At 55.8% G+C, this 110,425-nt stretch overlaps 3 protein-coding genes and 1 long non-coding RNA gene across 25 annotated transcripts; 2 read left to right on the top strand and 2 right to left on the bottom strand.

Moving 5' to 3' along the window:
- Positions 1-3,599: 3,599 nt before the first annotated feature.
- On the bottom strand, positions 3,600-24,590 carry KDELR2 (KDEL endoplasmic reticulum protein retention receptor 2). Its single transcript, XM_002723361.5, has 5 exons — positions 24,355-24,590; positions 14,883-14,983; positions 7,702-7,860; positions 6,851-7,103; positions 3,600-4,659 (listed from the first exon to the last, which is right to left on the bottom strand). Exons 1-5 carry the CDS (start codon positions 24,443-24,445, stop codon positions 4,625-4,627), a joined length of 639 nt encoding a protein of 212 aa, XP_002723407.1. The 5' UTR covers positions 24,446-24,590; the 3' UTR covers positions 3,600-4,624.
- A 103-nt stretch (positions 24,591-24,693) lies between these two features.
- Positions 24,694-27,823, top strand: LOC127488728 (uncharacterized). The gene is made up of 2 exons (XR_007916504.2): positions 24,694-25,005; positions 27,710-27,823. It is a non-coding gene; the product is annotated as an uncharacterized lncRNA (long non-coding RNA).
- A 3,816-nt stretch (positions 27,824-31,639) lies between these two features.
- Positions 31,640-75,726, bottom strand: GRID2IP (Grid2 interacting protein). 6 transcript variants are annotated; one of them, XM_070064367.1, is made up of 22 exons: positions 75,180-75,726; positions 61,922-62,076; positions 54,885-55,133; positions 54,615-54,700; positions 52,657-52,726; positions 52,103-52,197; positions 51,710-51,893; positions 47,608-47,762; positions 46,584-46,721; positions 46,231-46,331; positions 45,934-46,051; positions 44,984-45,333; positions 44,174-44,590; positions 42,574-42,661; positions 41,460-41,537; positions 40,958-41,154; positions 40,602-40,757; positions 40,426-40,512; positions 40,123-40,252; positions 39,726-39,844; positions 38,162-38,326; positions 31,640-32,418 (listed from the first exon to the last, which is right to left on the bottom strand). In XM_070064367.1, exons 1-22 carry the CDS (start codon positions 75,561-75,563, stop codon positions 32,209-32,211), a joined length of 3,732 nt encoding a protein of 1,243 aa, XP_069920468.1. In that variant the 5' UTR covers positions 75,564-75,726; the 3' UTR covers positions 31,640-32,208. The 6 variants fall into 6 exon arrangements, with proteins under 6 accessions (XP_069920468.1, XP_069920470.1, XP_069920469.1 ...); XM_070064369.1 differs by having other exon boundaries at positions 46,584-46,718; XM_070064368.1 differs by having other exon boundaries at positions 31,641-32,418; positions 46,231-46,328; positions 75,180-75,725.
- A 17,905-nt stretch (positions 75,727-93,631) lies between these two features.
- On the top strand, positions 93,632-109,348 carry ZDHHC4 (zinc finger DHHC-type palmitoyltransferase 4). 17 transcript variants are annotated; one of them, XM_070064354.1, is made up of 9 exons: positions 93,654-93,759; positions 94,188-94,419; positions 94,857-94,997; positions 96,077-96,150; positions 98,074-98,252; positions 100,967-101,092; positions 103,957-104,201; positions 107,111-107,135; positions 109,023-109,348. In XM_070064354.1, exons 3-9 carry the CDS (start codon positions 94,881-94,883, stop codon positions 109,280-109,282), a joined length of 1,026 nt encoding a protein of 341 aa, XP_069920455.1. In that variant the 5' UTR covers positions 93,654-93,759; positions 94,188-94,419; positions 94,857-94,880; the 3' UTR covers positions 109,283-109,348. The 17 variants fall into 17 exon arrangements, with proteins under 17 accessions (XP_069920456.1, XP_069920452.1, XP_069920458.1 ...); XM_070064352.1 differs by having other exon boundaries at positions 107,034-107,135; XM_070064353.1 differs by having other exon boundaries at positions 94,188-94,488.
- The last annotated feature ends 1,077 nt before the right edge of the window (positions 109,349-110,425 follow it).

Here is a 110,425-nt window from a genome sequence, read left to right as displayed (position 1 = left end):
AACAGAAAAAGTAAGACCTTTCTCTCTCTCACTGTCCACTCTACCTGTCAAAAAAAAAGGCAGAGTTACAGAGAGGTAGAGAGTGAGAGGTCTTCCACCCACTTGTTCACTCCCCAGACGGCCACAATGACCGGAGCTGGGCTGATCCGAAGCCAGGAGCTTCTTCTGAGTCTCTCATGCAGGTACAAGGGCCCAAGGACTTGGGCCATCTTCCACTGCTTTCCCAGGCCACAGCAGAGAGCTGGATTGGAAGTGGAGCAGCCAGGACTCGAACCGGCACCCATATGGAATGCCGGCACTGCAGGTGCCACAGCACGGGCCCCAGTCCTGATTGTAAAAATAGCCACAATTTAAAGGCATATGGGAGTGGGCATTTGGTCCAGTGGTAAAGCACTGAGCACCTGCCACCCAGCTTCCTGATAATGCACACCCTGGCTGGCATCAGGTGACGGCTCAACTGCTTGGGTCTCTGCTACCCATGAGAGAGACCTAGATTGAATTCTAGGCTCCCAGCTTTGGCCTGGCCCAGCCTGGATGCTGTGGGTATCTGGGGAGTGAGCCAGTACATAGATCTGTCTCTCAAATAAAGTGAAAACTGTGACACTAACAACATGCAATGTGCAGACCTTGTGTGGATGTGACTCAGATGGACAAACCATAAAAAGATCTTTTTCTGACACAACCAGGAAAACTTGAACAGGGCTAAATGTTAGCTTGTATCTAACAATTACTAATTTTGTTGGTGCATCATCAGTTAAAAATACATATTGTAGCCTTTATGGGTGAAAAATTTAGGATGTTCTCAAAAAGTGGAGGTCATCTCACTGTAGTACTTTTTTTTTTTTTTTTAAGATTTATTTATTTATTTGAAAGTCAGAGTTACACAGAGAGAGGAGAGGCAGAGGTCGGTGCCGTGACTCAATAGGCTAATCCTCCACCTGCAGTGCCGGCACACCGGGTTCTACTCCCGGTTGCCCCTCACAGCTCTCTGCTGTGGCCCAGGAGGGCAGTGGAAGATGGCCCAAGTGCTTGGGCCCTGCACCCGCATGGGAGACCAGGAGAAGCACCTGGCTCCTGGCTTCGGATCAGTGCTGTGCGCCAGCCGTAGCGGCCATTGGAGGCTGAACCAACGGCAAAAGGAAGACCTTTCTCTCTGTCTCTCTCTCTCACTGTCTACTCTGCCTGTCAAAAAGAGAGAGAGAGAGAGAGAGAGGAGAGAGAGGAGAGAGAGAGAAGTCTTCTATCCGCTGGCTCACTTCCCAACAGGCCGCAACGGCCGGAGCTGGGCTGATCTAAAGCCAGGAGCCAGGAGCTTCTTCCAGGTCTCCCATGTGGGTGCAGAGGCCTAAGGACTTGGGCCATCTTCTGCTGCTTTCCCAGGGCATAGCAGAGCTGGATTGGAAGTGGAGCAAACAGGTCTCGAACTGGCGCCCATATGGTATGCTGGCACTGCCGGCCAGGGCTAACCCGCTGTACCACAGCGCCAGCCCCACTGTTGTACTTTTGTGTATACTTGAGAATACTGTATGAGCCCCTGACACCCACATGGGAAACCTGGATGGAGTTTCAGGCTCCTGGTTTGGCCTGGGCCAGACCTGGCTGTTGTAACCATTTAGGGAGTGAACCAGTGGATAAAAGACCCGTCTGTCACTCCTTTTCTCATTCTGCCTTTCAAACAAATTTTTGGGTTTTTTAAAGGAGTTTGTGGAACATAGACTTAAATTATTTTTGATGTCAACAAGTTTTGAAATTGACAGATGTCTTCTCCGTGAGCTTTCAGAGTCCCTCCTCAGATTGTCATTGTTTTTAAGAGGCAAGAGTCACAGCTCCCATCTACTGAGTCGCTCCCCTAAATGCCTACTGTGGTGGAGGCTGAAGGCAGGAGCCCGACTACCTGAGCCAACACCTCTGCCTGCCAGGGTCCACATCAGCAGGAAGCTGGAGTCAGGAGCCAGAGTGGGGAATCAAGTCTAGGGCTGCATATGGGCCAAATAGCTTATGCAACCCCTGGTACCTATTTTTTTTTTTTTTAAACTTACTTGAAACACAGCCAAAAACCTTCCAGGTTTTGAGGAAAAAAAGATCCTCGACAGCCCTGTTTGCTCGTTTTCAGGTTAATTTCAATATTTGAAAATTACAAAGTATTCTTCCAAGACAGTTTTGGCATTTCGTATGTAATTTAGTAACTGAGTTAAGTGGAGCGGAGTAAGTGCTGGGGGTGAGACCAGGACAGACAGCCTTAGATGTTGTAATAAAGCTTCCTGTCGCTGTTTGAGAGGATTGGTCAAGACCAATCTGCAACTTGCTGGGATGTTAACTGTTCCAAAAATTGGAGAACAGCGGGTGGGACGCTGTGGTTCCTTGGAAATTCCACATCCAGCCACTAGAGGGCAGAGGCACACGGGAAGAAGCCCCATGCAACTGCTCTTCCTCAGATAGGGAGTCGGGGAAGGCGGGGAAGGCGTGGAGGAGCCCCTGTGTGGACGTCTGTGGCCTTCCTGTCCTAAGGAGGATTCTGAACCTGCAGTCTAAACTGACCCAGGCCATCTCCTGTTCAGGCAGCTGTCCCAGGCTCTCCAACTGCACAGCACCCTGGGGCAGGCGCTTCTCCAGATCACACGGGGGAGCGAGTTTCTGGAAATCCAGGACAAGGGTGCCGCACGCAGGGAAGCCGGGACTCTCGGCACTCATACTTGGCTTTATTGTCCCTCATGTTTAGAATTTAATAAAAAAATGAACACAAATTAAAAAAAAAACTTGATAAAATATTAACTACCTGATAATCTTTATTCAGGAGGTGAAAATAACTATGAAACAGTGCTTCTAAGGCCATCAAAGCCGGCAGAGCCTGTGTGCCCAGGGCGGGAGGCTGCCCAGCCCGCACTCCAGCCCCCGGCCCTGCTGCCCGAGATGCATCCTAGGGGCCAGCAGTGGTGGGGACATGTCGCCCGCTTTCTTCTTCCCTGGGCGGGGTGACTCACGGGGCCGTGCTACGCCGGGGTTCCAGATGCTTGTCCTGTGCACGCTGCTCTCCAGCCACTGACCCTCCTCTCCGCTCAGCCCAGCCTGGTGGGCAGTCAGCTGGACTCACCGAGCTTCCTCCACACGCTAACCATCACCTGAGGAGGAGGAATAGGCCGCAAAAACTAGAGAGACTAGGAGGCTAGGCTTAAAGATACCGACACACACAGCAGCGAAAACAAGATCTGACCCTGCAGTCACACTGCCGATACTGGAAGATGTTAAGACCCACGCTGGATAAAAACAGAACCACCCAGCTCCCTCCCTCCACAAGACATTCTAATGCAGAAAGCAAAAATGCTACATCGTTCTTGTAGCAGGCACTGTTAGTATTCAGTACTTTTTTATGGTGCATCACATAAAAACAAAGACATTTTTGCACAAATCCAAAAAAGTAGCGGATCAATATAATGACAAAATCAGGAGGAAAAGGCTACTATCCTCATAGAAAGTTTTATGGATAGTATTAAGTGGATTTTAAGTGTTGGCAGCCCTGTAGAGCTTTTGCTGCCAACTGACAAGAAAAAAAAATCATCCCAACATAGGACATCCCAAAAGCCCAACTCATAAAAAGACAATTTATTTTGTTTAATAAAATGTTTATTCAGGATGGTAACACAAGATAATTCATGCAAGAGCTCACTTAAAAAAAAAAAAGAATATATAGAATGGTAATTGATGCTGCCAATTAAAAAATAAAAATTTTTCCACCCAGAAGTGACATGAGAAACTACTTGAATCTGAGCATGGACATGGTTGTGGTACTCTTCTGGAACTGTAAATAAAAATGACAGGTAACTACTTGTGTCCCAGTCCTCAAACAAGTAGAGTCCAATACCCAAAATAATCCTCCCATCCCACACTCGGACCCCCTGCTGCCCACGAAGTGACTCAGCACCGTGGGAGTCTCCCGCTGACTCAGCAGGGGAGGAGGGCAGGCACCTTTGGTGACGATTAACTGACACTCTATCTACACTCAGAACCTTAACATCTTTATAATGCAAACCATAGGACCTGCAAGTCATCCTTACCAACCTTAAATGTAGTGTTGCGATGTCCAAGGAAAGATCTCTGTGTTAGGTGGGAAGAAATTTGAACTAATTTGCCAAACCGAACACAGTGCCTCAGATTTCAAACAAATACAACTCATCTTTTGGCAAAAAATAAATATAGTGGAATGCAAGTTTGATAGATGGAAGAATATATAATCTACCGTCAGGAGTACAATTTCATTGCAGACACAAAGAATCAACAATGTCAAAGAATTTAAAAAAAAAAAAACAAAAGTTTGCACTTATTCCTCACAAAATCTTCACTTTTGGAACTAGCCCAATTGAAGCTACACACTGAATTTATTAATACAGCATTAAGTTTCTTTGTGTAAAAAAATCTTTGTACATAGTAATAAAAAAAGATAAGGCAAGATGCATTAAACAGAAACCTTCTGGTTCTCTGGCTCTGTGTCCTCACAGAGCCCTGATGACAATCTGCAACAAAAGAGTGGAGTTTCTGATTTTCCGTATCAAGCATCTTACGCCTCTGCTGCGGTCCGAATTCTGTCCGAGCACCCTGAAGGACAGACGCTGGCGACGGTCTTTGGCACTCACGCTGGCAAGCTGAGCTTCTTTCCCTTGAGCACTAGCGTGCAGAGGAAGAGAAGACCAAGCGTTACTGATACCAACAGGCTCACAGGGTCCCTTCCTCCCACACCTGCAAGTGCCACACACAAGATTCCACACAGCGAGGCACACGGAAGCAAGAGAGTCACATGTAAAACCCTGAAATGTGACTGCAAATGCCAAAACAGTCATAATAGTTTTGTTATTGTGACTTATCCTAGCCAACATACATTAAAATGTAACAGAGCTGTGTGAAATGTGGGGTATAAAGAGATAAGAAGGGCCAGTGCTGTGGCACAGCAGGGTTAAGCTGCAGCCCACAACGCTGGAATCCCCCATGGGTCCAGTTGAGTCCTGGCTGCCCCACTTCTGATCCAGCTCATGCTAACGTGCCTGGGAAAAGCAGCAGAAGATGGCCCAAGCACTTGGGTCCCTGCCACCCACATGGGAGACCTGGATGAAGCTCCTGGCTCCTGGGGTGGGTGTTGGGCCTGGAGATGCCACTTGGGATGTCCTCATCCTGTATTGAAGCACCTGGGTTCAAGTCCTAGCCCTGCTTCCAATTCCAGCTTCCTGCTTATGTGCACAGTGGCATGCAGCAGGTTTTGGCTCAAGTAATTGGAAGACCTCACTCTCTCTCCCTCTGTAACCCTACCTCTCAAATAAATAAATCAATCTTTTTTTTTTTTTTTTTTTTTTTTTTTTTTTTTTGGGACAGGCAGAGTGGATAGTGAGAGAGAGAGACAGAGAGAAAGGTCTTCCTTTGCCGTTGGTTCACCCTCCAATGGCCACCGCGGCCGGTGCACAGCACTGATCCGAATCCAGGAGCCTGGTGCTTTTCTCCTGGTCTCCCATGTGGGTGCAGGGCCCAAGCACTTGGGCCATCCTCCACTGCCTTCCTGGGCCACAGCAGAGAGCTGGCCTGGAAGAGGAGCAACCGGGACAGAATCCGGCGCCCCGACCGGAACTAGAACCCGGTGTGCCGGCGCCGCAGGCAGAGGATTAGCCTAGTGAGCCGCGGCGCCAGCCATAAATCAATCTTAAAAACAAAACCAGAATGTCAGCTAAAGCACTGGATTTTTTAAAAATTAATTTATCTATTTATCTATTTGAAAGGCAGAGAAAAAGAGGCAGAGATCTTCTATCCGCTGGTTCACTCCTCAAATGGCTGCAACAGCCAGGCCTATGCAGGTCAAAACCAGGAGCCAGGAACTCAATCTGGGCTTCCCATGTGGGTAGCAGGATCCAAGTACTTGAGCCAATACCTGCTGCCTGCCACCGTGCACATTAGCAGGAAGCTGGAATTGGAAGCAGGGCTAGCACTCGAAGCCAGGCGCTTTAACACAGGATGAGGACATCCCAAGTGGCATCTCGGGGCCCAACACCCAGTCCAGCACTGGCTTTAGTAGCAGCAAATCAACAGCACACTCACAGACAGGACTGGGCAATACTGCAGTGCATACGTATAATCGAAGACTGATGTAGATTCCTATTTATTCACATGAGAAGACGTTGAGTGAGGGGCCGGCGCCGTGGCATAGCACGTAAAGCCACTGCCTGCAGGGCCAGCATTTCATAAGGGTGCTGGTTTGAGTCCCAGCTGCTCCACTTCTGATCCAGCTCCCTGTTAAAATGACTAGGAAAGCAGCAGAGGATGGCCCATGTCCTTGGGCCCCTGCACCCATGTGGGAGATCCAGAAGAAACTCCTGGCTCCTGGCTTCGGATCAGCTCAGCTCCAGCCATTAAGGTAATTTAGGAAGTGAACCAGTGGATGGAAGACCTCTCTCTCTCTCTCTGCCTCTCTATAACTCTTTCAAATAAATAAATAATCTTTATAAAAAAAAATGTGAAGCCTGCTTAGTTTTCATTGTATACCTGTGCATATGCATGCGGAGTTATCTGGAGTTATACTTACTGAAACAAGAACAATTATTTCTGAGCAGTGGGATTTCAGATTGTCTTTGAAATTATCAGTCCTGTTTGAATTTTTTATAATGAAAATTGCCATTTTAGGAAAATAAAAAGTTATAGAAAACAAGGGGGGGGGGGTCCTTACACTGAAAAGGACTGAAAACCCTGACCCAGATTTTTACTTCTCAATAATGAAAATGTTTTTCTGAAGCAGCCGTGCTCCGTGAGGCAGTGCCAGGTGAGCAGAGCTGGCCCCAAGAGGACCTGACCGTAGGAGCCACACGGGCAGAGCACCCACCTTTTGTAATGTACAAGTAGAAGAAGTCGCAGTACAGAATGGTCTGGACTACGCCAGCCACCACGGCAATGAGGTCAAAGAAGCCCTCAAAGTAGAAGCGCCAGATCCAGTTGACGAGATACAGAGCGCGGTAGAGGCCCAGGAAGAACAGGTAGTGGGTGGTGATGGTCTCGGCTTCCCCCGTCTTGCTGATCATGAAGAGCTGGGGCAGGATGGCCACTGACTCCAGGTAGATGGAGAAGGTCCACAGAATCTGCAAGGGCAAGCAGGGGCCAAGGCTGGCCGTGAGCTCACGGGAAACCCTCCTGTTTCACCGTGGAGGGGCTTAAGAGGGGCGGCGTGTGGGCGTCTCAGCCTCGGGCAGGGCAGCCTGGCAGCCACACACTTCACAGACACCCGAGCAACACGTAAGAGGCAGGGCCCCAGCGGCGACACGCTGGGCAACAGGACACCTCGAATTTCCATCACTTTCTCCTTCCAACACCTTATTCTTCCCTGTGCAATTCGGTGCGACGGAAAAAGGCAGTCAGGAGCAGGCTCCCTCTCCACACAGCGCCAGGGCACCCTGGCCCACTCCTCCCCAGGGTGTGCAACATCCGCACACAGGGAGACGAGCCGGCCTCGGAGCGGATAAGCCACGTGCTTCAGGCCCTGTGACCTGTGGGGCCCCGTGTCAGGGGACAGAAGTGAAGGTAACGAGATGCCTAAAGGAGCCAGCACCAAGTGACAGCAAACACCCAGCACCCAGGGGCCTCACACCAAGCAGTCTATGTCCCACCAGAAATCTGCCCGAGCGGAAAACAAGCAAACGCATCTGTTCCCCCAGGCAACCACTCGACCACGGAACTAACCTCAAGAGGAGAGAAGTCGTGGTTGACGAGAAACGAGAGGCCTCCCACGGGGACCACCAGGAACTCCACGCGGAAGGTGTCATGGTTGCCATCGTAGGTGGCCTTGAACTTCATGTAGATCAGGTATACTGTGGCGTAGGAGCAGGCAATGTAGATGAGCTAACAGCAAGACAGAACACCAGGTGGTTAGTGCCTTACAACTCTTCCAGCTTCTCACCCGTCAATCTAGAGGCACGGTTTTGTTCCTTAGGTCTTAGGGGTTTTTTTGTTTTGTTTTGGTATTTCTTAAAACACGAAAAGTCACTTTTGGGGGGCACATAGTTCTCAAAACCACCACAATTAGGACCCGGAACAGTTCCACTGCCCCAAAACCACTACCATGCTACTCCTTTGTGGTCAAGCCTCTCACAGGCTCACGGTCTGGTGACCACTGGTCTGTACCTCGTCCTCACGTTCGTCTTTTCTGACACAAGGTAACTGAAGTCACTCAGAACACTGCCTTTTGAGTTCAGCTTATCTGGGCCGGCATAAGACATCTGAGAGTCAAGCAAACTTTCTGCATGGATTAATACTTTGTCCTAGGGCCAGTGCTGTGGCATGGGGCTAGAACCGCTGTCTACAGTGCCGGCATCCCATATGGGTGCTGGTTCAAGTCCCAGCTGCTCCACTTCTGATCCAGCTCTCTGCTATGGCCTGGGAAAGCAGTTGAGGATGGCCCATGTCCTTGGGCCCCTGCACCCACGTGGGAGACCCGGAAGAAGCTCTTGGCTTCAGATGGGCCTAGCTCCGGCCATCGCGGTCATCTGGGGAGTGAACCAGCGGATAGAAGATCTCTTTTTCTCTCTGCCTCTGCCTCTCTGTAACTCTGCTTTTCAAATAAATAAATAAATCTTAAAAAAAAAAAAAAAAATCTTTGTCCTGAGGCAGGCGTCTGGCTAGGGGCTACGATGTCAGTGCTGATGCCTGCACACGTCCCCGCACCGCACTGCCTGGGTTCAAACCCCTGGCTCCAGCTCCTGACTCCAGCTTTCTGCTGACGCAGGCCCTGGGAGGCCGCTCTGACGGCTCCAGTGGTCGGGTTCCTGCCACCCACATGGGAAACCTGGACTGGGTTCCCAGCTTCAGCCCTGGCCATTGTAGGCATGTGGGGAGTGAAGCAGCAAATGGGAGCTGTCTCTCAGATTTTAACATAGTTACAGGGTCAGGCATTGAGCATGGGGGCCAGGTGGCTGCTTGGGTCTGAGTCCCAGCTGTTCCCCTTCCAACCCAGCTTCCTAATGAGCACCCTGGGAGGCAGCGGTTCAAGTCCTTGCATCCCTGCACCTGAAGGGGAGACCCAGACTGAGTTCTGGACCTGGCTGTAGCCCGGCCCACACACGGCTGCTGCAGGCATTTGGGGAAGGAAGCAGAGGACAAAAGACATCTTTTTGCCTTTCAAAATAAAATGGACAGTGTATTAAACTATGACCGCATGTTCCCGAGCAGCGGTGCCCAGTCTGCTTGTCTGGTCCCCGTGCAAGGGCAGGCGGGTGGTTTCCAGTCTGAGGGGATGCTGGATAAACTGCTATGAACACTAGCTACAGGCTTCTGTGTGAGCAGGTTTTTGGGGTTCATGTTAAGTATAATTTCCTAAGAAGTTGCCAAAGAAATTTTTTTTTTTTTGACAGGCGGAGTGGACAGTGAGAGAGAGAGAGACAGAGAGAAAGGTCTTCCTTTGCTGTTGGTTCACCCTCCAATGGCCGCTGTGGCCGGCGCACCGCACTGATCCGATGGCAGGAGCCAGGTACTTATCCTGGTCTCCCATGGGGTGCAGGGCCCAGGGACTTGGGCCATCCTCCACTGCACTACCAGGCCACAGCAGAGGGCTAGCCTGGAAGAGGGGCAATCGGGACAGAATCCGGCGCCCTGACCAGGACTAGAACCTGGTGTGCCAGCGCCGCAGGCGGAGGATTAGCCTAGTGAGCCAGGGCGCCAGCCTCAAAGAAATGTATTTTTAATCTCAGACTATTAGATAACAGCTTAAGAAAAAGAGAAGGCAAAGAAAGTTCAACGCTATCCAAAACCAATGGCCCTCTTGGCATGATGCTATTTTTTTTCTTTTTAAGTATTTATTTATTTATTTTTGGACAGGTAGAGTGGACAGTGAGAGAGACAGACAGAGAAAAAGGTCTTCCTTTTCCATTGGTTCACCCTCCAATGGCCGCTGCGGATCCGAAGCCAGGAGCCAGGTGCTTCCTCCTGGTCTCCCATGCGGGTGTAGGGCCCAAGCACTTGGGCCATCCTCCACTGCCCTCCTGGGCCACAGCAGAGAGCTGGACTGGAAGAGAAGTAACTGGGACAGAATCCAGTGCCCTGACAGGGACCAGAACACGGTGTGCCGGCACCGCAGGCAGAGGATTAGCCTATTGAGCCGCGGCACCGGCCAAGTATTTACTTATTTGAAAGGCAGAGCAACATCTCCCATCCACTGATTCATGCCCCAGAATACCCTATCAGCTGAGGCTGGGCCAGACCGAGGTCAGGAGTCAGAAGCTTCCTCCAGGTCTCCCATGTGTGTGCAGGGGCCCAAGCACTTGGGCCATCCTCTGCTGGGCGTCCCAGGCACACTAGCAGAGAGCTGGATCAGAAGTAAAGCAGCCAGGACTTGAATTGGTGTCCAAATGGGATGCCAGCGTCACAGGCAGCGGGTAAGGCTTTAGACCACAACACCGGCCCCCTCAGAGCACTTCTTAGCTAACATTTTCCTAATGATAACACATACAACGGAATTCATGCTAACTTTAAAATGTTGGTTTCTATCTAAATTGTGCTACTTGAACACTGAACATTCCTGTTGGTGCTATAAAAGTTTGATAACAAAACAAAGGCAACACTTAACAGTAGTGATAATCTGTGAAACATGGCTGTCTCCCTGCGAGGGATCCTGTGAACACGGCAGCACAGCTGCTCAAGGGCTTCCGGTCATGTGCTCTTTCACATTCGAAAGGCCACCCATCACATACTCATCTGGCTCCAAGGAAAAATCTCAAACTCTGAAATTACATTCATTTCCAGATGGGAGACATTTAACCCCAAGAGTCACACAGCAGGTTCAGCCCACGAACGAAGCCAACTAGAAGAGCGGCTGCATTACCTGGCACCACTACTCAGGAAATACAACTTGAGAAACGTAATCAGGAAAACATTTGGGCAAATGACTTAACAGGAAAATGAGAGCAATCAACAAGCCCTCAACTGCTTTTTTAAAAAACCCACAAAGGCACTCAACAGTCCCTGTAGCTGTGTTTGCAGATGTGTCAACGTGAGGTCAGGTCCAGCTTCCCGCTAATGCAGACCCCAGGGGGCAGTGGGATGGCTCAAGTAACGGAGTTCCTGCGACCCACAATGACAGGCAAACTGCACTCCTAGCTCCCAGCTCCAGTCCCAGCCTTGCGTTCGGGGAGTGAACCAATGGATGGCAGCTCCCTTGCTCTATGTCTCTGCCTCTCAAAAAAAGTGTCAGTCAAAATACACCAGGGCCGGCATCGCGGCTCACTAGGCTAATCCTCCACCTGCAGCGCCGGCACCCAAGGTTCTAGTCCCGGTTGGGGCACCAGATTCTGTCCCGGTTGCCCCTCTTCCAGGCCAGCTCTCTGCTGTGGCCGGGAGTGCAGAGGAGGACGGCCCAAGTCCTTGGGCCCTGCACCCACATGAGAGACCCATGGAGGAAGCCAGGAGGAAGCACCTGGTTCCTGGCTTTGGATAGGCACAGCGCGCTGACCGCAACGCGCCAGCCATGGCGGTCACTTGGGGGGTGAACCAACGGAAGAAGGAAGACCTTTCTCTTTGTCTCTCTCTCTAACTCTGCCTGTCAAAAAAAAAAAACAAACAAACAAACAAACAAACAAAAAAACAAAAAATACACCAAAGAACCACCATCAATTTAAAAAAAAAAAAGGAACAGAGTAGTTCTTTCCATAAACAAATAAATGTACACATGTACAGGAATAAAATACCACCTACACAGGCACACAAACAAAATATGCACACCTCTGCACCTGCACCGAGCCCCCTGGAAACACCCAGCAAGGCTCAGGGCAGCCAAGGGGCCTCAGCCTGTGGCCAGCTGCAGGTGAGGTCCATCAGTCAAGGCTGTGGAGAAGAGCTGCGTTTGTCCTGTCACCAGCACGCGGCAGGTAAAGCAGAAAGACACAAGCACATAGGACCCGCCTTTCAGCACAGGGGACCCAGCAGGTACTGCTGCCGGCCGGGACCCTGACAGGGCAGAGGACGCTGCCCAACACCTCTGACACCTGCAGCTGGAACCTGCCCGGAGAGCGGGCGGCCACCGTTCTGCAGTGAGCTTATTCCTCGGTACTAGGCTTCCCTCACTTACTAACGAAGACTGGAATGACTCTGGGTAACTCAAATTTGCTTTTCGGTACAGGCCACAGTCTCAGATATTGCTGTGTCTACTTTCACCTGTGCTTATAAAAATGCTTTTGAGGTGAGAGTTTGGCAGAGCAGTTGAAGACACTGCTTGGCATGCCCACACTCCGTATCGATACACCTGGGCTCAAGTCCCAGCTCCATTTCTGACTCCCTACTGACGTGCACCCTCGGAGGCAGCAGGTGTTGGCTCAAGTACTTGGGCCCTGCTACCCACATGAGACACCCTTACTACCGAGTTCCTGGCTCCTAGCTTTGGCCTGGCCCAGCCCTGGCTACTGTAGACATTTGAGGAGTGAACCAGCAGATGGAAGATCTATCTCTCTCTCCCTCTCTCTTGGCCTTTTAGATAAAATGAAAACCATTAAAAAAATTTTTTTTAATGCTTTTGCATACAAAGTGTTGGGGGATAGTTGTTTAAATATCAAACCAATAGCTTCAGCTTAAATATCACTTCTATGCTGATAACCAAGTGCCTGGCACGCTGGAGGCTCTGAATGTGCAGAATGAATGAGTGAAAACAATCAGACCTTCACAGCACCTGTGACAAATGGTGGTCGTTATTCAGCACCATGGTGCCCTATCTATGCCCCCACCAGACTCTACACTTGTCCCCCACCGTGTCGCCCTATCAATGCCCCTAGCAGACTCTACACATGTCCTTCACCGTGGCTTTCTATCTATGCCCCCACCAAACTCTACAGCTTCATGCCAACCCTGCCAGAGTTCGGAAGTACAGGTCAATGACTATGGGAAAGAACCGAGGCTCAGTCGCCCAGTGCTTCCCCAGTGTGGTGTGTACCGGCAGCGGTAAACAGGACCAGTACTGTAACAGTTACACATCTGTTGCAGAGTGAATGACACCGCAGATGCCACAGAAAGTAATGTTTAGAATATGTTATATTAAGTATTATTAAATGGCATTGAATAAGTAAGTAAAATATGGCAAATTAAAAAAATATTTATTTACTTACTTGCAAGAGTTACAGGGGGCCGGCGCTGTGGCACAACAGGTTAACGCCCTGGCCTGAAGCACCGGAATCCCATATGGGTGCCGGTTTTAGTCTCGGCTGTTTCTCTTCCTATCCAGCTCTCTGCTGTGGCCTGGGACAGCAGCAGAAGATGGCCCAAGTCCTTGGGCCCCTGCACCCTCATGGGAGACCCCGAAGAAGCTCCTGGCTCCTTGCTTCGGATTGGCACAGCTCTGGCTGTTGTGGCCAACTGGGGAATGAACCAGTGGATGGAAGACCTCTCTCTCTGTCTCTCTGTAACTGTCTTTCAAATACATAAAATAAAACTTCTTCTGGGTCTCCCACGTGGGTGCAGGAGCCATCTTCCGTTGCTTTCCCAGGCACATTAACAAGGAGCTGGGTCAGAAGTGGAGCAGCCAGGACTCAAATCAGCACCCATATGGGATGCTGGCACTACAGACAGCAGCTTAACCTGTTATTCCACAGTGCCGGCCCCAGCAGATGTTATTTAGGTGTGCCAAAAGTAATAAATGTAGCACAAACACAAGAAAAACTAAGTGAGAAAAAAAGAAGAAGAAAAAATAGAAGCCTACACAGTCTGTCACACAGCCGCACAAGAGACGCTGCACGGCCAAGCCTGGCCTCGCTTTCTCATCACGTACTGACTGGCTGGGTTTCTCCAGGGAGCGTCTGATTTCCCACGGCTTGAAAATATAATAGTTACCTCTCCTGAAAGTCACCAAGAGTTTTAGAAGATATATCATACTTGAGGAACCGAAAATAAAAATTTTTTAAGTTCAAAGTACTTTAACCCATTATGTCCCAAGATGCTATAAACAGAACACAGGACACTTATCTAGATAAACTGAGCAATAAATACCCAATCCCCACTGATGGTAACTTTTTTTTTTTTTGACAGGTAGAGTGGACAGTGAGAGAGAGAGAGACAGAGAGAAAGGTCTTCCTTTGCCGTTGGTTCACCCTCCAATGGCCGCCGCGGCTGGCGCTGCACTGATCCGATGGCAGGAGCCAGGTGCTTCTCCTGGTCTCCCATGGGGTGCAGGGCCCAAGCACTTGGGCCATCCTCCACTGCACTCCCTGGCCACAGCAGACAGCTGGCCTGGAAGAGGGGCAACCGGGACAGAATCCAGCGCCCTGATCGGGACTAGAACCCGGTGTGCTGGCGCCGCAGATGGAGGATTAGCTTAGTGAGCCACGGCGCTGGCCACTGATGGTAACTTTCAAATACACATGTCCCTTTGGCCGGCGCTGCGGCTCACTAGGCTAATCCTCTGCCTTGCGGCGCCGGCACACCAGGTTCTAGTCCCGGTCGGGGCGCCGGATTCTGTCCCGGTTGCTCCTCTTCCAGGCCAGCTCTCTGCTGTGGCCAGGGAGTGAGTGCAGTGGAGGATGGCCCAAGTCCTTGGGCCCTGCACCCCATGGGAGACCAGGATAAGTACCTGGCTCCTGCCATCGGATCAGCGCGGTGCGCCGGCCGCAGCGCGGCGGCCATTGGAGGGTGAACCAACGGCAAAAGGAAGACCTTTCTCTCTGTCTCTCTCTCTCACTGTCCACTCTGCCTGTCAAAAAAAAAAAAACAAAAAAAAAAAAACAAAAAAAAAAACATGTCCCCGAGCCACCTGCAGAACTGGAAACCTGCAAACAGAATCTGCCGAATGGCTCCAGTTATTCCCAGAATGTGTATGAGGCAGACTGAATGTTTTAACAACAGTGTATTTAGACATGCTTCTTAACTACACTCTACTGGACGCCATACCATACCTTCATAGATGTATTATATAATGAAATAAATGAAGTAAAAAGGTCCAGGTAACGAGTTGTGAAGACCAGTGCAAACAGAAGCTGGCTTTTCCCAGAAATACCTAAGGAGACAAAAGGCACGCGTTAGAGAGGCCCGAGGAGCTGGGGGCTGCTGCGGCCCACGCTGCGGATGCAGACGGGAAGGCGCGCGCCTGGGACCGCGTGGACACGAGTGGCTCTCCCTGTCCCGCGGCATCCCTGAGCATTCCCACAGGAGGCCCTCCCACTCTTCCTCCTTGCCATGAGGGGTCAGAAAACGACTAAATGATGCCACTTCCAACACTCAAGGCTGTATGTGGACATCCTATTTCTCAAGGATGTCACAGGTCGGTGTGTCCCTTAGGAGGACACACTTCTCGGAGAAACTGCTGCCACTCAGAGTTGTAGCTGCCCTGTTACCAGTACCTGAGGGAGACGTCTGGCCTGGCATTCACACACCAGCGAGGCTGCCCCAGCCCCACATTGGAGGTCTGGCTTCCAGCTCTGATTCCTGACTCCAGATTCCTGCTAATGCACTCCCTGGAGGTGACAGTGAGGACTCAAGTAGTTCGGTTCCCACCACCCACACAGGACAATCAGATGTGAGCTCCCAACTGCCAGCTTTGAAAACACCCCAGCCACTGTGAACACACAAGGACTGAACTAGTGGACGGGTACTGTCTCTCAGGAACACAGTAACAGTGTGTTGGTAAATCTTTGGAGGACAAAGCTGGAATCCACTCCCAAATCATGGTAGGACCTCCTGACATGACCTCTCTCCTGAGGAATCATGGGAAGACCTCCTGACACAACCTCTCTCCTGAGGGCAGGGTTTACCTGAAGATGTTAACACCTGTAGCAGGTAAAGCTGGCACCTGAGACTCCTGCATCCCACGTGGGCACCAGTTTCAGTCCTGTCTGCTCCACTTCCGATCCAGCTCCCTACTAACACGCCTAGGAAAGCAGTGAAGACGGCCCAGGTGCTTGGGCCCCTGTACCCATCCTGGCTCCTGGCTTCAGCCTAGTGTGGCCTGGCCTGGCCCGGCCCAGCCCAGCCGTTGCAGCCATTTGCTGCGGAGTGAATCAGTGGATGGATGATCTGTCTCTCTGCCTTTCAAATAAATAAAATGTCTTTTTTAAAAAACATGCTTTTTAAATTCCCTCTCTAGGACTGGCCCCAAACTAACCCTATATTTGCACAGAAATGCTACACCAACGGGGTGGCACCTGTGACCAGAGTCTTCAGAAGCAGCTGCCCTTTAACCCCTGAAAGTCCACCTCCAAGCACCAGCCACCTGCAGAGCACCGTGTGGCAGGCCTGGCTCAGGGAGGACTAGAGGGCCACACGGCCTGCACCAGGCTTTCCTGACCCCTGTATCTGGTCGACATTTACATGACAATGGGAGGGAGCCGGAAGACAACTGAGGATCACAATCCACCAGTTTTGTCCATAATGTAAGCACACCACCACACACTTCAGGAAGGAAGCAGGCATTTGGCAGTAACGTTGCGGCACTCCAATCAATCGCCATGCTCCTCTCCAACAGGACATCTTGAAACAATCACTTCGCAGCTTGCTGAAACTAAAGCCTGCATGCAAGAATGCTGCTGCTTAACTGTAATCACAGTTCCAGCCTGTTCACAAAACACCTACACAGAAACTAAGAAAAAGCTGACTTCATCCTTCCAGACGCATCAATATAAATCTGTTTCAAGGGCCAGATGCGACAATACAAACAGTAAGTCTGCTTACTCTTTTCCCCAGTAACGGAGAACTTTTTTCTATCAAAGATTACTGTTCCAAAGAAGAAACAAGATGGAGACGCTGGAGAGGGTACCTGATTTGAGGAAGAAGAGCAAGCAGGCAGCCCACACGCGGTACCTGCTGAGGCCCTGAGTGGGAAGGTTCCAGTTCACGTCCCATACAGCTCTTTCCAACACGCTAAACGACAATGCCGATCACAGATGGGGAAGTACGCCATAAAGGGCTTATTCTAACAGGGCTTTGGAGGCCAAGCAGGTGTGAAATTTGTCTTCGTTTTCAGCATTCCTGCACTAAAGCCTGGGACTGTATCGCTGTCTCGGGGCCCTTCTGAGGCCCAACACAGAGGTGGCCTGAGACGCCTGCCCCGCACACATCACAGGGACTCCTCCCGCGGCTGCTGCCCCAGCTCCAGTCACAGGACCTACAGGAACAACCCCTGGCGATCCAGTTCCTGCCACTCAGCTCAGTCCCACCCCCACCCCCCCCAGCCGGGTCACACTTTGTTCCACCGTGTATTCCCGGTGCCGGACACAGGGCCTGGCACACAGCAGGCCCAGAAAATATCTGCTGAATGAATGACCCAATGAACAAAAGAAAATGCAATTCATTTTCTTTGCACGGTGCGGCAGATTCCCGTCTTGGGGTATTCTGGGATAACCTTTGAAAGACTTCCAGCACACTGTGTCTGTGACTGTGTACAGTGCGCTAGGGCTCTGCCCTAATTCACCACTGCTGGGGCCCAGGTGCACCCGAGCAGAGGAGAGAACGAGCCGTCTGTGGCCTAGGGCTCCCCCCGCTGAGTCCACACGGGAACCTGAGGAGGCTTACACAGCTCTCCGCCATTCTCCAACAGCCAAACTTTCCTGTCTTCACAGGGAGGTGGGGGCCCCAGCTAGACAGAAGGGGGAGGCAGGAACCTCAGAGCGGGGTGTGCAGTTCCTGCTCCTGGGCTGCAGTGGCTGCAGCTTCCCGGTTTTGAGACCGAAGCATGCTAAGCTACCAGGTAACAAGTGCGCCCAAATCCACCGGGAGCATCTCTGAAGCTGGCATCCCAAGGCTCCATGCACCATGTTCAGAGAGTAACTCGCTGAATGGAAATCATTCATCAACCTTGACGTCACTCTTGTCTTCCCACTAGACCAAGTGAAATCTAATAAAAGCCCACGACTTGGGGCTGGTGCTGTGGTGTAGCAGGTAAAGCCACAGTCTGCAGTGCCGGCATCCTATATGGGAGCCGGTTCAGGGCCCAACTGCTCCACTTCCGATCCAGCTCTCTGCTGTGGCCTGTGAAAGCAGTGGAGGATGGCTCAAGTCCTCACTTTCTGCATCTGTCAAATAGGGACAAATTATACTAATTTTGTGAGCGTGCTAGAAAATAAAAGGCTAAAATGCTTTATTCTACACCTGCCATTGTGAATACTTCATAATAACAGCTTTTACTATTTACTATTGTCACTTTCCCCCTATTTCCAAAGAAATCCACGATAATTACTTCATTAAACATATGGAATAGAAAGGGGAAAGATATTTTCAATACCACCACATTTTAAGCATAACTTTTCAGGTTTTCTATTTTTTATTATTTTTAAAATATTTATTTACTTGAGAGGCAGAGCGACACAAGAGATATTCTATCTGCTGGTTCCAGCTCCCTCCCTAAATACCCACACAGCCAGGGCTGCACCAAGCCAAAATCAGGAGCCAGGAATCCAGTCTGTGTCTCCCACGTAGGTGGAGGGACTCACTGCTTGAGCCATCACCACTGTTTTCCCAGGGTACACATTAGCAGGAAGCTGGATCGGAAGCCCAGTAGCCAGGGCTAGAACCAGGCAGTCCAAGTGGTGGCTTAAACTGCCACACAAAGCCTGTCCCTCCAGGCTATTTATTTATTTATTTATTTGACAGGCAGAGTTAGACAGTGAGAGAGAGACAGAGAGAAAGGTCTTCCTTCCGTTGGTTCACCCCCCAAAAGGCGACCACAGCAGCGCGCTGCGCCATTCCAAAGCCAGGTGCTTCCTCCTGGTCTCCCATGGGGTGCAGGGCCCAAGGACTTGGACCATCCTCCACTGCCTTCCTGGGCCACAGCAGAGAGCTGGCATGGAAGAGGAGCAACCGGGACAGAATCCAGCACCCCAACCGGGACTAGAACCCTGGGTGCCGGTGTGGCTGGCGGAGGATCAGCCTAGTGAGCTGCAGCGCCGGCCCAGGCTATTTATTTTTAAGAAATTACTTTATTTGAAAGTCAGAGTTACAGAGAGGGAGAAACAAAGAGCTATCTTCCATCTGCTGGTTCACTCCCCTGATGGCTGTAACGATCAGGGTTGGGCCAGGTTGAAACCAGGAGTTTCATTCCAGTCTCCCACGAGCGTGGCAGGGACCTGGATCGCAAGTTGAACAGCCGGAAACGAACCAGCACCCGTAAGGGACAGCAGCAGCTTTAACTGCCACACCACAACAATAGCCCCCAACCTTTTTAAAATCTCTCATTTTTTTTAAACATGTTCGTGTGTGTGCCCACACACACTCTCACCCCTTAAAAGGGGGCTAGTTCCAGCGCTGTGGTGCAGGTTAATCCTCCGCCTGCAGCGCCGGAATCCCAGATGGGCGCCGGTTCTAGTCCCAGCTGCTCCTCTTCCAGTCCAGCTCTCTACGGCGGCCCGGGAGGGCAGTGGAAGATGGCCCAAGTCCTTGGGCTCCTGCACCCACAAGGGAGGCCCAGAGGAAGCTCCTGGCTTTGGATCCGCATAGCTCCGGCTGTTGCTGCCAATTGGGAGTGAACCAGCACATGGAAGCCCCTCTCTCTCCCACTGTGCATAACTGTCTGCCAAATAAATAAATAAAAATCTAAAAAAGAAAAAAACAAAACCAGGGGCCTGGCTTCTGCTTCACCACTTAGGTTTTGTACTCTGGTCAGGTGTGATGAACGGTTATACCCACACAGTCTGTTCACACAGGGTGAGCTGAGTCCAGATTCCTTTGGTCAGGTGTAATGAACAGTTATACCCACACAGTCTGTTCACACAGGGTGAGCTGAGTCCAGATTCCTTTGGTCAGGTGTAATGAACAGTTATACCTACACAGTCTGTTCACACAGGGTGAGCTGAGTCCAGATTCCTTTGATCAGGTGTAATGAATAGTTATACCTACACAGTCTGTTCACACAGGGTGAGCTGAGTCCAGATTCCTTTGGTCAGGTGTGATGAACAGTTATACCTACACAGTCTGTTCACACAGGACGAGCTGAGTCCAGATTCCCTAGAGTCACACCATCAAAATGCGCAAGTATGACCCATGAATCACAAATTGTAACAAAATTTTTAACTCTTTAGACTGCTGAGATAGACATAAGTTTTTTAAAGCTTTATCTGAAAGGCAAAGTTAGGAGACGGAGAGAGACAGAGAGAGATGGAGAGAGACAGAGAGAGAGGTCCTTTATTGATTTACTTGAAAGGCCGAGAGGGGAAGGGGCCAGAGGCGGGAGCTCTTTCATCCTGGGTTCCTCCCCAGATGGCCACAACAACCAAGGCTGGGCTGCGCTGAAGCCAGAGCCAGGAACCGCATCCTGGTCTCCCACGTGCGTGCAGGCAGGCACCTTCTGCTGCGTGCCACGCACACTCCTAGGACCCTGGATCAGAAGCGGAGTAGCTGGGACTCAAACGGGTGCTCTGACGTGGGGTGCTGGGGTTGTATGCAGCGGCTTAGCCCACTGCACCACAAAGCCAGCCCAAGGTGTGACATTTCAACTTGCCAAATTCCCAACACCTTTTCTTCATACTCCTCCCTACATCCAGAGGTTCTCTCTCTCATCTGCTCCCGCCCAGCGGGCACACACTGCGTCTCCACACCCAAGTTGTTATCGCCTGAGGCTGGGCACTCTCTCATGCCTAACTGATCTTTTGTTAATTCTTTTGGGAACTACCAACTCTGCCTATTTTTCTGTCAGATTGTCTATTTGTGGGAGTATTTTATTATGGGTATCAACCTTTTGTACCTAGAATTATTACAGGCTATTTTCCTGGGTTTACTGTCGTTAACTGTGCTGATGTGCGGAACTGATAAGGTAACTGGGAGAGAGGTGCCACACAGCCCCTCAGCAGCCTGACTGCTCCTGCACCCTCGGCAGTGCCATGCTCGTCTTCAGAGAGGTCCTGCACACTCCCTGCTCCACACAGGCGCTGCCCTGGGGTCCTTCTTACCACTTAGCACCCATACGATCTACTACTGCCCATACTGGCTGAGACTCTTTATTCTCATCTGTTCATACCTATCTTCTCATTGGCTAACTGCAGCTTTTCAGAATAGAAACTCAGGCCGGCGCCGCAGCTCAATAGACTAATCCTCCGCCTGCGGCGCCGGCACGGCGGGTTCTAGTCCTGGTCGGGGTGCCGGAGTCTGTCCCGGTTGCCCCTCTTCCAGGCCAGCTCTCTGCTGTGGCCAGGGAGTGCAGTGGAGGATGGCCCAAGTACTTGGGCCCTGCACCCCATGGGAGACCAGGAAAAGCACCTGGCTCCTGGCTTCAGATCAGCGCGATGCGCCGGCCGCAGCGGCCATTGGAGGGTGAACCAACAGCAAAAGGAAGACCCTTCTCTCTCTCTCTCTCTCTCTCTCTCTCTCACTGTCCACTCTGCCTATCAAAAAAAAAAAAAAAAGAATAGAAACTCTAACAGATGCAAGCCGCTGCTCTGAATTTCTGAATTCTATCCCAGTACCCTGCACATAGTGGGTCGTCAGCACCAGCTGGAGAGACAACTGGCACACAAGGGAACAGCGGTGACAGCTGCCTCAAAGAGGGAGCTGGGAACCTGACACAAAAGCCTCTCGAGGGGCTGGCGCTGTGGCGTAGCAGATAAAGCCGCTGCCTGCCGTGCCGGGATCCCATATGGGTGCCAGTTTGAGTTCTGGCTGCTCCACTTCTGATCTAGCTCCCTGCTGATGTGCCTGGGAGAGTAGCAGAAGATGGTCCAAGTGTTTGAGCCCCTGTACCCACGTGGGAGACCTGGAAGAAGCTCCTGGCTTCAGATCTGTGCAGCTCCAGCCATTGTGGCCATTTGGGGAGTGAACCAGCAGATGGAAGATCTCTGCCTCTCTCTGCCTTTCAAATTAATTAATTAATTTTAAAAAAGCCCCTCGAAGGACTCCACATCAACAATCAAGGTGAGGTGTTTTCCACTTACTTGGAAAGACATATCCTGGGCAATTATGTGCGCGCAGGGACAGCAGGCAGGTGAACAGGTCAGAAGCTGCCCATCATCCCTGAACACAGTCAAGCAGAGGCTGGAGTCATGGATCTCAGAACCCCACCAGCACTCTACAGGGAAACTCAGAGAAGCCCTGCATCTAAACACCCCAGCTCGTTCTCCCGAGGTTATCTAGGTCAGTGTTTACAGCAAAAATGCAGCGACAACGTGAGCACACGGCAGGTGAAGCTGCAATGCTCCTCCTGCGAGAGAGAAACCCTTCTGTCACGCAAATGGCACAGCAGATTCAGACAAGTACTGCAGGACAGGCCCGAGACAGCTGCCAGGAGAAGGCAGCTCCAGCTTCCTCACCAGCGGGCCTCCTGCCCGACCCTGGGGGGAGACAGCACAGCAGACAAGTCCAAAACCCTACAAGGAGAGGTAATACTGGTATTTTCAAAGCGAGATACTCGGCCGGTGCGTGTCTCCCATTTCAGTTATTTGAGAAACTCATATCAAATTCTTACTCTTTCAAGAGTCTCCAAGGTACTTTTATAATTTAGTGTGGAAGAACAAAGTAAAGAACAAAGTAGCTAGTCCAAGGCAGCCTTGAATTCTGACCAAGTGATCTCGGTGATTTGATTTTTAAAAGGCCAGGAAAACTCATAGACCAAAAATACAAATCTTCCTACATCTGAGAACAAGCCCAGTTTAATAATGCCCAAGGAATACCTGGCGAGCAAACCTGACTCGCCTGTTCATCCTTCTTGCTCAGCATTTTATCTGAGATAGTTTATATTTCCCTTAATGCTCCTAAGTCTCCCAAATGAAAAGTGTGACTATCTGGAAACAAAACAGCAGCAGACTCCCCCGCTCTGTCCTTGCTCACGGCCCCTAAGGGTTCTGCTCCTGGAGCTGCACTAACCTCTCCCCGACAGCTGTGTCTGGACTCAAGCTTAGGAGCCGGCACACGCACTTTCACGACTTGCTGGAAGATGAGACTCAAACAAAGGTCTCGGAGCAAAACTGAAGACTAACAGCAGCACCTGACACCTCAAGGAGGACCTACACTACTGACACCAAATGTCAACACTAAAGTGACTTAGGCCGAAGCACACGCGGACTCCTATTCATCCAAAGCCCTGAACTGTGAACTGCTGCCCACTGGGACCCTGGCTCCTCACTAAGGTACGTGCCCCAGCGCCCACCCCCCAGCCTCAGCTCCCTTCGCCCCAGTGGGGAGCGGGCCCCGGGGCATCCACTCCCTGTGGTGAACTCACTGAGCTGACCACTCACAGACACCACCGGCTGACCGATTCGCTGCCCTGGAAGTCACGGTGACCAAGCCTCTGAGAGATCACCTCCGAGGCAGACGCACTGGTGTCCCAGCGTGTGGACTTTGCAACGCCTGTCCTGACAGCTCAAAGGTCTCTGTTGGTCTCGCTCACTTCCCGGATCTCAGCTAGGCTCCTGGGAGAAGGGCGAGGCCTGGCCGGCACAGTGGGAGACGAGGCGTCACGGCATGCTCGCTCGGGGACTTTTAGAAACGCGGATAAATGGGATCCCTTGCTACCCCAGACCTCTGGGACTCCATCTGTCCACTGACCCCGAGAAAAAAATTCAAGTTCCTGAGTTCGCTGCAAGTGATGTCACTGAACCCGAGCTCAAGGGAGGCATGGCACTTCGAAGAAAATCTTAGAAATTCGCCATCCGTGAGCACTCAGGGCATTGCAATGAAACGCAAGAACTCTGTAGCTATCAGCTCAGGCGACGGACCGGGCCAGCTCCCTGGTGACGTGGAGGCCGGAACCGCGGGGAGACCACAGGGGACGCACCTCGGCGGTACCCAGCGCAGAACCCGTTATTACACGGAGGCTCCCGGGGTTTGACAAACCCCAAAATGCTGCGGGAACGGCGCCGAGAAATTCACTTCGGAGACCTTACTCGCGCTCCCGCAGCTGGGGTGACCCGACCGCCCTGACACCCTGACCTCGAGCCCCAGGCCTTTACTGGGGCGCGATGACCTCGCCCCCCACCCCCAGGCTGCCCCACCTCCCGAACTGGCTCGGCTGCCACGTCAGGCAGAGCCGGGCGCGGGCCTGCCCATCCTCTCTCGCCCCGTCCATTGATTCGCGTGCGGGATCCCCGCGCCGCCCGCGCCCGCCACCCCCGGACCCCGCCCCTTAAAGCTCAGGGACCGCGCGGACAGGACAGCCGGACCCCCACCCACCCACCCTCGTTCTTCCACCCCGAACTTGTCAGACCGAACAGGGCCCCGCTCAGCAGGGCCAGAGCCCTTCCGTCCCGGCCGCTCCGGGTCGCGGGGAACCAGGTGCGGAGCGCGGCCCCGCGCTGCGACACCCGCGCGGCCCGGCCTGGAGCCCATCCCGAGGGGCCCCCCGGCTCCCGCGGCCCGCGTCTCGGTGCCGGGCCAGCAGGCCGAGGTCGGCGGGTCCCGCGGGCGACCCGGCCCCGCGCCTGAGCCCTCCCGGGGCCTCGCCCGGCCGCTCACCGGCGCAGGAGCGCGTCTTCCAGATCTTCAGCAGCAGGATGACGATGGCCGCCAGGTGGGACAAGTCCCCGGTCAGCCGGAAGATGTTCATGGCGGCGGCAGTCGGCGCGGCGGGCCCCGGGGCTCGGCGGGCTCAGGCGGCGGCGGCCCCCGAGAGGAAGCGGCGAAGATGGCGAGAGCGGGCGCGACGTGGCCGGGGACGTGGCCGAACTGCCGGCGCGCGCGCGGGGCAGTCTGGGAGAGCGGGCCGCCGCCAGGCCCCGCCCACGGGCCCGCCTCTTAAAGGGGACGCGCGCCTGTGCAGGCGCGGCTGGGCTCGGGGCCCCACTCCGTTCCTAAAGACCCGGACGCCTCCCTAACTTTGCCCTGCCGGGTTTCCGGCCTCCCTTGGAGTGCCAGCGATTTCCTTTAGTTTTTGAAACGGCACTCCCTTCTGAGGGTTGGTTGTTGGTTGTTTTTTTTTTTCCCCCTTCCAGGGAGCATAAGAGCTTCACAGGCTTATTGTATGAAAAAGTCTAAGAGGAAAATAGAAATTAAGTCATGGTATCGCTCAGAATTTTAAGCTTGGCGTTGGAAGTCTCGCAAGAGGATGCGGCTTATGCAAGGAGGGCCCGAAGATGTTGTCTTTCTGGGGAGAGTCTTTAAAATGAGGTAGAAACGTGAACTTTTCTGTAGGGGGGAAAGCTGAGAGGCCGGATCTGCCTGGTGCAAAATGAAAACGCAGGATTCCTGGCTCAGACAGGGGGAGCAAACATGAAAGCACCGTCAAGGGCGTAAAAAATAAAGTTTTTTCCCTTGGCAGTCTTCTCTCGATGTGTGACGTCTTGTTTGCTGGTTAGCATCCCCAGTAGAGAAGAAGTAGAAGTATAAAGTGCATTTTCATGGTGTCTGTACGCTGGACAGTGCCACGTGTGAGTGCAGGTATCGGAGCATTTAACTTGTGTGAGGAATCACTAAAAAAGCATGAGTCGTTCCGCAGGGCTTGTCTGTGCCGGGTGCCTGGAGCTGGAGGGAAGGCACAAATGACATCCGCCAGGCACAGAGCAGGAACAGCGAATGGGCCAGTGTAGACGCTCACGCGAGTCAGGGGCTCATGTGTGTGCAGCCACACTGGCCTGGGACTGAGTTTGCACTGTGGTCTGATGGCTGGAGCCAGGATGCGGCTCTTCCATATGCCGCTGCCCCAACCCCTGGGAGACGGCAGCTCTCAAAGTTCCTGGGTGCCCGCGTCAGGGGTGGGCGAGGGGCCTGCCCATTACATACACCGTGGCACAACCCCTGCGGCAGAGCCATCCCTAGGTCCCGCCCAGAAAGGCCACAGGGCACACCTGTCTGGTGTACCTGGGCTACCACCCCCTCCTCGCCCTGGTGGCACACGGTGACAGCGCCCCTGGGTGAGGGCAGAGCAGGGGAGGGGGCCAGGCTGCCGGGGGCTCGAAGGGAAGGCAGCAGAGAATCCAAGCCCGGGAAGGAAGGAGGCAGCAGGGAGGAACCAGAGCTGCACACAGTGGATGACTGAGCCCAACCACGTGGGAGGGAATTTTCATTTTGGCTAAGTGCCACTGATAACGGCATCCTCCACTTCCTGTTTTACAGTGTTACTGGCTGGAAGGATTTTTTTTTTTTTTCCAGACTGGCTACTGCCTCTGGACATGGCGCAGCTGGTTCCCCCGTCTCCACCCCCACCCTGCCCACCACACACCTCCTGTGGGAGACAACAGGATGCACGGGCAGACTCCCTCTCTGCTTCACGGAGCGTGGTCAGCATCCAGCCCTCAGCACCCTCAGGCCTGGCTTCTCACCCAAGGTCACACCTGTTCTGAGGCAGCCCGCACCCACTTCCGGCAGAGCGGCTGAGGCTTGGCGCCACCTGCTCTGCCGTTGGACCTGTCCATGTCCCCAGTCCTCCCCTTCCTTGCCCAGGAACACATCTCTAATAACATCTGTTCCCCGAACTGTCTCATCGGCATCTGATAATGGCTAAGCCATCCCCCGACAGGTACCGCGGTCAGTCCCCGGCTGCATGCAGCTCTCAAGGGAGACCCCATTTGTGTGCACGGCTCAGACAGCCTCTGGCGGAAGGTAGAGACCCAATTATGAAAACTCGTGCGTGGGCAACAGACACACTGGATCAGCTGGTAGCAACGCCTGGTTCTCTGAACGCTGTCAGCTCCCCTTGCTCAGCCCTTGGGAGAGGACTTGCTTGGCCAACACCCGCTGGGAACAGTGTGAGCAGGTGGAGTTGAGAGCTGGCCAGGTGCTGGGGAGGGTGACCATGTGTGACACCATACTTCCTGGTGTGCACATCCACACATCCTGCGTGCTCATCTCCTGTCCCGAATCCAAGCTTTTTTTTTTTTTTTTTAGGTTTATTTTATTTATTTGAAAAGCAGAGTTACAGAAAGAGGGAGAAAGAGAGAGGTCTTCCATCTGCTGGTTCACTCCCCTCTGCTGCTTTCCCAGGAGCAGTAGGAGGGAGCAGCCAGAACTTCAACTGTGGGGAGCAATCCGGACTGGACTGAGTTACTGGAATTAAGACTTATTCTGTGCATCTGCTCTCCCACAATATGGCGCTGGGAGAGAAGAAAACAGCTTCTACACAGCTGCCTCCAGTTCAGCCAATAAACTGTAGGACTTGCTCCTGATTGGAGGAGAGCAGCGTACTCGGCGTGTGGGCAGCCGAGTTAGGATTGGCGGAGGAGGACTACAAAGGAGGAGAGAGATGGCATGCACGAGGAACATCTAAGGGGAACACCTGTGCAGCCCCCGAGAGAGCCGGCCGGCGGTGTGCCGCTCCCCTGCGGAAGTGGGGAATGTGGCAGGGGGAACCGCCCTTCCACGGAGGTGGAAGGGACAGTAGCCAACCCGGGAAGAACCAGCAGCAAACCCGGGAAGGGCCGAGCAGACAAAAGAACAGCGCAGGGTCCTGTGTCGTTCCTCCACGAAGAGGGGGAGCGACATTCAACCATCACCCATATGATAGGAGACGCCAGCTCTGCAGACAGTGGCTTAACCTGCTGTGCCACAGCACCAGCCCCCCCGGCTGCTCCACTTCCAGTCCAGCTCTCTGCTGTGGGCTGGGAAAGCAGTGGAAGATGGCCCAAGTCCTTGGGCCCCTGCATGCACCTGGGAGACCTGGATGGACTTCTTGGCTCCAGTCTTTGGCCTGGTCCAGCCCAGGCCGTTGAAACCTTTGGGACGTGAACCAGCCATTGGAAGATTCTCTCTCTCTCTAACTCGGCCTTTCAAATAAATGTCTTTAAAAGAAAAATGTTTACTCAAGTGTGTTCCTGCATATTTCAGCAGTTGATGGGAGTTCTGACATTCATTCTTTTTTTTTTTTTTTCCTGTAAAGGAAGAAGATTCACAGCAACCAACTACTCCTCATTATTGGAAATGGATATGTAAAGTGACCTTCTATCAGGAGAATACAAGGTTAAACGCTGAGAATATTAAATACTTTGAAAACACCTCGCCTTCCATTCTGGATATAGTAAGTCTATCTTTTTGGTATATCCTAGACTTTTTTTTTAAGATTTACTTCATTTATTTGAAAGGCAGAGTGACAGGGAGGGATGGAGAGACAGAGACAAAAAGAGATGGTCCATCTGCTGGTTCACTCCCCAAACTGCTGGAACAGGCGGGGCTGGGCCAGGCCAAAGCCCGAAGCCTGGAACTCCATCCGGGTCTCCCACGTGGGTGGCAGGGCCAGGAGCACTTGGGCCAGCCTCCGACGCTTTCCTAGGCACATCAGCAGGGAACTGGATTGGAAGCAGAGTAGCTGGGACTTGAACCTGCGCTCCAATATTTAATGCTGGCGTCACAGGCAACAGCATAACCTGCTGTGCCACGACACTAGCCCTGGCACAGACTACACTTAGGCAGCTAGATTTTTTTTTGGGTAAAAATTATAACCTATTGGGTGATCCTGACATAGCCATACTGTAGAAAGAAATTCTTTGGTAATCTAATTTTTGCTCTTTCCTAGAGTTTACAAGACAAAGTTTTAGCCCTGCTATGTAACATAAATACAATTGAACCATTTTCTCTCTTCTCACTTCATTTACACCTAAATGTGCAGCTCAATGTGACTCTCTGAATATGTATGAGGTTGTATCTGACATTAATTTCTGCAACCTACGTGCCTGAGCACATGTTGTCTTCAGAGGGACTATGAGTTATTTCCTATGTGTACACACACACACACACACTTGTAGAACAACGTGAAATTTTTTGAAGAGAATTTTCTGCAGGCCTTTACCAGTTAGCATAAAACTGATGATCGCGTAAAGACTTAACAACCTGAGTTTGATTTTCTCCAAAAGGGACTGATGTAGACACGGCCCACATTCCATTCTTCTCTCTGGGGTCAGTTCTCTCAGCCTCTCTGACCTGCTTAGCAAGGTTTCATCTCTTCAGTTCCAGCAAGCAGCCATAGCAAGACCGGAGTCTCTAGGGCTTTATTTAAAATTCTCCAAGAAAGAGCAAGTGCTTGGCCTGGCGGTTAGGATACAGCTTGAGGGCTGGTGTTGTGCAGCTGGTTAAGCCGCTGCCGGAGATGCAGGCGTCTCATATGGGCACCTAGGAGGACGGCTCAAATCTTTGGGCCCCTGCACCCACGTGGGAGACTTGGATGGGGGCCCAGGCTCCTGGCTTTGGACTGGCCCAGCCTCACCTGTTGCAGCCATTTGGGAGTAAACCAGTGGATGGAACACATCTCTCTCCCCCCTCTCTGTAACTCTACCTTTGAAGTAAATAAGTAAATCTTCAAAAAAAAAGTTATCTGAGGCAAAGTAAATAGCCTGGTGGCCACGACATAGTTTGGGGGCCAGCACTGAGGGTTAAGCCACCACCTATAACACTGGGATCACATATGAGCACTGGTTCAAGTCCCGGCTGCTCCACTTCCGATCTAGCTCTCTATTATGGCCTGGGAAAGCAGTAGAAGATGGCCCACGTCCTTGGGCCCCTGCAACCACGTAGGAGACCCGGAAGAAGCTCCTGGCTCCTGGCTTTGGATTGGTGCAGCTCTGGCTGTTGTAGCCATTTGGGGAGTAGATGGAAGGTCTCTCTTTCTGCCTCTTTTCTGTAAATTTGCTTTCCAAATAAATAAATCTTTTAAAAAAATCTCTCAATGTAACTTCGCCTTTTAAATAAATAAGTCTTAAAAAAATAGTTTTGGGGCTGGCGCTGTGGCTCAATAGGCTAATCCTCCGCCTAGAGGCGCCGGCACACCGGGTTCTAGTCCTGGTCGGGGAGCCGGATTCTGTCCCGGTTGCCCCTCTTCCAGGCCAGCTCTCTGCTGTGGCCCGGGAGTGCAGTGGAGGATGGCCCAAGTGCTTGGGCCCTGCACCCCATGGGAGACCAGGAGAAGCATCTGGCTCCTGCCATCGGATCAGTGCGGTGCGCTAGCTGCAGCGCGCCGGCCGCGGCGGCCATTGGAGGGTGAACCAACGGCAAAGGAAGACCTTTCTCTCTGTCTCTCTCTCTCACTGTCCACTCTGCCTGTCAAAAAAAAAAAAAAAAAAGTTTTGGAGTTGCGCGCACTATACCCAAGTCCTGGGTTCAAGTCCCAGCTTCCTGCTAAGGTGCATCCTGGGAGGCAATGTCACACGGCCTGGCAATGCCTGGGAGGTGTTCAGTGGAGAAAGGAGGCACAGCCTGCGTGCGGGGAATGCACAGCTCTGGGGTTTTCTACCCAGGCCCCACTCAGCGCCCCTCCTCCCCAGTTGCTTTCCACAATGAACCCTTGCCCATCCTGCTGGGTTTCTGGACCCTTCTCAGAAAATTGCATTTTTTATTTCTTCAAATAATTTATATTTAAAAACAGAAAGACAGGGGCCGGTGCTGTGGCATAGAAGGCTAAGCCTTCGCCTGCAGTGCAGGCATCCCATGTGGGTGTCGGTTTGAGTGTCTGGGCCCCTGCACCCACATGGGAGACCCGGAAGAAGCTCCTGGCTCCTGGCTTCGGCCTGGTGTGGACCCGGCCATTGTGGCTGTTTGGGAAGTAAATCAGCCAATGAAACATTTCCTTCCTTCCTTCCTTCCTTCCTTCCTTCCTTCCTTCCTTTCTTCCTCTTTCTCTTTCTAAGATTTATTTATTTATTTGAAAGTCAGAGTTACACACAGAGAGAAGGAGAGGCAGAGAGAGAGAGAGAGAGAGAGAGAGGTCTTCCCTCCGATGGTTCACTCCCCAATTGGCCGCAAAGGCCAGAGCTGTGCCAATCTGAAGCCAGGAGCTTCTTCTGGGTCTCCCACGCAGGTGCAGAGGCCCAAGGACTTGAGCCATCTTCCACTGCTTTCCAAGGCCATAGTAGAGAGCTGGATTGGAAGTGGAGCAGCCGGGACTTGAACCGGCGCCCATATGGGATGCCAGCACTGCAGGCGGCAGCTTTACTGGCTATGCCACAGCGCCAGCCCTGGAACCTATCTCTGTCTCTATCTCTATCTTTCTCCTTCTCTGTATGTATCGCTGCCTTTTAAATAAATAAAATCTTTTTGAAAAATAAAACCAGAAAGACAGATACAGAGAAACAGAGAGCTCCTACCTACTGGCTCATTCCCAGATGTCTGTAACAGCTGAGGTGGCTCAGGTCAATGCTGGGGTCCTGCAACTCCATCCGGGTCTTCCAGGTGGGTGCAGGGACGTAGGGACTTGGGCCGTCTTCTGCTGCTTTCCCAGGCCATTAGCAGGGAGTTGTATCAGAAGTAGAGTGGCCAGGACTCAAACTGGTGCCCATATAGGAATGTTATACATTTAAAAAAATTTATCTTATTTATTTGTCAGAATTAAAGAGAGGGAGAGGGAGAAAGAGAGAGAGAAACAAACAGAATCTTCCATGCTGAAAGCAGGAGCTTCTTCCAGGTCTCCTGTGTGGGTGCAAGGACCCATGCACTTGGGCCTTCTTCCACTGTTTTCCCAGGCACACTGGCAGGGAGCTGGATTGGAAGTGGAGCAGCCAGGCCTGGAACCTATACCTATGTGGGATTCCAACACTGCAGGCCGCGGCTTCACTCCACGCACCACAGCGCCAGCCCGTAAATAAATCTTTCAAAAATGTATTTTCCTTACCTTCCAAGACACTATCAAGCTCAAGATAACGCAGCTAATTCGCACAACTAACCAGACCTACAGCCCCAGTCTGTGGACTCAAGTTCAGTTTCACGGTGACCTCAGCGCCCCCAGCACTCTGTGTAGGTCTTGTCTTCCTGTGACCAAAGGGCGGAGCTTCCTAAGTGACAAAAGGCGGCTTCAAGATAAGCAGCCTCTTTTTTTTTTTTTTTTTTTTTTGACAGGCAGAGTGGACAGTGAGAGAGAGAGACAGAGAGAGAAAGGTCTTCCTTTGCCGTTGGATCACCCTCCAATGGCCGCCACTGCAGCCAGTGCACCACTGCTGATCCGATGGCAGGAGCCAGGATCCAGGTGCTTTTCCTGGTCTCCCATGGGGTGCAGGGCCCAAGCACCTGGGCCATCCTCCACTGCACTCCCTGGCCACAGCAGAGAGCTGGACTGGAAGAGGAGCAACCGGGACAGAATCCGGCGCCCCAACCGGGACTAGAACCCGGTGTGCCGGCGCCGCATGGTGGAGGATTAGCCTATTGAGCCACGGCGCCGGCTAGCAGCCTCTTTCTATCTAGAAACTGGAACTACCAGAAAGCCCCATCACAGTTCCCTCGCTGACATTTAAAAACGAGCCAAGACACCTTGTATGGGGTATCCTGTAGTAGCCCCAGGCAAGCATGAATGTGAACGGTGACACAGACTCAGAGCTGGGCTCTATTTGGGTCACAGAAAGGTTTCCTTTGGTTCATCAATAATATCCATGGATGCATTTTTTTAAAAGATTTATTTATTTATTTGAGAGGCAGAGTTACAGAGAGAGGGAGAGACAGACAGAGAGAGAGAGAGAGGGATCTTCCACCCACTGGTTCATTCCTCAAATGGCCAGAGCTGGGCCGATCTGAAGCCAGGAGCCAGGAGCTTCTTCCGGGTCTCCCACACAGGAGGGGCCCAAGGACTTGGGCCATCTTCCACTGCTCTCCCAGGCCATAGCAGAGCTGGATCTGAAGTGGAGCAGCCACTGATACATTCTTAATGTTTTGAATTGGTTGCTGGCATTTCAAAAATCAGGGCATTTTAAACAAAATTCTGGGTTTCGGGCTTCGAGAGAGCTGGGAGTTCACCCCCTTGCTCTCCAGGAACCAGCCCTTCCTGTCACTCCTGCCTGACCCCTGGCCCAGTTACCCTTTATCCTTAACCTTGTGCATGGTTCCTTAGACCTGGCCCATTCACATTTGCACTATTTGTTAGGGCTCTGGAATATTTAAAATTTTTATTTATTTACTTAATTTGAGAGATAGACAGATGTGACTTTGCTCCCAGCCACTGGTTTACTCCCCAAATGCCTGCAACAACCCAGGCTGCGCAAGGCAGAAGCCAGGAGCCAGGAACTCGATCAAGTGGCAGAGATTCAACCACTTCAACTGTTACCTGCCTTCTCCCAGGGTGCGCATGAGCAGGAAGCTGGAAACAAACTCAGGCACTCCCATACAGCACGTGAGGTTCCCAGCTGGAGTGCTAGCAGCTAAGCCAACGACCAACTCTGCAGACTTCTGGATTAGAGAGCGAGCGACAGAGAGCTTCCGTCCACTGGCTCACTTTAAAAATGCCCGCAACAGTCAGGGCTGGATCAGGCTGAAGCCAGGAGCCCAGAACTCAACCTGGGTCCCCTGGGTGGGTGGCAGAGACCCAAGTACTTAAGCCATCGCCTGTTGCCTCCCAGAGTTGCACGTGTCCAGGAAGCTGCAATGGGAAGTGGATCCAGGCCTTGGATATGCGGATGTGGTGTTCCAACTGGCATCTTTTTTTTTTTTTTTTAAATATTTTTTGACAGGCAGAGTGGACAGTGAGAGAGAGAGACAGAGAGAAAGGTCTTCCTTTGCCGTTGGTTCACCCTCCAGTGGCTGCTCCAGCGGCGCGCTGTGGCCGGCGCACCGCACTGATCCGAAGCCAGGAGCCAGGTGCTTCCCCTGGTCTCCAATGTGGGTGCAGGGCCCAAGCATTTGGACCATCCTCCACTGCACTCCCGGGCCACAGCAGAGAGCTGGACTGGAAGAGGAGCAACCGGGACAGAATCCGGCGCCCTGACTGGGACCAGAGCCCGGTGTGCCAGCGCCGCAGGCGGAGGATTAGCCTATTGAGCCGCGGCGCTGGCCTCCAAGTGGCATCTTAACCAGTGTGCCAAATGCCCGCCCAAAGGCATTTCTTTGAGTTACTTGGTAGCCCACTACGTTGATGCCACTTCAGTTTAATGGGCAACTATTGAGCACCTGTGGTATGCAGAGGCCAAAAGCAGCTGGGCCAGTGGGAATCAGGCTGGTGAGAGGGTTATCAGCGAGTAGACAGCCGGTGGCTGAACCCTGGGTGTGCACGAATTTGCCAAGGGAGGGTAAACAGTGTCCAGTGCTGCTTAAAGGTCAAGCAAGATAAGGAGGACAAGCTGCAGCAGGACTTCCTGCCGGGGTGACAGCAGGTCTCCGGGCACGGTGAGAGACAGACCGGCAGGCTGTGCTGAGCCAGAGTTGAGTGCACACACAGCAGGGCCACGGAGGTAGCCAAGAGACACAAGTGCTGATGCTTTGGCTCGGAAGAGGGGAGGACTGGACAGAGTGTTTACGGGGAAGGGCAAGGAGCCCTGGTCACTGAGGGACAGAGTGCGCAGCGAGGCAGGTGTCTAACACAGGAAGAATTAGCTCTGAGTTGGAGGAGCTGTGAATGAGGCCCGAGGGTCGCAGGGTGGGGCTGGAGCAACAGCACAGAAACTTGGACAAATGTGTGTGTGCACTTGATAGAAGCCTCTCTCTGCAAAGCGTCAGCTCATCCCACCTCCTCTCAGGCTTTGGGATCACGCCTATTACATCCTTGACAACCGACAACAGGGCCCTGTTGCTGGGAGTCACCTGGGTGGTGGCAGCGAAGAGGGAAGGGCTTCACGTAAAGCCGCTGGCAGCTATGGCCTTGGAGCACAGGTATGTGAGAGGTGAGCACGGAGCCTGGTGGTCAAGACGCTGGTTGGGATGCCCGCATCCTACGTTAGAGTAGTGAGGGTCGATGTTCAGAGCCGGCTCCTGGCTCCAGCTTTCCTGGCAATGCAGACCCCGGGAGGCAGTGGTGATGATGGTTCAAGGAATAGGGTTCCCGCCACCCACATGGAGTTCCCAGTTCCTGGGTTTGGCCTCAGCTTGGCCATGGCAAGCATCTGGGGCATGAACCAGCACACGGGAGTTGTCTGTCTCAGCCTCTCAAAGTTGGAAAATGAAACGGAAGCCATCATATTCAGCAGGACACTGAAGGTATTTTCCACTCAAAGGCTGGGCTCCCCATTTCCACAGACGTTTTCCTACGTTTCTGACTTTTTATTTGTAAAAAGGAAGTAACAAAACCTAGCTCGGGGGGAGGGGGAATGAAATACGTTACAGAAACACGGAGCCCACTACGCAGTAAACGTTAACTGGTGTTATTGGGAAAGGTGCTATACATATAGCCAGGCTATGGGACTTCCTTAGCAGCATCGGGAGATCAGCAGGTCCCTGGGACGTAAGCGCCTGCATTCAGTTTGTCAGGTGGCGAGGAAGCGGGGGTTGGTGATGCGACGCACACATTGGCTCACGTACGGGACTCTGCACTGCTGCCGGGGTACCACTACCGCGATACGCAGTTAAGTCAGAGACTGACCCCTAGGCTGTCTGACACCAGCACTGCACCTGGCACACAGCGGACAGTCACAGTGCAGATGAACGAGTTTATGAATGGAGAGAGCTCACGGAGCGTGTGCAAACACAGAGCAGCCACAAGCATCTGTCCACGGGCTACAAGTGACAGAAGTCCAATCCGTTCAGCCCAAGCCGAGGAATTGAAGTTAAACAGACATCTAGGTGGAAAGGGGGACTTGTTGGCTCGGAAACTCACAAGTCCCGGGGTCTACTTCAGGCACCGTTGGATCCAGGGACCCAGAGACGAGAACGCTGACCTTCTTGGGTTCTTTCCCGTGTTGGCTTTGAGCCCAGGCAGGCACCCTCCACGTGGTGGCTCCGGCTGCTCCCTCCAGGCTCCGCCCCCTTCCCACCCAGCGATCCCAGCCAAAGGGGAAGCTCCTTTCTCTGAGCCACGCAGGCGGAGTTTCAGGCTGCTCCTTATCCTGCGAGCACAGCTCGAGGGCCTGCCTTTCCCAAAGGAAGAACAGGGACCCTTTTCCCAGCACAAGGGTGGACTGGCTGCTAGGCAGGCACGAATGACAGCTGCCCATGGGTCTGAGTATCCGCAGAGGAGTCCGATAACTCATGGGTGACAGGTAAGAGAGAAGCCTGTCACCTGGAGGACACACAGGGGTGGGAGAGCGGAGCCAGGCTGGCTGGCTAGACACAGGACCAGAGTCCCAGGGGATTTTAAGCTGGCTGAGAGGCGCACCCGAGCGTCTGGGCAAGCACGCAAGTTGCTTGCAAAAATAGCCCCGATTCTGCTGCCGCCCTGAGTCTATGCCCTGTGCAATGTGATTCTGCAGCTTCTCTCATCAAAGCGGGTGCACGGGGCCAGTGCTGTGGTGCAGCGGGTTAAGCTGCCGCCTGCAACACTGGCACCCGATATGAGCGCTGGTTCAAATCCCAGCTGCTCCACTTCTGGTCCAACTCTCTGCTTACGTGCCTGGGAAAGCAGCAGGACATGGCCCAAATGCTTGGACCCCTGCTACCCACATGGGAGACCTGGATGGAGCCCCAGGCTCCTGGCTCTGTCCTGGTCTAACCCTGGCCACTGCATCCAGTTGGGGAGTGAGCCAATAGATGGAAGATCACTCTCTCTCTCTGCTTTTCAAATAAATAAATAAATCCTTTTTTTCCCCCCAAAGAATGGATCCAGCTGGTTTCCCTTCCCCTAAAATATGACCCTGGTCGCTTGCTTTGACGACAGAATGTGCCAGGAGGGATGGTGTGCAGTTCCGAGTCCAAGTGAGGGGACCCCCTGCACCTCCCCAAGTTTGTTCTCTTGGATGTCCATCTCTTATCACGGAAACAATAGGCCACTGGGGTGCAGGAGGAGGGACCATGGAGGTCACTCCAGCCTTCCCAGCCAGGGCCCGACACGGGAGAGAGCCCACAGGGTTAGCAAGGCCGCCTGGCTGCCCCACAGCTGACTGTAGGTGTGTGAGTGCGTTGACTGAGCCCAGCTCAGACCCAAGCTGTCTGGTGACCCATGGATTCCTGAGCAGAGAAGGGGCTGCCCCTTGAAGCCGTTGAGTGTTGGGACAGTTTGCTACATAGCACTGTTGGCGCGAACAGTTAGCCAACACAAGCCACAGCAGGAAGAAAACCTAGCCAGTGCTTGGCTTGGCCAGCTGTGCCCCAGGGATGAGGCTGGGTCTCCCGGAGGGGACATGCATTTCTGACTTTTGCCACATGGGCCCATGGGGCCCAGGGATCATGCCTGCTGGAGTCGGTAATCTCTCTGGATCTCAGATCTCATCCAGGGATCTTCAGGGACCTTCTGAAGTGTTTTCGGGACACACAGGCGTGGGGAACTGTGGGAGCTAAGCAGTTGGAGAGTTGGAGCCATCAGGGAGAAATAGACTCCTCCAGCCATATCCCCTTTAGACATTTCTCCACGGGGCAGGGAAGAAGGAGAGAACAGGAAGAACCCAGTGGGTTCCTAAGACTGCGGGGATCTCATCAGTCATTTGATGGCAGCAGGAGAGACGGAATCCAAGACACAGGTTGAAAGCCCGCTTTGGCCTTCTCTGGGATACAGAGTTAAGGGGAGAGGTAACCGGGGAAGCCGCCCGATGCAGGAATCTACTGAGGGAGGCAGACAGGGCGGAAGAAATCCCACGCCCCACCTGCCCACCGCTCCCGCTGCTCCTGGCGTCCAGCTCAACCCCGTCGCCGACCACCCTCCCACACACACATGCCACAGCCTTAGGGAGCCCACACGTGTCCCAGATTGTGCCCTGTGCCCCCAGACCTGTTCCACCAGCCACCCAGGTGGGAAACCTGCAGGCAGCCGCCAAATCCTGCCTTGGCATCTCCCCGCTCCCTCTGCTCTGACCTTGACCACGGCTTCCCCGACTGGGATGCCGTCGCCTCTAAACAGGTTCTCAGTTTGTCTGCTGGGCTAAAACTTCTATTCTGCAGGCCCTGCCCGGGCCTCTCCTCCTGTGCACATCACCACTACCCGCCTGCTTGCTCTGCTCTACCTCCAGGTGCCCTCAGGCTGGCTTGGTGTGCTGCATTCCACGGCCCAGGCAGGCAGTCCACTGCACCATCCGGGGGCCCCCAGAGAGCCAGGAGAGGTGGGAGTGAGGAACAAGCCAGGCTGGGCTGCCAGGGTCTCTGCTCCCACTCAGGGAGGCTGTGCCAGACCAGGGTGGGCCCAGGCCGGCCAAGCCTGGCGGCTGAGGTAGCTGGAGACGCGGGCAGCGGCTGGGCCCTGTGCCGAGGCCCCTCCCTCTCCGCGTCCACGCTGCCCTCTTGGGCGCAGCCTCATCGTGCGTCCACCTCCATACTCAGTCTGCGGGCAACGTGGCTGCCGTCACCAGGCCAAGGGAGACACCATCCCAGAGCTGCGCGGGCCGTCTCCGGCCTGCAGGTCGCTGAGTGCTCGCTGGGGAGGGGGCAGCACAGGGGAGGGGGTGTCAGTGGATCCGGGAGCCTCCGCACCCTTCCCATCAGTTTGGGAAGAGTCACTCACGGGGGACCTCCTCGTGTGACCTGCAGCCCTGACCACTTGTGAGGAGCCCTCCCGTCCACCGTGGCTCACCTCGAACTTGCTCATGAACTCGGCAAAAATGCCAAAGAACGCCTCGGAGGTCGTGGCTTTGGAGTCCTCCCCGAAGAAGGCCAGCGCCTTGGCCAGCTCCTCCATGGCCTCGTGCTGCAGCCCGTCCAGCGCCCGGAGCACTGGCTGGGCCGTCTCCAGGAAGGACTGAGGGGTCTCGGTCAAGGAAACCGCCAGCCTGCTGGGCGCCCCTCCCCCCACCTGTCCCACTGCCCACCACGCTCGTCCTGGCACCTGGCCCAGTCGCTGGCAGCCTCAGACCCTCACTCTCTGCTTTCTGGCAGGGCGGCTCTCTCTTCTCAGAGGCCGCTGCCCCCTTTTCCCCAAGTCACCCACCTGTAGTGGCCCCTTCCGGAACCTCCTCTGCCTTTGTCACTGTCTGAAACGGTTCAGAAGTTCAGGTTTGCTCCGGAAGTGCCCTCTGTGTTCCCCGTGTTCCCTGGTGAGTCTTCGGCAGAGGCCCAGCGGCTGAGCCACCGTAATGTGGCCCGGGACTCGGGCTGTGCCCAGCTGCGCTCTAAGCTCGCCGCACGTTCGTACTTGATGTCCAGACACCTCAAGGAGGCAGGTCAGCCCCACCTTACAGGTAAGACACTGCAGCACACATAGCCCAGCGTCACACAGGGCCATGGGATGGATTCAGGCGCACGGTCATCAGTTAACAGTCACGACAACCCCGCCACCCCAGCCCAACCCCCCCCCCTGCTGGGGTGGGGATCCTCAGCCTCTCTCTAGGGCTCAGGGTGGGGAAGCAACTTGCCTACAGGCACTCAGCTGATGAACAGCCGAGTCAGGACTTGGGCCTGGGGCTGTCTGCTGGGCTGCCTTCCAGCAGTGAGACTGCCCAGAAACAGCCACCCATCCCCACTGCCCTGGGATTCCGCAAGCCAGGGACACAGGCAGGTACCTCCGCCCACCCCCTGCACCGAGGGAAGCTGACTCCCTCCTGAGCAGCCCCAGCTTCCACACCCACAATGCATCTCGGTGTCAGATGGTTCAAGGCAGCAGCAGCGGTGAGGAGCGCTTGCCACGGGCTCAGGGATGCCCGCCCGGCGAGGCACGGGCTGGCCAGCCTCCTCGGGTCTCCCACCTCCCAGGAAAGCAGGATCTGACGCCACGTTCCTAACCTGGGCACTCACCCCGACCACGCTCTGGGACCAGGACACACGACAGGGGCAGTGCCAGGGAGGGCAGGGGCCACAGAGCAGGGGCACAGAGAGCTGCCACCCGCTCTGCCCTCCCACCATCCCCCCCAGATCCGTCTCCTGCCCTGGGGAGGCCCCGCAGGGGGCTCCCTGGAAATGCTCCCCTCTCCTGACTGCCTCTGGCTGGTCGGGCCTCAGCAGCCCCTCCCTGTGCCATATGACTTCCGTCTGGGCTCCAACGCCTACAGGGACGGATGGGGACAAGGCAGCGGCTTTGGGAAACTCTAAGGAGCCCCATTCTAGGTCACACAAAGCTGGCCTACGTCGCGGATTCAAAGGGACCAGGGTGAAACCCCACCATCCCACCCCCCAGGTGCAGCCGGGTGTCCGTCAGAGGATACGGCCATGACCACAGCAAACTTGTCCTCGCTGGAGGGGGACATGGTCTGGCAGGCGTCCTGGATCTCACTGATGGTGCCGTGAAGGTCAGCCAGGTCGCTGGTTAGGGCCCGCTGGTTTACTGCAGAGAAGGGGAGAGGAGCTTCACGAGGCCCCGCCCATCCAGCCCAGGCAGCCTCTGCCCCTCCCATCCCCCCAGCCCAGCCCAGCCGCTCCTCCCCCTCCTCTCCAGCCCAGCACAGCCTCTGCCTCCACAGCCCCCACCTCCCCCAGCCCAGCACAGCCTCTGCCTCCCCTCCACCCCCAGCCCAGCACCTACCCCCCCAGCCCAGCACCTCCCCTCTCTCCCCCCACCCCAGCCCAGCACAGCCTCTGCCTCCACATCCCCCTCCCGCCTACCTTTGGCAGCCAGGGGCACAGTGGGCAGGTCCTGAGCGAAGCCCAGGAGCTCTGGGAAGTGCTGGCTCAGCGATTTGGCAAGGATGTGCAGGAAGGTGGACTTCCCGTCCGCGGTCTTGGTGGAGTTCAGCTGCGAGTGACACCCCCGCCCCAACGTAAGCGCCCCATCTGGCTCCCCCGGCCTGGCCTAGCCCCAACTGGGCCGTCCCGTTCCAAGTCCCGCCCCCCCGCCCCGCCCCCGCCCTCCGCTGCAGTCACGCCTGGCCTAATCCATCCCTCGCCGGGGACTGGCGGGCCCCTCACCTCGGTCAGAAAGTTGATCTTGAAGCCCGTGGTCTTGTTGGTCCTGGGCTGGCCATCGTTGAGATAGTTGCCCATGGCCAGCACAAACTGGGGAGAGGAAGGGGGCGGGTCCTGCTAAGTCCTAGCCCCGCCCCCGCCCGCCAGGCTAGGGGGCCAGGGCTGGGCTGCCCCCTGACCTCCAGGATCTTGGCGAGCTTCCGGCTGTTCCTGAGCTCCAGGGAGGCCTGGCGCAGGCACTCCAGGCTGCCTCGGATCTCCTCGGTCTTCTCTTGCAGCGTAGCCTGGAAGTGGAGGCTGCGCAGGCGGGTCTTGTACTCGGGAACCGACAGCATCTGCCGCGAGGGCGGGGTTCGCAGTCACGCAGCGCCCGCCAGGGGCCTCCGCGCCGTCTGGGACGGGGCTGGGGTCACGGACGCCCTTGAGAAAGCCTAGCGCGGCTCCTAGCAGGGGGCACCCTCGCCCCCTCTCCCACGGATCCCGGTGGGAGCCCGGCCCAGGGCGCGCGCTAAAGCGGGAGCGCGAGCGGGAGCACCTGCAGGACGAACTGGTCGGGCTCGCTGAGGCGGCCGGGCGCCTCGCGGAAGGCCTGGTAGCGCTGCTCCTCGTCGGCGTCCGGCGCGAAGAGCAGCAGCTGCGCCAGGTGCGCCGGCTCCAGCCGCCGGGGCTCCATGCTCATGAGCACCTGCCGCAGCTCGGCCGGGCTCAGCTTCAGGTGCGCCAGGAGGATGGCTGTGGGCGGGGCCGCGAGGGGCGGGGTGAGGGGCGGGGACCAGGGCGAGGGCGGGGCCTGCGGAGGATGGTGCTGGAAGCCGGAACTGGGGAGGGGGTTTACAGGGGAGGTGGGGCCGACGGAGGTGCAGCCAAGGCCGATGCCTGAGCCCAGGTGGGCTCAGGTCGGGACTCTGCGCAGCCAGGTGACAGGGGTCCCAGCCCCAAGCCTAACCTTACCCAGGCTGGGCCGTGGCACTGCCACCCATAGTGAGTGCCACTGTGCCACCCCTACGACCGTGGGGGTGCCTGATGCCAACACTTACAGGTGTTGTAGGCCTTCTTGTGGGACAGGATCTCTACCACCTCCTTCTTCCTGAAGGGCTCGGGCCCCGGCACAGGCTCTGGAAAGGAAACTGGACGGTTGCAAAGGGGAGGCTGGGCTTGGTGTGCCCTGGACCAGCCCAGGAATGGTGCAGCCGCTGCCATCCACCAAGACCACCCCCCAGCCCCCAGCCCCCAGCACGGCCTGGGCTGCATCAGCTCTGGGGGGAGGCTGCCCCTCATTCCTCACCCTTCCACTCAGGGACACTCGGGTGCAGTGGAACACAGCGTGGGTGGTGAGTGCCCATCCCCCCACGACCATGCCCTCTCTCTTCTGGGCTCTCGGGATGGGGCTGGCAGAAGAGAATCAACCAGCTCTCCACCTTTCAGCTGATTCCCGAACGGGCAAGGCCTTTCCCCTCCAGGCCGAGGAGAGAGGGGGCCTGGCCCTCAGTCCTCCCACTCTATCCTGGCTGTGTGACTTGGCACAAGTCACGTAGTGTTTCCTGTGTTTCCTCCTTAGGAGGAGGAGGTAACCTCACAGTTTGTCACGGGATTAACTTAGAAGAGTGCCTGGCATTTGGTCAGCACGCAATCCATGCCAGCTGTTTTTTGTTTTTTTTTTTTTTGACAGAGTGGATAGAGAGAGACAAAGAGGTCTTCCTTTTTGCCGTTGGTTCACCCTCCAATGGCCACCGTAGCCGGCGTGCTGCGGCCGGCGCATCATGCTGATCCAATGGCAGGAGCCAGGTGCTTCTCCTGGTCTCCCATGGGGTGCAGGGCCCAAGCACCTGGGCCATCCTCCACTGCACTCCCGGGCCACAGCAGAGAGCTGGCCTGAAAGAGGGGCAACCAGGACAGAATCTGGTGCCCCAACCGGGACTAGAACCCGGTGTGCCGGCGCCGCAGGTGGAGGATTAGCCTATTGAGGCACAGCGTCGGCCGCCAGCTGTTCTTAATAGTCTCCCTTTTGAGATGAAGCTCCGAGAAACTGAGCGACTCAGGGGTTCAAGGTCTGACGACACAGTGGGTGAACGGCCGTCAGAGTACTCTCGCAGATGCCGCAGGCGGCGCGGTGTCCGGGGTTCCCCCGCCCCCGGCCACCAGGACACTCACTGGCAGGCTTCTGGGTGCCAAAGTGGAGCTCCAGGTCGAGGTATTTCACCATGTCGCTCAGCTTATCGTAGTCGGAATCCTCCCCCAGCTGTGGGACAGGGTAGGGAGCTCAGGGTGGGAGGAACAGCAGCAGCTGGGCTGGCTTCCTCCACCACACCTGTGCTCCCGCCCCCCCCCCCCCCCCCGCATCGAGAGCCACCCTGGGGGCTCCCGGAGGGAGATCTCCCACCAGGCCCCGGGAGAAGCCCAGGACAGGCTCCGGAAGATGGGGTGGGGAGCTGGCTCCTCTTGAGATCTGCACTCCTGGCGTGCTTGGATCTCTGTCAGTGCAGGAGCTGGTGAGGTGGGCGGCAGCCACCGAGCTAAAGGGGCTGAAGGTGGCGGCTGAGGGGTCTGGCCCTGTTTTTTCAGGTCTCCTTTGCAGGGAGTGAGTGAGTTCACTGGCAAACTGGTGCGGACGGGGGGGGGGGGGGACAGAAGCAGCTGTCCTAAGCCAGGGCCTGGACAGCTGGCTGTAACACATGGTCTAGATGAGAGGTGCAGTCTGGGGTTCGGGCACGGAGTGAGGGCCAGGCAGCTGCCAAGGGGCCATTCTAAAAGGGAGACCCGCAGAGAATGAAATCTCAGCTGTGGGGCGCGAACAGCTGGCGTGGACTTAGGCAGGTATGTGACCTGCTTCCCTGTGTCCACCTTCAGGAACCATCTAAAGCCGGGAGGTCCCTGTTGGTGGTCCTATACTACTGGGCATATTTATCAGCAACATGGACAGGTTCCCTGGGGACAGGGGAGCTCGCCGTCCTGGCTGGGAGGGCAGGACACAGGACCAGGACCCAGGAGACGGCCACGGGGAGGCATGACAAGCATGGCTCTGTGTGACAGCAAGCTGTGAGTTCCAAGAATATGGAGAGACTGGGCTTCAGGGTGATGGCGGGCACGGGCCCCAGGAAGGGGGCAGCTCCGGAAGCCAGAGGGAGCCCAGGCCGGAGTCTGGTGTCAGGTCAAAGGAAGCAACGATCCTGCTCACCGCTCCGCACCAGTCTAGCCCCACTGGCTGGGGTTCCAGGTGGGGCCTGCTCTTTGGCAATGACGTGGATTGTGGCCAGAAGGCACATTCTAGAACGACCTCAAGAACAGGGGTTGGTGGGCCTGTGGCTGGCAGAGGATGCCTGGGCGGGGGAGCTCTGGGAGATGAGCTCAGAGTCACACAGGGGACGGTGGTGAAAATTGCCCAGTGAGGGGAGGGAGGCCTCGGCAGGTGGCGAGTCCCCCATCACCGGGGGTGTTCGGTAGATGCTGGTAGTGTCGGGAGGACATCCGAGCGCTGCAGTGATGGTGGAGGCCGGCGGGCAGCAGTGTGGACCACTGCCCCTTTTAAGGACCCAGGAGAACAAGAACTCGACCGAAAGTGTGATGGCATTTCAGGCGTCCCCAGGGTGTCTGGCTTAGGGACCTGGATTGGCTTCAATGCCTGCGTCAACCACCAGGGGCATGTGTCCTTGGGCTGGTCCCAGGAACACTGTGGGGATGGCTCAGGCCTTCAACGCCGCTGCCCTGGCCGCCCTCCCCTGGTGCAAGGCCCCAGCGGGCCCGGCTCACGTACCTGACCCCAGATGGTGCCTTCCGAGTTCTCCACCTGCTCCCACCGCAAGCGTTTGACGCTCATGTGGCTGGTCTCGCTGCGCCGGTGGCCCAGGCCCCGGGACAGCATGGGGGGCGCACAGGGCACGGGCGGGGGCAGGGGCGGTGGAGGCGGCGGTGGGACAGGGTGGCTGAGCTGGGCTAGGGGCTTGGGCAGCACCTGGCTGGGACCCCGGGGACCGGCAGAGGAGCGGGCGCTGGGCTTGGGGTCGTGGAAGGGCAGGGGTGGCGGGGGTGGGGGGCTGAGTGGGGGCGGGGGTATGTGGTCGGAGATAGAGGAGTACGTCAGGGAGCTGCCCTCCTCGCTGCTGCTCACGCAGTCGCTCCCGCTGCTCCGCTCGTTGGTGGCAAAGCTGCCCTGGTCGTCATGGAAGCTCATCTGGTGGGGGGAGAGCAGGGGAGGGGAGGGCGGGGCTGGGCCCAGACGGACAACAGCAGGTGCACGTGTATGAAACGTGGGCCGAGGGTGGGGAGCGTGGGATAGCCCAGGACAGACCAGGCGTGCGGGGTAACCTCAGCACGCGGTGGGATAAGCTGGGTAGAGGAACACAAGGGTCTGGTGGTTTACCCTGAGACTGTGGGTGAGGTAGCCTGGGACACGGATGGGGTAATGAGAGTAAATGGGATAGCCTGGGGCCAGGGACAGGATGGGGTAGCCTGGGGCAGACCCCGAGGTCACTGGGCCCCCTGCAGGAGCTGGGGACTTGGTTCCCCGCCGGGCTCCATGTCCACCACTGCCCCTTCCCCCCCACCCCGTTGCTGGCACGCCCACCTCCTCATAGTCGTTCTCGGGCGTCAGAAAGTCCTCCACGATGGTGACGCGGGGGCCCAGCTGCTCACTCAGCGCATCCAGGAAGCGGTCAGTGTCCCGGCTTCGCATCGGGCGCGAGAAGGTGAAGCGCTTCCTGCGGCTGGGCGGGCGGGCAGGGTCCGGGCTGGGGGGGCTGTCGGGGTGGACGGGCCCTGGCTGTGGGGAGGGCGCCCTGCTGCTGTCCAGGCTGGCGTAGGGGTGGGACTCGGAGCTGCTGGGGGAGCCCGGGTCCCCTGAGCACAGCGGGTAGTAGCAGGGGGAGGGCAGCAGCCGCTCGCTGGGCCAGGAGACGCTGGACAGGGTCCTGGGCCCTGGGGTGGGGGATGGAGCGTGAGGACCCCTGTTCAGCCTGCACCCAGGTCACAGGTGCAGGCTGGAGGGGAGGGCCCGGGGCAGGTCAGTGCTGTGGCCCTAGGCACTCCCCTTTGCCCAGTCTGGGTGACTCTGCCTCCCAGGCTTTTCCCAGCGCGAGGTCAAAGGTCAGAGCACCTGAGGGAGACCCGACTTAGCCCCTGGACGGGCTGGACCTTGAAACAGACACCCCAGCCCAGCTGCACGCCATTCAAAGGGCCGAGGGGCCGAGGGTCAGGTGGCCCCTCCCATGCCCAGCATGCCCTGGGCACACAGGGCTCTTGTCCTCTGACTCCCTCCCGCACAGCAACCCACATGCACGCTGTAGTTTGTCCAAGGGCGCGTTGCTAACGCGGGGACTTCCATGGCTGGGGTGAGGGATACAGGTGACATGGGAGGGGCCGGGATGACCCTGACCACGTGGACAACCCTGACCCGTGCATGGAGGCCTCTGGGGGAGGGGTTCCCTCTGCCTCGGGGACGTTTCCCAGGTGTGTGGACCACAGGGACGACCAGACAGGAGGACAGTGCCTCCGGGGACCGGGCTGGCAAGCCCCTACCTGCCGTGTCTGCTGGGCTGGGGCCTGGCGGGGAGCCCAGGGATTTGGATGTCGACCCCATCTTCCCCTTGAAGCTGCTGCTCAGCCGCGACTCGAGCTCCGCGTAGACGGCCGACATCTGTGGGGACGGGGCATGGGGAGTGCAGCCCACGCCCGCGTCTCCCGCGTGGCCCTAATGTGGCTTCAGCCAGCCAGCAGCAGCCACGGGGGCGCCTTGGCCTGGGGCCTCCTGGGCCCCCTCAGCTATGGGCACCCCCATCCCTGCGCATCCCACCTGGGGGGCAGGGCAAGCCTCACCATCTTGGGGTTGGGGGTCTCGGGGAGGGATGTGCCGTCGCCGGCCTGGCGCTCTCCTGGGATCAGAGGAAGCGGCATCTCAGCGCACTCGCTGGGACCTGCTGAGGAATCAGGAATCAATCAGGGGCGGCCGCGCCTGCCCTAGGGGTCTCCTTACCACACCTGAGCCGTGAGGCCTGGGCCCTGGCCTGGATCCCACAGGCCCCGCGGACCCAGGATGGCCATGCTCAGTCTTGCCTGCCCTCATTCTCTGTCAAGTCTCAGCACTGCACACCCCTTTTGCAGATGGGAAAACTGAGCCCTGGAGGTCCTCTCCCACCTACCCACCCCAGCCTTTCCATCGGGGGCCATACCGCAGCTGAGGCTGGTCTCCAGGCCCTGGGACCGGAGGCTCCGGCGGCACACGGAGGAGGCCCTCAGGGAGCTCCGTGGCTGGGGCTCGGGCACCGGCTCTGGCTCCAGCTCCGGCTCTGGCTCCGGCTCTGACTCTGCTGTGGGACATGCAGGTGAGATGGTGGCCTCCCACCCTCTCAGCCAGACAAGGAGCCTCCAATGAGGGCAGAAGTCGCCTGGACCAAGAAGTGGGCCCCAGGCCAGGGAAACCGGGCACCAGGACACAGGAGGAGCCCCCCGGCCTGGCCAGCGGAGGGACAAAATCCGATCCACAGGGTTCTTCCCATGGTAAGAGTCTAGGGTCCCTTGCTTTCTAGGGGCTCAGTGTCCCATGCTGGGACCAGGCTCATCACTGCTGTCCAAAGGGGCTTAGGGGACAACAGGGAAGGGCCTGGCCTGGACAGCTGTGTAGGGTGTGTGCTGCCCAGCCCAGTCCCTGAGCTTCTTGCCAAGACACTTGTCTCCCCCAGAAAACTGTGGGCCCCCAGGACTAGGGCTCATGGGCCCCCAGGGCCAGCATATAGCGGGGCCTGCAGGGACTGTCAAAGCAGGTGCAAAGAGCCCCGAACAGGGCAAATTCACAGGGTCTGACACACTTCCTCCACCTGGCTTAACAGTGCAGGGTGCTGTGGGCAGGTGGGAGGCTCACGGCCCGGCAAGCTGTGAGTGTGTGCAGCAGGTGCACGCGCATGTGTGTGTGTGTTCAGGCACATGTGCTGGGAGCCCACCAGCCAGGTGCCCCCTGGCCAAGGGCTCGTGACCCAGGCGGCATGTGCTGGTGCATCTGTAAAACAAACCACACACACACTTCTCAGCCCGTGACGCACACTTCCCAGGATGCAAAGCAGTGCTGCTGAGGTCACTCCCATTCTGTGCGTGAGGAGCCTGAGAGCAGGCAGTCGGGTGGGAGAGCACAGCTGCCTGTAAGGACTCCTGGGTGGGGACAGGTGTCTGGCTGTGCACCAGGTGGGTGGGGCAGCTTACCCGTCATGGCCGTGTAGCCGAGGAAGCACTCGATTTTCTCCTGGCAGAGCTCCTGTTCCTCATAGGTCAGCAGCTGGTAGATGAACTGCCACAGCACCTGCTTGGCAGGCGTGTCCAGCACGGGATAGACGTCCACAATGAGGGTGTCGATGTTCCTGGGGGAGGGTGCAGGACAAAGGGGTTCATTATCCAGGGGCTCACCGCAGCGGGTAGGGTGGGGTGGAGACCAGGGCGATCCTTCCAGGCCACAGAATTCAGCCAGAGAAGGAGCAGCAGGCAGGAAGGTGGGCTCTGGGGCCAGGTCGGCAAGATTCAAATCCTGGCTCTGCCACTGAGCGGCTGAGTGTCCTTTCTCAGCTTACTTAACTTCTCTGTGCCCACCTATAGAATGGGGATCAAAATAGCACCTACTGGGCTGGAGTGGTGACACAGCAGGCTAAGCCATCGCTTACAACACCGGCATCTCATATGGAAGTGCCGATTCAAGTCCCAGCTGCTCTGCTTCCAATCCAGCTTCCTGCCAGTGCACCTGGGAAGGCAGCAGAAGATGGCCCAAGTGCTTGGGACTCTGCCCCCATGTGGGAGACCCAGATGGGGTTCCTGGCTCCTGGCTTCAGCCCAGCCCAGCCCAGATCTGGCTGTTGCAGCCCTTTGGGGAGTGAACCAGTGGATGGACTATCTCTCCCCCTACCCCCACTGTTTCTCACTCTGTGTCACTCTGCCTTTCAAATAAATAAAACAGGTCTTAAACAGCATCTACTGCACAGAAATGTTTGTCTCTCTTTTTTTTTTTTTTTTTGACAGGCAGAGTGGACAGTGAGAGAGAGGGACAGAAAGAAAGGTCTTCCTTTTGCCGTTGGTTCACCCTCCAATGGCCGCCGCGGCCGGCGCGCTGCGGCCGGCGCACCGCGCTGATCCGATGGCAGGAGCCAGGAGCCAGGTGCTTTTCCTGGTCTCCCATGGGGTGCAGGGCCCAAGCACCTGGGCCATCCTCCACTCCCTGGCCACAGCAGAGAGCTGGCCTGGAAGAGGGGCAACCGGGACAGAATCCGGCGCCCCAACCGGGACTAGAACCCGGTGTGCCGGTGCCACTAGGCGGAGGATTAGCCTAGTGAGCCGCGGCGCCGGCCAGAAATGTTTGTCTCTTAAAAACAGTTTTCTGACTGCAGTATATGGAAAAGATAAAGCCAGGTCCTTATATAAAATCACTCATCAAGGTGAACTCTGGGTGGGAAGAAGACTCAAGTATGACAGGTAACATTATAAAATTAGGAGAACTGGGCCTGGTGTTGTGGTGTGGTGGGTTGAACCGCTGCCTGCAGCTCCAGTGTCCCACATGGGCACTGGTTCATGTTCCGGCTGCTCCACTTCTGATCCAGCTCCCTGCTAATGTGCCTGAGAAAGCAGTGGAAGATGGCTCAAGGGTTTCAGCCCCTGCAACCATGCAGGAAACCTGGAAGAAGCGCCTGGCTCCTGGCTTCAGCCTGGCCCAGCTCTGGCTGTTACGGTCACCTGGGGAGTGAAGCAGCAGATGGAGGAGTGCTCTCTCTTTCTCTCTCTCTGCCTTCCAAATAAATAAATCTTTAAAAGGACCTAGAAAGCAAAGTCTTCATAAAATTTCAAAAGGCAAAAGAGTAAGACCAAGAATGCAGTGAGCTTGATAATACAAAATCAAAGACATCTGTTCACAGAAGAACAACTTGGGAATGTGAAGATTGGCTACTGCAGAAGTAGGAAGAGAAACAACAAACAGGGGAAGATGTTTCCAAAACCAAGGGGGAACTGGTGTCTAAAAGGCATGAGGGACTCGTGCAAATCAGCAGGAACAAGGCGCCCGACAAAGCAGAAAGGGATGGAGGGCATAAAAAGGTACCTTGTCGAGGATGCATCAAACATTCCCGAGCGTATGAAAAGGTGCTTAAGTGACTGCTAACAACATCAAACCCACCCCAATGAACGGGACGTCAGAAGCGGTTAAGATGCCGGTTAGGATGCTCCACGGCAGAGTGCCCGCATTCAAAGCCTGGCTCTGACTCCTGGCTCCAGGCCCTGGGACGCAGCATGATGGCTCAAGAAACCAGGCTCCTGCTGCCCACGTGGGAGACCCGGATTTAGTTTCTGACTGCCGGCTCCAGCCCTGGTCCAGATATAGCCGTTGTGGGCATCTGGGGAGAGAAGCAGCTGAGGGGAGCTCTCTTTGTGTGTCTCAGTCTCTCTTTGTCTTTCTGCCTCTCAAATAAATAAAAATAAGTTTATATATTAAAAAATAAGAAGACGTAACTTTATGGCCAGAAGACAAGCAAAAAAAAAAAAAAAAAAAAGAAAGAAAAGGTGGATAGTGCCATGCCCCACAGGAATCTGGCAGCAGTTACAAAACCGTGCGCTGAGTGAAGACAGACCTAAACACGTAGTTGTTGGTAAGAAAAAAATCAAACACAGGCCGTGACTTAAAACTCAACCACAGCCGGCGCTGCGACTCAATAAGCTAATCCTCCGCCTTGCGGCGCCGGCACACCGGGTTCTAGTCCCGGTCGGGGCGCCGGATTCTGTCCCGGTTGCCCCTCTTCCAGGCCAGCTCTCTGCTGTGGCCCGGGAGTGCAGTGGAGGATGGCCCAAGTGCTTGGGCCCTGCACCCCATGGGAGACCAGGAGAAGCACCTGGCTCCTGGCTTCGGATCAGCGCAGTGCGCCGGCCGCGGCGGCCATTGGAGGGTGAACCAACGGCAAAAGGAAGACCCTTCTCTCTGTCTCTCTCTCTCACTGTCCACTCTGCCTGTGAAAAAACAAAAACAAAAAAACAAAAACTCAACCACGATGCAAAAGAAAAAGACGTCGAACTACACAGCAGCGCCCACTTTCCGAGAACACCTGCAAACCAAAGGATGCCCATCCCGGGCGGCCACGGCCCCAGCCGGTGGAGCTCACAGGGAGTGACGGGCAGACACGACGCATGTATCTGTCTCCAGACAGAGGTGCAAGAACACAATGAGACACGCCCACGCGATGGGGGAGTGTTCAGCCACAGGCAGCAGCCAGGAGCACTGGCCAACTCACTTGGAGCGCGACAGTTTCAAGCTCAGTGCAAGAAGCCAGACGTGAGCGCCCACTCGTGAGAGTGCAGAGTCTGCAGAGACCACAGACGCTGGCTGCCCAGGGTCGGGGCGGAGGACGACGGGACAGGGTTCAGGGTTTCCTTCTGGCCTGATGAAGTTCTACAGCCTGCGGCAGTGATGCCTGTACCTAGGAGTGACGCGGCCGTGTCGGGACGTCCCAGCCAAGGAAGGGCCCCACTAGTGCCGGCTTGTGTGTGTGCACTCGGTGACGTTCACACTGGAGGAGATGCCTGACGGGTTTCTCAGGACACGTGCCTGTTGTCGGCAACGCAGGATCATACTAAACACCCAACTGTACACTTAAGTGGCTCAACTGCGGGGCAAGTGAGTGGCATCTTAATAAAACTGCCTCGGGGTGGCGCTGTGGTGCAGCGAGTTAAGCCATCGGTGCTGGCTGGCGTTCTGGCTGCTCCACTTCAGATCCAGCTCCCTGATGCTGCGCCTGGGGTGATGGGGTTCCTGGCTCCCCGCTTCAGCCTGGCCCAGCCATTTGGGTGCTGTAGCTATTTGGGGGGTGGGGCAAACCAGTGAGGGGAAGACCTCTGTCTCTCTCTCTGATGTTCTGCATTTTAAATAAATGCATCTTTAAAGAAAATAAAAGGATTTAAAGAAAAGGGAATGAAGCAGTGAGGGGCTTGACACAGATCGTAACAATGGTCCCCCAGAGTGAGGTGAGCCACAGATGCACCCTGCTGCAGCTCAGGTCCAGGAGAAAAGACCCCCAACCCCAACTCCGTAACGCTGCCCACAGGCGTGGCTCTCATGGAGAGCCCTGGCCAAGGACAGGCCTCACTTCACAGAGGCCACGTGGCTGGGTGTCAGAGGCGGGGCTTGCTCCAGGGCAATCCAACCCTGGAGCACCCCCCCCCCCCCCCCCGCAGGTGCTTCCTTCTAGGAGACTCCCCCAGGAGACGGAGCCCAGCAGGGTGCATACAGGCAGGACCTGGAGTCCACCCCAGACGGGCCCCACCCCCGCTCCGGCCCAGCCACCTGTGCTGGAAGAAGCTCTCCAGGGCCCGGCAGACGCCATAGCGCTCGGGCGGCGTGAGCAGGTGTTCCAGCTGCTGGCTGAAGGTCCTCCCTTGGACCCGGATGCTGGACGGCAGGATCTCGGCCACCCACTGCAGGGAGGTGAGCGCTGACGACGGGTTGGGCGAATCCAGTGAATCAGAGTCTGCCGGGACCACAGGCAGGAGAGGCACAGGTCAGGTGTGTGGAGGGTGTGTCTGCCGGGCAGCTGGGGTTGGGGTGGGAGCGAGAGCCCTGGGTGGGGTCCCCTTGGGGTTCCAGCCCCACCAGGGGGCAGCCCTGGGGAGGGAAGCTGCAGAGTCCTCTGCACTCTGGGGGTCCCCGCAGTGGCAGTGTTGGGGGAGGGGGTCTCACCGCTGGCGAACGGGACGAGCCCCTCTTCTACCACCAGCGTGGGCATCGCGCCACTGCCCTGCAGCATGGACACCACCTTGTCATGTGAGCAGTTCCTGCCAAGCAGAGATGGCCCAGGAGGGCCACACTGGGGTCAGCCACGTGCACGGCTGCCGGTCAGACCTTCCGGGCCTGCCTGGAGAGGCCACGACTGGCCAGGGCCTGCCTCTCCCGTTTGGAATCTTGCACGGTAAAAGCCCCAGGCCTCGGACCAGCTTAGTTCACCACCTGGGCCTTTACCTTCCTGGCTGAAGGAGCTGTGGCCCTGCCACCGCCACACACAGGGGGTCCCTGCAACGCGGTGTCCCCAGCATGGAGTTGGGGAATTCCCCCTGGCTGGAAGGAGGAACTGAGGTCCCGAGTTGGGTGGGGGGAATGGACTTGAGAGTTTGCATGGGAAGAGGGACAGGGCCCGGGAACCAACTGGTTAGAGATCGGGACCAGGGCCCGGATGTCCCAAGAGGCAGGTGTCATCGTGGTCGGGGGGAGGGGCATGGTCCCCAGAGGCCCCTGACCTCATGTCCAGTCCGTTGAGGAACAGGATCCGGTCGCCCGACTTGAGGGCAGCATTGTCAGCCGGGCTGCCTGGAAGCCAGAAGAGAGGACGCGGGAGTCAGCGGGGCAGGGCCCGGCGCTGGCGGCCAGATGTCGCTCTCCTGTTTTACGGGCCAGCAGCAGAGGCTCAGAGACACGCTGGGTGGTGGAGGAGGGTGCAGTCCGGGTCCGCAGATGGCCATGTGGGCTCAGGACACAGTGACCCCCCCCAGAGGGAGGGGGTCAGGCCCTGGGCTGCTGAAGGGCCCCCGCTGCAGCTCTGGTCTTGGTGCCTCACGTCTGGGTGCACGCAAGCGACGCTCCGCCCTCAGGCTGGGGAAACCTGGTGCATTAGTCAAAATTTTTCTTTTGTTTCCTGCATTTCCTGATGCTTTGACATCTTGGGGCCTGGCGAGATGGACTCTGCCCAAAAAGGACTTTAGCAAGTGTGCCTTTAGCATGCAAGCCGACCCTACCCTTTCTGAGCCCGTGCCTCCGAGTACCCCCTCGGTGGGGGCTTCACTGTGGCCGCCTGCCCTACTCACCCCAGTCCCTCTGCCCTGGAGTCGCTGCAATTATTCCAACACCCAATCCTGAGCTGGTTTAGCCCGCTTGCCCTGCCCCGCCCCGCCCACTGCTGCTGGTGAAAACCCCAAGGAAGGCTGTAGCCTGTGCTTCCTCTCACTCCCCCTGCCCTGGGTCTTGTCCCCGACCCACCCCAGGGAACCCTACCCTCCACAGTCCTCCGCAGTATGGCCCACTTCCTTCCTCCCCTTGGGACCTGTGAGTGACAAACTGTGTTTCCAATGGCAGTGGTCTCCTTGGCTCATTAGCCTCAGCTGGCACTTTCTCCCTTGATGGCCCTGAGTGTCGGACCTAGCACCTGGAAGGCAGGGCTGGCAAGTTGAGGCGAGGGTTGGGGGGAGACAATCAGCGGAGACTTCCTGGTAAAGGTGAGATGGGGTAGGGGAAGGAGTCCTTTCCCTGGGATGGAAAGGGGGGAGAGGGTGAGGGTTAGTTGAACCCAGCCTGCCTGGACTTCCACTTGGAGGAGGAGGACGGCCAGAGGGGCTGTCCCAGGGGATCAGTGGTCAATGGGCTAGGGGCTCAGGAGACCCCAGGTCCTTGACTTGGCACAGCCTTTCCCATGTTTCCTATGGCAGGAAAAGCAGGCAGTCACCTGGCTGGGGAGAACAGCACCTGTGGATTTTGGCAAAGCCCAACACCAGGTGTCTCCACCCGCACGTGGGAGAGGCAGGGAGACTGGGATTAGCCGTTTCTAGAGGAAGCCCTCCTCCGAGCAGCCGTGGGCCTCCCTCCCTACACCCTGGGGTCAACTGCTTAGCGATGCCTGGGTCCGTTGAGAACCGGCACGAGCCGGGTCCCAGGATTCACTTCCGGAAAGATCCCAAGATTCACAGAAGGTGTGAGATGTGGAGGTGCAGGAAGGGGCAGCATCAACAGGGGTGCAGGTGGGGCTGTGTCACCAGGGGCTTCTTGCTGGGAGGGGGTGGGTGCAGGGCAGAGCAAGTGGCCCAGCCCCGAGGGGTGGTCACACGGAGGCAGAGTCCACCTCAGTAGCCCTGCTGAGACTGTCCACGACGGAACAGAGCACACAGCCCATTCCGGACCTCGCTGGAGAGACCACTGCACTGGGAAGGCTCAAGTCCCAGGAGTCCAGAGCAGGTGGGAAGAGAAAAGGGGTCCAGGTAGGGGTGGGTGGGGTGGGCAGAGGTACTGAGGCCCTGATATCTCTCTGAGTCTGGTTGTGGCATAGCCTGGGCAAGCACCCACTCTGTCTGGCTGCCCCGTGTCCTGATCAATACCTCTGGCCCTCCGTGGCGACACAGGAAAGACCTTGGAGGAGAGAATTTGGATCTACCGGCCTGAGCCACCCACGTGGGCAGAATCAATGGAGACAACCCTGCCCACCCCTCACCAGGCAGGACAGACTCGATCCAGACAGGCCCATGGCCGCGCAGCGTGAAGCCAAAGCTCTTGTTGCCCTTGTAGACGCGGACTGTCCTGGGGAGAGATAAGGGCGGGGTGAAGGCAGGAACCGGGTCCTGCTCTGCTGGAGACGCAGAGCATGGAGCCCTCCCGCGTCCCGCTCCCATTAACCTCCCCAGCCACCCCCCAACCCAGGTCTCCATCCCCCGAGCCATGGATGGGGAGGCGTCCACGGCCGGTGCCCACGCGCCTCGGGTACCTGCGCGCGCCCCCGGAGCCGGCGCGGCCGCCCACCAGCGAGGCGGCTTTGCGTGGGGGCGGCTCGTCCGGGCGGCGCGGGGCGGCGCTGGCGCGCGTGGACACCAGGAGGCGCTCGGGCCGCTCTTCGCTGCGGCTCCGGCGAAGCCGCTGTGCGCCCTGCGCCCTGCGCGCGCGGCACAGCTTGCCCAGTAGGCCCTGCGACACCACCTCGTCGAAGCGCGCCCGGTGCTTCTTGGGGATGAAGATTCTGTGGGCGAGGATGGCAGAGTCGGGGCGCGACCCCTGACTGCGCCTCCCCGCGGGCCACGATCCCCCTCTCCGTTACACCTGTCCCAGGCTTGTTTCTAGGTGCCTGCTGGCACAAACCCGGCCGCGGTCGGCCCGGGGTCTGCCTCCGCTGCCTGCTTGCTTCTCGGGCCGGCACCGCCACATCTGCCACCTCCAAGCTTCTGCCCTGTGCATTCACTTTGCTAAAGTGGACTCGCTCTTGGCCTCCATTCATTGTGATCTCCTGCTTACTCAGCCCCCTCCAGGAGCTGGAGCTCAAAACGGTGAGGGAGGCCGCGCAGGGTCCCCTGGTCTCCAAGAGGCTGGAAATCGGTCACTCAGCTGCAAGCCACTGTGACCAGCTAACACAGGGCTGGACTGTGTGGTCGCAGGGCAGAGGGGATCTGTGGCCTTCCAGGGTTCTGTCGCTGGCCCTTAGCGCGGCTGCAGTGGGAGCCCAGGCTCTGCACTGTGGCAGGGCCTCCGAGAAGGACCCCCAAAGGTCTGCTGGCTAGCGATGCTTCCCAGGCTGCATCCCAAGGATCCTTTCCCTGGAGTCAGTTCCAAGGGCACAAGGGGGAGGGGGAAGGAGACAGGGAGGGGACAGTGGCCCTGCAGCCAGCTGAAATACAACCCCTCTGAGCTTGGCTAGTGGCCCCCACCCCCCACCCTCTGTGGGCAAGATTAAGGTGGCCGGGCAGGTGGAGGAGCCCCCTTGGTGCAAGGGAACGGGCATGGATCCTCTGGGAGGTGGGTGCATTTTGCTGCCCTCCAGAGAGCTCTGCCTGGGCCTGCGTGTTGCAGGGAGGCGGCAGCCAGAATGTAGTGGCCAGCTCAGCTTTGTCAGGAGCCCATCCTGCCCCCTGCAGTGATGCCCCAGATGGTCACTCGAGGTCTCGGGAGCCTGCCCCCTCCATCTGTCTAGCCTGCACATTACCCACACCCCATATGCTTGCTGCATTGGCACTGAGGGAGGAAGCCTGAGACTGCCTGCTTCCCACTTTGGGTCCAGTCCCAGGCTCTGGAAGGCATCGGACACCAAACCAGAGTCCAGCCTGGGTAGGGGCCAAGTGGCCGTTCCAGCTCCAGCCTGCAGCAGCAAGGCCTGCCCCTCTGGTGGGAGCCAGGGTGAGGCATCAACCACACGGGTGGGAGGAGGCTGGGTGGCCCTTGTCCTGCTTGGGGTCCTTGCGGCTGAGACAGAGGCCAAGGCTGCGTGGAGAGCCAGACACCCTTCCTGGCTCACGTGAGCCCTCCATGCAGCCCAGTCTGGCCCAGCAGAGCCGGGCGCAGTGCGGCTGCATTGACTACAGGGACTGACCACTGCCCCTCTGGCTGTGCCAGCCCTGCAACAGCCGCCCCAGGATTCCCGTGTCCTTTGTCAATAGATCTCTGAGGCCATGGGATTCCCCCCCTGGAGGGGGCACAAAACCACCATGCTCTCAGCTCAGTTCTGTCTGCCAGGGTCAGGTCCAAAACCAACCCCAGGTTTCCACCAAGGACTCCCCTAGGGAGTTTTCTCTCAGCTGTATTCCCAGTCCCCACTCAGCTTTCTCCATCTCACCCAGGATCATCCACCAGTGAACTGCTGGAGAGGGGCCCTCAGGGAGTGGAGCGGCAGTGCCCCCCAAACTCTCACCCAGAGCACCCGACCCAAACCTCAGCCTCTGTCCTGTCCCCTCCATCAGAGAAAGAAGGAACCAGGGCTTTTCAGTCCTAGCCCTTAGTTTTGACTCCGACTCCAGGGTCCCCAGCGCCCAACGCGAAGACCTCCCCGCACCGTTTATCTCCACCCTCCCCAGCCCCCGGGCTCCTCCCAGGCTCCAGGGCGCCCACCCAGGTCAGGGAAGCACCTCAGTGCTCCAGCCCCACCCCCTTTCAGGCCGGCCGGAGGAGGGTCCGCTGCGCCCAGGGCGCACGGTTCCTGGGGGCGCGGGAGCGGCGGGGAAGCTACCGAAAGTGCCGAGAGAAGCCCTGGTCTTTCCCCATCTGGAGCCGAGGACCGCGGAGCGGCAGGTGCGGAGGGGCCGGGGGCGGGCGAGCCCGCGAGCGGAGCGAGGGCGCCGCGACTCCACACGCATCTGCCCGGCGAGAGCGCTCGGCCCCTCCCGAGCCGTCCCGGCCCGCGGCCCCGCGCCCGCCCCTCTGGCGTGGCCCCGCCCCGCCCCGCCCCGCCGAGGGACCCTTCCGCTAGCTGGCGGGGGGGCGGGGTTGGGGTGGGGTGGGGGTGGAAGCCCGGGGCGCTTGGAGGTCGCCCCGCTCCCCGCCCTTGGCACTTGTGCTATCCCTTCTGGAGGCTCGCCTGCCTGGACCCGCACAGCGGCTCGTCCTCCACGCTGCGCCGCCGCCAAGACTGGGTCCAGAAGAAGCCCCGATTCCTTTTTGTAAAACTTGGAAGGCTTTCGGGCGGGGGTGGTCTTTGTTCCGAGCCTCCAGGGCTTAGCAGGAGCCGGCAGGCGAGAAATCCTTCCTACCTACGCAGCGGGAAGCTCTGGTGAAGACGCTGGACTGGGGGCCCAGAATGCCAGGGTCAGCAGCCCACCCCAGCCCTGCAGGCAGCCATGGGAGACTTTCAGGATTCAAGGAGGAATGAGGGACCCCAGGCGCTGGAGCCCTCCAGGGGCGGGGTGATGCTGGAAGGGTAGGGGTGTTGGGCACACGTGGCTGGACTGCAAAGTACAGCAAAGGGGCAGTGTCTGAGGCCTGGTGAGTGCAAGTGAGGAGGGGCTGCCCAGGTGGGGACAAGACCCCAGGGACGCCTGAAGGGGAGGAGGGGGAGGTGACAGGGCTCTGCCCCTGCCCCTGCCCCTGGCCCTGCTGCTCCCTGCCAGTCAGAGCAGGAGCAGACCCCAAGCCTGACAGCCTCAGGGGGCCAGAATCTGAAATAAGAGGAGAAAAATGACAGATCCTGGGGGCTTCCTGGGGAGGGCTCCTCCCCTGGCAACCTCAGCAGGGGCCACAGCAGTGGGCCCTTCCCTCGAAGGGCTGGAAACCCCAGGGCTTTGGCTGTGTCACTCCGAGAAACGTCTTGCCTGGCTCAGAGAGGCACAGGGAGGACACAGCAGAGGTGGCCGCCAGCATCCGGTGCTCTGTCCAGGCCCTGGGCCACAGTGCACCTGGCCTTGGCAAGCCCACCACCCCGCCGTGCCCTCCCAGGCCTGCACTTCCTGGCAGCAGCAGCAGGAAGCCAAAGCCAAGTGCCCCCTGGTGCCATGCCCTCCCCACTCCTTGTCCTCAGCCCTGCCCAGGGACAGAAATGTCTAGCCATCCTCACGGAGAGCAAAGCCTGTCTCTCATGATGGAGTCACCTTCTGGTTCTGTGCCAGGTGCAATGAATGGCCCAGCAACCAGAACCGTGTGTGCCATGATAACAGCTATGGCACCTGCCCCCGCGCTGTGGTGGACCACGTGCTCCTGCTCGGATCTGGACATGCTGCCCTGGTGCACATCCCTGCGGGTACGGTGCACCTGGCCAGGTGGCCCAAGGCAGCATGGGCTTGCAGGAGAGCGGCTGGACTTCCCTGAAGCGCCTGCCGCTGGGAGAGGGCGCTGCCAGAGACCTCTGCAGGGCACTTGTTCTGCTCCCTGGGGGATATCTGGCACTGCCTGGAAACAGTTCTGGTTGCAAGATGGCAATGGGGGGCACTAGATTCAGTGGACAGTGAGGCCAGGGATGCTGCTGAACACCACCCAAGGCGCAGGACCGCCCCCGGCGGCAGAACCATCAGGCACCAAATGCCGTTAGCACTGCACTTTGCCAAGCCGCTCTTGGTAGAGAGACCGTGCCCAGGAGGCAGCCAGGGAGCCTGACGCTGCCACTTTCACAACCTCCGAGTTCTCCCAATGACTTGGTTTGATGGTGGCCCCAGCACCCAGCACCCACGTGGAAGGGGGTGGGGGAGATGCTGATGGTTCCTCACACCCCTCCCCAGATTCTCAGTGCATCTCTGTCCTGCCTACAGATGGGAAAGTTCATTTGTATGGTTTCCCACTGGGGATCCTGCATCATCGCCCCACTTTAAAAATATGCCATACATGTCAGTTAACCTGCTCCAGGTGCCATCGCCAGAGTGGACCTGGGGTTCCAGCTGGGTTTGCTGGGTTCCAAACTCCAGCTGCTTCCCATCCCACCCCGCCCCCCGCAGACACCGCCCCCTCCTCCTTGCCCTCCTCCTCCCATTCCTTGAAACGCTAGTGGACCACAAAGCTGACTGCTCTCCTGTTCCCTCCTGGCCACGTCACACTTTCCAAACGGCCTGCCTGTCCTAATTATAAAGCCGTTTCATCACCTCATCAGCCTGGGATCCGTCCCTCTGGGACAGACCCAGATTAGGCTCTGAGCGGCAGGACTAACTGCCGTCGGAGAGGAAGACGCTGCCTTTGGCTTACGTTGTGACCGCGGACATGTTCTCTGCACAACCCCACAGGGCAACCACCCTGGAATGTAGCTGTGAGCCTAAGCTGAAGTGTCAATGTTAGCAAACAGTAAATACTTTTTATCTTCAATGGCCACATGTGGCACGTGGCTACTGGGCAGGATGGTGCAGGTTCCTGGTCTCATGGTCCCCACCTCCCTGATTTGGGAGGGGTTCTACCCACCCCCACCCCCCACGTGCAGTTCTCTCTCTTATTCACACACAAATATACGTTTCTTTTTTCACTACCCTTTGGCCACTGAGCCTCCATTAAAACCTTGTGTCTTCTCTATGCCAGGTCCCACTGTCCCAGCAGGGGCTCTCCTTGGCTGGCATGTTGGGATGCTTCCCGCTGGGCACCATGGGCTACCCCGGGGCCACCGTGGCACTGCTCCCATCCTCTCCAGCCAGGTGCCTGCCCCTTATCAGCCTCCTTGCTGGTGTCCTTCCACTCTCCAAAGGACACAGGGCCGCTCCGACACTGCTCACTGCTTGAGCCACACGCTGGTGCCTGCTGCCTCTGCCGAGGAGGCTGCCTGGATTGCTCAGTGCTGAGTTAGCCATGCAGGCTCCCTGGACCCGGGAAACATGGCTAACTGTGGCCTTTAGGTCCCCTGTCCCCCATGAGCTCTATCAGGAAGGCACGCTGTGCGGGGATCACCATCAGTGCTGGAGCCGGCACTAGCCGGGACTGGCAACCTGCCAGCCCAGGATGAGTGTGTGGGGGAGAGTGGGGGGCATGCCTCAGCCCCCTGCTAGGGGAGTCCTCTCCCTCCAGAGCCCAGCTGGGCGCTGCCCCCTCCGCCAGCAACCTCCCCCCACCGCACTGACAGCCAAGGCTGTGGCTGCTCAGCCGCAAGGAAGGAGGCTGCAGGGCCGGGCATCCCGGGGCTCGGAGCCCAGCATGCCCCCCGGGGCGCCCCTCCCCCGGCCTTCCTGACCTGCCAATCTCGGAGACCAGCTGCGGCCAGGGAAGGGCGGGGACAGGAACAGAGCGGCACCCAGGGGAGCGCTGGGCGCGCGCAGGGCATCCAGCTGAGCTGGCTGCGGGCGGAGCGGGGACCAGCGCGCCAACTTCCCGGGGACAGCAGGTGCTGCGCCCCCCAACCCCCACCCCCAGCCCAGTCCCGGGCGCGCGGACAGGCGGGCTCGCGTCCATCACCTCCGCAGGGAGCGCTTGGCGTCACAGCCTCATCCCCGCGGCAAATTCGCTCTAGAAATAACTTTTTCTTTCCTCTCTGGGTTTTCCCAGCAAGGGACGGGCCCCTTACTCACCCAAGGCAGCTCATGGTGGCCTTTCTCGGTGGCCTCCCGGGCTCCGTGGCAGAGCAGAGACACCGCGCCCGGGCTGGGGTTGGGGGTGGAGGGTGGAGGGGAGGCCAGCCCCGTCCCTGACATTGGCCAGGCCCAGAGGGAGGGGCAGGCTGCGGGGTGAATGGCAGCGAGGGGAGGGGGTGGGCTGAGCCCAGAGGAGGGGAGGGTGGCGGCGGGGGAGCAGACTCAAGCCTGGGAGGCAGGGCGGGAGCAGAGAACCCCAGAGGGGGCCCTGGGAGGATGCAGGCAGGGTGGGAAGGCTCTTGGATCACCCCAGGTGAGAACCCCCACCCCCAAGACTTTTTTTTTTCTTCTGAGATTAAACCTAAAGGGTGAGTCCAGAGCACCTCGGAAGACCAGAAAGTACACAGCTGGGGGCTGGCGCTGTGGCGTAGTGGGGAAAGCTGCCAGGTGTAAATGCCGTGCTGGCATCCCATATGGGCACCGGTTCGAGTCCCGGCTGCTCCACTGCCGATCCGTCTCTCTGCTGTGGCCTGGGAAAGCAGTGGAAGATGGCCCAAGTCCTTGGGCCCCTGCGACCCCATGGGAGACCTGGAAGAAGCTCCTGGCTTCAGATTGGTCCAGCTCCAGCCATTGTGGCCATTTGGGGAGTGAACCAGCAGATGGAAGACATCTCTCTCTCTCTCTCTCTCTCTCTCTCTCTCTCTGCTTCTGCCTCTCTGTAACTCTGCCTTTCAAATAAATAAATCTTAAAAAAAAAAAAAAAAGTACACAGCTGAGCTGGTTCCCAGGACCCCCAGCCTCTCTGAGCCTCAGTGAAATGGGGGCTTCAGCCAGAGAATGTTCCTGGAAGCGTCTGGTGGGGTCCTCAACACTCAGTCATCGTCGGAGAATCAGAGGGCAGAGGCGGGTGTGGGGGACGCCCATGGCCCCATGGCACCGTCCTAGGCTCCCCTGCCTGCACCTTGTTCCAAGAACAACAGTGTCTTGGTGTCCATCTGGGTTTGGAGTTGGAGCAGGGCAGGCTGTGACTGCTTGGGTAGCTGAGGGAGAGAGAGACCCGCCCTGCCCGAGGTACCTGAGGCTGTCCAGGAGGGGCCCCTGGGCCTCGTGCGGCAGTGCCAGGGTGAGTGCCCGCACCAGGTCGTCCACCCGCTGCTCAGCGGCAAACTGCTTCAGCGCCGTGAACACCTGCTCCTTGGTGGTCAGCTGGTCCCCCAGGATCTCATCCACCTGCCAGGAGAGATGCAGGGAGGGACGGTGGCCAGTCACCTACCTCCCTCTCCCCGTCCACAGGGCGGGGGGCACGGGGAGCACTTTGTCCTGTCCTTTCAAACCCTCCAAGATGGGTACGGGCAGTCGCTTCATTCCACATCTAAGGAATACCCAAAGAAGCCAAGGCATCAACGCGGCGCTTAGAATTGTGCCAGGCGCTCAATAATTGCCAGTTACTATTATTATAATACTACACTTCCTTCTACTACAAGGCTTGATGAGATCCCACAGAGAACAGCCCAGCCCCACAGAAAAGCTGTGGCATGCATGCCCCGCCTTGAAGGATGTGTTTATTTAGTTAATTCTGAAAGACAGGGAGAGAGACAGACAGACCAGTCTTCTACCTGGTTCACTCCCCCAGATGCCCACCACAGCCAGGGCTGCGCTAGGCCAACACCTAGACCTCCATCTGGGCCTCCCACGTGGCTAGAAGGGACCCAAGCACTTGCGCCATCACCTGCTGCCTCCCAGGGTGTGCGCTAGCAAGCAGCTGGGTCGGAAAGACTTGGGAGGGGGGTGTCCCAAGCCCCGTCTCACTGCTGTGCCACACCCTGGCCCCCTGGCTCCCTCAGGGATGTTTATTTTCTCTGTTTTTTTTTTTTTTTTTTTTTTTTTTTTTGTAGAAGCCAGCTGCTGGCAGTCAAGGCGCATCCATGCAGGGGTGGGGGTCGGGGGACGGCCTGCCGACGGGCACAAGGCTTTCGGAAGGCAGCTTGGAACATGTGCCCAGGGCTACCCTTCCACTCCCCGGACCCACCTCCGGGCATGTGTCCTCGCCGTGTGGGGACAAGTGCACAGCGATGCGTGAGTGAGAAGGCCCCTCTCTGCAGGGTCTGCAGTGCTGAGACGGAGACAATGTGAACGTGTGACGGCAGCCCGGCCAAGGGGCGGGCGCGGGGGGTGCTGGGAGTCTCTTGGCTGTGCAGTTGAGAAAGAAAGAAGCCTCCAAGTAACCAGTGATCGTGGGGTAGCCAGGCAGGGGCTCTGGAAGGAATGGCGATGTAGAAACGCCTGGGACAGCCAAGGCTGTTTGGAGCAGTGGCCGGCCCTGCAGTTTGCTCTGAGCGAACCCTTCCTGCACGGGGCTTTAGCACAGCTGTGCTTCTCCTGGTTCTAAGCACTGATTCTGTGAGCTGCCCTTCCCTGCCTAGGTTAACCTGTTTTTATTAATATTTATTTATTTGAGACGAGAGAGAGCGAGCGAGAGAGCGCCAGCGCCAGCACTCTCATTCACTGGTTCATTCCTTCACTCCCCACAACGGTCTGGCAGCCAGAAGCTGCAAACTCAATCCAGGTCTCCCACATGGGTGGCAGGGACCCAGTTGCTCCATCCGTCACTGCTGCCTCCCAGGGCCCACATCAGCAGGAGGCTGAAGCCAGGAGCTGGAGCCAGGAATCTCACCCAGGCCCTGCTATTCGGGATGTGGGCATCTGAACGCACGCCTTCGCCCCTGGGCCAAACGCCCATCCTCATTGCTTTGTAGCTAAGTTCCTCCCACATCACGTCATCTGCACATCACTGACTCGGGGGGGGGGGGCATTTTTTCCACATTGAACATCTCCAAAGGGGGATATGCTTCACTGTTGGTTGTCCTGTGTGTTTGTGAATTTGCTCATGAGTGTTAAATGTTATTTCCGGGCCGGCGCCGTGGCTCACTAGGCTAATCCTCCGCCTGCGGCACCGGCATACCGGGTTCTAGTCCCGGTCGGGGTGCTGGATTCTGTCCCGGTTACCCCTCTTCCAGGCCAGCTCTCTGCTGTGGCCCCGGGCGTGCAGTGGAGGATGGCCCAAGTGCTTGGGCCCTGCACCCCATGGGAGACCAGGAGAAGCACCTGGCTCCTGCCATCGGATCAGCGCGGTGTGCTGGCCGCGGCGGCCATTGGAGGGTGAACCAATGGTAAAGGAAGACCTTTCTCTCTGTCTCTCTCTCTCACTGTCCACTCTGTCAAAAAAATAAAAATAAAAATAAAAAAAACGTTATTTCCACAAAGTTATGCGGGTTGCGGGTACTACGTATAAATAAGCCTAAGATCTAATACTCTGCCTGCGGTGCCAGCACTCCGGATTCTAGTCCCGGTTGGGGCACCGGTTCTGTCCCGGTTGCTCCTCTTCCAGTCCAGCTCTCTGCTGTGGCCCAGGAAGGCAGTGGAAGATGGCCCAGATCCTTGGGCCCTGCACCTGCATGGGAGACCAGGAGGAAGCACCTGGCTCCTGGCTTCGGATCGGTGCAGCATACCAGCCATAGCGGCCATTTAGGGGTTGAGCCAATGGAAGGAAGAACTTTCTCTCTGTCTCTCTCTTACTGTCTAACTCTGCCTGTAATAAATAAATAAATAAATAAATAAGCAAGCCTAAGAGTCCTCTTTCACTAATAACTAATTAAGTGGTAAGAAGGGGATAATGAGGCAGGTGTGTTGGCACAGCAGGTTAGGCTGCCACTTCTACTTCCTATGCTGCTCCATATGCCTGGGAGGCAACAGATGATGGTTCAAGCACTTAGGTCCCTGCCACCCATTTGGGACACTTGGGTGGAATCCCTGGCTCCTGGAGCTATCCAGCAGAAGATCTCTGACTCTCTCTCTCTGTTGCTCAGCCTTTCAAACAAACAAATTTTCTTTAGAAAAGAAAAAAGGTGGGGCTGGTGCGGTGGCATAGTAGGTTAAGCATCTACCTACGGCACTGGCATCCCATATGGGCACCGGTTCAGATCCTGGCTTCCCCTCTTCTGATTCAGTTACATGATGGCCTGTAAAAGCAGCAGAAGATGGCCCAAGTGCTTGGGCCCCTGCACCCACGTGGAAGACCTGGAGGAAGCTCCAGGCTCCTGGCTTCAGCCTGGCACAGCTCTGGACATTGCGGCCATTTGGGGAGTGAACCAGCAGATGGAAGACCTCTCTGTCTCTACCTCTATCTTTCTTTAACTCTGCCTCTCAAGTAAATAAAAATAGTTTTTAAAAAGATTTATTTATTTGAAAGTCAGAGTTATACAGAGAGAGGACAGGCAGAAAGAGAGAGAGAGAGAGAGAGAGAGAGAGATCTTCCACCTGCTGGTTCACTCCCAAATTGGCCGCAACGGCTGGAACTGTGCCGATCCGGAGCCAGGAGCCAGGAGTTTCTTCCAGGTCTCCCACGCGGGTGCAGGGGCCCAAGTCCTTGGGCTGTCTTCTGCTGCTTTCCCAGGCCATAGCAGAAAGCTGGACTCGAAGTGGAGCAGCCGGGTCTCAAACCGTCGTCCATGAGATGTCAGCACTGCAGGCCAGGGCATTAACCCACTGCAACACAGTGCCGGCTCCAATAAATAAACTTTTTTTTTTTTAAGGTGATAAGGAAGAACATGTCATGGTTTTTTGTGTCCAATTATATATATATATATGATTTATTTATTTGAAAGGCAGAGTTAGAGAGAAGAGAGAAGAGAGAAGAGAGAAGAGAGAGGGGAGAGGGGAGAGGGGAGAGGGGAGAGGGGAGAGGGGAGAGGGGAGAGGGGGGAGAGAGAGAGAGAGAGAGAGAGAGAGGCCTTCCATTTGCTGGTTCACTCCTCAAGTAGCTGCAACAGCCAGAGGTGAGCCAATTCAAAGCCATGAGCCAGGAGCTTCTTCCAGGTCTCCCACATGGGTTCAGGGTCCCAAGTACTTGGGCCATCTTCTGCTGCTTTCCCAGGCAAATGAGCAGAGAGCTGGTTGTGAAGTGGAGCAGCCAGGACTTGAACTGTCGCTCATATGGAATGCCTGCATTGCAGATGGTGTCTTAACCCACTAGGCCACAATGCCAGCCCATTTCTGTTTCTTAATGGTAAATAAGGGTGTCTTGCAATGGATGGTCTTTTAGATTTCCTGCAGTGTGGTCCTTACTTGCCAGAAAGAATGATGCTGTCCATCTTTATTTAAAACCATGAAAAGGAGAGGGATGGCCGAGGAGTGTGGGATTTCTTTTTGGGGCGGTCAAACTCCTAACCGAATGTGGGGGATGGCTGTACAATTTGGGGAACATACCAAGCACTGGTGGATCATACGCTTGAAATGGGTACATGGTATGCAAATGAGGCCTCAATAACACTGACGTGGTGCCCTGGCAAGTAAGGAAAGTAGGTTATCCGGTGCAACGCGCAGCATTGCCTTTCTATCCATAAGTGCACGTAGGTATTGGCACAGGAATTGCGCACTGACTGTTGGAGGGTTGGGCTGTTTTTCACAATTCAGTGGCTGTCACTGTTTGCCACAGTGAGCTGAGACTTGCAGGGTCTGGAGGAGCAACGCCTGCTAGGTTGTCCTTACTCCTCCTGCCTGGACTTTGTGCTGTGGCCAAACGCACCTGTCATGAAATATGCCACCAGGATTGCACTGACATATACGATGGTGCCGGCCGGCCAGCACGCCCGCCGTGCCACGTGACTGTCACCAGGCTCTCATTCCAGAACGTTCTCTTCACCCAACATGGACCCCATATTTGTGCTCCCCGCCCCCTCCTCCCCAGCCCCTGGCAACAAATGATCTACTGTTCTGTCTCGAGGGGTTTGCCTGTACTGGACATTCCATGTGAATGGAAGCTGGGTTTCTACGGGCAGCTGACCATCGACTGTGCATCCTGTGGGATGACAGGCCTTGCTTGTCACTGCAGGGTCTGGGCCGTTCCTGGGCACGGACATCCTGAGCAGACCTTGCCACGCGGGTGGGAAGACACGGCAGGGGCCCCATCTCTCTCTCTCTCTCTGTCTCTCGGGGGCTCAGGGTCACGTTCAGCCAAATGCAGGCTGTCAGGTACCACCTTCCTCACTCTCCACTCCTCTGCCCCTCCTCCTTCCTTCACCCTCGGAGGACGAGGAAGGCCCTCCCTGGTTCAGGTCAGCACAGCAGGCCACAGACACCCCACCCTGTCTTCCCACTACCTCCTCCATTCAGCTCCGGCCCAGGAGTCACCTGCCCAGCTTTCCTGAGCACCCTCACCCTGCCCATTGCATCCTCTTTTTTTTTTTTTTTTTTGACAGGCAGAGTTAGACAGTGAGACAGAGAGAGAGACAAAGGTCTTCCTTCCATTGGTTCACCCCCCAAATGGCCGCTACAGCCGGCGCTGCGCCGATCCGAAGCCAGGAGCCAGGTGCTTCCTCCTGGTCTCCCATCCATTGCATCCTCTTGAGTTGCACTGACCGGTCCATCCATCTGGTGCCTTCCTCCTGACAGGCCTGTTGGTTGCACCAGAACAGCCTCCTTGTCTATCTTGTTCATGGTCGCTGCCCCGTCCTGGGCCCCTAACCAACTCACAGCATTAGCACCTCTGCGGCCTCTCTCCTTGCAGCTCCTGTCTCTTCCATGCTATAAATAAGCGAATGAAGTCCCGCCTCCCCTGACTCCACACCCTCTTTGCAGCCAGAGCTTCTGCGTTCGCTGTTTTCATCCCATTGCTGTCAGCAGTGAGGACCACTCCTCCTCCCACCTGCACTATGGCAGGCGCTGCACGGACCAGACCCCACACAGTGACCTCCAGATCTGCATCTTCTCCCCGAGTTCACACCTGAACTTGGGAACTCTGTGAGGGGACTTCGACAGGTGCACAGAGGGAGCAGGCGTCACGCTAACCTGATGGCTGACGTCATCAGAGCACCTCAGTCCTGATTACTGAGTCCAGCTTCCTGCCAGTGCAGACCCTGGAAGGCAGTGGTGGTGGCTCAAGTCACTGGGTCCCTGTCACACATGTGGGAGGCCTGAATTACATTCCAGGCTTCCTGTTTTAGCCCCAGACTGGTCTGGCTGTTGCAGCATTTGGGGAGTGAACCAGCAGATGGGGGAATTCTCTCTCTCTCTGCATCTCAAATAAAAAAATAAAGCTTGGGGCCGGCGCTGTGGCACAGCGGGTTGATGCCCTGACCTGAAGTGCTGACATCCCATAAGGGCGCTGGTTCTAGTCCTGGCTGCTCTTCTTCTGATCTGGCTCTCTGCTGTGGCCTGGGAAAGCAGTGGAAGATGGCCCATGTCCTTGAGCCCCTGCGCCCACGTGGGTAACCCGGAAGAAGCCCCGGCTCCTGGCTTCTGATTGGTGCAGCTCCGGCCCTTGTGGCCAACTGGGGAGTGAGCCAGCGGATGGAAGACCTCTCTCTCTCTCTCTCTCTCTCTCTCTCTCTCTCTCTCTGCCTCTCCTTTCTCTGTGTAACTCTGACTTTCAAATAAATAAATAAATCTTTTTAAAAAAATAAAACTCCTGCCAAAAGAAATTAAAAGGTAAATTTACTTTGCTGCAAAAAATTTGAAATACCTACATGCACACATTTGTCAAAAAGTTCAGGGAAAATATGTACTACGAAAAAACTAGGCATGCATTGCAACCTCCTCTGCACCAAATTCACCTTTTCTTTTCTTTTCTTTTTTTTTTTTTGACAGGCAGAGTGGACAGTGAGAGAGAGAGACAGAGAGAAAGGTCTTCCTTTTTGCCGTTGGTTCACCCTCCAATGGCTGCCGCGGCTGGCGCGCTGCAGCCGGCGCACCGCGCTGATCCGATGGCAGGAGCCAGGAGCCAGGTGCTTTTCCTGGTCTCCCATGGGGTGCAGGGCCCAAGCACCTGGGCCATCCTCCACTGCACTCCCGGGCCACAGCAGAGAGCTGACCTGGAAGAGGGGCAACCGGGACAGAATTCGGCACCCCGACTGGGACTAGAACCTGGTGTGCCGGCGCCGCTAGGCGGAGGATTAGCCTAGTGAGCCGCGGCGCCGGCCCCAAATTCACCTTTTCATTGTCCTATTTCCCCACAAACTTTCTGAAGTCCCCTCGTATAGCCACCGGCCTCGTGGGTGGTCCCACAGGGGCTGACCGAGGGAGGCTTTCCGGAGAGAAGGGGTGGGCCTGTGCAGAAGCCCCTTTCTGTGCACACGTGAGTCCCGGCACACCCACACCTCCGTCCCCTGGATTTGATGGCCGAGGTCTGGCTCTGTCCATCCCCAGGTGTGGGAAGCAGCAACCAGTAAGCACTCAGTGCTGAGTGCTGAGTGCTGAGTGCGTGTCTCAGGACCTGAACCCACAGGGGCCTGTTCTGCATTTCCTGCAGGCCCCTGCTGACCTCAGTCTCCCTCCCAATGGGCAGGGAAGGCTGCAGGGCCAGGAAGCCCTCTCCATGCACCTGCTGTGCAGACGGGGGTTGGTGCTTTGGAAGGCAAAGTCAGCGGCAGCCTGGATTCAAAGGCGGATGCCAGCTAGAGGCAACGATGCTTTATGTAAGAAAGAGGAAAAAATAGTTGCCCCCTCCTGGGGCCTCGGCCACGGTGCGGTTTTGGTGTCAGTTATTACCCAGATGTTCCCAACCTACATCTAAGCATGAGGCACCATCACGGGGCACTAATGGGTTTTCTATTAAACCTCAGCTACTTCAGGGAGGAAAAACTGGGGCAGGCAGAGTGCAGATGAGAACCTGGGGGCTGGGAGCTGGAAACCGATGCGGGGGGCTGCACCGAGCCCCTTCATCTCCCGAGGTGGTCTTTGGTGATCCGCCTCCAGGTGCTGGGGGCACTTGGTGCATCCGGAATCCACCACTCTCCGTGCCCCTTTGCTGGAAGACACACCTCGGTGGGCCCGGGCAGGCTGGCAGAGTCCCTGCTTCCCGGCCACCCCTGCTGGGGGCTCTGCGTGGACCCACTTCTAACACTGTAGAGATTAAATAATTAGACTGGGTCTGAGGCCGGCCTTTGCATCCACAGTCATCTGGTGCTCACCAGTACGCTCTGCTGTCCCCTGTTCCTGGACACACAGAAGACTACTCGGTGTGGGTGAAAAAGCACTTCTGCAGGGTGGAGGCGGGGAGACGCTGGTTCTGTTTGTGAGAGCAGCAGGGCCTGTTCTGGGCAGAGGGAGGCGGCCACCTCTCTTGAGGAGCTGGACACTGGTGATGTCGAGTCCTATGCAGGTGAGGGTGTGCGAGTGAGCGTGTGCACCTGGCCACAGAGGCACAGGGCTGAAAGACTCAGTCGAGGGGATGAGCCAGGATGCATGATGGGGGAAAGGCCCCTGGGGTGGTCAGTGCAGAAGGAATAAGAACTGGACTAGGCTTGGACGCCAGAGGAGGCCAGAGTAGATCTCAGACCGGGCAGAGGGCCGGGAGCCGTTTCTGCTATAGCCCCGCTGCAACAGGGCTTCCCGGCCCCCCAACCCCACACCCGGGGGCCGAGCCCCCCCAAGGGCAGGGCTGGACAGCTCCCCTTCCATACAGGACAAGTCTGTGCAATCCCGTCCCCAGTCCCCAGATACTGAGTTTCCAGCTTTAGCACCGCACGGGCCAGGGTCTGAGGCAGGGGTCCAGGGTGTCTGGGCTTCAGACTGCTTTCTGGTCACCCACATGGGATCGCTGTTTTGTTCCATTTGAGTCTCAGCCAAATGAGGGCCTAGAAGTCTCTCTGAATGCCCCGGGGTGCAGAGATACAGGGGTGGGTAGTCTGGTAGCCAGACCTTGCTGGTCCATCCTCCATCTTCCTCCCCAGCCCTGGGTCCCCGCTCTTGCCTGTCCTGGGTCCACCCCTGCTTCCTGCAGGTCACTTGGGCCCTGGGCTCCTCCTGCAGGTGGAAACTTCGGCCATTCCAGGATCTCAACTCCTCATCTTTAGGGTCATCCCAACTTTCCATCTGCAAGCCCACAGAACCTGTGTGTGCCAAATGCCTTTGGAAACTTGGGGGACCCAAACCTAGGCCCCTCGCCATGGCCAACCAACCAGTCGGACCCTGGTTTTGTGGGCATTTGGGACAGATGTGGCTCTTTGTACGATACAGGTAATGAAAAGAAGGATCCGCTGCTACACACAACGGGAATGAAAGTCGCAGACGCAAGGCTGAGCAGAGAAGCCCGGCAGTACGCAGGGCAGCGGCTAAGGCGCCATCCGGGGGCCTGGGTTGAGGCTTAGTGGGTTAAGCTGCCGCTCGCAAGGCCTGCATGCCTTCTCAAGTGCCTGCCTCGAGTCCTGGCCACTCCATTTCTGATCCGGCTTCCTGTGGACACGTCTGAGGAGGCAGCAGAAGATGGCCCAAGTGCTTGGGCCCCGTCACCATGGAGAAGACCCACACGGAGCTCCTGTTTCCTCACTTCCGCCTGCCGTTGTAGCCAGTTGGGAAATGACCCAGCGGCTCAGAGAACTCTGCCCTACCCCACCCCCACCTTTGTAACTCTGCCTTTTCAATAAGTAAATAAATACTTAAAAAAAAAAAAAAAGACATCACTAGGACTCCCCTCCCTGGCTCACTCAACACAACCAGCTGCCATTGGATGCTGGACCACGGGGCTACCCAAGCCTGTAACCTCAAATCTAAAGAATGTAGGGGCGGCATTCCATATGGCCGCCGGTTCTAGTCCTGGCTGCTCCTCTTCTGATCCAGCTCTCTGCTATGGCCTGGGAAAGTAGCAGAAGATGGCCCAAGTCCTTGGGACCCTGCACCCGTGTGGGAGACCCAGAAGAAGCTCCTGACTCCTGGCTTCGGACCAGTCCAGCTCTGGCCATTGTGGCCCTCTGGGGAGTGAATCAGCGGATGGAAGACTCTCTCTCTACCTCTGCCTCTGCCTCTGCCTCTACCTTTCAAATAAATAAATATTTTCAAAAAATAGATCATTTGGGTGTCCACATTCCATTTTATTTTTAAGATCTACTTATTTATTTGAAAGGCAGAGTTACAGAGAGAGAGAGGCAGAGGCAGAGGCGCAGAGAGAGAGAGAGAGAGAGAGAGAGGTCTTGCCTCTGCTGGTTTACTCCTTAGATGGCAACAATGGCCAGAATTGTGCTGAACCAAAGCCAGGAGCCAGGAGCTTCTTCCAGGGCTCCAATGTGGGTGCAGGAGCCCAAGGACTTGGAGCATCTTTTAACGCTTTCTCAGGCCATGGCAGAGAGCTGGATCAGAAGTGGAGCAGCCAGGACTCTAACCACTGCCCATATGGGATGCCAGCACTGCAAGCAGCACCTTTACCGGCTACACCACAGCGCCGGCCCCAACTTCCTATTTTGCAGTCCCTGGTTTAAGGCTACAATTCTGATCCAGCTTCCTGCTGATGCAAACCTTGTGAGACAGCAGTGATGGTTCAAGCAGCTGAGCCCCTGCCATTCATTGGGGACCCACACTGAGTATGAGCTGCTGGTTGCAGTCTGGCCCAGCCCTGGCTATTCCAAGTATATGGGGGAGTGAACCAGCTGATGGGAGAGTTCTCTCTCTCTCTCTCTCTCTCTCTCTCTCTCTCTCTCTCTGCCTTTCGAGTCAATAAAATAAATAAAATTTTAAAAAGACCAGCATCAAAGAGTTGGTACTGCACACCTGCGTTACATAAAGTTCACCTACAGGGTCGGCGCTGTGGCGCTGTGGGTTAACGCCCTGGCCTGAAGTGCTAGCATCCCATATGGGCGCCGGTTCGGGACCCGGCTGCTCTACTTCCTGTCCAGCTCTCTGCTGTGGCCCGGGAAAGCAGTATAAGATGGCCCGGGTCCTTGGACCCCTGCGCCCACGTGGGAGACCCGGAAGAAGCTCCTGGCTCCTGGCTTCGGATCGGCACAGGTCCGGCTGTTGTGGCCATTTGGGGAGTGAACCATCGGATGGAAGACCTCTCTCTGTCTCTCTGCCTCTCCTCTCTCTGTGTAACTCTGACTTTCAAATAAATAAAAAAAAATAAATAAAAAATAAAGTTCACCTACAGGCCGAGACAATCTGTAACGATGCGAGTGAGACCGCGGTCACCCCTGATGGGGAGGCTCCACAGGGAAAGGAATTCTGGGGGAAGGAATTATTCTACGGCTACATTCTATCATTACCCATATCCTGTTACTCTGCCTCGGGTCAGGGTGCTGGTCACAAGAATGCGTGCCTGTGTAAAATCGACTGGGCTGTACCCTGAGGGCACCTTACTATTCGGCTATAAATACCTCAACCAAGACAAAACAAGCAGGGAGCCAGCACTTTGGCACAGCAGGTTAAACCTCCTCCTGTAATGCAGCAGCCTACATCGAATCCTAGCTGCTCCATTTCTGACCCAGGCAGCGGAAGATGGCCCAAGTCCCTGCTTCAGCCTGGCCCAGTCCCAGGCATGGCAGGTATTTGGGGACTGAACCATTGGATGGGAGATTTCTGTTTCTCCCTCTCTGCCTCTCAAATCAATGAATAAAAACATTTCTCAAAAGGGACAATTGCAGGGGCCGGTCCTGTGGCATAGCACGTGAAAGTCGCCACCTGCAGTGCCAGCATCCCATACGGGCACCAGTTCAAGTCCCGGCTGCTCCAGTTTTTTTTTCTTAAGATTTATTTATTTATTTGAAAGTCAGAGTTACACAGAGAGAGGAGAGACAGAGAGAGGAGAGACAGAGGAGAGGCAGAGAGAGGAGAGGCAGAGAGAGAGAGAGTCTTCCATCCACTGGTTCACTCAACAGACGGCCACAACGGCCAGAGCTGGGCCGATCCGAAGCCAGAAGCCAGGAGCTTTCTCCAGGTCTCCCAAAAGGGTGCAGGGGCCCAAGGACTTGGGCCACCTTCCACTGCTTTCCCAGGCCACAGCAGAGAGCTGGATTGGAAGAGGAGCAGCCGGGACTAGAACCAGCGCCCATATGGGATGCCGGCGCTTCAGGCCAGGGCGTTAACCCACTGTGCCACAGCACCGGCCCCTGCTCCACTTATGATTCAGCTCCCTGCTAGCAGTCTGGGAAAGCAGTGAAAAATGTCCCAAGTGTTTGGGCCCCTGAACATGAGTGGGAGACCGGGAAGAAGCTCCTGTTTTTGTTTTGTCTTGTTTTGTTTTTTTGAGAGGCAGAGTGGACAGTGAGAGAGAGAGACAGAGAGAAAGGTCTTCCTTGTGCCGTTGGTTCACCCTCCAATGGCCGCTGCGGCCGGCGCACCGCACTGATCCGATGGCAGGAGCCAGGAGCCAGGTGCTTTTCCTGGTCTCCCATGGGGTGCAGGGCCCAAGCACTTGGGCCATCCTCCACTGCACTCCCGGGCCACAGCAGAGAGCTGGTCTGGAAGAGGGGCAACCAGGACAGAATCCGGCGCCCCGACCGGGACTAGAACTCGGGGTGCCAGCGCTGCAGGCGGAGGATTAGCCTATTGAGCCGTGGCACCTGCCAAAGCTCCTGGTTTTCAACCAGCCCAGCCCTGGCTGTTTCAGCCATTTGGGGTGTGAACCAGTGGATCGAAGACCTCTGTCTCTGTCTCACCTTGTCTCTCTGTGTAACTCTTTCAAATAAATAAAATTAAAATCTGGGCTGGTGCTGTGGTGCAGTGGGTTAACGCCCAAGCCTGCAGCACCAGCATCCCAGATGGGTGCTGGTTTGAGTCCCCGCTGCTCCACTTCTGATCCAGCTCCCTGCAAATGAGCCTGGGAAAGCAGTGGAGGATGGCCTGAATGCTTGGGTCTCTGCATCCATGTGGGAGACCTGGAAGAGGCTCTTGGCTTCTGGCTTTGGACTGGCCTAGCCCCAGTTATTGCAGCCATCTGGGGAGTGAATCAGTGGATGGAAGACCTCTCTCTCTCTGCCTCTACCTCTCTTTGTAACTCTACCTTTCAAATAAATAAAATAAATCTTTAAAAACATTAAAATTTGGGGCTTGCGCTGTGGCATAGTGGGTAAAGCCGCCACCAGCAGTGATGGCATCCCCATATTGGTGCCGGTTAGAGTCGCGGCTGCTCCACTTCCCATCCAGCTCTCTGCTGTGGCCTGAGATAGCAGTGGAGGATGGCGCAGGTCCTTGGGCCCCTGCACCTACATGGGAGACCCGGAAGAAGCTCCTGGCTCCTGGCTTCAGATTGGCACAGCTCCAGCCGTTGCAGCCAGCTGGGGAGTGAACCAGCAGATGGAAGACCTTTCTGTCTCTCTCTCTGCCTCTCCTTCTCTCTCTGTGTAACTCTTTCAAATAAATAAAATAAATCTCTTAAAAAATCAAAATAAGAAAAAACAATTGCCATAAAACAGGGGAACAAAAGGTACAAAATCAGATACAGCACCTTAACATCTGAGCGTCATACTTGGGATATAGCCGTCTCCAGAAATGTCCTGAGCGCCAGCAGGTGGGAGCGGAGGCCCCGCCCCTCAGGCCCCGCCCCCAGCCCCGCCCCCCGTGCGCCTCACCTTCCGGCTGAACTCCTGGGCCTTGCGCCTGCGCTCTCGGTGCACAGCGTCGGGGCGCTTACGGCCCACCAAGCGCAGCAGCTCGCGGCCGAGCGCGAGGCCCCGGCCGGGGCGTGGGGCCCGCAGGCCGGGACCGCCGTCGTCGAAGCCCGGGAGCACGCCCAGGCTGGGCGGCACGCGCGGGCAGCGCCGCGCCAGGCGCACGAGGCGCTCGCGGCTCAGGCCGCCCACGGCAAGGCCCTCGAGCTCCAGGATCTGGTCTCCGGGCCGCAGGCCCCCGGCGTGCGCGCTGCTGCCCTCGGCCACCTCCAGGACGAAGCAGGGGCCGGAGCCGCCAAGCCGGAAGCCGAAGTCCTCGGGCCAGCCCAGGTTGGTGGTCGGCATGGCGGCGGCGTGGCTGGAGGGGGCGAGAGAGCACAGGCCTAGGACACGTGCCAGCCCGGGGTCTCGTCTCCTCTCTGCTCCTCCTGACCAGCTCTCTGCCTCAGTTCCCCTCCATCCGGCTTCACTTCCCCACTTCCGGTCTTCTTCCGGGGTCAGCCGGAAGTGTGGCTGAGAAGATGGCGCCCAGGAGGGAGAGGTGTGGACAGGGAGGTCAGAAAGGAAGTGGAGGCGACAGCTGGGGTTCTGGGCGGCTGTCAGGCCCCCACGGGGACAGCGTGATGAGGGCAGGGGTCTGTAGGGAGAGGGAGGGGCTGGGGACGGGGAGAGCTGGGCCTGCTGCCTCAGTGACCCCGGGGAGGCCGAAGGCGGATGTGGGGAGGGGGGGCTCTGACGTCATCCACTTATGTCTCCACAACGTTGTCGTTAACTCCGGGCTTTGTAACTTATTAAATATCGTCTTAATGTTGGTTTTTGGATGTGAAAGACAAATGCCCCGTCTTTAAAGTCTTAATTGGAGGGGTAGGCTTTGGCCCAAGGCCTGAGACCCACTTGGGGTGCCTGCATCCTATATCAGGTGCCTGGCTCTGCTTCCCTGCCCCCGCCCGGGGGGTTCTGAAGGTGCTGGCTCAAGTAATTGGGCGCGTCCCACCCGCGCGAGAGAGACGGAGATTGAGGTCCCAGCTCCTGGCTTGTCTGGCCTAGTCCTGACTGTTGTGGGCATTTGGGGAGTGACCTAGGGGATGGAAGGTTGTTCTCTCTCTCTCTGCCCCTCTGCCTTTCAGATAAATAACAAATAATCATTTAAAAAAAAAACAAACTCTTCTTTCTAGGTCCAGGGCACACGCTTGCCACAGCAGTTAAAACATCATCTGGGACAGCTGCATCCCATATCCTAGTATCTCTCCAAGTTCTGGCTCCCTGCTAATGTGCACGCTGGGAGGCCACCCCCAGGGGAGACCTAAATGGAGTTCCCACTTCCTGGCTTCAGCCTGGCTCAGCCCCCCGCCCCCCACTGTCGTGGGCATTTGGGGAGTGAACCAGCAAAAGGGAACTCTTGGAGACAGAGTTGTGGCTTCCACATAAGGATTTAGTTAGAGTTCCTTGGGATCGTAGCTGGTGAAGCCACACCTTTTCCCAGAGGGATGACCTCACTGTGCGACTTCCATAGGGCACTGTGGCTTCCGTGGTCTTCCCTTACCTTACTGTTCCTTCCACCTAATCGCAAGCTTCCAGTAGCCCAGAATGTTGGAGCAGGAAGCAGTCCCAGAAGCCATTTGTACCCACCGGGGGAGGTAGAAGGATTTTATAAACCTCCCCCAGACCCAAGCAGTGAGGTGTCTCTGCCTTGAGATGGGAAGGTCCTAACCCCAGGACGCCCAGCTGGTGAGTGGCAGAGCCAGCCCTCCCTCCCACCCAGGGCTCACTCCTCTGCCTCCCACCCATCTGAGGCAGAGCCCAGGGACCCCTGTCCAGAGGGTTCCTGCCCGTCCTGTCCTCACAGGCCTCTTCCCACTTGGCTGAGGAGACAAGACAGGGTCACCGCTAGGCCGACCCTCCCTGTCTCCCATGCCCCCCATGCCCTGGGCTTCAGGGGGACAGACAGGTGGTTATGCGCTGGCCCTGATAGCAGGAGTGGGCCTTGACCAGGCCTGTCCAACCGCTGCATCCCAGCCTGAGTCTCCTAAAGGGCGCTTGAGCGTTTCAGATGTGACATGGTGGCCTCGGGAGGGGGGGTGTCTTTCTCTGGGCTCGCTGGCTATCTGGGACGTTGCAGGTTGGGTGCTGTCCGCAGCCACCCTGCCAGCCGTTCCAAGCTTTGGTGTCTGTGGCACCAAGCGCCGGCATCCAGCTGTGCCTCATGCTCACCCAACTTGGACTTGATGGCAGGACTTCCCGGGGATGTGGACTCTTGGCCTCCTTTCTTTGGAGGTGTAGAGTGGGTTTCTCACTGGCAACTGATAAGATCCAGAGTACTAGAAACTTCTAAGCAGAGAGCACGTGCCGGGTCTGTCTTAGTGGTGCGGTGAGCTCTTTTGGGTTGTAAGACAATGGCTGCTCTGGGGCTCTGGGTCCTGGCGCTGGGATAGGCTCAGGGAGCAGAGAGGGACTCTTTTCAGAAGAGGCCAGCTGTGAGGGCAAGCGATCGAGGTGTCCAGGGGACACAAGCACAGCTTGGGGAGGCAAGGATAGACCGTTCTGGAGAACCTCAGCTAGGCCAGCCCTTGTGTGGGTTTGTTTCGAGCAGGGATTCATTACAGGAGTGGTGGGCCTCTGATGTTGGCGGGGGGGGGGGGGGGCGTGTATTCTGGTTGGAGGGTCTGAGGGCTTGCTGACCCTGGCCTGGAGGGTCCCGGCTGCCCCTCAGCTCCCTGTGAAAATTTGGAGACCCGCCCCCAGGAGCCATCCTGCCCACAGCTCCCTCTCCCAGGAACCGGCGTGGGCCACACACTTCTTGGGACTGGGGAGTTGGGGGCGGGGGGAAAGGCCCAGAGTTCTGACAGCACGATGGACTGGGAGGGAGTGTCCCCAAGTGACATTGGGAGAGGCCGTGCCAGCAGAGGGCACGTGTGAGACTGCCTCCCCAAGGCTGGCAGGATCAGTCCCACGCCCACCCCGGGGCCCCTGTCCTCATCTGCCAGGCTGTGGTGCTGGCACGGGGCACGGACACTCAGGGGCATGTCCCGGGTCACCTGATGGCCAAGCACAGGGCTCCTGTGTGGGTGAGGGCACCGCCACATCATTTGGGGACCTGAAGTTGCTTCCTCTACTGCGAGAGAAGCAGTTTCTCTGTAACCAGAGAGGGACTGTCTGGAAAGCTCTCCCTCCACGGCCACCCCTGTGCCGGGTGACAAGCCACCTCTACACCCAACCTGGGAAGTCCACAGGGCCACAGAGGCTGCCAGTCCCCCGACCTCCCACTGCCCAGAGCTTCTGAACCACGTCAAGCCCTCCAGGGTGTCCTCTCCACACCCACCCAGAGCCCCCAGGCTGGGCTGTTGTCTCTTCCCTCCCCTCCTGGGAATGCTGGAACCCAGGCTCCTGATTGGGCTATCTCGGTACCACACGGCATCTCGGTTCCTGCCCACCTCCCCCATCCCAGGCAGGGGCTGCACCGCTCCCCAGCTTTGCTCACCTGCCTTGTTTGCCTGCACCGGCCACGGCCACGGCGGACACAGCCTGCGTTCTCACGGAATACCCACTCACACTCCGCGGTTGCCGGCCGGCCCTTGGCTGCTCAGGGCCTTGGCATCGGTTACGGATGCGCCCAAGGGGACAGCTGGAGTTTCTAAGGCAAAGTGATCCTCTGAGTAACCTGAGAAGGCCCCAGTTACCGCGTAGACCAGCAGGATGGCTGGACAGCTTGGCCAGGACCCAGGGCGGCCACCCCTGTTGCATGGTCCTGGGGGATGAGCAGGTGGAGGCTTGCAGGGGTTTGGCCTGAGGCTGGGTCCACCCAGGGGGTCACAGGGCTTGGCAGGCAGGTGCAGGGGGTTCAGCTGAGTTGTTTGGGGTATGACTGTCACTCGGTTCAGTGGCACCGGTGATGGCAGAGGGGACTGGTGAGAGCCACTAGGATGCAGGAGCTAGTCCTCATCCGAGAATAGCACAGTGGGAGCCCCACGGGCTGGCTTCATTGGCAGGAGAAGGGAGAATCCCCCCAAAAAACAGTTGGAATGGGTGGAAGGTGCTGACCTAAGCCATTTCAGAAATGAACGGAAGCTGGGAAGTCAAGGTGGAAGGAAGTGCAGCCGGCACTGCTGTCTCGTCAGGTTAGCCCCGCAGCCCGAGCGGAGCAAGACAGGCAGCAGGTGGTGCTGGCTCGGGGTGGGGGTGGGGTGGGTGACAGGGCACGTGGTTTCCCTTTGTTGGAGTGGGAGGCTGCAGACCAGCAAAGGGGTGGGAGACCAGAATGACCTTGGGGTCCAGTACCGGATGGAAGCGGCAGCATCAGTGTCACCACATTGTCAGGTTACTGGAGACACCAGTGCATACAACAGGAATCCTCACAGACACGCAGGCCCCCCATGCCTGCTGCTGCCTGCTGCCCCGGCTCAGACGGCCTGCGAGGAGAGGTGCCCTGGTCACCCGGAGCATGTCCCATGCCCGATCCTGGCCACCAGGAAAATCAACTGATTCCACGACTGGGGCAGGGAATATGCAAAATGAAGCTGGGTCATCTTCTAGTGCATAGGGTAAGGAAATGCTAAATACACACACACACACACACAATGATGGAGTAAGGAAATGCTGAGCACACACAGTGATGGAGTAAGGAAATGCTAAACACACACACACACACACAAAATGATGGAGTAAGGAAATGCTGAGCACTCACAGTGATGGAGTAAGGAAATGCTAAACACACACACACAATGATGGAGTAAGGAAATGCTAAACACACACACAGAGTGATGGAGTAAGGAAATCTAAACACACACACACAATGATGGAGTAAGGAAATGCTAAACACACACACACACACAAAATGATGGAGTAAGGAAATGCTAAACACACACACACAGTGATGGAGTAAGGAAATGCTAAACACACACACACAATGATGGAGTAAGGAAATGCTGAGCACACACAGTGATGGAGTAAGGAAATGCTAAACACACACACACACACACAATGATGGAGTAAGGAAATGCTAAACACACACACACAGTGATGGAGTAAGGAAATGCTAAACACACACACGTACACACACACAGTGATGGAGTAAGGAAATGCTGAGCACACACACACAATGATGGAGTAAGGAAATGCTAAACACACACATACACACACACACACAATGATGGAGTAAGGAAATGCTAAACACACCACACACACACACACAGTGATGGAGTAAGGAAATGCTAAACACACACACACACACACACACAATGATGGAGTAAGGAAATGCTAAACACACACACACAGTGATGGAGTAAGGAAATGCTAAACACACACACACAGTGATGGAGTAAGGAAATCTAAACACACACACACACACACAGTGATGGAGTAAGGAAATGCTAAACACACACACACAGTGATGGAGTAAGGAAATGCTAAACACACACATACACACAATAATGGAGTAAGGAAATGCTGAGCACACACACGCACACACAATGATGGAGTAAGGAAATGCTAAACACACACATAAACAGTGATGGAGTAAGGAAATGCTAAACACACACACACAGTGATGGAGTAAGGAAATGCTGAGCACACACACGTACACACACACAGTGATGGAGTAAGGAAATGCTGAGCACACACACACAATGATGGAGTAAGGAAATGCTAAACACACACATAAACAGTGATGGAGTAAGGAAATGGTAAACACACATGCGAGCACACACACAATGGTGGAGTAAGGAAATGCTAAACACACACACACACACAGTGATGGAGTAAGGAAATGCTAAACACACCACACACACACAGTGATGGAGTAAGGAAATGCTGAGCACACACAGTGATGGAGTAAGGAAATGCTGAGCACACACACACACACACACACAGTGATGGAGTAAGGAAATGCTGAGCACACCACACACACACACACACAATGGTGGAGTAAGGAAATGCTAAACACACACACACACACAGTGATGGAGTAAGGAAATGCTAAACACACCACACACACACAATGATGGAGTAAGGAAATGCTGAGCACACACAGTGATGGAGTAAGGAAATGCTGAGCACACACACACACACACACACACAGTGATGGAGTAAGGAAATGCTGAGCACACATACACACACACACACACAGTGATGGAGTAAGGAAATGCTAAACACACCACACACACACACACACAATGATGGAGTAAGGAAATGCTAAACACACACACACAATGATGGAGTAAGGAAATGCTAAACACACAGTGATGGAGTAAGGAAATGCTAAACACACACACACGTGCGCACACACACAATGATGGAGTAAGGAAATGCTAAACACACCACACACACACACAGTGATGGAGTAAGGAAATGCTAAACACACCACACACACACGCACACACACACTGATGGAGTAAGGAAATGCTAAACACACACACACATATACAGTGATGGAGTAAGGAAATGCTAAATACACACACACACACACACACGTACACACACACAGTGATGGAGTAAGGAAATGCTAAACACCACACACACACAATGATGGAGCTGATCAGAGAGACACCCAAAGGAAAGCCTGGTGGCACCTGCACCCCTTAGTGGAGTTCCTTTTTAAGTCCTGGCTACTCCACTTCCTTTCCAGTGCACCTAGGAAGACAGCAGATGGTGGTCCAGGTGCTTGGGTCCCTGCCACCCACGTGAGAGACCCAGATGGAGTTCCTGGCTCCTGGCTGCAGCCTGACCCAGCCTTGGCTGTTGGGCCATTTGGGGAGTGGACCAGCAGATGGACAATTGATATCTCTCTCGCGCTCTCTCACCCTCCCTCTGCTTTTCAAATATTTGAATATTCAAGTATTTTTACGTAAATTTTGAAAAGAGAGAGATTGAGAGAGCTCCTAGTGAGCAAAGCTGGATCATTTTGAGCAACAAAATGAATAACCCAGTATTGGATTATAACCCAGAGCATAAAACAAATACCCGGGGCTGGCGCTGTAGCATAGCGGGTAAAGCTGTTGCCTGCAGTGCTGGCATCCCATATGGGCTATGGTTCAAGTCTCGGCTGCTCCACTTTGATCCAGCTCTCTGCCATGGCCTGGGAAAGCAGTAGAAGATGGCCCAAGTGCTGGGTGCCTGCACCCGCGTGGGAGACCTGGAAGAAGCTCCTGGCTCCTGGCTCCTGGCTCTGGTCTGGCCCAGCTCTTGCTGTTACAGCCTTTTGTTACAGCTGCGCCAACCCGAAGCCAGGAGCCAGGAGCTTCCTCCCTCCCTCCCCCTTCGTTTCTGTCTCTTTGCCTATCAAATAAAATGAAAATAAACAAATACAATTAAAAATAAAAATACCTAGCCCAGCCTCAGTGCCCTGTTACAAGCATCTTGTGACTGATCCGAATGCCAGGAAGCAGCTTTTTGCTTCCTTAAATGACCCACAGAAATAAGACCGTGGACAACACCAACTGGACCCTTGTGATTAGTTGTGTCCCCTCAATTTCACATATTGTCATTCTGACCCCCGAAACCTCACAGTGGGAGGTTTTTTAAAGGTATTTGGAGATGGGCCTTGAAAGAGACAATTAAGGGGACACAGAGTCACACAAGCAGTCCTTAACCCAGTGGACCGGCGTGCTCAGAAGAAGAGATAAAGACAAAGTGTTGCAAGGAGGCGGGTAGCCACAAGCCAAGGAGAGACCATCCCTGCCCACGCCGTGGTCTCAGACTTCAGCTCCACACTGTGGGGAGGTAACCTCCCACTGGCAAAGCCACCTGGCCATGGTACTCTTCAGGTTTGGCAGCCCTGGCAGACTGATACCTCGCCACAGAGCAACTTTACCTGCTCTTCACCAGGATGTGGTGAGAGCCTGGGAAACAAGCCTCCGTGACAGAGAGCAAATGAACACAGACGGGGGTTGATTGGGAAAAGGCAGACACTGGTTTAAAATTGGCCGGCACCTGGCTGTGTCCCTGCCAAGTCTCGCCAGACACATCCAGCAGAGACAGAGTCGAACGAGGAGACTGTGCCTTGCAGTCCTGAACTCCGCCCACGTCCCTGCACTGCTCTGCACTGTGCCCCTGCTACCTCTGGTGGCAGAGGAGGGGTGGGGGCGGCAGCCTGCAAAGGAGGGGGCCGATCCAGGTAATGGCCCGTCCCCAAGACATGGAGCTAAAGTTGGCCAGTGATGCCATGGCATTTTGAGGGAAGGCTTGGTCATGGCATCGGGCCATGCTGTGGTTCTCACCAGCAGCGCACGGTGTGTTAGCGTCGTTGATGCCAGCTGCTGGGACAAAGACCCTGCAGCCTCTGTGCCTTCATACAATCTGGTTCCATTTGTCACCTGCTTCACAGTGTGCGCTGATCCCAGAGCCCCTTACTGGACATGGCTGCTTGGCTGTTTCTGTCTTCATGCAAGAAAGAAGTCAGACCTGGGACAGAGGACAGAGGGTAGCGGTGAACCAGGGGCCAGGTGCCCGGCAGGGCAGGCAGCCAGCTCAGCAAAAGTCTGCAGATACAAGGGATCGGGCTGCAGTTCTTCCTGCCCTTTTCCCAGAGGGTTTGCTCAGTGCGGAATCGGCGAAATCTTCCCCAGGATTTTATTATCACCCGGTGTTATCAGGCTTGGCAGAGAGGATTCTCCTAGGGTTCTTTCCTTGGGCCAGGGGGAGGCTGGGACCACCTGTAGTTGCTGGGGTGTGGGCAGGACTTTGTAGCATAAAAGACTGGGCCGCTTCCAAGGCTGAAGCATTCCTTTGCATAGTGCTGTTTTCCTTAGGCCCCATTCCACAGGCACAGGCTAATTCCTAGCTTTCTAGCTGTCACGGGGGGGGGGGGGGGCTGTCTGTTGAAAAGACAAAGATCTAAAAGCCAAATTTTTTTTCAGTGTTGAACTTGGTGGTTCTGGAAGGGAAAAAAAAATTGCAAAGGGTTTTGATTTGCACCATAAGCCACAGGGACTGCTTGCAGGGGGACAGTCATTTCTTTCACACCCCGAAAAGGGAGTCTGAGCGAGGGGTGGGAGGGGAGACTCTTGAGGTGGGGAGGAGGGGCAGACGGGCTGCCCAGCAGAGCCTGGGTCCCATGGGATCCAAGCCCAGGCCAGTTGCGGGCAGGCCAAGGAGACTTCACTTGGCCCAGCTGGCCTTGGAGCTATGTGGACACTGGTGGCTGCGCTCACTCCCCTTGGCGCTGCACCCTTCAGAGGGGACCGTCGGGGTGATCCCTGCCAGCTGCTGGAACCATCAGTCTCCCGGCATGGTGTGACCACGACAACCCCTGCACATCCCAGACGTCTCTCCCTCCAGCTGCTCGCTTCAAGCTGGTGTTCAGAACCCCTTCTGACACCCCAGCTCAGGGTCTCCTCCTCCAGCCAGCAGGGTTCCGAGGCCTTCCTGGGTGGTTCTGGAAGTCCCTGGCCCTTGCTACAGCATCTGCAGTGCGTTCTACAGAGGAGCTGCCCCGTGCCTTCCTGGGCAGAACCTGGTGGGCTTGTCCACACTCATCCAGGGAGCCGGGACGGGGGCGTGACGTCTTGCATCCCCTAGGGGACATTTCGCAGGGTCCATGGGAGACCCACCCCAGGCCCCTGCCACTGGCCTCGCCTGTGTGCACCTGCCTGGGGAGGTTTTTGCACACTCCCCATCCGTGGCTTCCAGGGTGCCTTTCTTCCCCGGCCTCAGCCTTCTCTGCCGGCTCTCCGTGAGGCTGCAGAGGCTCAGCCCCTTCTCTCTGTACGCTTCTTCCTAAGGCATCACATCCGTTCTAGGTGACCTTGCACCAGTGTCACTGCAGCCGCATGGATAAAATTTCCTCGCCCTTCCTCGAGGCTGCACCAGGAGGTGACTGCCAGGAAGGAGTCTGATGGATACGCTTGCCTTTGCGTCTGGGAAACGAAGGTCACCTACCACCCACTGCTGGCACGCCCCAGGCCACCACGTTTTCACTGTGGCCTCGTCATTCACCCTGGGCTTACTCTTTCTTTTTGGCACATTTTTGATACCTTCCTCCCACCTGTCCAGGTCCTACAACTTATCAGGTGCCTGCTTATCCACTGCCCAGCGCTCAAGCCCTTCCCTAGGTTACCCAGGGCTTTCACGCAGAGTCTGCCCTCGCCCCAAGCACCCCACAGCCAGGGGGAATCTCAGCACTGCTCCTTGGAATGCTAGGGTAGACCTCCCCACTCTTCCCACATCGGACGTGGACGGGGAGCTGCATCCCTCCTTTCTCTGGGAGGAAAGCTTGTCTTGGGCTGAATCTGATAGAGTGAGAAGCAAAAAGCCTCCGTCCTTGATGATGTCATTTTAAGGAAAAGATTTATTTACTTGCAAGGTAGAGTATTCGATGGGGTGTGAGACAGAGAGATCTCCCACCTGTTGGTCCACTCCCCAGATGGTCACAGTGAAGGGACCGGGCCTGAGCCAGGCCAAAGCCAGGAGCCAGGAAATCAATCTGGTCTCTCACATGGGCAGCAGGGGCCCAAGTACTTGGACCATCTACTGCTGCTGCTTTCCCAGATGCATTACCAGGGAGCTGGATCAGAGGTGGCTGCAGCTGGGGCTCACGTGAACACTCCTATATACCTGCCGCCGGCCACAGTGCCGGCCCCTTCATGATGTCATGGAGCTGCTGAATCAAACTACTCCTGAAGCCGGGCTCCTCTGTGGGCCTCCCAGTAGCAAGGGTCAAGAAGTCCCCTTTATTGTTTAGTTAGATCCAGGCTTCCGGGCAGCATAAGTAGTCCTGACACCCCAGACGTCCCACGCCAGGAATGCCTCCTGCTCTGTTCTTGTGTATCAACCACCTTTGTGAGCGCTAGCACTGTGTCTGATACTGGAGGACAATAAAGAATGCACATTAGATGCTTCCGAACTGTGCCAGTGGTGACACACTGCCCCCAGCCCTACCCCCTGCTGGGCAGAGCGACTTTTGTCCTGGCGATGTCCAGGATACAGATTTCCTTCAGGTATAATTCATCCTCGTTCTTCCATTCATTCATTCAACTCACGTTCACCAAGCATCTACTAGGAGCTGGGCATTACGGCCATGGCTAAGGAGATAACAGGAAGCCGGCACAGACCCAGTTCTCGCCCTCCAACAAAAGTACTTTTCTTACATTCCTTTGTATTTTTAAAAGGCCCATTTATTTGAGAAGCAGAGTGCTTAAATAGAGGGGGATGGGGGAGGGAGGGAGGGAGGGAGGGAGAGAGAGAGATCTTCCATCTCCTGGTTCACTCTCCGAGTGGTTGCAACACCCAGGTCTGGGCCAGGCCAGAGCCAAAGCCAGGAGCCAGGAACGCCATCCAGGTCTCCCATGTGAGTGCAGGGGCCCAAGAGCTTGGGCCATTTACCACTGCCTTCCCAGGAGCATCAGCAGGAAGCCAAATGGGAAGCAGAGTCGCCAGGACTTGAACAGGTGTCCATTCCAGTGCGGGATGCCAGCATCCCAGGCAGCAGCTTAACCCGCTGCACTACAGTGCCTACTCTCCTCTCCTTTCTCCATCGCAAAACTGCTCGAGACCAACAGGTCACTGGTGGTAAATGAGCATCCTCTGCTACGTGTGTTGCGAGAGTAGCTACCAAGACCAGTCTCCTGTTTGCAAAGCGTCGCCTCAGCCATTCCCACGGGGACAAGAGATGGTGGTAGGGAGGGCGGCTGATGCTGTCAACCGATCCTGCCTCGGGTAAAAAGCCGACACCGCAGGTCCAGTTTCAGGGGCTGCCGGGAAGGCTCGGAGTGTGTCAGACTGGGATCCTTTGTCACATGCATCGCTGGGATACAACCCTTTCTACCCTACTCGAATTAAAATTTTGGTTTCTGGCTTAGAGAGTGTGTTTTCTCCCACAGTGTTTATGAAATAGCAGGCATCAGGGCTTGAGTGTGGTGGTTTTGAAGAATAAGAAAAGAAAAAGAAAATGCCAGAAGCCCCTGGGTTTCAGGCACTGTCCACCACTCAGAAATTCACCCTGAGAAGATAATTCCCTCGAGAAAGTCAAAGCCAAGAATTTGCTCGATGCAAAACTGTTCATAATGTTAAAAAGCAGGAAATGATACAAACATCCAAAAATAAGTGAATGTCAGGTTCACTGTACTCTACTGAGTAATAAAGCTGTCTTGGTAGGTGAACAGCATGGTGATAAACTGAAGAAACAAACTTCGAAATGGTCCAAGACTTTGGGCCCCTGCACCCATGTGGGAGACCTGAAAGAAGCTCCTGGCTCCTGGCTCTGGATCGGCACAGCTCTGGGGAGTGCAGCCATCTGGGGAGTGAACCAATGGATGGAAGACCTCTCTCTCTGCCTCTGCCTCTCAGTAACTGTGTCTTTCAAATAAATAAATACATCTTTAAAAAAGGAAAAAGGTCTTGACCTTATGATTACAGATCTGTAGACTTCTAAAATGAGTACAAAATTTGTGTTTTTCTGTGTGTAAATGCAATGGTATGTCAAAAAGTTCATGAGAAATGCACATTATGATTGGCTCTCAAAATATTTTTATGCCTAAATATATAGTTCCATTTTCCACAACCATTTTGAAGTACCCTGACACACAGTAATAAAGTAGCAGTTAAGATAGTAAGATACAGGGGCTGGTGCTGTGGCGTAGCAGGTAAAGCCACCATCTGTGACGCTGGCATCCCATATGAACACTGCTGGTTTGAGTCCCGGCTGCTCCACTTCCTTTTTTTTTTTTTTTTTTTTGACAGGCAGAGTGGATAGTGAGAGAGAGACACAGAGAGAAAGGTCTTCCTTTGCCGTTGGTTCACCCTCCAATGGCCGCTGCAGCCGGCGGCGCTGCAGCCAGAGCATCACGCTGATCCGAAGGCAGGATCCAGGTGCTTCTCCTGGTCTCCCACTGGGTTCAGGGCCCAAGAACTTGGGCCATCCTCCACTGCCTTCCTGGGCCACAGCAGAGAGCTGGCCTGGAAGAGGGGCAACCGGGACAGAATCCGGTGTGCTGGTGCCGCTAGGCAGAGGATTAGCCTATTGGCTGCTCCATTTCTGATCCAGCTCTCTGCTAATGCACCTGAGAAAAGTAGCAGAAAGGGGCCCAAGTGTTGAGCACCTGCCACCCACATGGGACACCCAGATGAAGCTCCTGGCTCCTGGCCTCAGCTTTGCCCAGCCCTGGCAGTTGTGACCATTTAGGGAGTGAACCATTGGATGGAAGATCTCTCTATTTTTCCTTCTCTCTAACTCAGCCTTTCAAAATAAATAATAAATAAATATTTTAAAAAGATGTGTTTATTGGGGCTGGTGCTGTGGTGCAGTGGGTTAATGCCCTGGCCTGAAGTGCCAGCATCCCATATGGGGGCCGGTTCTAGTCCCAGCTGCTCCTCTTCTGATCCAGCTCTCTGCTGTGGCCTGGGAAAGCAGTGGAAGATGGCCCAGTCCTTGGGCCCCTGCACCCATGTGGGAGACCTGGAAGAAGCTCCTGGCTCCTGGCTCCGTATTGGTGCAGCTCTGACCGTTGCTGCCATCTGGGGAGTGAACCAGTGGATGGAAGACCTCTCTCTCTATCTGCCTCTCTCTGTAACTCTTTCAAGTAAACCAATTAAATCTTAAAAAATAAAAAAAAAGATGTATTTATTTATCTGAAGGTTAGAGTTAGAGAGAGAGAGAGAGAGAGAGAATCTTCCATCTGCTGGTTCACTCCCCAAACAGCCGCAACAGCTGGGACTAGGCCAGGCTGAAGCCAGGAACCAGGAGCTTCTGCTGGGTCTCCCACACAGGTGCAGGGGCCCAAGGACTTGGGCCATCTGCTGCTGCCTTCCCAGGTGTATCAGCGGGGAGCTGGATCAGAAGAGGAGCATCCTGCACTCAAACCAGTGCTCACATGGGATGCTGATGCCGCAGGCAGCAGCTTAACCGGCTGTGCCATAGAGCTGGCCCCATAAATAAATCTTAAAATAATTAAGTCACAGAGTCATTTTCCTTGCAATTGTTTATATATAAATATCTATACAATTTAAAATGTGTTTAAAAGGAAAAACATGAGATGGAGGAAATAAAGGTGAGTGACCACATGCCTTGGTCAAGAGTAAGATGTTTCAGTTGCAAGTTGTAGTTCTTACCACCCATGGTGGAGACCTGGATGGAGTTCCAGGCTCCTGGCCTCAGCCTGGCCCAGCCTGCACTGTTAGGGCCATTTGGAGAGTGAACAAGCAGATGGAAGATCTCTCTCTTTGTAACTCCGTGTTTCAAATAAATAAATACATCTTAAGAAACAAACAAACAAAAAAACATGTCCTGCAAAGCCAACAATTAAGAATGAACAAAGGGTATTAGTAAGCAGTTCACAACGGAGGAAAGACAAACAGCTAACACACACATGGAGAAGCTCCTCCTCATTAGACATTGGCCGCTAGTACTGAGGACAGCACAGCAAAGTAGTAATCATAGCACCCACTGGTTCTTTATCTGAGGCAGATACACACACACACACACACACACACACACACACACACACAGGGGAGGGGGAGGGACCGAGAGGTTGAGAGAGAATGCTCCTATTGGTTGACATCCCAAACGGCTGCACTGGCCTGGACTAGGCCAAGGCTGGAGCCAGGAACTCAGGACACAAGCCAGGCCTCCACGAAGGTAGCAGGAACCCCCTTACAGGAGCTGTCAACACTGCCTCAGGGTTTGCCTTGGCAGGAAGCTGGGGTCGAGAGCCAGGGCCAGGCACTCTCCCGTGCGGAAGACCAAACGCTTGCTCCAAAACTCTGCCTTAGTCTTCAGCCCAACTGCCTGGGTTTGAATGTTGGGCTGATACTCTCTGGTTCTATGCCTCAGTTTCCTTATTAATAACAGTGGCATCATCATCATCATCATCAATACCATCCCTACCTTACAGAGTTACTGTAAGGACTAAATGGTAAGTACTGAAAAATTTTTAAAGTGCTTAGAACACTGGGGCTGGCACTGTGGCATACTAGGTTAAGCATCTGCCTGTGGTGCCAACATCCTATATGGACACCGGTTCAAGTCCTGGATGCTCCATTTTCCATCCAGTTCCCTACTAATGGCCTGGCAAAGCAGAGAAAGATGGCTCAAGTCCTTGGGTCCCTGTACCACCGTGGGAGACCTGGAAGAAGCTCCTGGCTTCAGACTGCCCCAGCTCCAGTAATTGTGGCTATTTGGGGAGTGAACTAGTGGATGGAAGACCTCTCTCCCTCTCTTTGTCTGTAACTCTGCCTCTCAAATAAATAAATAAATCTTTAAAAAAAAAAAATCACCGCCTGAGACATACGAAGCAACATTTGTTGAGTAAACAAATAAATACAATGCCATTTCATCTATCCTAATGGTGAATGCTAAAAGAATTAATCCTATTAAATGTTGCCAAGGATTTGAAGAAATGGGTTCTTTTGGATAGTTGTAGCTGACAAGCAATTTAACTGCATTTATTATTTTTTTAGTTTTAAAAATGTCTGTGTACTCTTTGGCCCAGAAATTCTACTGCGTTGTAGCTGCCCTAGAAAAACCCATTTGTGTAATGAGGCTCCTGCAGGTGTTTCCAACGCAACACTGCAGTAACAAAAACTGAAATTCACATACATGTTTAGCAACCCAGCAGTCTGCACTTGCAAACTGGTGGTCCTTGGGCTAAATCTGTCCTACAGGTGTGTTGTGCACAGCCTAAACAGGGTTTTACAATTTTAAGTTAGCTGTCAATATTCAAGAACCAGATTTTTATGCTATAAAAATCCAGACTTCAATTGCTCTTAAAACACTCCCAACTCTGTATGCGTTGGGTCAAGGAAACAATCCTGTGCAGTGGGCAAACAGCAGAACAGGGGCCAGCTGTGGCAAAGCTGATAAAGCCACCCCAACACCGGCATCCCACGTGGGCGTGGGGTTCGTGTCCTGGCTGCTTCGCTTCAGTCCAGCTCCCTGCTGATGGCCCAGGAAGAAACTGAAGCTAGGAGCCTGGAACTCAATGCAGAATTCCCATGGAAGGACAGGGACCCACGTGTTTGAGTCATCACCCACTGCCTCCCAGGGGGTTCATTGGCAGGAAGCTGGAATTGGAAGTGGAGTTCAGACTCAAACTGGGCACTCCACCTGGGATGTGGGCATCTCAAGCAGCCAGCCATCTTAACCACTGTGCCAAATGCCGGCTCCCTTTTTAAGAAATTTATTTATGGCCGGCACTGCGGTACAGCAAGTTAAGCCGCTGCCTGGGATGCCGGTATCCCAGCTGTCCTACTTCCGATCCAGCTCCCTGCTAAGGCGCCTGGGAAAGCAACGGAAGACGGCCCACGTTTGGGCCCCTGCACCCACATGGGAGACCTGGAAGAAGCTCCTGACCATTACAGGAAGTGAATCAGCAGATAGAAGCTCTCTTTGTCTCTTCCTTTCTCTAACTCTTTCAAATAAATAAATAAATCTTTTAAAAATATTTTCATTTCATTAGAAGTTAAAGAGACACTTCGTGAACTCTTTGAAGAAATGGGTTCTTTTGGATTGTTGTAGCTGACAAGCAATTTAACTTTTCATTACAATTTTAAAAAACGCCTGTGTACTCTTTGGCCCAGAAATTCCACTGCCTTTTAGCTGCCCTAGAAAAATACATTTGTGTAATGAAGCTCCTGCAGGTGTTTCCAATGCAAAATTGCATCAACAGAAACTGGAATTTATATATATATACACACACACATATATATATACACACACATCCTGCTATATAAATATAGAAGGGTAGGCCGGCGCCATGGCTCAATAGGTTAATCCTCCGCCTGCGGCGCCGGCAGACCGGGTTCTAGTCCTGGTCGGGGCGCCGGATTCTGTCCCGGTTGCCCCTCTTCCAGGCCAGCTCTCTGCTGTGGCCCGGGAGTGCAGTGGAGGATGGCCCAAGTGCTTGGGCCCTGCACCCCATGGGAGACCAGGAGAAGTACCTGGCTCCTGCCATTGGATCAGCGCAGTGCGCCGGCCGCAGCGCGCCGGCCGAGGTGGCTATTGGAGGATGAACCAACGGCAAAGGAAGACCTTCCTCTCTGTCTCTCTCTCTCACTGTCTACTCTGCCTGTCAAAAAATAAAATTAAAAAAATTAAAAAAAATCTATATAAAAAAAAGAAGGGTATATATTCTAGGTATAAATGCAGGAAGAGTTTTGGTGCACACACACTAATCGAGTTATTAAGTCTGTCAAAGAATACTTTTGGCTTTGTTTTGTAGTTTAACTCTTTTATGGGGAGAATAAGTATATTGTATTACATGCATACTATTTTTTTAAAAAAAGATGTATATATTTACTTGAAAGGCAGAGTTAGAGACGGAGCTCCTGAGAAGCCAGGAGCCTGGGACTCTCAGGGTCTCCTCTGTGGGTGGCAGGGGCCCAGGTACCTGGGCCATCCTCTGCTGCTTTCCCAGTTGCATTAGCAGCGAGCCGGATCCAAAGTGCATTTTTTTTTTTTAATTTTTAAAATTAAAAGGCAATCCAGCACACAAACTGCGACAGGTCTGAAAAGTCAAAGTCGGCCTGAACCGAAGCCACGTAGAGGAAAACCAAAGAGGACACAAATACAGTTCTGCATTTATGAACCACAAAAAGGTAATTTGAAAGATTTAACCACAAGCTGAGTCAACCAGTGCGGTGTGTCAGCCCGAGACAGCGGTGAAGGCTCGCCCTGGGGGATCCCGCCGGGGCTCCTCCCGTCTTCCCCTGCTCACAGCACCTCTTCGGGGTTTCGTTTTTTTTCCCAGTTCTGTAGCCGCAGGTGCAAGAGGCACTTGGATACAACGTATACAAGGGAACATGTCCGGCTAGGTTAGGAATTTTTCTTTATAAAAAGAAATCAGGAAGCTAGTGTTTGCAGATCATACGTTTCCCCTCGACCTAAGGACAGGCCTGGCTCAGGTTTTCAGAGGCATCCAAAATAGGCCCGGTCTCAGCAGGTGCAGAGGTATTCAGAGCGAAGAGACAGCCCACAGGGGTCTTCCCGGCGCTCTGTACACCCCGCGTCCGCCTGTCATCACACAGCTTTCCCTTTAATCCTCAAGGTTCACAGCTCCCCGTCCCCAGGAGGACGCTGAGCGGGACGAGAGCCAGCAGGTGCAAGGACACTGACTCACTCCGTGCCTTTCTACCTGTTTCTGCGGCAGAAGACGCTGGACCAGTTCGCACGGACCCCAGCAGTGTGCTGGGCTGAACGCGGCCTGCCCACCACCCAGGCACAGTTCACGAGCCCCCTAAGGGTGCCTGCCCTGGCCCTGGCCCTGACCCCCTGACCCGCCCGGGGCGCCCCCAGCGAGGACACGAGCCCAAACCGCAGGGAGGCTCGGTCCGTTTTCCTCTTCCCAAGCGAGACTCAGGACGGTCTTCGGTGCCCTAAAACCCCACTGCCCAGCGGGCACATCCGACCACGGCCCGCAAGCCCCTCCACGGGAAGCTCCGGACTCACAAAGCACTGCCCACCCGCTCAGAACCCCGCCGCGGCCATCAAGCACTTCCGCCGGAAGTCGCCCTCGCCTCGGGCGCCGCGCTGACGTCACGGGGCCGCCGGAAGTCGAGGGGCGCGCCGGGGAGCCGCCGGCTCCGCGGGTGGCTGGCCGGTAGCTGGGCTAACCTGGCGGTAAGGGCGCCTCCGCGGGGGCTGTGTGCCGTCGTGACTGGCCCAGGGCTGTCTGCTCCCCCGCTCTGGCCCTCCCTCACGTGTGGGGCCACAGTCCTGCCTCCACCCCGCTATGGAGGCCCGACGCCCTCTGTGTCCCCTGCGAGCCTGCTGACCCCTACAGCCCCGCATGGGCTCTGGCCTTGGGTGTCTTCTCACTGCCTGCTGCGGACCCGTCCCCTCCCACTACGGGGGCCTTGGATAGAGTAGCCTCCGGGGTAGGGGGGCCGCCTGTGTAGTCCCCCTGCGTGGGTGACTCCATGCTACCTCCCGGCTTTATTCCTCTCCCAGAGTCGTACAACCCAACCAGCCCCCACTCCCAAATCCTTCCCCACCGACGCCTACTCTGGCTCCTCATGTGAGCCCAGGACCGATGTGTTGTCCTGCAGACAGCTCCACCCTCCTGGGCGAACCATGTCTGCAGCCGCCTTGGGTGCCACCTGCTGTGCCAGGCGCACGCCGCTGTCCTAGAGGAGCTGCCGTCCCACTTCACCGTGAACGTGCACACGAGGGCTGCTGGCCGGAAATCACCCAGCCGAGGGAGGGACCCTGAGTCACCTCCTCAGGCTGCGTTTCCGTTTCACTTCTCGTGCGGTGAACAGCTTCCTGCGAGGGCCCAAAGTAACCGTTTCCAGTCTCTTCACCCCGGGCCAGCCTGATGACGTCATAGGACGCAGTGCCCCATCCCTGGTGCGGGTCCCCTGGCTGCCCCTCGTTCCCATGGCATCGTCAGCAGATTCTCCTGCATGACGTCCTGTGGCAGTACCTGTGTGAACATTCAAGGAGATAAAAAGGAGGATTTGGGGCTGCAGGGGTCGAAGGCCAATAACGTTTCCTTCCTCACTTCCCGTGGGAACCTGCGGGCAGGGTGAGCCCCCACCCCCACCCCCCCAGAGGCAGACAGGGCGCCGTGTTAGAATCGCAACCCTGACCTTGAAGGAAAGGCAGCAGGGCTCCGTGGTGCGTGCTTGGAGCCCGGTTCATTCTTTTGGGGAGTTGATAGCTGAGAATGCCTGCCACGGGATGGAGGCAGGCGGTCACTGTCTGTTCCTCTATAGCCCCCACCACCACCACCACCCAGGATGGAGTTCCTGGTTCTCTTCCTGTTCTACCTGGCTGTGGTGCTGACCAGCGTTGTCCTGCTCTGTGTCTGTTCGAAAACCCCCCGCCTGCAAGGCCTGGTCAGAAGAGGAGCACAGGTAACCGCGGTCCCCCCCCCAACCCTCGTGCCCGGGGAAGTTTCAGGACTCACCCATCTCCCCACAGGCCGGAAAAAGAGCCGCCGTCTGATTTCGTTGCCGGCCCTTGGTAGCATATTGCAAAGTCTGTCTCTGCTTTGTTACTGCCGACGGTAGACTTGAGATGCTCCTTTGAGCGCAGAGAGCACCCTTCAGGTTGGCTCCTGTGCTGCGGATTTGACGCTGTAACCGGGCATGGATGTGAATGGCGTCCACCCAGAGGCGCTGTGTGAGCAACGAACTGCCCACCTCCCTCAGGGATGACAGTGAGCACAGTGGACACGGGCAGCCCATGGTGGGAGGTTGGCCTGGGAGGGGTCTGGGCCAATGCGCCGTGGTCCGGTGGTAGACTTGGAACCGGGACTGAACTCAGGGCAGGGAAAGGCGCGGCCCTCACATCAGCATCCCCTGTGCTCACCTTCGCTCCCCTGAGATCCTGGTAGGTGCCTTGTCCGGGGGTCAACAGAGACATGGAGCAGTTGGGTGCCGCGTCCGGGGGTCAAGGGAGACGTGGAGGGGTCAGGTGCCTCGTCCGGGGGTCAAGGGAGACGTGGAGGGGTCGGGTGCCTCGTCCGGGGGTCAAGGGAGACGTGGAGGGGTCGGGTGCCTCGTCCGGGGGTCAAGGGAGACGTGGAGGGGTTGGGTGCCTCGTCCGGGGGTCAAGGGAGACGTGGAGGGGTCGGGTGCCTCGTCCGGGGGTCAAGGGAGACGTGGAGGGGTCGGGTGCCTTGTCTGGAGGTCAAAGGAGACATGGAGGGTCGGCATCACAAGAAGGCGGTGGAAGGAAACCCCCTCTTGTTTGTCCCTCCTTAAGTCGCTCCTCTGCCCAGGCGTGGAAGCAGAGCCTACAGCTGTGGTCACCGGCAGCGGCACGGGGTGTGGCGGAGAGGGGGCTGAGCCTGTCCCTTGCGGGTGGTGTGGTGGAGAGGGGGCTGAGCCTGTCCCTGGCGGGTGGTGTGGCACGAGAGGAAGGTGAGCCTGTCCCTGGCGGGTGGTGTGACGTGAGAGGAAGCTGAGCCTGTCCCTTGCCTCTGCTGCAGGTGTTCTCCTGTGTGATCCCAGAATGCCTCCAGAGAGCCGTGCAGCGACTCCTTCGTTACCTCTTCCATACGCGGTATCTGTTGCACACGTTACATGTCATCTTTTTTTTTTTTCGTTCTGAGGAACTGGTGGAGTTTTTATTAAATGCACGTTGTGAGGGACCCGGGGGTGGGGTTACCAGTGGGTGGGTGTCTGGCCAGGGCCGAGGCTGCTGCACGCGGCAGGGCAAGCAGCTTCCTCTTTTCTGTCTTTGATGATAATTGTTTCCACCCTCCAGCTTCAGGAAGTTTTATGTATTTATTTTTAGAGATTTATTTTTACTCATTTGAAAGGCAGAGTTAGAGAGAGGGGGAAAGAGACACGGAAAGAAATCTTCCATCTGCTGGTTCACTCCCCAGATGGCTGCAATGGCCAGGACTGGGCCAGACCAAAGCCTGGAGCCAGGGACTCCATCCGGGTCTCCCACCAGGCTACTGGGGCCCAAGCACTTATGGGCCATCTCACACTGCTTTCCCAGGTGCAGTAACAGGGAGCTGGATTGGACGTGGAGCAGCCGGGACTCAAACCGGCGCCCATATAGGATGCTGGTGTTGCAGGTGGTAGTTAACCCTCTGTGCCATGGTCGTAGCTCAGTCAGGAAACTTTTTATGATTTCTAGTGTGGTAAGGGCAAGGGTTCTAGAACAGATCATGAGTCTTGGGTTCCAGACCTCTGCTAACAGATAACTTCTGGTCATCTTGGGGGGGGGGGGCGGGGAGGTTGTTTGTTTGTTTTTTATTTTTTTCCCTTTTTGGAGATTTTTTTTTAAAGATTATTTATTTATTTATTTGAGAGGTAGAGTTACAGACAGTGAGAGGGAGAGACAGAGAGAAAGGTCTTCTGTCTGCTGGTTTACTCCCCAAATGGCTGCAACAGCCAGAGCTGTGCCGATCTGAAACCAGGAGCTTCTTCCGGGTCTCCCACATGGGTGCAGGGGCCCAAGGGCCTGGGCCATCCTCTACTGCTTTCCCAGGCCATAGCAGAGAGCTGGATGGGAAGAGGAGCAGCCAAGACTAGAACTGGCGCCCATATGGGATGATGAGCCGCAGGTGGAAGATTAACCTACTGCGCTACAGTGCCGGCCCCTGGAGATTTTATTTATTTATTTGGAAGGTGGATTTACAGACAGGGAGAGGCAGAGGCAGAGAGAGAGAGAAATCTTCCATCCACTAGTTCACTCCCCAGATGGCCACAACAGCCAGGGTTGGGCAAGACTGAAACCAGGAGCCTGTAGCTTCCTCTGGGTCTTCCCTGTGGGTGGCAGGGCCCCAGCACTTGGGCCATCTTCTGCTGCTTTCCCAGGCACTTTAGGAAGGAGCTTCATCCGAAGTGGAACAGCCAGGCTTTGAACCGGTGCCCATTTGGGATGCCAGCTCCACAGGTAGTGGTTTAACCTGCTAGGCCACAGTGCTGGCCCTTGTTTTTTTTTTTTTTTTTTTTTTTTTAATGCAGATTATGATTGTCTAGGATAAAGCCTTCAACTATGCATTTTTAAACATCATTTTTTTTATTTGAGAGGCAGAAACATGCACATACATATAGAGCTGTCCTCTGCCAGTTCACTCCCCGAATGCCCATAGCAGCTGGGACTGGGAGCTCCGTCTCGGTCTCCCTGTGGGTGGCAGGGCCCCATGCTTGCCTTCCAGGGTGCATCGTAGCAGGCAGCGGGATCGGAGCAGAGCCAGGACTGGCACTCAGGCACTGCGGTGAGGGGTGCAGGGACCCCAACCAGCGCCTTGTCTCTGGGTTTTGACGTCTTCTGTAACAGGGACTTACTTAATGACTGGGAAAATGACGACATGCACTTTTATAAAATACATGGGAAGGCCTTGCCTCACGTAGTTTTACTGTCTTCTCAAGCCCGAGGAAGCGGTGGGCCCTTGGTTGCTTTCCCTGGCATTGTCCGATTTCTGCCTGGAGCAGCTCATGAGCAAGCCTCGTGCCTGTTTCCTTTCAGAAACTACACCTTCCTTGTCGTACACTTGGCCGTGCAAGCGATGGTCTACACTGAGTATACCTCGGAAATCTTTGGCTACTGTCAAGAGCTGGAGTTCCCCCTGTATTACCTTCTGCAGCCGTACCTGTTGCTGGCTGTGAACCTGGTTTTCTTCACCCTAACCTGCGTAACCAATCCTGGTAAGTTGAGGTTCCTGTCACACGGACTGGTGACGGCTCAGCCGTCTCACTGACCACGTAGCATGCCGGCCCTGGCCCTCCCAGGGACTTCGCAGGACATTTGCTGTTGGGTGTTTCCATTATCTTCCACTTCAGGATGTTTCCTGATTTTATTTTTCTTCTTTTTCTTCTCTAACATGTATTTATTTGAAGGGCAGAGTTACAGGGAGAGATAGAGACATCGATCGATCCATCTTCCATCCGCTGGTTCATCCCCCAAAAGGCTGCAATGGCCAGAGTTGGGCCACACCGAAGCCAGGAGCCAGGAGCTTCTTTTGGGTCTCCCCCATGGGTGGCAGGGGCCCACGCACTTGGGCCATTCTCTGCTACTTTTCCAGGCCTTTAGTGGGGAGCTGGATCAGAAGTGGAACAGCCGAGACTCAAACCAGTGCCTGTATGGGATGCCGGTGCTGCAGGCAGTGGCTTTACCAGCTATGCCACAGTGCCAGCCCTTTTTTCTTCTTCTTCTTTTTTTTTTTTTTTTGACAGGCAGAGTGGACAGTGAGAGAGAGAGACAGAGAGAAAGGTCTTCCTTTTGCCGTTGGTTCACCCTCCAATGGCTGCCGCTGCAGCCGGCGCACCGCGCTGATCCGATGGCAGGAGCCAGGATCCAGGTGCTTTTCCTGGTCTCCCATGGGGTGCAGGGCCCAAGCACCTGGGCCATCCTCCACTGCACTCCCTGGCCATAGCAGAGAGCTGGCCTGGAAGAGGGGCAACCGGGACAGAATCCGGCACCCCGACCGGGACTAGAACCCGGTGTGCCGGCGCCGCAAGGTGGAGGATTAGCCTATTGAGCCACGGCGCCGGCCCCTTTTTTCTTCTTTGACCTGTGGATTATTCAGGATGGTTTAAAGCTTTCCCATATACTTTTTTTTTCCTTAGTTCACTCTTTTGCCATTTGATGTAATTGTGTTAATGTGTGGAGCTTGTGGTCTATACAATACTGCTTCTTTTTATGATTTTACTGATTGTGCCCGCGCATGTGGTCAGTTTGTGTAAATGATCAGTGTGTGTGCTTGAAGGTCATATGTTTTTCTCGTTCTTGGGTACAGAGAAACATAAAGTCCATTCCATCAGGTTGGTTAATTATGTTCACGCCTTTTAAAACCATACTAACTCATTTGCTTTATCAAGTCAATAACTGAGCAGTGTGTGACCTCATTCTGAGAGCTGACGTCACAGATTTCTCCTCGCAGTTACTGCTGTTTTTGCTTCACATATTTTGAAACTATTATGTATATATTCCTTCTTATGAAATGTGTTCAAGGGCCGATGCTGTGGTGTAGCAGGTAAAGCTGCCGCCTGCAGTGCCGGCATCTCATATGGGCGCCGGTTCGGGTCTCGGCTGCTCCACTTCCGATCCAGCTCCCTGCTATGGCCTGGGAAAGCAGTGGAAGATGGCCCAAGAGCTTGGGCCCCTCCTGTGTGGGAGACCCAGAAGAAGCTCCTGGCTCCTGGCTTTGGATCTTCTCAGCTCCGGCCATGGTGGCCATCTGGGGAGTGAACCAGCGGATGGAAGACCTCTCTCTCTCTCTCTGCCTCTCCATCTCTCTGTGTGTAACTCTGACTTTCAACTAAATAAATAAATCTTAAAAAAAAAAAAAACAAATGCATTCAAAGTTTAGAATTAGCATCATCTCATGCCAGTGAATTGAATCTTTTTTCAAAACATAATCTCCTTGTCACCACTAATGCTTTTTGCTCTCAAATGTCTTGTTGGTTATTAATATTGTGCTATCTTTGTGTCCTTTCCTTCTTCTTCTTCTTCTTTTTTTTTTTTTTTTGAGAGTTAGAGAGACAGGCATCCAGAGCTCTCCTCTGCTGGTTCACCCCTGGAACACCTGCAGTAGCTGGGGCTAGGCTGCAGTCCCAGCTGGCATGCAGTCCAGGTCGAGGGGTCAGTGATCCACCTGCTACCCCTAGCAGGGGGCTGAAATCCAGGGCAGCACTTGATCCCCTCTCTTTGTTTTAACTCGTCTGTGTGTTTGGTATTTTTTTTTTCATCCTTTTACTTTTAACCCTTCCTGCCTTTAAAATACCCAGCGCCCATCAACTGGTAGATGAAACAAACTGTGGTTTATCCAGGTAGCAGAATGTTACAGTAAAGACTGTTCTGATTCATCCTGTCACGGGTGGAAGAAGCCACACACCATGTGATTCAGGAACAGGCAAATACAGTGAAGACACAGAGGAGACGAGTGGTCTCCAGGGCCTGGGGGCAGCAGCGGAAAAGCAGCGGCTGCTGCCGGGTTTCTCCCGAGGGTGACGCGTGAGCCCCCAGCCGCTGAACTGGACGCTGACTGAGCGGGTTGGGTCTGTGAGTCCATCTCTGGACACTGAATGAGCCAGTTGGGTCTGTGAGTCCGTCTCTGGACGCTGACTGAGCGGGTTGGGTCTGTGAGTCCGACTCTGGACGCTGACTGAGCAGGTTGGGTCTGTGAGTCTGTCTCTGGACGCTGAATGAGCGGGTTGGGTCTGTGAGTCCGTCTCTGGACGCTGACTGAGCGGGTTGGGTCTGTGAGTCCGACTCTGGACGCTGACTGAGTGGGTTGGGTCTGTGAGTTCCGTCTCAGAGCCCCTGTGAAAATGCAGTACGGCAGCCAGGGCAGCGGTTCCGCTGGGTGGACATCTGGTCCACCCTAACCTTGCGACCAACACCTGTCCTTTTTCTCCAGGCACCATAACGAAAGCGAATGAATCGGCACTGCTGCAGGTCTACGAATTTGATGACGTGATGTTCCCCAAGAACGCGAGGTGCTCCGCTTGTGACCTGAGGAAGCCGGCTCGATCCAAGCACTGCCGTGAGTGTGGGGCCCGTGACTCCAGCCGCACCCTCCCCGCTGTACGCGGCGGCCTGGTCTGTCAGGGGAGGCTTTGTGAATCGAAGAGCACAAGACGTGGGCTGGTCACTTCTGGCTGGAAGCCAGGTCCTGTTTTTATTGTTTTTGATAACTGGAGGTAAGGCCTTACCATGCTTGTGACGTGGACGACCCTCAGCCCTGGACGTAAGAGCTCTCTGGGGGCCAGTGCTGTGGCGCAGCAGGTTAACTGTTGCCTGTGGTGCCGGCATCCCACGTGGGTGCTAGTTTGGGTCCCGGCTGCTCTACTTCAATCCAGATCCCTCCTAATGTGCCTGGGAAAGCAGCAGAAGATGGCCCGAGTGCTTGGGCCTCTGTACCCACGTGGGAGACCTGATGAAGCTCCTGGCTTTGGCCTGGCCCAGCCCTGGCTGTTGTGGTATGAACCAGCCGATGGAAGACCTCCCTCCCTCCCTGTCTCCCTCCCTCCTTGTCTCTCTCTCCCTCCCTGTCTCTCTCCCTCCCTGTCTCTCTCCCTCCCTCCCTGTCTCTCTCCCTCCCTGTCTCTCTCCCTCCCTGTCTCTCTCCCTCCCTCCCTGTCTCTCTCCCTCCCTGTCTCTCTCCCTCCCTGTCTCCCTGTCTCTCTCCCTCCCTGTCTCTCCCTCCCTCACTGTCTCTCTCCCTCCTTGTCTCTCTCTCCCTCCCTCTCTCCCTCCCTCCCTGTCTCTCTCCCTCCCTCCCTGTCTCTCTCCCTCCCTGTCTCCCTGTCTCTCTCCTTCCCTCCCTGTCTCTCTCCTTCCCTCCCTGTCTCTCTCCCTCCCTGTCTCTCCCTCCCTCACTGTCTCTCTCCCTCCCTCCCTCCCTCTCTCCCTCCTTCCCTGTCTCCCTCCCTCCCTGTCTCTCTCTCTCCCTGTCTCTCTCCCTCCCTGTCTCCCTCCCTCCCTCCCTGTCTCTCTTCCTCCCTCCCTCTCTCCCTCCCTCCCTGCCTCTCTCCCTCCCTGTCTCCCTCCCTCCCTGTCTCTCTCCCTCCCTGTCTCTCTCCCTCCCTCCCTGTCTCTCTCCCTCCCTGTCTCTCTCTCCCTCCCTGTCTCTCTCCCTCCCTCCCTGTCTCTCTCTCTCCCTCCGTCTCTCTCCCTCCCTGTCTCTCCCTCCCTCCCTGTCTCTCTCCCTCCCTCCCTGTCTCTCTCTCTCCCTCCCTGTCTCTCCCTCCCTCCCTGTCTCTCTCCCTCCCTCCCTGTCTCTCTCTCTCCCTCCGTCTCTCTCCCTCCCTGTCTCTCCCTCCCTCCCTGTCTCTCTCCCTCCCTCCCTGTCTCTCTCTCTCCCTCCCTGTCTCTCTCTCCCTCCCTGTCTCTCTCTCCCTCCCTGTCTCTCTCTCCCTCCCTGTCTCTCTCTCCCTCCCTGTCTCTCTCTCTCCCTCCCTGTCTCTCTCTCCCTCCCTGTCTTTCTCTCCCTCCCTGTCTCTCTCTCTCCCTTCCTTTCTCTCCCTCCCTCCCGCTTTCCCTCCCTCCCTCTCCTCTTTCTCTGTAATTTTCCTTTCAAATAAATTAAATCTCTTTTTTAAAAGTTTTTAAATTTATTTATTGGAAAGGCAGAGTTACAGAGAGACAGAGGCAGAGAGAGAGAGAGGTCTTCTATCCACTGGTTCACTCTCCAAATGGTGTTAACACCAGAGCTGGATCAATCCGAAGCCAGGATCCAGGAGCTTCTTCCTGGTCTTCCACGCGGGTGCTGGATCAGCAAAGGAGCAGCCGGGACTCAAACCAGCATCCATATGGGATGCCGGCACCACAGGCAGACACTTAGCCCAGCAGACCACAGGCAGACACTTAGCCCAGCAGACCACAGTGCCGGCCCCTAAAATAAATAAATCTTAAAAAAAAAAAAAAGGCGCTCCTCTATGGCCTGTGGCAGGGTGTGGTCACGCACAGTGGCTGTCCCCGCAGGACGCTGTTTGCAGAGCTCAGTCCCAGGGGTCTGCACCAGCGCTTCTAACGGAAATGCAGCGTGAGCCACGGTGTGAGTGGAGCGAAACACTTGATGAATTTTTTAAAATTATTTTGTATATTTGAAAGACAATGTGGAGAGAGAGAGAAAGATATCTTGTGTCTGCTGGTTCACTCCCCAAATAACCACAGTAGTCACAGCCGGGCCAGTGGAAAGCCAGGAGCCCGGAACCTCATCTTGATCTCCCACGTGTGTGGCAGGGACACAGGTACTTGAGCCATCGTCTGCTGCTTTCCAGTGACTTTACCAGGAAGCCGGATGAGAAAGTGAGCAGCCAGGACTGGAACCAACATTACATTAGGGGATGCGGGCGTCCCACGCAGTGGCTTAACCCTCTGCGTTACAACTGCAGCCCCCAGAGGATGAATTTTAATTACTTATTTTAATTAGCACCACGTACCTGAATACCTAGACCAGACTTGAGGCAGTGTCTGTGCCCTGTTTCATACGAGGTCTTTGACACTGCATGTCTGGTGATCTTGGTTGCAACACTGTGACTGGAAAAGCCTGACCCCTGGTTAGAGTGCAGCTGGCAGGGCAGGTGCACCCCCGTCCCCAGGCTGTGCTAGCGCGTTCTTCCAGGTTCCCCCGAGCTGCAGGGAGCACTCCAAGTCCTTTTCCTCCCCGACCCCCGTGTTCACCGCACTGACCCCCGACTTTGACGTGAGCAGCAGCGGTGGGGCCATGTCAGAGGACAGTGAGTGCACTGGGGCCTGGCTCCCCTGAGCTGACGGGAACGCCCTGTAAACCGCCAGTCTGTCCGCAGAGACTCCCTCCCGTGCCCCTGTGTGGCTCGCGGCTGCCCCGTGTCAGGGTCCCTGGCCGAGGACCGACGCGGCGTGTGCTGCCCTCGTTCCGTGCAGGGGTGTGTGACTGCTGTGTGCACCGCTTTGACCACCACTGTGTGTGGGTGAACAACTGCATCGGGGCCTGGAACGCCAGGTACTTCCTCATCTACCTCGCGACGCTGGCGGCCTCCGCGGCCTCCGTGGCCGCCGTGAGCACCACGTTCCTGGTCCACTTGGTGGCACTGTCGGACCTGCACCAGGAGACGTACGTGGACGACCGTGGACACCTGCAGGCCGTGGGCGTGTTCTTTCTGGTTCAGGTAACTGTTCTGTGGGCTGTCGCCCCTGCTGGCAGCTTCCAGAGATGGAGAAAGGAGGTCTATTTTCTCAGCTGTTCCTCTTTAGAAAGTGACTACCATCATGTTGTACGTCACCGTCCATCCGCGGGCTGAGCGTGTTCGCAGGGCTCGGTCGCTATCACCCAGGACGTTTCGTTGCTCTACAGAGAAACGCTCTCCATTCCCCCTTCCCCAGATCCGGCAACCACTTATCTTTCCTTTTAAAAAATATTCTGGGGTCAGCACTGTGGCATAGCCAGTAAAGCCGCCACCTGCAGTGCCGGCATCTCATATGGGTGCTGGTTCGAGTCCTGGTTGCTCTACTTCCAATCCAGCTCTCTGCTGTGTCCTGGGAAAGCAGTGGAAGATGGCCCAAGTCCCTGGGCCCCTGCATCTGTGTGGGAGACCCCTAGAAAGCTCCTGGCTCCTGGCTTTGGATCAGCCCAGCTCCAGCTATTGCAGCCACCTGGGGAGTGAACCAGCAGATGGAAGACCTTTCTCTCTCTCTGTGCCTCTGCCTCTCTGTAACTCTACTTTTCAAATAAATAAATAAATAAATAAATAAATCTTTTAAAAATATTTTATGTATTGAAAGGCAGACACACGCACACAAAACCAGAGGGAAAGGAGAGAGGGGATAGAGACCTTCCACCCGCTGGTTCTCTCAAATGCCTGCAATAGCCCAGGCTGGATCAGGCTGAAGCCAGGAGCCTGGAGCTCATTCTGGGTCACCCACGTGGGTGGCAGGGACCTAGGTGCCTGCGCCATCACCTGCTCCCTGCCAGGGCGCCGTGAACAGGAAACCGGATTGGAAGTGGAGCCGGGTCACACACCCGGGGACTGACATGGGACACTGGCGTCTGAGCCGCCCCACGCCTGCCTGCTTCCTGACTGTCCCTTTCCAGGACATCTCTCTCAGTGCAGTGACGCGCTGCGCGGCCCCTCGCACTGGCTTCTGTGACCCAGTGCACGCAGGGCTCCTCTCTGTCGCAGAGTGTGTCAGAACTGCTTTTCTTTTCTTTGTTTTCTTTCTTTCTTTCTTTTTTTTGGGGGGAGGGGTGTAGAGGATTTTTTTTTTTTTTTGACAGGCAGAGGTAGTGAGAGAGAGAGACAGAGAGAAAGGTCCTCCTTCCATTGGTTCACCCCCCCCCCCCAAATGGCCACTACGGCCGGCGTGCTGTGCCGATCTGAAGCCAGGAGACAGGTGCTTCTCCTGGTCTCCCATGCAGGTGCAGGGCCCAAGGACCTGGGCCATCCTCCACTGCCTTCCCGGGCCACAGCAGAGAGCTGGACTGGAAGAGGAGCAACTGGGACAGAATCCAGTGCCCCAGCTGGGTCTAGAACCTGGGGTACCGGCGCCACAGGCGGAGGATTAGCCTAGTGAGTCACAGTGCCGGCCAGAACTACTTTTCTTTTAAAAGAAGTCTTGTTTGTTTGTTCATTATTTATTTATTTATTTATTTGAAAGTTGGAGGGGTGGGATCCTCCATCCGCTGGTTCAGTCCCAGATAGTCAAAACAACTGGGACTGGGCCAGGCTCAAGCCAGGAGCCAGGAACTTCTTCTGGGTCTCCCACGTGGGTGCAGGGGCCCAAGCACTTGGGCCATCTTCCACTGCTTTCCCAGGGCATTAGCAGGGAGCTGGATCAGAGGTGGAGCATCCGGGACTCGAACCAGCATCCATGCGGGATGCCAGCCTTGCAGGTGTGACTTAGCCCACTACGCCACAATGCTCGCTCCAGAACTTCATTGTTTTCTAAAGATGTATTTACTTATTTAAAAGGCAGTTAAAGAGAGAAAGAGATGGATGGAAGATATCCATCCGCTGGTTCACTCCCCAAATGGCCACAGCGGCCGGAGCTGGGCCAGGCCAAACCCAGAAACCTGGATCTCCACCTGGGCCTCCCACGTGGGTGGCAGGGCCCCAAGCGCCCAGACCATCTATCACCCCTTTCCCAGGCGTACTAGCAGGGGGCTGGATCAGATGTGGAGCAGTCAGTATTGGAACTGGCCACCCCCGTATGGGACGCTGGAGTTGTAGGTGGCCATTTAAACTGTATTACAGCGCTAGCCCAGAAGTTCTTTTTTTTTTTTTTTTTTTTTTTTTTTTTTTTTTTGACAGGCAGAGTGGACAGTGAGTGAGAGACAGAGAGAAAGGTCTTCCTTTTGCCGTTGGTTCACCCTCCAATGGCCGCCGCTGCAGCCGGCGCACCGCGCTGATCCTGGCAGGAGCCAGGAGCCAGGTGCTTTTTCCTGGTCTCCCATGGGGTGCAGGGCCCAAGCACCTGGGCCATCCTCCACTGCACTCCCTGGCCATAGCAGAGAGCTGGCCTGGAAGAGGGGCAACCGGGACAGAATCCGGTGCCCCAACCGGGACTAGAACCCGGTGTGCCGGCGCCGCAAGGTGGAGGATTAGCCTATTGAGCCACGGCGCCGGCTCAGAAGTTCATTTATTAAAAAAAATAAGCTTATCTTTAAATCAACATTTTCATGAACTTTTTTTAAAAAAAGATTTATTTACTTGAAAGAGTGACAGAGAGGGAGGGAGAGAGATCTTCCATGCTCTGGTTCTTCCCAGTTGGCCACCCAGCCTGAGGTGGTGCAGGCCGAGGCCAGGAGCCGGGATGTCCCTCCCAGCTGCATGGCATGGCCGGGCCCCGAGCACGTGAGCCGTCGTCTCCTACCTTCCCAGCACGTCAGCAGCCGGCCGGGTCAGAGGCAGAGCAGGCAGGATGCAGACGAGCGGTCTGTAGGGGCCGCCGGCCGCGTCGCACGTGGCCTCCCAACACCGGCCTCTTTGTTTCTGTGGCTGAAGGCGTCCTGTGTGGATTCCCCGTGTTTTCGGCGGTTGATGAACATGTGGGTGTTTCCTCTTTCTGGCTGTCTTCGCAGGATGCTGCGAACATTCACGTGCAAGGTTCGCCTTTTTGAGTGAGCACGGGGGAGTGGAACTGGTGAATCCCGGTAACTCTGCACAGCCAGAGGGGCTCCGGGCTGTCTGCTGCGCGTCTGTGCCAGCGGGAGCGAGGGCTGCTGTTTCCTCACCTCCTGGACGTGCTTGCCTCACCTCGGTTGCTCATCACAGTCGTTCTGAGGGCATATGAAGCGGTGTTTTATGGTGTTAATCTCTGTGTGCTGTAGAATGTTTTTTCACGTGCTTATTGGCCATTCGTGTGTCTCCTTGGAGAAATGTCTTTTCAAAAGCTTTGCCCAGGGGCCGCCTTTGTGGTGTAAAGCCGGGTAAAAGCTGCCGTCTGCAGCGCCAGCATCCCATATGGGCACCATTTTCAGTCCCGGCTGCTCCACTTCTGATCCAGCTCTCTGCTGTGGCCTGGGAAAGCAGTGGAAGATGGCCCAAGTCCTTGGGCCCCTGCACCCACGTGGGAGACCCAGAAGAAGCTCCTGGCTCCTGGCTTCTGGCTTCAGATCAGCACAGCTCCAGCCTTTGTGGCTGTTTGGGGAGTGAACCAGCAGATGGAGGACTGGAGCTTTCTCTCTCTCTCTCTCTATAACTGTCTTTCAAATAAATAAAATCTTAAACAAACAAACAAAACAACCAAAAACCATTCCCCAGAGGCAGGCATTGCGACACAGCCGGTTACGCTGTCACTTAGAATGCCCACGTCCCTTGCTGGAAGGCCTGGTTCAGGTCCTGGCTGTTCCACGCTTCTAATCCAGCTTCCTGTTACTGCACTCGGGAGGCAGTGGATGATGGCCCAGTGCTTGGGTTCCTGCCACCCATGGGGGAAACCCAGATGGAGCTCTTGGCTTCAGCCTCTCAAAGCCCCAGCTGTTGTGGCCACTTGGGAAGTGAGCACCCGTGGATGGAAGATCTCTCTCTCTCTCTCTCTCTCTCTCTCTCTCTCTCCTTCTCTCTGTCACTCTGCCTTTCATATAAAGAATCTTTGCCCATTTTACAAATTGGGCTTTTTGACTGTTATTGTTCTTTTTTTTTGATTGTTATTGTTCTAAGAGTCTTTAAATATATTCTAGACACTAGACCCTTATCAGCTATATGATTTTTAAATATTTTCTTCTGTGGGTTGTCATTATTTTTTTTAAAAAAGGCATTAATGAGAGAGAGAGAAAGAGAGAGAGAGTGCTCCCATGCACTGGCTGATTCTCCAAATGCCTGCAGTAGCTGGCTGTGTTCAGGCCAGAGCCACTAGCCTGGAACTCAATCCAGGTCTGCCACATGGGAAGCAAAACATCACCTCCTCCCAGGGTCAGCAGTGGCAGGAGCCAGAGCCAGGACTGACTTGGGAACACTGAGGCTAAGATGCCCCCCCACTCTATTTTGTTACGTGAACAAGATCTACATTTGTTTTTCAGAGCTGCCACACCCTGAGTAACTGTTCCCTCTCCTTCCAGTGCAAACTACAAGCTCTAGGGTTATTCCTAGGCTGCTCGCTACAGCTGGTTTTTGTTTAAGATTTATTTATATGAAAGGTAAAAAAGGAGAGAGAAAGAGATTGCTTCTCCATCCCCTGGCTCGCTCCCCAAATGCCCACACGGCTGGGGCTGGTCCAGGAGTCTGGAGTTCCATCTGGCTCTCCCACGTGGGTGGCAGGGGCCCAGGTGCATCAGCAGGGAGCTGGACTGGAAGTGGGCTTGCCCTGGCGCTCTGATGTGGGATGCCGGGGTTGCCGGTGGCAGCCTAGCCGCACGGGGGCCTTGACTCTGGCTGTGATCTGTGTCCAGTGGGTCTGCTGAGGAGCTGGCCTGGTGTGCGTGGGCAGCACCAGGGCTGGTCCTCGGCGTGCTGCGGTCTGGTGCTGATGCGCTGCCTCCTCTTTGCCCCCAGTCCCTGTTCCTGGCCTTCCCGAAGATCGTCCTGCTGCTGGGGCTCGTGGTGGTGCTCAGCATCCTCCTGGGCGGCTACCTGTGCTTTGTGCTGTACCTGGCCGTCACCAACCAGACCACCTTCGAGTGGTTCCGATGGGACTGGGCGCGGCGCCAACACTGCCCCCTTGTGGCCCAGCCCCGAGTCTACCGCAACATTCACCGCCATGGGCTGTGCAGCAACCTCCGGGAGATATTTCTGCCGGTCGTCCCCGACTGTGAGGGAAAGAAGAAATAGGAACGCGAAGAGTATGGCTGCCTTTTAAATATATTGTACTTTTATTTATACATGTGGATACTAATTTTTTAAGCATTTGGTTTCTTTTTTTTTTTTTTTTAAGATTTATTTATTTATTTATTTGAAAGAGTTACAGAAAGGGAGAGAAAGAAGGAGAAAGGCCTTCCATCCGCTGGTTCACTCCCCCAGATGGCCAATACCATCATCCAGGCCTGCCACGTGGGTAGCAGGGGCCCAAGGACTTGGGCTGTTTTCCCAGGCCATTGTCAGGGAACTGGATCGGAAGTGAGGCAGCCAGGAAACGCAGTGGCACCGGAGGGGACGTCGCAGGCGATGGTTTTACCCACCACACAGTGCCGGCCCCTGCCGTGTGTTTCTAAGTGGACCGTGAGTGCACAGGGACGGAATGCTAGCGTTGACTGAGCTGTGGCCAGGTGCTGGGGCGCACATCTCCCTTGCTACGCGGTTGGACCCGGCTCCTCTGAAATCCTGGGTCAGGGGAAGCCAGAGAGGACTTCTCTGAGGTTCTAAGTGATACTGAGGTCACCGTCACCCCCCCCCCCCCCCGGCCTCGGCCTCAGCTCCGTCCCAGAGCCTCGCCGCCCTCCCTTCCTGGTCAGTTAGGCCTCTGAAACCGGGGACCGTCCTGCCTGCCCTCCGCTGGCCTCTGCCAGCCACATTCAAGTCTTTGCTGTCCTGTCTAGAAACGCCAGAGCCCACCTGTCAGTTCAGGGAAGAGAGGTTCACGTGACAGCTACGGCTGGCTGTGCCGAAGCCAGGGGCCCACAGCAGGGTACTTGGTCCAGGGCTTCCACGTGGGTGGCAGGGACTCACGTCCTGGAACCACCACGCCTGCCTTCCAGAGTTTGCCTCAGCAGGAAGCTGGCATCCAGGCTTGCCCGTGTGGGCCGTGGGCGTCCCAAGTGGCCCGACATGCACCCCTAAGTGCTGGGGGTGTTAGGGTGGGAGAGTTTGCAGGGGCAGGAAGCAGGAGGGCTGGACCTGTGGAGCTACGAACAGTAACCCCAGCCCTGGAGGAGCCAGCGCCCCGAGACGCCAGCCTCTGGAGAGGAGTGGGGGACAGGGAAGCCGGGGCCTGGATGGGGAGGCTCTGGCCTGTCGCAGCA

Source organism: Oryctolagus cuniculus, chromosome 19 (genome assembly GCF_964237555.1).
Source record: "Oryctolagus cuniculus chromosome 19, mOryCun1.1, whole genome shotgun sequence".
Lineage (NCBI taxonomy): Eukaryota > Metazoa > Chordata > Mammalia > Lagomorpha > Leporidae > Oryctolagus > Oryctolagus cuniculus.
The sequence above is the reverse complement of the archived record's forward strand: the minus strand, read 5'-3'. Positions and strand labels throughout refer to the sequence as shown.

Bases quoted from the DNA above. Each gene is read 5' to 3' on its own strand.
- KDELR2 (XM_002723361.5), bottom strand. From the start codon at position 24,445: ATGAACATCTTCCGGCTGACCGGGGACTTGTCCCACCTGGCGGCCATC. The intron at 14,984-24,354 runs GTGAGCGGCCGG...TTGTCTCCTTAG, and splicing joins GAAGACGCGCTCCTGCGCCG to GTATTTCTGGGAAAAGCCAG. The intron at 7,861-14,882 runs GTATGGTATGGC...TCTTGCTGTTAG, and splicing joins TATATAATACATCTATGAAG to CTCATCTACATTGCCTGCTC.
- ZDHHC4 (XM_070064351.1), top strand. From the start codon at position 94,881: ATGGAGTTCCTGGTTCTCTTCCTGTTCTACCTGGCTGTGGTGCTGACC. The intron at 101,093-103,956 runs GTGAGTGTGGGG...CGTTCCGTGCAG, and splicing joins GGCTCGATCCAAGCACTGCC to GGGTGTGTGACTGCTGTGTG. The intron at 107,136-109,022 runs GTTCGCCTTTTT...CTTTGCCCCCAG, and splicing joins TGCGAACATTCACGTGCAAG to TCCCTGTTCCTGGCCTTCCC.
- GRID2IP (XM_070064367.1), bottom strand. From the start codon at position 75,563: ATGCCGACCACCAACCTGGGCTGGCCCGAGGACTTCGGCTTCCGGCTT. The intron at 55,134-61,921 runs GTACCTCGGGCA...CCTCGCCCACAG, and splicing joins CCCCTCCTGGACAGCCTCAG to AATCTTCATCCCCAAGAAGC. The intron at 39,845-40,122 runs GTAGGCGGGAGG...CCTTCTCTGCAG, and splicing joins TGTGCCCCTGGCTGCCAAAG to TAAACCAGCGGGCCCTAACC.